Here is a 144,179-nt window from a genome sequence, read left to right on the forward strand (position 1 = left end):
CAGACCCACGGCAATGCACGTGACCATCTTGTCCACTGCCAGCTCCAGTCGCAGCCCCTTGAACTTGGGCTCGGTGGGCTCCTTCAGCAAGAAGTCCGAGAACACGTACTCCGTGGCCAGGTGGGCGATGGCCATGGTCACGGCGCGCCGGGTGCCGCGGGACGGGCAGTCGAAGGCAGGCGCGGGTGCTGCGGGAAGCCGGGGAGAGGCGCCGAGTCCGCGCCCTCACCGACCCGGCGCGCGGCTTCCGGGCCGGCCCAGCATTGCACCGCCTTGGCAGTCGCTGCGCCTACCTCGCAGGGACCGCACGAGAGCTGCAGCCGCCTGGGATCGCTCCAAGCAACACAGGGCGCACGAGCCCCGAAGTCTTGGCGGCAGCGATCACACCCCGTGCTCAGCTCCCGCGGGTCCCCAGCGCGCGCGACACCAGGACTCCGGCCGCCTTGAGCGCGCAGGGACAACAACGTGCCGGGGACAAAGCTAGCTCTCCGCTACAGCTGCTCGCGCCTGCACTGCGCGCTCGGCTACGGGAACCGAGCTCTTCCGGAACCTACGCGGGGGAAACCGGGTTCCCAGGGGCGAGCAGTTTCCGGAAGCGCGCTGACGCCGGCGGAGTGGGCGCGGCCGCACGGCGACCCTAGAACCCGAACTAGCTAAGGATAGCCCCACCCTGTCTCCCTGCGGACGGTCTCGCCCCTCCCTGTGCTCTTCGCTCAGAGGATTTAAAAAAAAAAAAAAAAAGACTTCAAGAAACAGCAGATGCCAGATAAAGATCGAGATAATCTTGCGGCGATGACCTAATGTTGTAGAGGGGGGCTGCACCTTTCCAGAGTTCCGTAAGGCAGACTCATGCCCTGCCCTTTACATTTTCCTCCACCTTCCCGCCCCAAGCAGTAGTCAGGGGGTCCTTGAGGCATACCAACTGCTGTGTTTAAGGTGTTGGTGAGCTACAGTGAGCTCCTTCTGAATACCTCACTTACAGCAGACAATGAGGCATTCAAGAAATGTCCCAGCCATTTGCTGCAAATGGCCTTGGAAGGTGAAGGTGCCCAGCATAGATGCCTTCGCTGGGCTGTGTGCATCAGCGGGCTCTAAGGAGGTAACCCCAAGGCCCACGTACCTGTCTACTGGACTAGTCCTCTAAAGACCATCAGAGACCTTCACAGCCCGGCTCTGGCAAAGCTCACACTCAAATCCTTGTCTCAAACCTCAACTACTGTCTTCTACATCTCCTTGACCATAGCTGTTGGCTCTGGTGCCCAAGGTAGAAGCCTGCTACTCCATTTTTAGAGTTTCCATCACACTTGACAGCTGTGCCAACTAATTCTGAAGTGATGTGCTTCTTTTTTCTAAATATAGCAGACTGGACAGCTCGTCACCTGCACAGCCAGCAACCAGCACCCAGTTTCCCCTTCCATCACTTAACTGCTTACAGAAAGGCATCCTCCAGACCATCCAAACCGTTCTCCAAGTGGCTATGAAGTGTGGGGAGATAAAAGTGGTATGCAGATCTTTAGTTAATTTTATTCAAACGGTCCATAAATGAATCTCTTCCACCTTGAGTGGATTTTAAGTAGCCCAGTTCCCACTCCTGTCTGTTCTTCTTGAGGCATGTGGCATGGATTGGGATTGGGATGGAGCAGGGCAATGTGGCCTGGAGGATGAGTCTGTTTAGGGCGGGCAGAACTGTGCTGAGTGTTTTCTAGGAACCAGTAAATCACAAACACACTTTCCCTTCTCTTTCTGCCAAGATCAACTCAACCAAGAGGAGAAATGGCCCCTGTGGGAAGCTTCTCATGTCTCCTCCCCCAGTTGGGATGAGTCAGGCACTCTCTTGGTGCTCCTATACTGGCTAGTTTTATCAACTTGTGTTTGACACAAGCTGGAATTATCACAGAGAAAGGAGCCTCCCTTGATAAACTGTTTTCATGAGATCCAGCTGTAAGGCATTTTCTCAGTTAGTGATCAAGGGTGGGACTAGCCAGTATAGGGGCACCAAGAGAGTGCCTGACTCATCCCTACTAGGGGAGGCATCATGAGAAGCTTCCCAAAGTGGCCATTTCTCCTCTTGATTGAATCAATCTTGGCCCACTGTGGGTGGTGCCATCCCTGGGCTGGTGGTCTTGGGTTCTATAAGAAAGCAAGTTGAGCAAGCCAGGGGGAAGCAAGCCAGTGAGTAACATCCCTCCATGGCCTCTGCATCAGCTCCTGCTTCCTAACCTGCTTGAGTTCCAGTCCTGACTTCCTTGGGTGATGAACAGCAATGTGGAATTGTAAGCTGAATAAACCCTTTCCTCCTCAACTTGCTTCTTGGTCATGATGTTTGTGCAGGAATAGAGACCCTGACTAAGACAGCCCCCAACCCTCTAACACCCAGCTCACTCTGGACCGATAGTGTCTTGCTTGTCTACTCAGTAATCACATTTGAACTTCTGAAGTTCTCGGTTGGGTCTGTGCTGGTTTATAAACTTCCCCCACCCTGGCAGTTCTGTGCGTTCGTTAAGACACAATCAGAGATTGATGAACTTAAGAGATAACAAAGAGAAGTTGTTGGGAACTGGGAAGAAGAGACACCTGGCAGTGACATAGGATCAAAGGTGAAGGGTGGGGTCGGAGCACAGTCTGAACTTTTGTCAATGGGCAGCAGGGAGTGGTGGAGGGACTGCTATATAGAGTTACGCTTTAAAGCACTTCCTCCTCAACGGTGTGTGGAGTGGATTGGAAGGAGGGTTGAAGTGAGGAGGCTTCCAAGGTGTGCATGGGAAGTAAAGAAAGCTTCGGACAGGTGGGACAAACAAATGGTACCCAAGGGCACGAGAGTTGAGGGGACCATTTTTCTTACTCCAAAAACAAAACAAAACAAAACAAAACAAAACAACAACAACAACAACAACAAAAACAGACAGAGAAAAAAAAATCTCTGTCCTGGGCCAACATTCCTGGGAGGAAACCAGAAGGTAAAAGCCATGAGCCTAGTGCCCAGGTTTGTTTCTTACTTACTGTGTGACCAGAATCTCTCTCCAAAGATTCTTAAGCATGGTCTGTCACCCAAATAAGGATGGTCAGATAGGCTCCCCTCAGATTGTCCTTAGAATCCATGGGATACCAGAGGAATGGAGTGACACACACTTGCAGTCCCAGAACTTGAGAGGTGAAGACAGGAGAGCCACAGGTCAAGGTCATCCACGACTACACGCTGAATTCTGGGCAGCCTGGGCTACACGAGACCATCCAAATAAGGGAGTGCTGTTTTGTTTTAAAAAAACAAACAAACAAACAACTTCCCCTGAATTGTACACCCTTGGCATTAATAATCTCAGGACTCTAACAAGTCAAATGAAAGCACGGCCAACGTGGTGTTTTATTTTAATTTTCAGAATAGCCCTTAGGTTTTAATATAAAGTTTATCTCTGTGTGGAAAGCAGAGGTCTGTGTCAGGGAAGTTCCTCTGTCACTCCCCAGCTTACTTTATTTTCCTTCATTTTATTTTTTTGAGATGAGGACTCTCGCTCTCTGAAGCTGGAGCTCGTCAGTTTGGTGGACAAGACAAGCTGGCGGGTGAGTGGAAGGTTCCTCTTGCCTCTGCCTCTCCGGCACTGCCATCACTGCCGCCACAAGCCACCGCACCTGGTTCCTTTCATCGCTTCTGGGGAGACCCACACAGACCCTCACATTTGTGTGGCCATCACTCTGCCAATTGAACCAGCTCCCCACCTCCAGATTTCAGTTAGGCTTTAGTTTATCTTCAGATCTTCAGAAAACGCGGGCAAATGAGTCAGAGTTCTCATATACCCACACTCTTCTCTTCAAATTCTTCTAGCGTCATCTTGCAACAGAATTGTGCACGGGTTCCAATAACGAATGTTGTGGTTTGCCCTGGAGTTATCTGTATTTTGATGCTAATTCCACTGCCCCAAGCACGGCAGCCTAGTCAAGGACTCTCCACTCAGGTGACTTCCTCAGATCCTTCTCCCATTTAATTTGTAAAATACAGGTGAGGGCAGGTACAGGATAGCAGGAGGCCTGTCATTGGACAAGAAGGAAGGATGGGCAAGAGAAAAGTTTGACGGAAGAGGAAGAGACTGGAACAGAAAGGAGGAGGAGACAGACAGCAGAGTAGCCTCGAGGCAACATGGAAGCTGCCGTTAAGGCTCCATGCTGTACCTTTGCAGGTTGTTATGAATGTTCTTAAGGGGTGGATGTGTACAGGACTTTGCATGTTTAGGTGGGCAGTTATATCTTATCAACTGGATCAAAGGTTATTGTGTTGTGCTTCTTTCATGTAGCGATTTAAGTGTAAGAAAGTGTTTGTCGGCTGGGACACTGGGCCGCCATGGAGTTGGGATGTGTGTTTCTGGCATGGAAACCTGCCTTGGGAACTAGATAGGTAGAGAGATGGCTGCCAGGCTCAGAGAGAGGCCTTCGGCAGTGTGATATGGGATGGAGCAGAGCGGGTGAGACGCTTTGCACTGAGATGAATACATCAATCAGATATCTTGGGGCACTGCAGTGACGGACCTAGTGGGAGAAAAAGACTTATATATATATATTATATATTTACAACCACTACAGAAACATTTGTGCATGGGCAGGGGGCACATTTCTCATGTCCTTTGATTTTTTGATGACATTGACATCAAGTCTTCCCTGCCCCCATCTCATCCTGGCCACAGAGTGATCCCTGGTGGGGTGCGCCCTTACAGCCAGCCCCCCAGAATCGGTTTTGCTTGCTCGACGTGCTTGGCGTTTGATTATAAGGTCTTTAGCAATGAGAACAGTCAAAGCCAAGACAGTCAAGCTTGCCAGACTACCTGCGCTGTGTGAACACTCAAGTGCTCACTGGCCGGATACTTGCTGAGCGACTGCTGTGCGCTGTGTGACTGTGTGTGTGATCTGTGGGTGCAGCAGGAAGCGGTCCAGGTCAGAAGTGCTCACTTCCCGGGAACTTTCTTGCCGGCCAAGATACAGACAAAGCTCAAAGATTACATCCCATGATTAACGCTACAAAAGCAAACACTGGACATGGGACATTATAGAAGAGGGGATGTCCAAAGGAAGAAAACTAAGAGAGAGGAGTAGGATGCAGAGAGGGCAAAGGGAACAAGACTACAGGCCACAGAGAGGAGCATGTGCAAAGGCCCGAGTGAGGCAAGAACCCCAGGAAGTCCTGAGCGGAGGAGAAGCTGCAGAGGTAAGCATAGGCCTCACCAAGCTGGGCCTCACAGACCCAGGCGAAAAGCACTGGAGTGTAACAGGAAGATGTTAGGAAATGACCTAATCAGATTTCGGGGAGCATAGCAGCAGACAGTTTTGTGGACAGACGGTGGATGGAAGGGACAAGAATGGCTTTGTGCAGGGAGCTCTTGCAATGACCCTGCCAAACAGGGACCTGTGAGCCTGCAATCAAAGCCAAGGTTGGAGAAACCATTTTGAATTTATTAGAATACAGGTTCAGACGTGTGAGGATGGATGTATAAAGGGATGCAAGAGAACACAGCAAACTCAGTGACCCCTGTTTCTTCCACCGCTCTGGAACTGTCAAGTTTGAAATCAATGTCCAGGTGATGGTGAGGTCAGCCATCTCAGGAGACCCTACAAGATGGCACATCTGGGCCCTTTCCAGTTTTCCCAGCTGTGTGCCTCGCATTTCTTGGCCCCTCCTCCAACCCCTGAGGCCAGGAGTGCAGTGCCTCACTTCAGTGGTCTTTGTTAGACTGGAAGCCCCGCCCAAGCTACGAAACTGTTCCCTCCTTCCCCACCCCCATCTTCCCCGCCCACTTAGAGAAGACTCCTCCAGGCTAACATGTCACCACTTCTTGTCTCTGCATTTCCCACAACCCACCCAAGGGAACTAACCAAGGTGCTCAGCTTTTGACCGTACATGGATACAATCCCAGCTCCTAACCGAACACATCATCGTTTCTCACCTAAACCCTATAAACCCCCTTGCTTTAGGCTGCATGTGCGACTTCACTGACCTCCAGCTATGAGATCGGTGAGAATTGCCTCTTAATAAATCTGCCTTTCTCTACTTTTAATCTGGTCTAATCTGGCCCACATCTGTGTCACCAGGGAGAGAAAATGCCTATCTGTAGTCTCACACACACACACACACACACACACCTACCTTATCTATCTTATATTTAAATTTATTTTATTTTTGAGACTCAGTCTTTCTGTGTAGTCCTGACTGTTCTGGAACTCACTGTATAGACCAAGCTGCCCTCACAAACTCACAAAGATCCTCCTGCCTCTGACTCTCAGGTGCTCTGATTAAAGTTATGAGTCACCACACCCTGTTTATCATTTTATATATTATCATTATTCATTTATCTTTGTTGTAAGGCTGGGGATTGAACTTGGGGCCTTGTACAGTCTGGGCAGGAGCTCTTCCACTGAGCCACATACCCAATGAATGATTGCCTTTCTTGTATAGGGATGCATTTAAGGATAATCTGAGATAGACTGTCCGTCATCACAAGAACCTTAGCTTATCACACGCCTTCAAATACACTTCCTGAGATCGCAATCAGATCTTCGAGATGAGGGTATGGAATCTTTGGGAGCCTTGCTTACTGCGAAGTAACGGAGGGTCAGTGAGAAGGCTCAGTGGAGAGCTTGGTCGCAAGACTGAAAACCTGAGCGCAGCTCCGGGGTCAAAGCAGAGGACGGATTGCTGAGAGCTGTCCTCTGATCTCCGTGCGCCATGGCACAGCCACACCCTTCCTCTGCCTCCTCACAACCACATACTAACAAGGAGAATAAATTTGGAATTCTTTAAAGGATAAAGGAGCAAAACAGGCCCACGGTCAAGTTCTGGGGGCTGCCAGCATTTAGACGTCAGGAGACAAGCTAGCCAAAGAATGAGAAGAAATAAAAATGGAAGAAGAAAAGTTGCCTGCGAGTCTGCAGAGCCCGAGACTTGGAGGGGTGTCCAAAGGCTCAAGGCTGAGAGGTGGGGACGCCTGCGGGAAAGCTATTGTGAAGATCCTCGTGATGACCCCTGGCTGGGGCACAGCGCTCAGCTTACTGACTGTTTGGATGATTCCAAGCCATTGGTGCAGCATAAAGAGCACTGGTGTCAGACCGCACGGGTGTGGGCGGCTCTTCACATCCTACGCTGGGGAGACGCTGCGGTATGAGTGCAGGAAGGCTGCTCCTTGCTCTCCACTGTCAATGGTAGACCTGGCTGGTGACTTACCTCGCAGAGAAGGCAGACTGAGAGGGAAAGAGCCTGGCTCTGCCAGGAGCGAGGACACCTCCTCCACAGTGAGCCAAGGAAATGGTGGCTATTTCTGTAATCAGAGTGAGGCTGATTACAGAAGGGACCACACGGGAGGAGCCAGGAGGAGTCATAGTATGTGCGGTGACATGTCATTCTGTTCCTTTAATAGATACAAGTGACATGGTCATCATAGATAAATATCTCAGATGACTCTTTTTAAACCACTCCACACGCACACACGCACACACACACACACACACACACACACACACACACACACACCCCATAACAACAGGTAACTTCGAGTGAAAACAAACACATAGAAATTGCCACCTGTGAAACTTTATTAAAAAGAGAAATAGCGAAACAAAACTACTTTGTGGTTTGTTGTCCTTAAAAAAAAAAATAAGTGAGAAAGGGAGAAAAAAAAAACTTTTACAACTAAACAGATTTTGACATCTTGAAGATCAGTCATAGATGCTTGCCATACTTCTTGTTCTTGTCGTACAGCCTACTAGGAATGAACTCCACAGAGCAGGTGGTTCGATAAACCACGCAATCACCTTGTCGGCAGTCAGCAGGCTGGAGTTCAGAATCACTTGGGTACCCCGTTTGTCGACGCAGTCAAGCGAACTACAAACAACTATTAGTGGTTGTGTCATTTTTATCTAAGACTATGGCTTCTGTCAATTTCCCCTCACCAAGAGTAATAATAATTTTAAAAAGGCACAAAAGATCCCTTCACCAGAATGTTTATTAGGTCCTACTCGTTCACCTGGACATTCAAGTGACCCACCGCAAAGGCAGTGGTCTAACATCACGTGTCTGGCAACAGCATCCCAGGGCAGCATGCCCTGAGCTAAGGTAGAATTCCCAGTCTATAATAAACAATGTTGCTTTTATCAATCTTACATCTAATGTCTAGGGAGCTGAAAGAGAGGGTGCATTGTGTCCTTATAGGCTCAGCTTTCTTGCTGGGCATTTTGTATTTGTGTGTGAGTCTTAGCAGCTATAGCACTAATTTCTAACACTGATTTAACAGTTTAAAAACCACCAGGACTACTATTTTCTAGCTGCCCCCCTCCTCTCGGGGTCATGTCTTTAACAAGCATGAATGCAGGATTTTGAGAGACCTTTCTCCTAGTCAATCCGTTGCATTGATGTATGCCTCCTGCCACCCCTCAGATGACGAACTTTCATAGAAGATGAAGAAGTGGAAAATGCCCCTAAATGAATGAAAAGTGAGACTCGAGGTTCCGGCAGAGACAGGGAGTCTCTAGCTTATGAGGAGGAAGTCAAGCCTGCTCCTTGACTGATTCTAGCCCTCCCACATCCTGAAATTAAAAAATGCTCTAGTTGATTTTTTTTGAAAGTACAGAAGTTGCCAAGGAGACACATGGTAAAAAAAAAAAATGTAGCGTGAGGTGAATTGTAAACATTCAAGTATTCCAACAGGTTGAATTAAAATCAGCAGCAATGACATAAATAACCATATAGCTTTGGCTTGTATAACAAACAATGCATGGGCTCTCTACGTTAAAGGGGAAAGGTCGGGAGAACTGCTGGGAGCCTCCAGAAGAGTCAGGAGATCCATTTCCATCAGTGCATACCGACTTGGACGTTCCCACAAACTCCTCAGAAGCTTGCTAACCCTGAAACAACTGAGGGCGCAATTTCATGTGACAGTGTTTAGCCCCAGTGTGACTCCAGACGGACAGATGTCCAAGGCACCGTGACGTTTTCTAGAAGCTACTCATCTAGAAACCTTGGGGTAGGTGAGGCAGCGTTGTTTGACTTAAATCAGTGAAAACATCTTTCAGAGGGTAACCCCTTGGGTGAGTTGTTCACAAAACAGACTGAGGGTCAGCAGCTCTCGATCCAGTGCATTCTCCCTGTTCATGGGTCTTATCCCTGAGAATCATTCACAGCCAGTTAAAAAATAAATAAATAAAAGCACATTGCTTCGGATGACACATTCCGAGGCTCCGAAGAAGCCTGATCTAGGATACAGTGTCCGAGTTCCTTGGTGAACAATGCATCGGCCCAGTTTCCCTGTTAGCTAGTGTGTGTCCAGTTGTGGAACCTGACCCATTCCTGCCGAGGAAGGTCAGGGCATTCACAGAGCATCTGTGGGGAGTGCGCAGGACTGGACTTCCCTGTAAGCCATCTGCCTCCTTGAAGAGCGGAGTCTGAGGGCGAGAATCACGGTGGCTACCAGGAGGAGGAGTCCCAGGATGAAAAGGATGACCAGCGCTGCCTTGGCTCCTCTTGGACGCAGACTCTTGCCAAAGAAGTAGAGGTCTTCCTGTCCAGGTTGTTCTGTGAGAAAGAAAAGTGAGGCATCAGGTACCTGCCTCTCCCCGGGAGTAAAAGGCTGGGGCACAACCACAGGATTCATAGATGTCATTACCCTGGGAGGGCACTGTGACTGCATGGGGTCCTGCTCCAGAAGGGGACTTGGTAGAATATGGAATCCTGTTGTCTGCACAAAAAAAAAAGAAAAAGAAAGGTAACTGTTTCTAAAAGAAAACCCACCAATGCATCTTTTACCAGTAAGAACTTTCCTCCTCCAAGTCTGCCATCTTTCTTGAATCCTAACTGAGCTATTTCACATCAGGGTCGAGTACCACCCCCTCAGCTTCCCTATCTCTGCTCATCCACTGAGATCTCTCTTTAGATCACGGCATCTTGAGCTCATGACCCAGACTATCACACATCCTCCGACTGCCTCCGGAACCCCATACCCTGCACTGTTTCTGGCTGTCTCAGTCGTGATCACATATCCACGTACTCGTCTCTCTCACTTGACTCTGAGCTTGCTGGGGTTTGTACCTGTGTTTTTCTCATGCCTCCTGATTTCCAGGTCTACAGGAAGATTGGTGCCATGAGCTGGCGTCACTGACAAACAGTACCTATGTTCCTGAGGACAGTGTACGTGGTCTCCATGCCAGCATGAATGTGGTCGGACACGTGGCAGTGAAGGAGCCACGTCCCCGGGTGATCAGCAAACAGCTCGATGGTTTGAAATGTCCCAGGAAAGAGATCATACACATCTTCTCGGTAGGACTTATCAATCTGCGAACGTCAGGAGAGAAAAAATGTAGGGAGGAAAGCTGTTTTTTGTTTTGTTTTGTTTTGTTTAAACAACAGATCACTTTGATAAACTTGTAGTGACCAGTGTCTCCAATGGCCTCAACAGCCCTCCTACCCTGATACTCATACCCTCCAGGCGTCCCTCCTAGGTTATATGAGGTTAGCCTGTGTGCGGAATAAGATAGGGGTAGAGGAAGCATTCTTTGGATAAGAAAGCTATAGTTCTTCCCTCTTAGGTCAGTCTGGGTGAAGCTGGCTCCCTCATCATACCCATGAGATGAGGAAATTAAGTCTTCAGTCACAGACACCCAAGTGAGCCGGAAGATGGATCCCATGGGTCCAGTCAAACTCTTAACAACTACGCGCCCAGATATCTTGATTAGGCCCCATGAGAGACACTAACGCCAACTAGCCCACTCCTCCAGACTTTTGGCCCAGAAAGAACGAGAAGGTAAGTGCTTACTGTTTGGGGTCACTGAGTTATTGAGTGACTCGCCATGCAGCAATAAAGCAGCAGAACTACACATCTCTGTTGGACTGACCAATGGGAGGGAGAGACAGAAACCACAGACACGGAGAAGGAGCACCACTAAGATCTGCTGTGCAAAGCAAATATTGCAAACAAACAGCTTGCATTCACAGACTGCAATTAGAAAGGACACAACCGTGAAAGACCGTTCAAAAAGAAATGGGTAAAGAATGGAAAGGTGGCTCGGTGGCTAAGGCCACCTGCTTTTGCAGAAGACCTGCACTCAAGCTCCAGCACATCCGTGGTACAGTTCTAACCATCTGTAACTCCAGTCCCAGGGTGTTAGCATTTTGTCTAAGCTCCGCCCCACAGCTACACAGCAATAGGAATACCTGACTCACTATAAAAGGGGCTGCTTGCCCTCTCTGCTCTCTCTCGATTTCCTATTCCTGCTCTGTCCTCTCGCCCCTTCTCCCTCCCTATTCCCTTCCCCCCTCTCCCCCATTTCCTTCCCTTCCTACTCTCTCCCACATGCTCATGGCTGGCCTCTACTTCTCGATTCCTTCTCTCTCTCTCTCTCTCTCTCTCTCTCTCTCTCTCTCTCTCTCTCTCTCTCTCTCTCTGCTTTTCTCTGTCTCTACTCCCTCTCAACCCTCCCCATGTATTCTATCCTATACTGTCCAGTGGCTGTCCCTCTGGGGAAGAGAAGCCTCTCAGCATGGGTCAGCTGAGACATCTCCTTTTCTCGCACCTGACCACACCTCCACAAAACACATTCCCTCTTTCTTTATCTTTTTATAAACGTAACACAGGAGATCTAGTGCCCTCTTCTGACTTTGCGGCCCCCAGGCACAGCCATATGTCTACAAACATAAATACAGGCAAAAGCTCATACACATATATTATCTATTATCTATCTATCTATCTATCTATCTATCTATCTATCTATCTATCATTCTATCTATCATCTATCTATCTATCATCTATCATCTATCTATTATTCTATCTATCATCTATCTATCATCTATCTATTATTCTATCATCTATCATCATCTATCTATCATCTAAATATCATCTATCTATCATTTATCTATCATTTATCTATCATCTATCATCTATCATTTATCTATCTATCTATCATCTATCTATTATTCTATCATCTATCTATCATTCTATCACCTATCATCTATCACCTATCATCTATCATCTATTTATCATCTATCTATTATTCTATCATCTATCTATCATTCTATCTATCATCTATCTATCTCATCATCTATCATCTATCTATCATCTATCATCTATTTATCATCTATTATTCTATCATCTATCTATCATTCTATCACCTATCATCTATCATCTATCATCTATCATCTATTTATCATCTATCTATCTATCTATCTATCATCTATTTATCTATCTATCATCTATCTATCTTCTATCATCTATATCTGTCTATATCTATCTATCTATCTATCTATCTATCTATCTATCTATCTATCTATCTATCTATCTATGTGCTTTTTGAGACAGTATCTCTTTATATAGTCCTGGCTGCCATAGAACTCACTTTGTAAGCCCAAAATGGCCTTGAACTCATAGAAATCGTTCTGCTTCTACCTCTGGAATGTTGGGATTAAAGATGCACACACCCATAAAATAAACCTTTGAAAAAGAAAAAGAAGTGGGCAGCATGAATAGTATTGATTCTTAAAAATAATTACGAATCATATTAATTCTTTCCGAGAGACCAAATGGCTTTGTTGGCAACTTCTATCACGTATCTAAAGAAGCAATAGCAATCTTAAACAGACTCTTGTAGAAACTAGAGGCCAAGGAGTGCTTTCAAAGTCCCTATATGAACTGACTTTACACTGATTTAAATAAAAAAAAAAAGCTTCTTAGTAATCTGTAAAAACGCTGATCTCAAAAGTAATCACTGAGGGTACAGTGGTTGTTTTCAGAGGCTGAAAGTGTAGGGAGGCAGGAATGGAGAGAGCTGACCAGAGGGTACAGTCAGAAGCAGGAAGCCCTGTCGTTGTCTTATTTGACAGGCTCATTACAGATAATCACCAAGTACTGCACACTTAAAAGGCTAGGCCAGGACTGTGATATAGAGGAGAACCGGATGGTTCCATTCTGATTTGCATGTTAGGCAGTGTGTACATAAATGGGAATACCGCACTGTCTCCCGGAAACATGCACAAATTATACTTTCATGTATCAGTTAAAAGAAAGCACAGAGAGACACAAAACTCACATACTTCACCAAAGAATATGTAGAGACGGCAGGTGGAAACTCAAGACGATGCTCAGTGTAAGAGACAACTAGTGCAGAGTAAACTGGCCAACAGGAAAAAGAGAAACAAGATCCCAAGCACAGGTATGACCCGGAGCATGGGAGCTGTAGCGTATTTCCATGGGGATGGAGAAAGTGTACCACCGCATCACAACGGCTGGGCAGGGTCTGACCAACAGACAGTTGCCGCATGGCTTCGAAATTCTGCACATTTTGTTAAGGAAATAAACACAGATTCATGCAAAAATATGTGTGTCTGTTTATAATGACTTAGACCCTCCTTGGAAACCCTCTCATGTTTCTTATTGGAAAAAATAATAAACCACACTCTGTCCATATGACTACAACTTAGCCGTCACATAAAACAAACTTGTCACACATAGGAGAGGCATGCAGCCGAACTCCTCTACTGGACTGGAGATTCTGTAAGCTGCATGGCTTCTTTCTACAAGATATTCACAATATTGAAACTCTAGAGATAATCGTGATCTGTGAGGTTTGTTATGCTTAATTTGTTTTTAAAATTTAGTATTTTAGTGTGTGTCCCCACATATGGATGCCATAGTCCTTGTGTGGAGATCAGAGAGCAGCTCTAGGGAATTGTGGGTCCTGGGGGACAAACTCATGTCATCAGCTTTGCAGGGCAAGTGCCTTTGCCTGGTGAGCCATGGTGCAGTTTGAGAGGCTGGAAGTCCAAGGGGAAGGGGCCTGACCTAGTGGGTGCTCTTTTGCTGCACTGTCCCATGGCTAAAGGCACAAGGATACAATGTGGGCAGCAAGAGTTCAAGTTTGCGGCCTCAGTAATATGACTGACATCTCTCTGTTCCTGAGGACTTTATCCTGAAACTGATCACTTGCAATCAAGTCCCACCCCCAGCCACCTGCTAGGACTGGAGATCTGAGGCTCCAACTTGTGGCTTAGGGAAATGCATTCAGATCACAGCCGAGACAGAAATAGAGCAGGACTAGCCAAATGTCCGACCGGCCTACTGGAGTGACCTACAGGGGTGACGGGAAGCTGTGTCTGGGAAGGCGATGAGGGAGAGCCTCTGCTTCGAGTGCTGGTTAGACCTCTGCTTGTGCTTACAAACAACCCAGAATCTTACAATAAGTGGGATTTTGTGCAGAGTGAATTAAACCTTCATTTTACATATATGTGTGGCGAACTTTTTATAATTTTACAGTTTTATTATCTAACATTTACAATGTGTGTTGGCATTGTGAAAACCACTTACTGCATGTTACCCTCACTGCTGTTGGCTAACAGCAGATGCCTTTGAAACAGTGCTTCAGTAGATTGCTGTTGGCATGGACTGGTCCTGCTTCCTCACAGGCTAGGCTTGGCTATAACCTCCACTTCCTTGTAAAGAACACCAGAACCTGAGGTGACTGACTGTGTGGACTTTATCCTTGATGAACATATGTGACGTGTGTGTTTTAAACAGCTCACAAGGAGATTCTGCCCTGCCGCTGGCACTGCCCACACAGCAGAAGGTCACCCATGGTGCATCCCAGATCTCTGGGGCAAGAGTCAAGAAGAAGCTGGAGCTCAAAGGATCTCCTTAACCAGATAGGGCTGTTTTGTTAAGTAGTCAGGGAGAAAAAGAAAGAGATATTGGTGGGGCAGGGAAAGGAAGAAGGAAATAATAGGAGGGGAGGGGAGAGGGGGAGGGAGTGGGAGGAAGGAGCGGGAGAATACCCAAAGCCTATGGGAGTTCATGTAAAGTGTGAACCGCATACTCCAGGGTGGCCACAAGGATGACCAGACCACTGATGGCAAAACTCATCTGAAACTCAGAAAGGCTGGTAGGTTACAAGAAATGAAACCTACATTAAAAACACCAGGAGACGGTGTGGCCACCCTATCTGTTCTCTAATATGAGGCTCCCATAGGACTTATAGCCAACTTAGTCCCTTCCTGTCACAGACGCATTGAGCGTCCCTTCAAAGTCCTTCTGGGCCCCTTCCCGTACTTACTTTGAACAGAAAGCTCTCTGCATGGTAATGGATCGTGTGTATGTCCACTTCGCTTCCGATGCCCAGCAAATACCAGTTGGTCATTGAGTCTTCAGTCATTATGAGGCCAGGGAGGTTTCCAAAAATCTTTCCATTAATGGCTAAGGAGATGAAGACAGATACCCTCGGTCAGTGGAGGTCAGTAGCGCTCACCCAGTGGTATCGTGGTTCAAGGTCAGGGCCACTAGCATTCTTAACTGCCTGAATAGATAGTTTCCAGCCACTCACACTGGCCAATGGTGCCACCACTCTAGACCCAAAATCCAGATAAACAAGGAATCTTCAAATGTAGGGATTAGGGAAAGAAACATCCGAGTCTGTCTGTGAGAGTTATATCTCCAGTAACAGGGTGCTTATTCATGTTTTATTCCACATGCCTCTTTGGGAAGTACACAGTGTGCTGCTGAGAATTCACATCGAGATTTACTCCATGCTATTCATGAGTAGACGAAGACACAGAGTATCTAGCACATGTAAGTGTGTGTAAAGCCTATGTACATGTAATGGATAAATCAAATGTGTATTTATGTATATATTATGTATACTTATGTACATACACACACATGCTGAGCCTACCTGGATCTGTGTCTGTTTCACTTTCTAGGAACTAGAATAAGTATATCTGAGTCTCTAAAAGGCACATCATGCAGGCTGAATGGGCCTCATTATAACCAAAGCAAGCGGGTTATACAGTGGTGACCTCACTCCACCTCCTACTAACTATACACTCTGTGCATCGTGGCTCAACCATGTGCGTTCCATTTGCTGAGAACCGAGAACGTACTAAGAAACTCCTGAGACAGGTAAGGAAGTGCGTCTGAATGGCGAGCTGGCCACCGTGTTCTTACCCACATCAACAGCTTAGTGACCTGGATCAAGGCTCATCTGTACAAGTAGCTCTTGGTGAGAGAGTGTGTGCATGTCTGTGCAAACACATCACTCCTGCTCAAGCTATGAAGGGCAAGCGTCCTTAAGCAGGACCCAATTCTGTAACATACACATTAAAATGAAATTCTTGAGTGAAACTTCGAGTTCCAGAGAATTAAGCCAAACCCTTAAGTTTGACCACACAGAAGCTGTAATGGATTCATATTAAAACTTATCAATAAATGACAGTTTGACCTTTTAAAACATTTCCTCTTCACAGCTTTAAGGTCTCGGCATTCAGCAATGGCTGTCCCTTATCAGAGCCACAGAGCTGCTTTGGTCTGGAAAGGGCTTCCGAGGGCTTTCTCCAGACATCCCTGAGGGAAGACAGGAGCCCAGAGGAGGAGCTGGCGTCCCATCCAGGGACATCTCTCCAACCGTCTTCTCCTCACCGTGCATTCTGTTGCTCTCTTCAAAGTCATCGGTGCGCCTGAAATCCCGTGGATCTTTGTTGAGGTACTTCTTGATGTTGTCATCCAGGTACCACGACTCGTTCTCATTGAAGACCAGGAACAGCAGCGCAAACTCGTAGTCAACGTCACTTCTTCTCCCCTTCTCGTTCAGCACCCCCTCTCGGCATGTGATCAGAGGCCCCATCAACCCACTGTACGTATCCTGGACAGAAAAAGTAACCAAGTTCAGTGAGCGGCTAAGGCGCCATCCCGTCCCACGTGCCGCCATCCTAATGTAGACACTCTCTTCTCCGGCCTGGCTCACTCCACCGTCCGTTGTAATCTGAATGTCGCAAATGCTCGATATGTTCGAGATGCACAACTGGATAAACAAGCTTTCCACATTTCTCAGATACAAATATACTTTTCCAAATGCTCTGTGTGCTTATAAACTCCAGGACTTTAATTCATAATATCTAATGTGCTACTAAGGGAAGGTGAAGATAGCCCCTCACTTTAAAAATGACTACTTTCTGCATAGACTGCGATTCCGGTGTGAACTTTGGTTTCTGATGCATGATTAAATACCACCTTAGTTTTGCGTACAACAGGTACCTGACTCAGAGCCACCGCTGAGTCCTTGTTTTTTATTTCTCAGACAATTTATGACCCAAAGATTCCATAGTTTTAGTGAAGTTTGGGATGTGCTTTTGAGCCCTGGGTGTCCTTCAACCTGACCAGAGGGCCCGGTGAGATGAGATGGCTCAGCCAGGAAGGGCACCTGAAGCCAGGCCTAACGACCCAAGATGTATAGCTGGGACCCACATAGTGGAAGGGGAGAACTGACTTCTTCGCTGACCTCTGACCTTTACCTGTGTGCTGGGACATGCATTTGTGTTTATGCACACACACACACACGCACACACACACACACACACACACACACACTAACATAATTGAAAGGAAAAGATTTTCCACTTCCCAAAAATCATGAGCAAATTCTATTGCAGGACACCTGTTTCCTTTCAGACTGGCATATTCTCATGGGATTCAAATTGTCTTGAAAGTTCTATGCATGGAAATTAAATAGCTTCATTTTTATACTCTTATACCAGCAGTTAGCAAACTTAAAACAGTTATAAAGCCTTGTTTACACTAGGTCTGTGTTGTTTTTGTTTCTCTGTGGGTCCTGCTGCCTCTGTTACACCCATGGATGGTGTCCGTGGATGTAAGCAGTTGGATTTGGCCAGCAGACTATAGTTTGAGAGCCCTGTTCTAAGTCACACCCCTCTCACAATACCCACCAGAATAGGGGTGGTTCCAACAGTCACCTTGCAACAACCCTGGTTCCTCTCTCCACCTTACCTTCACAAAGTTTGCTGTTGAAAAGTACACCCACGGGATACAGTTGGGATCAGAGGGCCCAGGACCTGATCTCTTTGGGACATTCCATCTGTACGTTTTTATTTCCCCTGAAGTTAAAGAGAAAAAAAATAAAATTGGCTCTTAGATTTACCTGAAGAATTACAAACAAGGCTTTAAATATTAGGTAGCGATAATTTCTCATGTGCCAGATAGGGCCTTAGAAAACCTACACCTGGATTCCTACAGTTTCCGACTGATAGAGCTTGTCTCTGTGACCTCGGGCTCCAGCCTTCCCTTACTTTGCCTGTTTGGTTGTCAGTGAGCATCCAGGATGTAAAGATGTATTTCGCAGTGCACTGTTCATTCTGCTTGAATTCTGTGTCTTCTTCCCAATCTATCCTTTGGTCTCAGTCTTAGCCTCTGGCACCGTAATAACTAACTCTGCCAATCTGAGAGGACCCTGAGTTACCTAGGAGACAGGCTGCCAGGCACACCTGTGGGGGATTATCTAGAGAGGTTAACCTTTGAGCATGTCCGTGAGGGAACACCTTGCTTAGGCTGACTGGGGTGAGAAGACCCACCGTAACTTAGGGCAGCACCATCTCATGGCCTGGGATCCTAGACAGGTGGAAAAGGAGAAGGAAAGCTATGAACAGCATTCCTTTCTCTCTGCTTCCTGACCGTTGGTGCAACGTCGCCTGTCACCTCATGTTTCTGCTACTGTGACCTCCCAGAAATGACCTGGAACCTGCAACTGTCAGCCAGAATTCACCCTTCCTTCCTTAAGTTGCTTTGCCAGAATATCTTACCAAGAGATGGGAAAGGGGGAGGCCAGGTGTGTAGGCATAATGTTTTTGCACACTGCGTAAAGATTATCCTCGTGTTATTCAAATGCTGATTTCTCTGACCCCATGTCTTGCTTCAATCCGGACAGGCATTGCAATGTTTACATCAACAATCTCCTGTCTCAAGTTTGTGTACACAATGCTTATCATTTATTCTCTGCCTTGTCAATAAAACCTGATCAGCCAATGGCTGGGCAGAAGACAGAATAGGCTGGGACTTCCACCAGCCAGGGGAGGGGATAAGAGAAGAGAGGAAGACAGATGGAGCTATGAGCGGGGAGGAGAGGTGACATCATGGGTGTTCAGCTGAAGCATGAAAGGCCCTGAGTGCAAGTATTATGAGGATTTTGGCTGAGGGTAGCCATATTAGTTTAGAAGATTAAAATACATCACTAACTGTGCAGATATTACAGTAAAGCTTGATTAAATAAATCTTAGTCTTTCTGTTTTATTATTGGGGAATTATCTAGGATAAATAAAAAGAGCTGCTGTAGTAATTTACAGCATACGTTTATGTTAAAGTTAACATTTACACAGATGAGAGTTGCTAGGGACCTTGGAGTGGTCTTTCCTCAGTCCTCCCTCCTCAGTCTTCCCTACAGATCAAGGGAGTCAGAATGAAGCTGGGACTGAAGCACCAACGTTTTGAAAGCTTCTTATGCAGAACTGTGCAATGCAGCTAGTACCAGGGTAAGAGAAACCTAATTCCAAATCCCTACCCTATGCAATGGTTTGGGGGGTGGGGGAAGAGGCTGGAACTTTCTGTTTAACTGATATTTGACAAAGTACTTAGCTTCCTTGATCTATAATTTCCTTATGGTAAACTAGCTTAGTGCCCATGCTTTAGGACTTTTGTAAGGGTGAATTGAAATTATATAATGTAAGTTACACGGGGATAATACTACACTCCAGCTAGTCAGTAAATGTTAACTTTTTGCTTGTGTTTTTGTTTTCTGAAGCAAATTTTTTCTTGTGTAGCATTGAACAAAGATAAATGGGACACAGAAGGGAATAAGACCCCTCAGCCACTGTATAGGCCACCTCAGTGGATCAGTACTGAGCGATAACTCAAACAAGAGCCTTAACCCAGCCTTCAGAATGTCTTACACCCTGTGACCTTTGACTTTAGCCTTATCAGCACCCCTCCATAAACCCAAACAGCTAACCACAGACTCCTTTCAGTTTCATCTACAAAACAAAATGAGAAATTCTTTACAGCAAGAGATCTAAACAAAATAGATAATTTTACACTGAATCTTTAAACTTGGCTTAACTTTTGAACCTGGTTGAAAATTACATCATTTGAACAATGTGACATCAGAAGCTACAACACCATCTATGTGGCTATGGTTGTGACACTTGGAGCACGAATCTATCTCTGGAGAAGCCACCCCGACTCCTTGGGAGTGTTTTGTCCTCTTCTTAATGAACTCCAATTTTGCTTCATGCTGATCATGAAATCTTTTTTATCAGGAAGTCATGATCTCTGCTACACCCACATGGAGGCTTCTAGAAAGGGCTCCTTAAGTGGCATAGGTAACAATGTCATGTAGGGGTAAGAGGTCAGTTGACAGGGTTCATCTCCCACTATTGCTGACAGACTACATTGGCCTCAGACTTGAGCACGCTCACCTGATCCTCCTGAGTACTTATATTGTAGGCACACACCACCACACCCAGTTGGCTTTTCGTGCTTTAATAACAAATGTACACACCCTTATGAGTAGGCTCCATATCTTGCTATTAACTACCATGATAGCCACATTGCAGAAGACCCAACTCAAAGCTTGTTTTAAGTCATTAGTTCCTTTGAACTATGTGCATCCCATCCCTGTCCAATAAGAACAGTAGACCTTTGCCTTCGAGCTTTTCTACAGAAAACAGAAGTGATGCTATGATGTAACTTCATTTTTCTTTTCTGATGCTCAACCATGGGTAATCATACAACTTTGGGTGTGATCTCTGTTATGTCTCCTTGACGACCCTTTGCCTTGTGCATGGTGAGACAAACAGGTGGTGTTTAATTCCACATTTAACAGAGGCAAGCGGCTGCAGGTGTTATTTAAGTCGGAATAATCTGCTGTTTGCCTGGTGGCGATGTAAAAATGCTCTGTCAATGTTTGTTGAGTGAATGGATGGCTGTGGTGCGCTGAATGAGAAGGCTCCCACACGCTCCTGCAGTTAAACACTTGCTCCTCAGTTGGTGACACTGTTTGGGGGAGGTTATAGACCTTTCAGGAGGTGGAGCCATGCTGGAGAAGTATTCACTCAAGGTGGCTTTTTAGAGTCCCTAACTTTGACCAATTTCAGTCTGCTCTGTCAGGCTCTGTCTGCACTTGAGCATGCAAATTCTCAGCTTCCCACTTCCTTGGCTTGATGTCTCCTCCAATCTTATAGATCTTGTCCCTCTGGAACTGTGAACCCAAATAAACTCTGCCTTCTGTAAATTGCCCTGGGCATAGTGTTTGATCACAGCAACAAAAAGTAACTAATATTTTTTTTATTGCTAGGGTCTGCTTACTTTTCATGTCTAAAGTGTATCTATTGTGAGAGTGCAGGTGCTGTGTGTCACGGTGTCTGAGGGTCAGAAGAGAACACTCGGGAGTCAGCTCTCGCCTTCCACTTTATGGATGCCGTGGCTCTGTTGTCTCTGCTGTGGGGCATACTTGAGGCTAACCAGCCTATGAGTTTCCGGCTGATTCTCCCGTCTCTGCCTCCCACAACTCCCTATGGAACGAAAAATGCTCAACATCATATGTCGCTGGGGCACTGCAAATTAAAGCAACGACCAAAATCTAAAACAGAAAATACTGGTGAGGATATGGCACAAGGAGGCCCTCTCACTTGAGGTGGGAACGTAAAATAGCACAGCCGCTTCTGAAGACAGTGGCAGTTTCTTTAAAAACTCCCATATTCTCACCACACAGTCCAGTGATTGGGTTCCTTAGTATGTACTCAAAGGAGTTGAATATTTATGACCATTCAAAAACCTTCACGTGAATATTTAAAGAAAACCTGGCCACTAGAACTTCTCATGTATAACCTTTGTTACTACCAAAATTGTTCATCTGGACTCCCTTCTCCCGCCTCAAGGCATTGTAGTCACTTCAGAGAAATGGGTGATGAAGAGGTCGGGCCCTGGAGTCAAATAAACAGGGTTTCTGTCACCATTCTCCAGGGCCCTGCCAGGTCATCTGCTGTTGAGTGACAGACCAGCTTCATCAGCTCTAAGGGTAAAACGTTCACATTTAACATATCTGAAGTTAGGATGCATTACTGAATTTGTAACATGATACAGTTCAATGAACGGTGTGTCTTCTTGTTTTAGTAACAGATTACTCAGCAATGGACATTGCGGCTCATGCCTTCAGTGAGATCTGGTCTGCATTGCTGGATTGTTGTATCGATGGATGATTAAGGGGGGGTTGTTTTTATTTTTAATTTCAAATGTAGAACTCAATCTCTGACAGAAGGTAGCCCTCAGTGTGCACTTGCCATGGGTATTTCTGACTGACTGCGAGGTCTGTGACAGGGCCATTGCGTAGACCCTGAGACTCGGCAGAGAGACATAGAAGACAGCTCTCCTAGGCCCTCAGAGACCAGAAGAAGAGATCCCCATGTCTCATCAAGATGGAACAGACTTTGGTGTGACTTACCTGGCTTTGTGACTGGCACGTCAAGGAATTTTCCACTGTCTGAGTCCTCCACACCCTGGGCTGTGATGGAGTAGGGCCGGCTGGCTTTGTTCTTAAAGATAATGAGAATGGAGTCCCCCACCTCAGCATGGATCATTGGTCCTAAAGAGGAAAGTGCAACCATGTACATCACAAAGATCATGCCATGCTTAGCTGTCTGACCAGCCTGAGTTTAAATCCTTCTTCCTTCCCCTAACAGAAGGCCTTGGGTGAGTCATGGAATCAGAATCTCGGTTTCCTTATCTACAGACTGGGTTCACTAAGACTCTTCCAATAGCACTGTGTGTGTGTGTGTGTGTGTGTGTGTGTATGCGTGTGTATTCGTGTGTATGCGTGTGTATGTGTGTGTGCGTGTATGTATTTGTGCGTGTGTGCGTGTACGTGTGTATGTGTGTGTGTGTGTGTGTGTGTGTGTGTGTGTGTGCGTGCGTTTGTGTTTGTGTATCATAGAGTTTATTTCTGTCCAACAAAACCAAGTATTCGGTTAATTCTTCTCACTGCTAACCAGCAGTGGGGCTTCGGTTGTAATCTATGGTCAGTTGGATGGGAAGCGTCCCCCACAGTCTTGGGCTTGGTCTCCAGTTGGTTAGTGCTGTTTGGAAGGTATAGGTGGTAGCTTTATTGATGAAGTGTGTCAATAGGGATGGACTTTATGATTAACCTCTTCACACTGTTTTCAGTTTGCCCTAGACGATGTGAGCTCTCAGCTTCCTGCTGCAGTTGCCATGCCTGCAGCCTGTTGCCATGCCTCCCTGCCCTGACAGACTCTTAGCTCTCTGGAACTGTAAGCCCAGATAAACCCTTCCTTATATAAGTTGCCTTGGTCATGGTGGTTTTATTTTATTTTTTCACAGCAACAGAAAAATAACTATTGCTAATACCTATACCAAACCTTAAGGAACCTAAAATTGCATATGATCTGATAAATGGATTTGTTACTGATAAGGAGGCTCTGGTGGAATGATGGGTAGGTGGTAAAGGAATTTATGGCAACACAGTCATCACTCGTACATGTCTAGTATTGACTCTCATTATGCAAATATTGTGAGGCTTAGTTTAACTGCAACTTGACCCACCTGAGAAGAATCTTAATGAGGAATTGCCTAAATCAGGCTGACCTGTGCTCCTGTCTGCAAGGCACGGTCTTGATCGCCTTAACTGATATGAGGAGACAGCCTGAAGGTTGACAGGTTTGGGGCCTTGGACTGTCTGAGAGTAGAGAAAGCTAGCTGAGCACTAAGCATGTATTCCTTCCTCTCTGCTCTTGGCTGTGGATGTGATGTGACCAAGCTGTCTCAGGCTGGGGCTTCTGTGACTTCTCCATCTTCAGAGACTGAAGTCTGGACCTGTGAACTAAAATACAGGCTTTCTCCTCTAGGCTGCCTGTTGTCAGGGTGGTTTTGGTTTTGCTTTTTATCTCAGCAATCAAAACGAAACCAACGTCAGACGCCTCAAGCACACTGCGCATGCTCACTTTCCTGTTGCTAGCAACTGGCTTCTGTGTGTCTGTGCGGGTGAGCCCCTGTGGGCGGCATTATGCCAAGTGCCTCTTGCTCTGCAGTGCTAGGCAAACACCCCAACAAGATCGAGTATGGGGCTCACAATCATCTTCACGGGGTGCAGCTTTGTGGTGCAGACTCCCTTTGTAGAAGAATGTCTCACCTGATCCCCGAGGGTCCCCCTTCAGCGTTTGGCGTGTTCTACAATCATTCAGAGATAAACCCTTTGATGGTAAGTGGTGGGTCACCACCCAATCGTTTGGCACTGAAGCAAGCCCGGCTTTGGTTTGAAGAGATGTGGCTAAAGTCCTCAATACATTTAAAAAATTTTGTTGAACTATTGTTATCCCCAGAAGTAAAAAAGAAACTGCTATGTAAGTGTGTGGACATAGTTCAGACTATTTGCACACATTAAGTCATTGCTGTTCACGATTCCACTGCGCAAGCCTTGCTGGACTGGTTTAAAAAAAAAAACAACAAAAAACGATGCCTTCCAGCTGACAGTGCTTTGTGATGGGACGCAGAGCAGTGGTGGACAGATGTGGGCCTGTGTGTGCCCATTGAGTTCCTGGGATTCCATAAAACTCTAAGCTGCAGATGACAGAAAGGACCTCACTCTCCACAGGAGAGACTGGGGCAGCTAACTTGCCCCAATGTAAGTCACTCATTTCTCTGTTACTGATTAAGCTGTGCTCTTGGGGAGCTTGCTTGGCCCCCTCAGCTAGCCCAACCCTTTTCTTTAGAGCTCAGTGCACACTCATAGCTCCAATGTGTGACTCATGAATTGCTCACAGGGACTGACAAGTCAACAGAACAGGGCAGGAGCGGCAGGGGGGGGGGGGGGCGCGCATAATCACTGTGAGGCTGATGGCTCCTGTAAACCACACTCAAAAAAGTTCCCTGTGGTGTAGAAAGCATTTCCAAAATCCTTCAAGTGGGGCGGGTCTAGTGGCTCCCAGGCGAAGAGGAGGTGAGGAAGGAAGGCAGGACAGGCTTGTTGATGCCAGCCACACTGAGGCACCAGCCAGCCCAGAGTCCATGCATATCATACGCCTAGTCAGGTCTGAGGCCCAGGAGTCAGGTCAGGACCTGTCCCCCTCAGCACCCACCAGAGGCCTCTTTTTGTTCTTACTCAGTTGTATAGTGTGTTCCATGGCACGGTGCACATGAGCCAGGACCTTAAGTAGGTCTCACAGACACTCCGCCTGATGTCCTGAGTCATCAAACTTTTTAAAAGGAAAATTTCTCAGCTCAATAGAGAGGCAGAAAAGGGTATGAGACACCAGGTAGACTACTGTGACGACAAGGATCCCGTGCTGTGTGAGAGGTACGGACGTGGCGGGGAGGGGAGACAGACAGAGAGATGCCCACACTTGGGGCTGACAGGCTGAGATTCGCCATACCCAGGAGTTGAAGATGCTCCTCTTGAGGCGGCCGGGCTTTAATCTCCACAAATTCTCCGTTTGTGTATTCCCTATAAACCACCTTCCTGTACTGAGAGCCAATCCAGTTTTCAGTGTGGTTCATAAATATATCTCCATGTCTGTAAAGAAGGGGCATTAGGAATCAAGGTTGTCGGAAGACAGGACGACTGTGGGTGTCTGTTATCTGGGGTGATTCTCCCCCAGCTGGGGTCAGGGTCTCCCCAGAGAGTTGGCCTTTGCACCACCTCTGAGAGCAGGGCTAGAAGTCAGCACCTCAGAGCTCCTTGCATCCTCGTGAGAGGAACCCAGCTCAGACCCACGGCCACCCTTGGAACCCATTACCGTCTCCTGCTGCAGGGCTCTAAACTGGGCTAACCTCAGAGAATCCTAACAGAGGCTGTGCTTCTCTGGCTGGCACTAGGTGAACTCACTCTCTCTCTCTCTCTCTCTCTCTCTCTCTCTCTCTCTCTCTCTCTCTCTCTCTCCCCACACATTTCATGACCACATTCTATACCCCTTGCAGGCACTCCTCCACCCCCATTGCTGCCACCACCCACTGCAAGGCTGTAGGGAATATGATACGAATGTAGCCGTGTACAGATGAGTAATTCTTGTTATGTTTATGTCCTAGAGACTTAGAGTGTGTTGTATGTGTAGCTGTTCAAAGACGTGCTAACAGATGTCTGTGCTGTGTTAACACTGACCTCAGTCCACAGCACTATCCTCAGCCTGAATGGAGCTTCTCCATTTCCCATAAGCACATCCCAGCACTGCTGTTCTAGGGGACAGGCACCCGTCTTCTTTCTGACAGTGGACCATGTAAGGCACACAAATGCAAAAGCCGTGGCATCAAACAGGCCAAGAACACTCGCAACGGCAGAGCTGAAACAGGGCTCTGATCGCTTTAACGGGTGTCACGCCAGGCCACTGACGTTGTCACAGCTCTTCAGATATCTTCAAATTGTCACGGGAACCTCGAGTGTTTCTGAGTGATTTTGGAGATACTCTGGGATAGTGTGTGTCCCCAGGGCCTTCCTGGAGGGCCGGCCTCTCACGCCACTCTCTGGGAGTAGAGTGCCACAAACAGATTTTAACAAGTAGGCACACTTGTAAGTGGTGAAGTTTATGAAAAGTAAGGAGCGGCTCTGTGTCTGTCACCAGAATAGGTCACAAAAGATGGAGGAGAAAACTCACGAAGAGCTGGCAGAGTGGCCTGCATATAACCCCAGCTGCTGACACAGAAGGATGACTAGTTGAAGACCTGACTAGGCTACACAGCGAGATATCGTCTCCAAGGAAAAAAAAATCACTTTCTTTTCTAAAGTAGAGTGCGTCTAATGTCCTTCCACCCCTCCCAAATCAACCACCTGTGTTCTAATCTAAGCACCTTTCTGCATGGCTCTCTCTGCCCCCTACACAACTTCCTGATTTCCACTCTGGTCGTCTGCTCCAAGTCCGACCCTCTCTTCCTTGTGGGAAACCTTTTAGTGCTTCTCTCGAAGACCTTCTCAGTCTCTCTCAGACTCTGCATTTTCTGTTTTTCCTAAGTCCTGACTTAGACTGGCTGTCCCTGCAGCTCCCAGACACGAGGGTCATTCTAAGCGTTTGCTCTCTTTAGCATGGGGAACCCTCAACCCATCCTTTCTTTCGACCTGTTCATCGCTTTGTGAAGAGCTATCACCCCCTTCTTCCACTGGCTTACACTTCACCCCAAAGACTGCTTCCTCTAAGAGCCCACTTTAAGTATGCCCCCCCCCAGATGGGGCTGTGAGTTATCACTGAACCTCTCCTCTGTTAAAGATGGCTTCCCTTCCCGCCAGGTCCAGCAGTACCCTTGGGGCCATGTATTCAGTGTGGGAAAGCCCTGCTCTGTGCCCCACACAGTCCCATCAGCACTCTGTCCAGTGGACGTTCAACAGATACATGCACACCTCTGACCTGACTACACTCGTGATGGGGAGAGAGACTACATTCTACACAATCTGTGGGTCTCAGCTGTGCTTGTGGCCGGCACAGACCAAAGCTGTGTTCTGTTTGCCATTTCCCAGCTCTCCTCCATGCACAAGGCACACAGCAACTGCTGTGTGCGAACTTGATCACAACTGATGCTGGGAAGATGCTGAGTCACGTGTGCTGTGAGGCCACTATGACACCCTGTTTATAAAAGTCTTAGCAGATGCCTGCTGTATAATTGCTGCTCGGCAGATGCATTACGGTGACCCCTGGGATTACTAAATTAAATGCATACTGGCCTTCAAGCTCAAGAGTGTTAGCACCATAACTTCATTCTTCTTTAACTAATTGATCTACTTTTTCAGGTTTACTTTCATTGCACAAATCTGATGCTGACATTGTGCCAGTGTGTCCGTGTGTTGCCTTTCACGAATCCTGATGTCTTCCCAGCATACGCTAAAGAAATTCAGACATGGAGGTGGTGCAGAAGGTCTGTGCTGGTCAGGACAATGAGGGTCTCAGAGGCTCAGAGGTGGCTTGTATCAGGACGTGGGTCAAACTAATAGCCCTGGGGCAGAATCGAATACACAAGCCAGAGGTGTGGTCTATACACCTGCAAACTTCTCCAGAGGCTGAGGCATGGGGATCAGAAAGTGAGTTCCAACCTGGGCAACTTAATGAGATCCTGTTTTAAACAAGCAGCTGGGGCTGTCTGTGGTGGAGTGCTTATTCAGATGTGGGAGGCCTCAGTTTGATCGTCAGTACTGAAAAACATCACGGGCACAAAAGCTGGTGTGGAGAGAGCATTGGTCCTTCTGCTCCTGTCAGTGGAGAGACTGGATGGGCAGCACGGGGCAGCACGGGGCATGCACGTGCCTTGTGTGGGGGGCTACGGCTGGTGTCAAAGGACAACTTTTGGGAGTTGGTTTTCTCCCTCCACTGTGGGACGTAGAAGTTGAACACACGGGTGGTCAGGCCCAAGCAGCAAGCATGCTTACCTACTGAGCCATTTTGCTATCCCCTATGCTTCATATAAAGCTGTCAAAATGACAGAAGTTGGTACACTTCAGACATATGCTGCGTCCTTATCCCCCCCGCCAATGGTCACCAACCAGAACAGTGGGGAATTAATTCACTTTAGCCCTCTTTCCTACCAGCACCCTCCTGTGTTCCGGGGCTGTTTAGCCCAGAGCCCCAGAGCCAGAAGTACAGCTTCCCGCTTGTTCAGACAGATGGGGACGGGAGCTTTAGCGTAAGTTAAGGTGAAGCCTGTGCACTTTATGTACCTTAAGTCAGGGCTGCTCAGAAAAGAACAATTATACAACTGTTTCTGTGGTGACAGCGGCCACTTAGCGAAATCACTGTTTTAAAGAAGGCCAAGTTAGTCTCCATTTTTAACAGAGAAAACATCAGTGTTTAACTGGGACTGGCAACAGGAGTTGTCCCCAAAAAGTGTGTCTAGATTAACAAATCGTTAGTGAATAACTGAATGGGTTTTAAATGCCCTCGTCCTGGGAGCAAACCATCTCTTTAGTTACTTAACTTTTTCTTTCTCCTCACTCATCTCTTAAGGTGGCAGCGTCACCTTCCTTAAAACGATGGCTGGTGAGTAAGGGAAGGAACCGATGTGTTGAGTTTACCGGAAGCAGACATGGTGGGGTTGTAAGGAGAACTTGGCATAGGTGTTAGGGGAAATGGAGAGTGCAAGGTCAAAGGACAGTGTGCTGTGCTGGAAAGAGCACAGACTTTTCCTGGGAAGTTCAATGTTCAGCTCCTGTTCTCCCATAGACTAGCCGAATGCCCTCACTCCTCCAATGGAGGTCCCATCTGCTTACCAGGGCGGTTATATCCAAGCAGCAGGGAGTGGTAAAGCAGACGGTGTTAAGTTAGAGGAAGTCGGCAGTCTGGGCCTGAAGCCTTCCTTGTGCCCCGGGAAGCTTGGTTCCTAGACTCCAAACTAGGACAGTAGAGGAAGGGCCAGGACTGAGAGACCTTTGTGCGGCCTGAGCATGGCCAATGTTTCAACATGTGATCTTGGCTGGCATCACTTCATGGAAGCGTCAAGTCTTTCAGATTTGCTGGGAAGCTTGGAGATTGGCTTATCCTGCCCTGATTCAGGAATCTCTCCCAACGCAATAGGCTCAGTTTATCTTTGAATGTCCCCACGGGAGCCATGTTTGACCGCACCGTTTCCCCTGCTCCCCTTCCCTGCACCACTGAGTCTACAGCAGCCCATCCTCTCACCCAGATCCACATACCTTCTCTGCCTCATCTGCTCCCTTTTTCTTCCCAGCCCCACCGTTGTTGTACGCTCCACTCTTCCTCTAAACACCTCCATCTGCATTCTCATTAAAAAGTCCGTCCGTCCGTCCATCCGTCCGTCCGTCCGTCCATCCATCCATCCATCCATCCATCCATCCATCCATCCATCCATCCATCATCCATCCCCACAGCCATGAAGTAGACCGGCCACAGCCACAGATAGGGAACTAGAGGTATGGGACTCCACTTTGGGGCCCTCAGGATGACCTCTGACCTACTTCCAGGTGAGGAGACAGAAGCGTCTCTCATTTTCTGTGCTCATAAGGAAAAGTCTCTGCCTGTGGAACTATGCACATTAAAGTCCGGCCGCTTGGTTTCCACCGGTGCTAAGGCCCACAGAGCATGCGCATTCCCACCGAAGAGCCGTAGCTTCGCCCATGGTACCTTTCCCCTCCTGCGTCCAAGTGCTGCTTTTCGAACTCCCAGTTTTTGTTAGGGGCATAATCCCATTCTACCTCTTCAGCGGCGATGTAAAAGGTTCTTAGCATCCCGTAGGGCGGCTCAGAAGGGTCCCTGTTGCCACAGCTGCTGACCTCATAGATCTGACCCATGCCTCTCGTGAAGTGGTGCAAGGTGGAACAGAACACCTTGAAAATACCTGAGGAGAAAAGGCTTGACATTATGACCACGACTTGATAATTCCGGTAGTAGTAATCTTACTAACATCTTACATATTTTATTCCAACGCTCAGTAACCAGTAAGATGGACTTTTACAATGCTGACCTCCTGATAGGTATAAAACGGAGCTTATGAGGAATAAGTTATTTTTTTGTTTTTGACTCTAATAATTTTGGAGGGAAAACTACTACATAAAATTCATTTGTAGTAGGGGAAAAATTACCAAGAAAAGATTTCTCTGGCTCATCCCTGTCAACACACCCCTGCCTACAGTCACTCCTGGAAAATTACTGATCCTAATGACTCTCTCAGCCCTGCCCAGCTTACAGGGAACTAATTATCTATGAGATGAAAGATCTAGACAACATTCAAATTAGGCCATGGCTAGGGATTCTGCCCTGAAGGATTTCGTAAATTATAAAGCAGTATGTATGCAAGAGAGTCAAATCGATTATGTCACTACAGCCTCAAGCCAGGGAAGGTCCTGAGGATCATGATCTAGATAAAGAGGAAGCAAAAAAAGATCAAGATCAACTGCCTTTCTCCTGGAGTACCAACAGTGACGTCTGACAGAAAATTGTGCAACTCAAAAACTACATTTCTAAATGTGTTGGCATTTTTCACCAGAACATTATGTGAACTCACTGAGGATATCAACTGTCAGTGAAACTATTGGATCAATCTCCCCATTCTCTGACAGACTGTTCCTAGAGGCAAGTGATTAACAAGCTTGTCCATAGCCACCCGTAGGTGCAGGGAGCGTCACTGTGACTCATGTCGTCTAGATAGTGACATCATTTCTGGATGAGCAAAGCCAGTTAGTTCAGTGTGTCCATTCAGCCCATTCTGAAAAGAATCCCCATAAAGCATGGTAAATACAAGTGTATTATTAGTATTACAGACCTAGGAAGATCTTTGTGAGATCAGAGAAGACACCTGGGAAAGACCTCTCTCTACACAGGTTCTACCAGACAGAACACAGTCAAGAGTTCTCTGTAGCTCCTAACAGCAGAGCCATTATCTTCTCTAGGAGCAAAGGGAAGCAGTGTCTTTCTGTCTGCCATCTGTGCTGCTCCCTCTCCCTCTCCTCTCTCCCTCTCCCTCTCCTCTCCTCCCTCTCCTCTCCTCTCCCTCTCCCTCTCCCTCTCCGTCTCTCTCCCTCTCCCTCCCTCTCCTCTCCCTCTCTCCTCTCTCTCTCCTTTCCCCCTACTTCCCTCCTTCCTCTGTCTCTATCTGCCTCTGTCTATCTCTCTCTCCCTGTGTGAGTGTGTGTGTGTGTGTGTGTGTGTGTGTGTGAGTGTGTGTGCGCATGTGGGTGTATGTGTGTATGTGCATGTGGAGGCCAAAGGATAACTTGGGATGTCTTTCCTCAGGAACACAGACATGTTTTGAGATAGTCTTTGGCCTGAGACCCGTTAGGCTAGGCTGGCTGGGCAGTGGGCCTCAGGGCTCTCCCTGTTCCCTCAGTTACAGGGTTACAAGTATGTGTCAGCACATACTGAATGGTCTTTAATTATCTATTAAAGCAGCTATGCAGTATTTTATTTTTAAATTGAAGTATATATAATATATACCGATTATGTATATATAATAATCATATATGATAATATAATCATATCATACATGATAATATACTCATATAATATATTCTGATTACAGTTTCTCCTCCCAAAGCTCCTCCCAAGTCCTTTCCAACTACCTTCCCACCCAAATCCACCTCTTTTCTTTCATTAGCATACAGACATCTAAAAAAAATAAGAAAAATAATAACAACAACGACAAAACCAGGATAGGACGAAACAAACTAACAGAAGAAAAAGAGGCAAAGAAAAAGCGTGAGGCCCACATATTGATGTAGTGACACATATATTTACAGACACAGAAGTCCCATAAAAACTGGGAACAATGTATATGCAAAATGGCTTTAGGGATAATAAGTAAACAAACAAACAAGTAAGAAAGAATAAGAATAATGTCCAGACAAGGCACTGTGAAACAAGATGCACATAGATTCTTCATGCAGGGGCTGGGGATTGAACTCAGGTCCTAATGCTTAGACAGCAAGCCCCTTACTAGCTGAGCCATCTCCTCAGCCCTCTACCTACTTCCTGATTATTCTCTGTAACTCACATATAAGGGACAGGAATTATTGAAATAGCCAGACTTTTTTTTTTCAGTCACAGATTTATGCTCACCACCAGCACAAGCCAGAAGCCATCACTAGGATGAAGGTCTTTAGAAGCCCATGAGGCTTATGGGTAATGATCCAAGCTCTGGAGTAAGATACCAGATTGCTGCGTGTACACCACTGGCTCCAAGTCCCTGTTTGAGTTGGTCCCTGTTCCTATGGATTGGGAGAGTTTGACTGTTCCCCATCCCTGCTCTTTTTTAGTGTATGCTTGAAAACAGGATTGTGCTCAATGCGGCCCTTGGGTTAGGTGATTTACAACCAATGGGGTGCATGAATGCAGACAGGTGGAACACTGTAGGAGCGAGCGAGCATTCCAAGACAAAGAACCCAGAGCTTCCATTTGCAGAAAGCTCTCGGGCAAAGGTTTTGAAGGATCAATCTCAACTTCTTAACCGACCACATAGCCAAATCTAGAATGCAGTCAGGAAGTGGAAGGTTCATTGTTACATGAGGTGTCTATCGGGCGCTCCTCTCAGAGAGCATCACCACAGGCTCTTGCTAACATAGATGGAGACGTTGAGAAGGGAACAGGTCGAATGCCCCGCACAGTAGTCATCTTCACTGGTAAGTAGGATGCTCTTATGTGTTCCTCAGTATCTTTTCTAAAACTGTCCTAATGGCCCCTTTAATGTGGAATCTCTGAGGGTAGGAAGAGGTTCCAGAAACAACATGGACTCTAAACCCAAGGCAGCTTTGCTTCTAGGGAGAGCAAGGATGCTCAACAGAATGAGGGGAAAATCAGTCTTCAATAACTCATCCCCAAACCACAGTCCATCCCCAGGGGAAGGACACCAGGCTACCGTGAAAGCTACATCCACGGCTTCGTAGCCTACAGCGTCCACTAGGCTGTCCATGTCAGGTAGACGCTTCAGGGGATAACCTCAGCCATGTTTGTGCTTAATGAGAGCATGAAGTTCTGGTTTCTATCTAACAGGGATTTCTCTCATGGATATGAATTAACGTATTTGCCTAGTGTTCACAAGGATTTACCTCAGATTCATGGGGATTCAGCTGGGGTTCACATGAATTCACCAGGGGTTCACCTGGGTTCACCTGGATTCACTGGACTCCCCAGGGTTCATGTGTGTTAACCCAATATTCACATGGACTCAACTAGGGTTCGTGTGGGTTCCACTAGATTCATGCTAATTTGCCTAACGTTTATGCAGCTCACCTAGGATTTGTGAACAAAGTCATGCAAAGGACTCTCAACTCTGGTTCTTCGTTAGCAACTCCTCTATCTTTTACACTCTACGTTTGCACTGAAATAGCCAGACATCTGACTCCATTCAAACTATATCTGTTTCTAGAGCCTTCGAAGTGCCAAGGCCTGCTGGTTTTTCTTGGAGGAGGATTTTATGGCGACCCATTGAATCTGCCCACCTGAGATGGCCCTGGCAACTTTACCTGAATGGTCTGGCTGCATGAATGCCGTTGTGGACATATGGGGAAACAGAGCCAGGGAGTCCCGATGAGTCCCTCGTAGGTGGATGGTGTTGCCTTGGAAATAAACTCCATGCATGTCTGTGTCGGTGCCCATTCCAATTAAGTGCCAGGAAACTCTGTCCTTCTTGCACATGCTTAGGCCTGGCTGGTTGCCGTACATGTAGCCATTAATAGCTAAGAGGAAGGGAGAAGAGAGTGAGTGTCCACTGTAATTCCAGTCGTACGGCAAACACCGTCTCATAGCGTACTTATCAGGGTGCTTGTGAGACAATCTCAAGCATGTGAGCTGGACATAAGATCCTTGCTATTAGAGAATGACTACTACTAGAAAACATGCTACAAGGTGACTAGAACTAACAAGAAATCTGAAAATATACTAAAATTGTAAAACACATTAAAATTAGCAACACATGTTCTAAGACTGGAATTCTAAGACTCTCTAAAGAACAAACCAGGTTGGTTTTTGCATTTTTTTTTAACACATTGGCATGTCACAAGAGCACCGTCCTTATAAGAATGTCATTGGAGGAGACTGGAGAAATGGCTCCATGGTTAAGAGCACTGGCTCCTCTTCCAGAGGACCCCCATGGCTGAGAACTAACCTGGTGCAACCATTTGTAACGCTAGACCCAGGGATCCAAATCCCTCTTCTGGTTTCTGTGGGCCACATGATGCATGAGCAAATATGCAGGCAAAATGCCAATCACATAATAAAATAATTAAGATAATTCTCAAAAACTATTGTCGATTGACTTCATTATCTCCCCATATTCGTCTGGAAAGTTCTTGATATAAAATAATTTTCTTTGAGGTTCTCGCCCTGTTATCTCCTTGTCTCAGGCGACTTCCTGAGTTAACCCACTGAGGTCAGTCCTTTGATTCACACAGACTCTCATTTGGAGTGGCTTTGCATTCGCTTCTCGAAGCTATCAGGCGCTCATTTGCAGAGTTCATAGCTGCTGAGTCATTAGGAAGTGCTTCAGAAAACAGGCATCGCATTTGCTGATGTGACCAGTGGACACAGATTGGGGTTGATCAGGAAGCCGTGTGTGTTGGGAAGGTTAGAGTGTAACATAAATAAGCCTGGTGTACGGTAACGCTCACTGCCTTACCCCCTGAGACAACTGGGAGGTCTGTGGGTTGTGCGAGCATGAGGACTGTGATGGTAATGTTCACTGATGACTTGACCAGACTGGGAATCACCTAGGAGACACACCTCTAGGTGTACCTGTGAGGACATCTCCAGAGAGGTTTGCTGAGGGAGAAGATGCCCTCCCTGGACAGAATAAAATGGAGAAAGCACACTGATTGCCAGTATGACAACATTACTTTCTGTTTCCCAATCTCTCTCTCCCTCTCCCTCTCTCTCTCCCTCTCCCTCTCTCCCCTTCTCTTTCTCAGTCTCTTTCTCTCCTTCTCTCTTTTCTCTTTCCCCTTTTCCTCTCACCCTCTTTTTCCCCCTTCTCCCTCTCTTGCTCTCCCTCACCCCCTTCTCCCCCTCCTTCCCTCTGCCCACCCCTCTCTATTCCTCTTCCCCTCTCTTTCTCCCTCCCTTTCCCTCCTCCTTCTAACTCCCAGTTTTCTGACTCTGAGTACAACGTGAGCAGCTGCCTCTTGCTCCTGGTACCATGTTTTCCTCTCCATGGTGGATGGTCTGCTCAGACTCTGAGCCAGAATAAACCCTTCCTCCCTTAAGTTGCTTTTGCCGGGCATTTTTGTCAGCAGGAAAGAAAAAAAAAGAAAAAAAGAAAAAAAAAAAAGAAAGACCCCACCCAGCATCAAGGAAATAGCTAAGAAAATGAACAAGCCCATGCTTTCAGGGTGATCAGTTACTGTTGCCTTGTCTATGGATCCCAGTCCATCAGTGGTAGCTCTCTAGCACAGTGCCTTTTGGATGGTTTTGAAACGTTACCTCCGATTCAGTATGGATGAATGCTATGACTGAGTGTTTAACTGGAGAGTTCGTGTAACTATGATGCACACTTGGTGTCCCAGCCAATGCATAAGCAGGGAAGACTAGCTTCCACACATCAATGGTCTTCTCATATGACCTTCTTGTGAGTAACATTTCCTTTCATTTCTGTGTCTGTCCATTAAATCTGTGGTACTCACCAAGTGTACTTAACTTTAGGGTTATTAGTTGAAAGCCCTGGGGTGTCTAAGGAAACCTATATTTTTAAAGAGATAATGATAATTTTTTTTAAACTAAATCTTGTCTACGGAGTTGGAAATAGTGCTGCCGCACTTGGCTGAGGTCAAAGAGAATCTTCCCTGACTCTAAGCATGCATTTAATGCTTCTATTTCCAGACCTTTCATTCACTCACTCACTCATGAATACCATTTGAATACACACAGCCCACGGCAGAGCAACATAGGAAGCCCTTTATCCTCAGTCTTTGGTTTTCTCCCTTCCGCGCCATGCAAACGAGTTTGGAACTAAAACCTAGTTTAGCTACAGCAGAGCTCTCCTGGAATCTGTTACTGAAACTCATTGCTCCCCAACTCCCACAGGTCCAAGTGGGGGCTCTGTTAGACCTCAGTACTGGGAATCATGGAAGTCTGAGACCTGGTTACTGAGGGTTATTGTGGCCTTGGACTTTGGGAACTTCCTGAAGTGGGAGGGTCTTGGGAGTATGCATTCTCCTATATTGTGTTTAAGGGTGATAAACCAGTATTTTGCTTGGAAGGGAAATGGGAGGCCTCAGCGCCTCCCATGCATGCACTGAAATGTTACAGTGTGTTAGCAAGTTGGGCAGCCGCTTGCTCCTTGTGTTCTGGAGTCTGGCCTCTGGCTTGCTCCCTGGCTGCATTAGGCAACATGGCTGAAACCAATGCTAGTCACAGACAATCACTGGGTGGCTTGCCATTATGCCATGGTGTCATTAATCCCAAGTTAAGGTGCCGTGTGAGCCGCTCGTGTTTGGCAAAGTAATCCTTGCAGCAGGTGCTCATTGTAATTGATTCAGAACACTTAGGGTGTGTGTGTGTGTGTGTGTGTGTGTGTGTGTGTGTGTGTGTGAGAGAGAGAGAGAGAGAGAGAGAGAGAGAGAGATCATTCCCCATGATCTCCTGTTATCAGACTGGATGTGGGACTTTGCCAGTCACTTTCTATACTTTGGCTCTTCTGTGTTCTTTGTTACTTTGCTTTGGCTCTGTGTCCAATGCCACAATGTTTTAGAAGTGTCAGACCCACAGTATCTCTGGGAGCTCATGAATCTGAAAGAGTGAAATGGTTTACCTCCTGACCAGGAGTGATAGCAAAGGCACCAAAATGAGGCAGGCTCAGTAGCATTCCCCAGCCTCAGCCCAGTCTCTCTCACCATGCATCCGGTTGGATTTCACAAACTCCTTGTCCTCTTTGTCGACACTGAATGGATGCCAAGTAAACTTCTGGATGTTTTCATCAAGATAGCTGCTGAAATTCTCATCAAAGACTGTGAACAGTAGGTAAAACTCCTTGTCGATTCCTTTCTAAAGGGGATGAAGAACCAAAGACATACATCACACAGCTTGAATTAGTTCTAAAATTCACCAAAATGGATTGTCAATGTTAGCTATAGATTTACCCATCATTTCATAAATCAGGACGCTGAGTGCGGCCTGTCCCTTGTCTGCCTGTCCCTTGTCCGCCTGTCTCTAACATGCCTGCCATCCACACCACCCTCTGTGCTGTCTCTCACTTTCTATGCTGTTGCTTGCCTCACAGTGCTCCTTAGCAATGCTTTCGAAACTATTGCTTCTCTCAGTGACATGATGTAGGCTCAGTGGCCCTTCCCTACCCACCGCTCTACCTGTATTCTACACATTTCTGTTATTGTGTGTGGAAAAAAACAGAGAGTGAGGAGAGGAAGAAGGAAGAAGTGGAGGAAGGGAAATAGGAAAGAAAGTAGGGAAGAAGGAATGAGACAACATGGAATTTGGGGGTTTAATTGAGTGGTTGTGTGGAGGGCAATAATGGTCAGAAATCAACCTTATGTCACCTGACCATACCCTATGACACCCCTTCACCTCTGGGAGAGAGTGACAACTGACTGGAAAGAAACACTCTTCTCTAAACCCCTCCTTCTCTCTACCTACCCAGAAGAATTGTGAGCAGGTTTCGGTCTACAGAGAGACTGACATACATTCTAAGGCACGTTTTACACAAATGGCTTTATTTGGGGCCAAATGCTTTTTCTCTCTCAACCAAATATCAGGTTCTTAACTGCAGGCTTTTGTTTGTTCATTTGGGTTTTTTTTTTTTTTTTTTTGGTCTGTTTTCGTGGGTTTTGAATAAGCAGTCTCACTAAGAATGGTATTTGTCGTAGCAACGTCCTCTGCAAACTCCAATTTGTCATTGAGTTTTTCGTTTCTAATTTTCACTCCGTTTCCATTGAGTAGGTACGGTGTGAGAAGTGAAAGCGAGGCTCTTCACCTGTACTTCTGGCCCTTAGCCCTTTAGGCTCAGGATTTCCCAACACAGTGAGGAGCAGGTTAGTATACCGGGGAGAAGAAGGGTTAGAGGCCAAGTCCTATGTTCTGATGACCATCAGACTTACTAGGAATAGTTCCTGGAGTCACATTCAGTGTCCCTGAGTCTCAGTTTCTCCACCTTTAAAATACAAACCACCCTGCACTGCCTTCTCTTGCCATTGAGGCCCAGGGCACATGTTCAATGCGTTACACATGTAGACTTCCCACCGTTGCTCCCTCTCAGGGATAGCTGACAGTCCAAGATAGATCAGGATGTCTTCTGCCCTTAAAGCCCAGTTAGACAGTCCTTGAGTCCACACAACGGCCTGTGCAATGCCAGATACCCTGAGATACAGTGTTTGAGTAAATTGCCCTGCTCTCTCTGACTAGGAGGTAATTGTCGAGGTAAGCTGTTGAGTGGGCAGATTTTCCACAATTCATCCATTAGTTCCAGCTGTGAAGAGGCAGCGTGAGATCCTGCCCTTGTCCATCCATCACTGCAACCACCTGGCTCTAACGTGTGGGCATCCACACCACCCTCTGTACTGTTTCAGAGTTGGGACTTGGACATTAGCTATCTACGCACCCTCTCTTCCTCAGCCCCATGATTAATTTCCAGTTTCTTACAGCAACCCTCAGCTTTGGCACAGACTGGAATCACCGGGAGATTCTGATTGGACTGGTCTGCAGCATTTGGATAAAAGATGCTGGAAATGTTCACAGATGTGCCCAAGTCCAAGAAACCTCACCCAGCAAGAAAGATCCAATCACATACCCATATAGATCTCTGAAGGTTCCAGAATCGAGGCAACATACAGGTAAGGAAGGCAACCAAATACCAGCGACACCACAAGCAGAAAGGATAAGGTATGGGTCAGAATCTCAAAAAGAACCATGGAAAGTCAGTTGCAGAAGGAAGGGACCCTGTTTTGTTACTGGCTGTTGCTGCTTGGTCTCCAGCCAGGCTGCTGGTCCCTCCCACCTACACCCCTGGGAAGAGCGTGGTGACACTGTCGGCCTACCTGTGTCCCATCGGCATTGAGCGTGCCCTTTTTGCAGACCAACAAAGGCCCCACAAGCCCAGCACTAGTGTCCTTGATCGGCTGGACCGCTGAGAAATAAAGATAGGTCAGGCACGGGGGGTCGTCATCTGTCGGGCTGACGCTTTCTGGCACTGTCCACCGGTAGGTGAAGGTTTCACCGGGCTTGACATGAGCCCCTGGTTTCAGAAATCCTGAGGATGCAAATGAAACAGTTTCACACAGCCAAGAACGTCAAGCTTGCCGAGGTACAAATTTCTACCCTGAGATCTTTGGACCTCAGATGCTATTTTATGTGATAGAAGTTGAAATTGAAGTGTTTTCTTCTTCACAGATTATATCCTATATTGTATCCATGCCATGTTCAGCTGGTACTAAGAGAATTATAGTATTCCATTCACACAATTAAATACAACTCAGTAAGATACCACCAAATATCTTCTATGTGAAATGCATCAAACTCAGATACCCTGAAGAGTTAAGCAAGAATCCGATCTTTGGGGGCTGGAAAGAAGGCTCAGCAGTTAAGGGAGTGTACTGCTCTTGCAGAGGACCTGAGTTCAAGTCCCAGCACTTGAGTATCAGGTGGCTCACACTGCCCGCTCGAGCTGCAGGAGACCCGATGCCCTCTTCTGTTCCTAGTAGGAATGCATGTACTGCATGTATACATGCACAGACATACGTACATACATAAGAATTAAAAAGCAAATTGTTAAACCAGAGCACTCTCTTTAACGAGCTTACAACATGAGGGGGCAGTGTGCAAGTACAGCGATTAAACCAAACAACAGAAGCGAGTGTGTGAGCGTGTGACCGGGGTTCAGAGCTGCAAACAGGCAACAAAATGGAAAATGTAGAGATCACTGCTGTCCCTGCTGTCGCCCGTGTGAACTGTGAGTGTCCCTCCTGTTCCAGTTACCCTGAGCATCTTGAATTGGGGGTGAGGAAGGCAGGCAGGGGTGCAGTGAGCACAGGAGGCAACGTGAGTCTGAGGGAGCATCTCCACCCTCTGTCCTGCTTCAACCATCAGCGTCACCGTCAAGCTTGCTCTCCCCTGGGCCTGGCTCTATTCTAGATCACAAGGCGTTATCTCCGGTGGCCATGTTGTCCAGTGCAGAGGTAGGACATGCGCCACACACCTGCAGTCTCCCGTAAGAAGTTCCTGCCACCCCTTGTGTGCACAAAGAGCCTGTGCTCTCCGCCCTGTGAGGGACAGAGGCTGTAGATAGCAGCCGACAATACTGAATGTTTTCAGTAAGTATCTGCTGGTGGATACATACATGGTACACGTTTTTGTCAACTAAACGCTGAGATCAGATTATTATCCTCATGTCTCATCTCACCAGCAGAATCTCCTGCAGTTCTCCATGTTGGGGAACTGGGCAAGACTGTGTAATCAGTCTTTTTGGCACTGAGGGAAAGGTAAGAAACTAAACTTTCCTAAGAGATAACTGTAGGCTTAGCCTAGGCCTGAATGTGCTCAGTCCTGTCCAAAGCCCTGTGAGGGTGCTGTTATAATCTGGAATTGACAGGCAAGAAGCACGTCCACATAATTTAAAGACTTGCTCAGAGTTGGGAAGAGAAGGGACCAGAGACTCGAACCAAACTTCCTCCTTCTTGTGTGTATAGTGGATATAGTTGTTCATATGGGGGGATGAACATGTGGGTGCATTCATTGAGAGGTCAGAGGTCAACTTTGAACATCTTTCTCCATCATTCTCCACCTTAGTTTTTCAGACAGGGCCATTGAACATGTAGCTCACTGGTTTCTACAATGACCACCCAATGAGCTTCAGGGATCTTCCTTTTTACACACTCTCGTACACACACACACACACACACACACACACACACACACACACACACACCAACATCGGAGTCATACACATGCTCCATTTGCTCTCAGCAGTGTGGGCACTGGGAATCCAACCTTAGGCCTTCATGCTTGCACAGCAAGCATCTACCTTCTGAGACATCATCCCTGTGCCCCTGTCTCTTTCGCAATCCGTTCCTCACTCACACTGTCCTTGGGAAGCTGGCTTGAGACTTACCATCAACATTCGGCCCTGCATCTGATGCCTTGTCATAGAACACACCATGGGGTAAAATGCTGTAGACCTTGTCAGCTTTGTTGGCAAAGGTCACTAGCAGGATGTCGCCCACCTCTGCCTTGATGACTGGACCTGGGAAGCCAGAGGAGAGGATGAAAAGACGAAGTAAATCAGAGTGAGCAGAAGAGTCGCTCTGCGAAGATGTCTGCTCCCAGGTGAGCGCACCCCCATCAAATATCAGGATGCACGTACCGAGGATTCCAAGATGGGCTTCCGAATCCGAGGGCATCTTTCTTCTACTGAAAGTGGCATCCACGTACTCCGTGTACCGAGCCTTCCAATACTTTCCTCCTATTCTGTTGTCAGCTTGTGTGAAGTACACTGCAGAGTCACTGGGGAAAGACATGGGACTCTGAGAAGACATCCAGACTCATCTCTCAGTGCAGTCCTCACAGACCTCACTCTACATCTCTCCTAGGCACCACCCCTCCCCAGCAAAGCCTGCGCAGGCCTCAGCACAACACAGCCCTGGGATCACTGACAGCTCAGCCTCCGGATCACTGACAACCCTGGGGCTGGTTCTCAAGCCCATTTCCCTCCTCACCTTTGCACCTCACTCCCCAGAGGCCCCACAACCAGAGAAGTCACAGGAAAACCCTCATTTACAAACAATTGGGTTCCAGAACACTGCCCTAAAAAGCAGTAAGGAGCTGCTTCCTTTCTCTGTAGAGCAAACATCCCTGTAGCTCTCGCTAAAGCCAATGAATAGGCTTTGTATGTAAGAAACTCTTTTACACCTGACGTGATTAAGAAATGGAGACCAAGGCACGATGTCTAGTTAATTAAATGGTTTAACCCATGGAGAAGTGTCTATAAACGATATGCCTGAAATGCCTAATTTCTAAATTCTGAAGCGCAATGACTCTCTGTGCCTCTTAAGGTATCCAAGCTGTCACCACCCAAGACTGTAAGTCACAAGTTCGCAGCCACTTTCTGAAAAATCATCTTGAAAAGAGGCTCGGAGCACTGGCTGCTCTCCCAGAAGACTCAAGTTTGGTTCCCACCACCCACATGATGGCTCTCAACTATCTGCAACTCCAGTTCCAGGGGATCTGACAGCATCTTCTGTCCTCCACGGGCATCAGGCTTGCACAGACATATACATAAAGGACAACTACCTATATGCATAAAACAAAATTATTTTTATGTCAACTTGAAAAATACTATGTACTATGGAAGCCAAGAGACTCAAGACTGGGGAGGTGGAGATTTCCACTAAGAGGAAACACTGGACTTGGGTTTCAGAGCATTTAACTGGACAAGGAGGCAAAGGCCCGAGAGGCTGTGGAGCTTACACAAGAAGGCCTTCAGACCACAGCGGCTTCTCTCTATACAGAGTCCTGCCTTGTCCCCTTTCTGATACTGTTCTACATGGGCATTCTGTAGCTCCGTGTTTCAAATGGCCTTGACGGCCATTGTTTGCACATAGGAGGTGCTAAGGAAATGTTTGATAAAAAACAAAACAAACCAAAAAGCAAGTGAGTGAGTGAGTGAGTGAATGAATAAGTTAGTGGATCTGTGAATGAATGAGAATGAGAGAGAGAATGAATGGCTAGCTAATGGGCAGACAAGTGAGTCTGTAAGTGAAGGAATAAATTAATTGAACGAGTGATGGCTCAGTTAATAAACAAGTGAGTGAGTGAATGTCTTTTTCTTGAGTTCTGATCTAGCCAACAATCACAAACAACCGTTCTCCCAGTTCTCAGCAGTGTCCACGATAAGAACTGTAGCAGCTCCGACATCATGATATCTGCCATCCGAGACGCAGTGAGATCACAGGGGAAAGCGTGCTGCACCCTGCCCTGGAGAGAGACTTAGAAACACCAACAGCATCCTTACCTGCCAGATGTATTCAGGGGAAATCCAGTGAACTTATCGTAGCCCTGGGGACCATAATCCCAGAGGACTTTTTCAGCCGCTATGAAGTAGCGCCTCTGTTGGCCCCGCATCTTCGGGTGAGGAGCATTACCCCTGCAGTTACCCACATTGTACTGTCCCAGCATGCCAGCTGCAGAAGGAGGAAACACACGCCAAACACGGCATGGATAAGATGCCCAGGAGAAAGGGAACAGGTTTGACCTCATCAGCATTGAAACTTTTATACAGAAAATTGGATGATAAACAAAGTTAGCAAGAAAGGATAAATACGGGGCAGTCAATATATTTGCATGCAATAAATATTTAAAAGTTAAAAGTTAATCATTTTAAACATAAAAAAAATCCCCCATAGGAAATGGGTGGAGGGCAGAAACGGGTTGTTCAGAAAAGAAATGACACCAGCCAGTAAACAAATGGAAAAGTCTGTCTTAATCACAGTTATGCAGCACCATTGTTCACTGACAGCAGAGACACAATCTAAGCGTCATAATTCCTAGGGTTGTCAGGCAGATGGAGGGCAGACGTGCTCACACACTGTGGGTGGATGAGAAACAGTGATGGTAGGGAATCAAGCAGTGTGGGTCTGAAACTTAAAAAAAAAAACAAAACAGATCCAACTCTGGCACAGGCATTCCAAATCCAGGAGTTTGGGAAGACATATCTGTAAACTGTTATAACAAATGGGAGAGCGAGGAGAAGTGCTGAGCAGTACAGGGGCATCGGTGGTCATCTTGCTGTGACATTGAAGGCCCCAACATGGATAAAGTCCCTCTGCTCACTCACAAGGAAACACTACTGAAATACATCAATGCGTGGGAAAATGAGCTACAGGGAACCAGAAACAGACCAGCGGCGTCTCACGAAGAATAGCGAGATCTCTAGATGGGACTGTTGGTTTTACAAAAGCAAATTATAGGGCTGGAGAGAGATGGCTCAGTGGTGAAGAGCACTTGCTGCTCTTGTAGAAGATCTAGGTTGGGTCCCCAGCCCCACCTGGTAGGTAGCTCACATCTGTCTATAACTCCAGTTGTGAGGGATCCAACTGCCTCTTCTGACCTCCACGAATATTTTATGCACATGATTCAGGGACATGCATGTAAGCAACTACTCCTACACATAAAATATGATTAAATCTTTTAAAAAATAAAATTGCATAAATTTGTAGTTTTATAATATTTTTCAGAGTATGGGCAATTCAATATTTTATATTGGTCAGTGTATAAATATCCACTCATGGCTACAAATATTGGCCAAAGGTTGCTCTTGTCTTGGTTTAAATCTGGATTTTGAATTCCTATATCAGAGAGTTTCTTCCCAAATTTAAGAGTGCTACATTAAGAAGAGGATCGTGGGGACTGGAGAGAGGGTTCAACGGTTAACAGTGCCAGCTGCTCTTAGAGGACTCAGTTTCAATTCTCAACACCATGGTGGCTCACAACCATATATAACTCCCATCCCAGAGGATGTGTGTGTGTGTGTGTGTGTGTGTGTGTGTGTGTGTGTGTGTTTGCATAGATAGAATGCAAACACTCAAGTTCATGAAAATAAAATAAATAAGTCTAAAAAGAATTTGGTCTTTCCATACTAGTGCCAGTGTCCAGAGTGCACTAACGAGGCTGAGTTTAGTTTGGATAATCCAGCTGACTGACACCAGGATTAACTGCAGAAGAGTAATAGAAACAAGAAAATGGTATCAGCGTGCCCTGAATGTCAGGATTCTACCTGTTAGCATCTGTGTGTGGTAGTAACATCCACATTTAACCAGATGTTTTCCTTCTGGATCTCTGTCACTGTTTCCTCTTCCTGTTTTTACCGCCTGAGAACAGACCTCCCTGCACAGTGTAACTCTGCTGCTGCCCCTCGGCTGGTGCACAGGGCCCCGGGCTCCCCCATGGGGTACGTTCTGCATGTATGTGTTGATGTCAATCTTCCCAAGCCACTGCGCTGACCGCAGTACAGCAGCAGTGTATCCCAGGGTGTAGATAGCACACCTGCCTGCAGATGCCCATCACCTCAGCCCGGCCATTGAAACCCCTTCCTGCAGGGCCCATCTACCTCCCCAGTCTCCCCCATCGCTCTTTCTTCACAAACCTCATGTCAAGTGAAGAGTTACTTTGGGTTGTCCCAAATAATCAAGACCGAGATATCCAGCAGGCACATAAGTCAGCTTTTTCTTTCTTTCTCTGTAAAGCCCACCTCCCAAGCACAGAATTTGCCAATGGACTTTTGTCTCAATAGAAAGAATGTTCCAACAGAGACGTTTTGGAGCTGAGCGGAACTGACACAAAGAGTTAAAGATTAACGAAGGGAAATTCAAGGATTGGGTGGGGAATCAATGCCTGTTCTTAGCAAGGACTTTTCCAGTGTCAAATGTGAACTGTTTCCTTTCCAGTCACTGGAAGAGAACACGGACTTTTTCAGTTCGTGTGGCCCTTTGTCCCTTCTTCCATCCAGGTCCTCCCTCTATCTCGGCTCATCAGAGGCTTACTCCCCGGGAGCCCTGTGGACTTCTCTGCAGAAGTGAGTGGCACACCTATGGGGAATGTACGTCTCGCACTTTGTGAACCTTGTAACTGTTTAAGTACTCGTTTCTAAGTTCCTTTAAGGCTCCAAACTAATCTTAAGAACATCACAATAAACACAGATAGAGAATGCTGAATGCACACTGTTTCGCAGGTGCTAAATATGTAAGTAAAAGTGACGCGTGTGGAACTCTACCGTGGAGGAACCCACTCCTGGGCTGGTAGTCCAGGATGACAGGCCCCATCCCGAGCCCCTCCACAGCAGCCTCCATCCAGTTTACCTTGCAGGTGGTCACTAACTTGGCAAGTTATCATCCATTTCCCAGGATTCTCCACTATCATTTCTGTCGTGAGGAACGTGGCTGGAAACAGGTTGACAACATCCGCCCGGTGCCCTCTGGTGATGAAGGTGTTACCATAAAAATAGATGGAATGGATGTCTATCTCATTCCCCATCCCAAACAGGTGCCAGGACACAGATTCACCAACACACATCTCAGGCTCGGGCAAGTTTCCAAAAAGGAATCCATTGAGGGCTGCAAACACAAACACACCCGTGAAAGACACGCCCCTACAGATGCAAGCAGGACCGAAGCTGGGCGATCTGTGTGGGGGTCTTTCCTATAATTCTCTCCAGCAGCAATCCCCCCAATCCAAATGAACCCCACTATTTAAAATGCTAAGGATAAGGGACTCTGAGAGCTGAGTCCTAAATGGGACATCTTTATGAACCCTCCCCTGGGAAGGCTCAGAAAACACTGTGATGGAGTGACAGGATGGGAGGGCAGGCACTGTGAAATGCTCCCTTCTGGACGGGGTGTGGCAGAGGCACTGCTGTGTGCCCAGCATCCGTGGTACTTGTGCAGAATTAACACTTCACCATCCCAGCATAGATAAGGGTGGGCAGTCAGGAGCATCAGGTGTGTATCTGGCAGTTGGTGGATACTGAGGAAGGAAGAACCCCTTTGCTCTAGGAGGATGGTCATTGATAGGTGGCCCATGGCCCAGTAGGTGGCCATGCCATGCTCCTGCAATTATGGGAAGCATTACTCAGGCTCAGTAAGTATAGACAAATTTTAAAAGGAACATATGAGGTTGGGACAGAAATATGATGGAGATCCTTGGAGAAAGAAGTAGAGTGGATATGACCAAGATACACTATGTACAGAATAAATCAAAAGATTATCTTGGGGCCAGAAAAATGGTTCAGTACTTAGGAGCACTCGCTCTTCTTAAAGAAGACCTGATTTGATTCCCAGCACCCACAAATGTGGCTCACTCTGGTTCCAGGGAATCCAATGCCTCCTTCCGGCCTCCTTGACCTTCCCAAAACGTTGTTTCCTCTCTGTTTTCTATACCACCGTCTTGTCCGTCCCACTAATGTAGCTTGTGTATATGGCCTTTCCTTTCTTTCTCAGACTATTGGGATTCACAGTGTTTGTGCTGTGTCTTATACCAAATCACTGTCATCCAAAGCCACACATCTTACACAGTGAGGTCTAGGGTTTCCGTGTGTCTTGCTTCCCTGAAGTACCCTTCATGCAGAAAGCCCTGTTATGTACCACGGTACACACTCACCATGCATCTTGTTGCTCCTCTGGAAAACAGCGTCGCTTTTGTCAACAGAACTGGGATTAGTGCAGAACTGCCTGATGTTGTCATCCAGGTACCAGCTCTGGTTCTCATCCACCAGAGTGAACATGATGACAAACTCTCGGTCCACGTCAGTCCTCGCCCCTGAGTGTCTGTTCAGTACACCTTTAAGGAACACCAAGAGCGTAAAGCAGTTAGAGGTAAGCTAAACCTCAGGGCAGGCCCCTCTCCTGCCAGCCGTGTTCAGTAAACGTGACAGGGATAATCAAGGGTAACTTGCATCCCATAACGTGCAAGCAGAAGCCAGCTCTGGTGCGAATGACAGGACTGTAGAAAAGTCACGAAGCAGAAGTCTTGAGCACTGAGAACACAGAGGCCTAGATACTCCCTAAAATCGACACACCTAGGAAGAAGCTTTTGGGGGTGGGGACTGCCTGCCTACCTTCCTTACACACCAGCAGGGGTCCAATTAGCCCAGAGCAGATATCCTTGGGGGCATCAATGTGTGAGTGATACACCCAGGTCAGGCAGTTGGCATCTGCCGGAGCGGGTGCATATTCTTCTCTCACCGGCCAGACATAGGTGTAGTTTTTGCCAGGGGGGACCATGTCATCCTCCTTGTTCTTTCCAGACGTCCCATCTGGGTATAAGGCTCCTTTTAGTCAAAAGAAAAGGAAAGCGGACATTAAAACCCAGAGATTTTTATGCTACAGTAGAGAGAGCAGAGCTTTGAAATCAAACGGAAATGAATTTAAATGCATTCGCTGTAGAACTTGAAGCCCACTGAGCTCTTAGTAGCCTGGTTTTCACTGGTAAAGCTGGAAGGCTGAGACGTCCCCTGCAACTCAGTGAGGAGAAGCACACAGAGTGCTTCTCCCAGAAACAGTCTTCCTAATAAAGATACTGGTGATCCTGCTGTACCAGTCTGGAGGCTTTCAATTCTCCTCACTTGTCATTGTCTTGAGATGTACATGGGGGCCTAGTACAGACTCATCTCGTTTCACAAGAGGTGACAAGGGAGGCTTGGGGTTTCTCCCAGCTTCCAGAGACATTACCACCCCGAGAGAAAGACTGGAGTAGGTATTAGGGACACATGGACAGCTGGGGACTAAAACAAAGCAACGGGAAGAGTGAAATTTGGAATCGGAATACCCGGGCAGAGACCTAGGAGTGTTAACTGCACAGTAGGTAAGGTGTGTAATCATAGGATAGGTGAGGTGTGTAATCACACAGTAGGTGAGGTGTGTAATCACACAGTAGGTGAGGTGTGTAATCATAGGATAGGTGAGGTGTGTAATCACACAAGTAGGTGAGGTGTGTAATCACACAGTAGGTGAGGTGTGTAATCAGTCACACAGCAGGTAAAGTGTGGAAAGTCACCCTGTGCTACATTTTATCACTAAGATTCCTGCATGGAATTTTTCAGTTAAGGAAAGTTCAGTGCACATAGTGTGGCAATAGTATGCAGAAGGCAAGTGACCAATCAAGGCACAGTATCATCATCAGATGACAATGAATCAGCTTCATAATGAGACGGATTTAAGGGGCCCTGAAGAACAAGGAATTTCAGGTCTTTCCATGAAAAGGACTTTCCCTATTCCTGGAAAGGACAGAGGACTCTTAGGGACAGAGAACACAATGGACCTGCTCCAGGTCCACTGCCATCACTCATGTGTCCAACTGTCCATCATCAACAATGAATTCGATATACCATATGCTAATGAATGGGGTTCATATTACAAATCCAATTCAAATAAGATGGCAGCCCTAAGGAGAGATATGGTCCAAACCTAATGTTATTCTCTTAATAAATTTTACCATAAAAGTGTAATTGGTGTTTAGCGAAGGCTATGAGAGGAAAACAATAGTCAAGCCTACTGCACACCAGGGATCATGGTCCTGAGGACCGAAACCAGGACCTCAAGCGTTCTAGGCAAGCGCTCTACCACTGAGCCACGCCTCAGACGGACCACATCTGTTCTTCACTGCAGCCCAATCCAGTGCATACTGGTATCTATTTCATACGCTAACACCTTCCCACACAGGGAGTGAGATCTGAAACAATTTATGCCTGACTTTCTATCAAGATTACTGAGGAGAGAGTCTGCGGACCTCTGACACTCACTCATTCAACTGGATTTCTTTTTGATACCAACTTTCAACAACTACATGCTACACAACACTTAAAGGTAAAGCCCGAGATAACTGGTGATAAAGCCAGAGGAATTTTCCATAAAAAAGCAAGATGTAAATTAGATTAGTTGGATCCTGTCAGGAATAAGGTCGTATTTAGGTTATACTGTTAGATATAGACCTAGTGTATATCAGCGTAATATGAATAAGTTATATTATTTCTTCCTTCTGCAAAAGGAAACTTAACAATTGCTAGTGAGAGGTTCTGAGAGAAAATCATGTAGGAGGGTGTTATATATAATACATTGCATATGAAATACATTACATTTTCCGTCTTTTAAACACGAGTTCCGCATTGTCTTTCAATAAGAGGTGCAGATATTTAAGGAAGGCCATTTTTACTCAGTTAGCCCACTGTGACTTATGACTTTTAGCTTGATAAAGGATTTAATTTTACAGAGAAATAAAGATAAACTCCAGAAGGCTACTCTGCATCACCCAACCCCCAAAGCCCCTCAAAGAGTCCCTAGGTGACTCCTGCAGGGACCTTCTTGACCTTTCCTCTCGGTCTGCATTTCTGGATCTCTCATCTCTGCTGCCGCTCATCACATGTGAAGGCTCAAAATAAAATACAACGCTGGCCCCATCTCCCTGTGCCCAGCGCAGCCGCCCTGCATGACTGTACCCCTCGCCACAATGCCATCCACTAGACGCACTGTCGCCTTGACTTTAAGACGCCTGAACTCCATGGCTGAACTTGTGCTGACACCTTTCTGGGTAGCCGGTATAAATTTTCCCAGCCTGCTTTCCTCCAGCCCCGTGCACCCAAAGCCACAGGTCTGAAGCAAACGCACTTCTCTCCCCTGCCTCCCCTTCTTTGCCCCTTGCCTGGTTCTCAGTCTTCCACTCTGCCCCCGTGTGCTGTCACAGCGCTCACCCAGATTGCAAGCCACGCTCATTTCCTAGCTGGCTTTCCTGCACCTTTCACCTCTGTGGTAAGAGTTCTCTTTCTCATCCCAACTCCAGTGCTTTCACTCCCTGCTTAGTCGTCTCACAATCTTTCCTGAGTACAGGACAAAGGTCAAATGTGTTCTGTGTGGCTCTCCACAGTCAGCATGGGCTAGCTCAAGCAACCCATGAACTAAGTCTGTTCTCCAAGTGCCTTCAGAACAAGATTAGACACTGAGATTAGACAGCCTAGAATCAAACCTTCTCTTGATCACGTCATCGCTAGAAGGCCTGGAAATCTCCTTTAAAAAAAAAAAAGAATTTCAGAATGTAAAATATGAAAATTATAATACCTATCACGTAAAGTCACGGGAGCTTATGTGACATGACATTTAAAAGGCCTGTCACTGTGCCCAGCATATGGTAACTATTCAAAGAGCCGCTGCCTACTGCTCGGTCATAACATTGTTCACATTTAACATATATGTATAAACGGTGACGAAAGCATGGAAGCGTTTGATTTATGTATAGTTTTCATATTAGTCTGTAAAAACCACGGACTAGGGTTTATTTCTCCTCACTGTCTATACCAGTGCCTGCTGTGAGGGTTGCTAGATACATGTCTGTTGAAGAAAGAACAACTCCATGCTATTGCCTTATGGTGTCTTTCTCCAAAGCCCTGTAAGTGTGATGTGTGGATGGGTTTGCACATGGACAGACAGACATGAGGCAGACACGAGGGGACTTGATCGTCAGGTGTGGGCCTTGTCCTGAAGCTTCAACTGGGACCCCTGTTCTTGTTTTGATTATGAAATGCGTATGTGTATGAATCACAATTCTTTGATTCGAAATTCACTGCGTGAGCTTTGTTCTCAGGGGGAACTTCTGGTGACTGCCACTGAAATGGAGGGGCCGGAGCCCCACAGAAAGGCATGGTGCCAGTTTCCAAGAGGACAAATATCATTTGAGATCCATAACTGAGTGTGAAGATAAAGTAGGGAAGTGATGCTGGTCCCACATGCTGCTTGGCTTCCAAATTCCTTTCTCTGCTCTTCCCCTGGGAGGATGTCTGGGAGGTGCTGACCGTGTGGCCACTCATCATTGCAGTCCTACTATGCACCATCAATGTCTGTTCACAGTGACACTAGCTTGTTCCCAGAACCCGATAGAAACTGATCAAAGGGGAAGGAGGAGGTCAGCAAACCCAGATGACTCCAAGGCTGGAGGAGCAAGGGCTGTACACTGGAGTACACTGGGTCTTGTTTACTCCCAGGATAGGGATAGGGTTGGGAAGTTGGAGGCACCTATTAAAGAAAACTGTAAAATGTGTTTCAGTTCTCTGGAAACTGAATAAAGGAGCCTAGCACTGTTGGTGTTTGAGCAGCTGCTGAACACTGGCCCAGATCTCCAGTCTCACTTTTCCTCCTCCCCCAGGGCACAGAGAGGTAGTTGGATCCAAATGGTCACAGATGAGGTCCAGCTGTTGCAGCCATGGTAAACAGAAGCTTTTTTTTTCCTAGAAAGGTGGGCATTGCTACATAAATGTTGATGTTATTGAGAAGGAATGATTCGGGCTGCAAGAGGAAAGGGGAAAGATTTGTCTTTCCTAGCCTGAAGTCATAGCGATGCCTGGAGGCAGGGAGACTGTCTATATACAAAGAGAAAACACAGGGAAGGACGCTCAATGTTTAAGGGCACCTGCTGCTTTTGCAGAGGACCCATGTTTTGTATCCATCAACCATCATCACACACACACACACACACACACACACACACACACACACACACACACACACACAGAGAGAGAGAGATAGATATATATGTTTTAAGAGGAACCGTAAAAGAGAAGAGACAAGAGGCTAAGGGAAAGTGAAAGCAGGGGCGGGTGGGGGCGGGGGCGGGGGCGGGGCTGGGAGGCATGTGGGGGAGGGGCGTAGCTGGAATCTAGAGGGCATTGTCCAATCCACTGACAGAACCAGACCCCTGCTCAAGATGCCGAAGCACAGCCTCTGTCCAGTGACTTGCACGTCCCTAAGCTCCGCAGACACGAGTCTAGTCTTGAAAGTAAAACCCCAAACTGAATGAGGCATAATGAGAAACTTTCTCCGGAAAACAGTTCCGCAGTCTGGGCCTGGCGCCTCGCTAAACAAAGAAAGATAAAAACAAGCAACAACATGGGGAAGCTCACAACCCAGGCCTGTGAATGATTTTTGGACTGTCCAGTTTTCCGTAGAGAAATGTCAAATGGCTTACAGCAACACGTACCCCTCTGTACCACCGCACAGGCTTGGTTACAATCTTTCAGGCCGGGTAGAAGCTGTAGAGAGGACCTGCAGGGGCTCCTGGGAGAACTGCTCTGGGGTCTCTGTTTCTAACCCTAATGGCAGCACTGAGGAAATCCTGCTGGAAACCAGTGAGGCTAGAGGGGAATCGATCCTAGAGCTCTCGCTGGGACAGCCCACCTGGCTCCTGCACACCACGGGCTACTCACATGGTCCCTGGGTAGCTGCACTTGCTGTTTAACTGTTCTGTATACAGAGTTCTTAACTCAGAAAGGTGAAGAAATCAACATTATAATGGTGTGTAGTAATACTTACGCCATTACTTAGTCAACATCTCAGACGGATACGATTTTCTTTGCATATTAGATTTAATACTACAAGGGTTAATTAATATCCAGGTGATGATATAGGTAGTATTTGAAAGTTATTTTAACCTTAATTCTGTTAAAACACCGGGTGTCGAAGGAATAAATAACATTGGTATTAAAATCACTACACTGAGGCTGGAGACATGGCTCAGCAGTTAAGGGCACTGGCTGCTCTTCCCAAGCACCTAGGTTCTGTTCCCAGAACTGACATGGTGGTTTACCACTGCCTGTAATTCCAGTTCCAAGGAATCTAATGCCCTCTTCCGGCCTTTGCTAGCATCAGGTAAGCATATAGTGCACTGACATACATGCTGGCAAAATATATATATCATGCTGGCAATATATATATATATATATATATATATATATCATGATTTAGTTTTTAAGGAGGCCTCATTGGCGACTATTCAAACTTTTAGCACAAATCTAAGCATTGGAGAGTTCACAGACAAGCACTCAAGAGAATGACATCACAAGAAAACAAAGTATTCTATGTGCATGTAGACACAAAAATTGTTAGCAAAGTTTTAGCAGATCAAACCCATCAATATTTAGACATTTAAGACATTTAGTATTTCAGGGTCAAATAAGATTTACCCTCATGACATCAAAGTTGCAAATTAATTAATGCAACATATAAACGGATTCAAGGGCAAATATCGCAGTCACCTCAAAAGAAGCAGAAAAGCATCAATGACATCCAGGACTCCCATGAAACACTCAGCCATCTAGGAATAGAAGACTTCTTCCTTAACTCAACAAAAGGCCACTAAGGAAACCCCACAGCGAACAGCATGCGTAATTAAAAGGGAAACCAACTGCTTTCTTTCAAAATGGGAACAAGACAAGAATACCCACCTTTGCCACTACTATTACCCTGAAGGTTTGCCAGTTTAATAAGTGAAATAAGGGTTTAATCATCTTTATTCATGATGATGCTACAGTGTCAAATTACAGGGGGCCTACTGGTTACTAATGAACAAGTTCGCCCAGGCAGGAAGACACAAGACCAATGCACAGCATCAACTCTGGCTTTACACCACCAACAAACCATCCGAGAGAAACCAAGAAAGCTGCTTTCCGTGAGGAGTAGGACAAGACAAACTCACAGTGTGGACGCCAAGTTGAAGGCGCTGCCGGGAGTTGATGATGCCGGCTCCAAACTCCTGTTTTTCTGGCTTTGTCAAGATGTCAAGCCTTGACTTTTCCTTTTGTGTGGCTCTTTTTACTTATGCATTTATTTATTTTTAAATCAGACCACAATGTCATGGGATTCATGTGACATTCGCTACACACATTGTTCTTATTAGCCCTCCTCTATTCCTCCACCCCCACCCTGTCTCCTACTTGTCTCTTCCTCCTTCCATTATGTTCCCTCTGCCTCTGGGTCACACAAATTCCATCTGACTTTGTGTCCCACGGATTCCATCATTCTCTCTTCTGCATCAAACACAACCGGACGTCACCAGCTTGACAAACTCTGCCGTGCACTTTCCCCTGTGGATCCTGCCTTATTTATACAATGTTGATGCTGAGCAGTGACAGGAAAGTGATTGAAGTTTTGAGAGAATAGTTACCAAGTCCTGCGTTAGGATTTGGGAACGGTGCCCAGAACAATTCAGATTGGTCTCTCTTTCCAGGAAAACCTATGTTCTAAGGTACAGACAGGTACAAACAGTAAGTAAAAACAAAATGGTCTCTTTTACTGTACCAGCTTGGCAAATACTATGGAATAAGCCAATGGCCCAACATAGGCGATACACATATAAGACAGGGCCAGAGAACGCTTCCTAAAAAAACGAGAAAGACCTTTGGATGATTTTGTTGGTTCTAGTAATCCCCTGAACTGAGTTCAAATAAATCAATTTTCTGAGGCAGGGTCTCATGATCTTCATAGATGTTCTAAGAGTTAGTGATATAAATATACATATATTTTTATAAATATATGTTATATATCACATGTAGCCTAGCTTCAGATTCACCACTTATCTAAGGATGGTCCTCCTGCTTCCACCCCCAAGGTGCTAGGATCACAGTGTACACCATCTTTATGAGATGCTGGAAATCAAACAGTTCTGAGTGTGGGCTAGGTAAGTTCCTGTCAGCAGTGCTTTGTGTCTGGTCATATGGTGTGGTATGTGTGATGGCCAATGTTCACTGTCGCTTGACAGAACTTAGGGAGATGTGTTTGTGGACATCCCTGTTAGAGACTGTCTTAACTGTAACTGAGGTGTTTAAAAATGGGTGACACCATTTCATGGTGGACCTGAAATGCCCTCTAATGTCAAAGGCTTGTTCTCCTGGGGAAAGGTGATGTTCCTCTGGTGAAGCTAAGAGGTAGAGTCTAAAGGAAGTTCTTCAGGTCACAGAGGGGACAGTGAACCCAATTCTTTCCTCCTGTCCCCTTTCTCCCTCTCACCCATGAAGCAAGTGGTTTTACCAGGCCACGGATTCCACACCAGGATGTGCAGCCTCCCTATGGGCCAACAGCTGTAGGTCAATAGATATAACGGAACCTCCCAAACCAGGAGCCAAAATAAATCTCTTTTTCTTTTTAGGGGTTGGTTCATCTTAGGTATTTGTTACCATGATGGAAACCTAATAGAGGTACAAAAATATAAACTTGTTGGAAAATCTTCATATCAAAAGTCTAGCACATTTCCTCCTCTACAGCTCCGGCACAGTAGCCATCGTGAATGACACGGTAACCATCCAGACCAGGAAGTTCATGACAAACCGTCGGCTTCAGAGGAAACAGATGGTCACTGATGTCCTTCATCCTGGGAAGGCCACAGTACCAAAGACAGAAATTCGGGAAAAGCTGGCCATGATGTACAAAAGCACACCAGATGTCATCTTTGTGTTTAGATTCAGAACCCACTTCGGTGGTGGCACGACAGCTGGCTCTGGCATGATTTACGATTCTTTAGATTATGCAAAGAAGAATGAGCCTCAACACAGACTTGCAAGACACGGCCTTTACGAGAAGGAAAAGACCTCCTGCAAACAGGGAAAGGAACGCAAGAACAGAATGAAGAAGGTCACGGGGACTGCAAAGGTCAATGTTGGTGCTTGGAAAAAGCCAAAGGAGTAGCTCTGTGGTGACTCCTTGTTCTGCTGTGATATGCAAATTTCTGAGAGGATAAAATAAACTAACAAGCTTCTACGAAAAAACAAAGTCTAGCACAAAACTGCTTCATCATTTAAATCAAGAAACTCTTGAGGGCTGAGAAGAAAGAAAGAAACATGCACAAAAGAAGCCCCAGAAACAGCAGGGAGACAGGCAGCACTGAGATAGCCATCCTGCAGCCCAGGCTGGGACCTGGGATAGGAGCAAGCTGCCTTCAGCCAGTGTTTCCCTGACACTCCGGGAGGGCGCGTCAGAAAGCCAGTCAGCTTGAGGGGGCACGGGAGCTCAGAACCCTGTTCATTGTAAACGATAAGAAGAAAAAGGAAGCTGGGGCTCAGCTCAGTTGCTCCAGCCCTCCTCTGGCACACGTGAAGCTTTGAGTTCAGTCCCGAGCATCACATGAAACCAGGAGGGATGTTGTATGCTTGTAATCCCACACGTGGGAGCAGAGGCGACCGGTCCCAAAGTCCAAGGCCAGCCTCCGCTACATGAACTTTGAGGTCAGCCCCCGCTACTTGAGAGCCTGTCTCAAAAAAAAAAAAAAAAAAAAAAAAGGAAAAAAGAAAAAAAAAAAGAGAAGGAAGAGAGAGAGAGAGAGAGAGAAAGAGAGAGAGAGAGAGAGAGAGAGAGAGAGAGGAGACAGTGAGTGAGTTTTAGGACCAGTGTGCTCTCTGACCCTGACAATGTCTGTAAGTTATCTGTGTGACCAAACAGAAGCAAGAGCCAGTGACAGAGAGGGAGAATCACCTTCGGAATCCTTGTTGTAGAAAACACCGTGAGGGTGCAAAGAGTAAGGTCTGGAAGCAAAGTTCTTCAAGTGGATAACGATCACGTCGCCCACTTCTGCCCTCAGGATGGGACCCAGGAACCCCAGCCAGGGGGGCTTAGGGATCTCGGTGGAGTAGCTCCCATCTGTGAAGTGTCTATAAACCGCCTTCTTGTAGATGGCACCTATCCTGTTGGGCCCTCGCTCCAGAAATAAGGTCGCAAGTCTGGAAGCAAGAAGGAAAACATTTTCAGTTGCAATTCAAGGAAAGTCCTGTACAGCTAGTCCTTAAGGGGTCATCAAATGCTGGATAGCATTTCTAATTTGGTGTTCACCATAATTGGTGTGGCCTCTGCAGACTCACCAAAATTACTTTTAATTTGCCAATGTGGAAAGGACAAGTCAACAGGCGTGAACAGTACTCACAAAAGAGCAAAGTGCTCTGAAGTCACACTGTCCCCTCACCCCTTACAGGCCACAGGACCCCCATCCAAAGTGAGTGTGTATGCATGCATGTGTGCATATGTGTATGTGGTGTGTGTGCATGTGGGGGGATGTGTGTGTGTGTACATATATGTGTACCTGCACGTGAGTGCATGTGTGTGTGCATGCGTGCGTGCGTGCGTGCATGTGTGTGTGTGTGTGTGTGATATATGTGCATGTGGGGGAATATGGGGGTGTGTGTGTACATGTATGTGTACCTGTACACGAGTGCATGTGTGTGTGCATGTGTGTATATGCGTGTGTGTTGCATGTGTGTGTGCATGTGTGTGTGTATGCGTGTGTGTGTTGCATGTGTGTGTGTGTGTGTGTGTACTGGTATATACTCATTTGTACACATTTGTGTGGAGGCCAGAGTCAGATCCTCAGGTAGTTTCCTCAGTCACTTTGTCTTTTGAGACAAGATCTCTTGCTTTAACCTAAAACTTGGTGATTCAAGTAGGTTGCCCCGCAGTGAGCCCTGGTGACCTGCCAGTCTCCACACCCCAGGACTAGAAGTTCAAATACAGCCCACCAGAGTGATAAGAACTTAGTAACTGAGCCATCAGCCCCTTCAGCTTTCACTCAACTCACACTTACTGTGCCCTCGATGTCTTCCTAGTACTGTGTAGGTCCAATAGGACTCTAATTGAGGAAAAATCACATGCTGGACAAAGCCATGGGGGCCAGTGTTAACTGAGTGACTGATTAAACAAACACAGGCAAACCTTTTCTCCTTTACTTTGTAGTAAATAATGCTCACTGATCAGCAAACTTTAAAATGTTAAATTGTTTCGTTGTTAAGAGATGTACTAATTCAACACAACCCCCATCAAAACCACAGAGATGTTCTTTGTAATGACGAAAAATAGTTCATAAAATTCACATTAAAGCACGAAAGATCACAAATACCCAAAGCAATGCTAGGCAGAAAGAACAACGTTAAATATTACAGCACCAGATCTCCGAGAAGGCATGGTATGGACACAAAGTCAGGGAGGGTTAAGAGTAGAGAAGAACGGAGCAGCAAGTTATAAACCTTCACAACTGCATGCACTGAATTTGGATAAAGGTATGGAAACCATACATAGAAACAGAGACAACAAGTAATGCTAGGAAATCTTGTCAGTCCTCATGCAGGAGATGAAGCTGGATCCTTACTTTGCGTGCTGCACAGCAGCCAATGGAAAGTGAATTAAAGACGTGATTGTTACACTCAGAACACAAACCATGAGGAGCCTATAGTTTTATAGGTGCATCAATGGCTCTCCTAAAAGCACTGTAGGACCCAGGTGATTATCACAGGGCTTACTCAGTAGAAACACATGGAATCGAAATGTTGCTATGCAGCAAACGAGATAATCAGCAGGATGAAAATATAGACTACAGAATAGAAAAAAATTGACCAGCTATATATCCAAGAAAGGGTTGAAACCTAAAATTATAAAGAATTCAAAATTTAAACGTAGGACACCCATCCAGTCAGTAAATAGAAGAGTGGATTACATACATGGTCCTCAAAGGAAGAAAGGGAAGCGCCCAATAAATATATGAAAAATTCTCACCACCAAATGAGCTGAGTGCAACTGAGAATTACATCGGGATTCTATATCGCTTCAGTCAAGCTGGCTATCATCAAGGATAGAGAGTAATAAATGCTAGACACAATAGCAGAAGGAAGAGTCTACAACCAAAATACAAACTGCAGCGAAATACAAACTGTCCCAAGTATTGTTGGAATTTCCTCAGAAAACACAACTGTGACGCTGTTGGATCTGTTCTACAGCTCCTGAAAATTAACCAAAGAGACTGGAACCAGCGAAGAAATTCTGCACATCTAGGTTCACTGCAGCACAGTGCCCGATAGCCAAGATGTCATTCCTGGATGAGCCATTACAGACCAAGTAGTAAATGGATGTCATGTAGCTTCACATAATATACAGGAAAATGGATGGAACAGAGGACCGTGTCAAAAGAATTAAGCTAGAGTCAGGAAGACAAACATATGTTTCATGTTCTATGTAGAACACAGATCGTTGAGTGGGGAAGGATCATATGAGAGGAAATGGGGAAGGAAAGGGAACAGCAAGAAGAGAGGAGGATGACAGAAGAGCAAAGTCCTGATATAAAGGGATGACAGCGTCACAAGGAATTCAATTACAAGATATTCCAACAACTTAAAAGTAATAGTATCTAAAGAATCTTTAGAAAGGAATTATGATTAAAATAAAAACACGGTAATATTCTATAGATATCTGTTAAATCCATTTGGTTCATAACTTCCGTTAGTTTCACTGTGTCTCTGTTTAGTTTCTGTTTCCATGATCTGTCCATTGAAGAGAGTGGGGTGTTGAAGTCTCCCACTATCATTGTGTGAGGTGCAATGTGTGCTTTGAGCTTTAGTAAGGTTTCTTTTATGAATATGGGTGCCCTTGCATTTGGAGCATAGATGTTCATAACTGAGAAATCATCTTGGTGGATTTTTCCTTTGATGAATATGAAGTGTCCTTCCTTACCTTTTTTGATAACTTTTGGTTGAAAGTCTATTTTACTTGATATTAGAATGGCAACTCCAGCTTGTTTCTTGGGACCATTTGCTTGGAAAATTTTTTTCCAGCCTTTTACTCTGAGGTAGTGTCTGTCTTTGCCACTGTGGTGCGTTTCCTGTATGTGGCCAAATGCTGGGTCCTCTTTACAAATCAAGTCTGTTAGTCTATGTCTTTTTATTGTGGAATTGAGTCCATTGATATTAAGAAATATTAAGAAAAGTGATTGTTGCTTCCTGCTATTTTTGTTTTTAGAGGTGAAATTATGTTTGTGTGGCTATCTTCTTTTGGGATTATTGAAAGAAGATTACCTTCTTGCTTTTTCTAGGGTGTAGTTTCCCTCCTTGTGTTGGAGTTTTCCATCTGTTATCCTTGGTAGGGCTGGATTTGTGAAAAGGTATTGTGTAAATGTGGTTTTGTCATGGAATATCTTGGTTTCTCCCTATACAGTAATTGAGAGTTTTGCTGGATACAGTAACCTGGGCTGGCATTTGTGTTCTCTTAGGGTCTGTATGACATCTGCCCAGGATCTTCTGGCTTTCATAATCTGGTAAGAAGTCTGGTGTAGGTCTGCCTTTATATGTTACTTGATCTTTTTCCCTTACTGCTTTCAATATTCTTTCTTTGTTTGGTGCATTTGGTGTTTTGACTATTATGTGATGGGAGGAGTTTCTTTTCTGGTCCAATCTATTTGGAGTTCTGTAGCTTCTTGTATGTTTATGGGCATCTCTTTCTTTAGGTTAGGGAAGTTTTCTTCTATGATTTTATTTAAGGTATTTCTTGGCCCTTTAAGTTGGGAATCTTTGCTCTCTTCTATATCTATTATCCTTAGGTTTGGTCTTCTCATTGTGTCCTGGATTTCCTGGATGCTTTGGGTTAGGAGCTTTTCTCATTTTGCATTTTCTTTGACTATCGTGTCAATGTTTTCTATGGTATCTTCTGCCCCTGCGATTTTTTCTTCTATCTCTTGTATTCTGTTGGTGATGCTTACATCTATGACTCCTGATCTCTTTCCTAGGTTTTCTATCTCCAAGGTTGTTTCCTTTTGTGATTTCTTTATTGTTTCTATTTTCGTTTTTAAACCCTGGAAGGTTTTTTCAATTCCTTCACCTGTTTGGTTGTGTTTTCCTGTAACTCTTTAAAGGATTTTTGTGCTTTAAAGAGGATCTTGTTCTCTTTAAGGGCTTCCACTTGTTTACCTGTATTGTCCTGTGTTTCTTCAAGGGAGTTATTTATGTCCTTCTTAAAGTCCTCTATCATCATCATGAGATGTGATTTTAAATCCAAATCTTGCTTTTCCAGTGTGATGGGGTATCCAGTACTTGCTGTGGTGGGAGAACTGGGTTTTGATAATGCCAAGTACTCTTGGTTTCTTAGGCTCTTGCACTTGCCTCTTGCCATCTGGTTTTCTCTGATGTTAGTTGGTCTTAATGACTCTGACTGGAGCTTGTCCCTCATGTGGTCCTGAGAACCTGTGATCTCAGGAGTGAAAGCACTCCTGGGAGACCAGCTCTCTTCAGGCAGGCTTTGGGTCCTGAGGGCTGTGGGATAGCCTTAGCTCTGGGCTCAGATGGAGAGTGGAAGGATCCTGTCCCAGGCTTCTCTGAGGTTCCTGTGCCCTGTGTGCTCCTGGCGGATCCCTGTTTGGACAGTTATTGGATCAAAAGTGTGGTCTCACCCGTGGGCTTAGGAGTGAGAGCACTCCTGAGAGACCAGCTCTCTCCAGGCAGGCTTTGGGTCCAGAGGGCTGTGGGACGGCCTTAGCTCTGCAGATGGAGACAGGAAGGCAAACTTTTTCTTTTTTATATAATAGCTTTATTAATTCTTTGAGAATTTGGTTGTGTGTTCAATGTATTTTGCTCATATCCACCCCTACACACACTCTCCTAGCTCCTCCCTGATCCTGATCTAACCACCAGTCCACTTCCCAAATTTGTGTCCTCTTTTTAAAAAATGTTATAATCGCTAAGTCCATATTGTGTTCCTGTACACTCCTGGGTGTGGGAGCATCCACTGGAACATGGCTGACTACCAGAAGCCACAACCCTTAAAGAAAAAGTCTCACTTCCTCAGCAGCTACTAACAGCACTTCAGTCGTGGGTGAGGGTTCATGAGCCCGTCCCACTTCTGCTAGAATGGTAACTGTCTTGATTGTGTGCATGTCTTATACAGGCAACTGTCTTGATCGTGTACACATCGTATGCAGACAACTAGCTTGAACATGTGCAAGCCTTACTATACAAGCAACTGTCTTGATTGTGTGCAAGTCTTGTACAGGCAAGCACAGCTGTATGAGGTCATAGTCAGCACTTTGTCATACCCACAGTATAACACTGGTCCTTCCAACTCATGGTTTTCACAGACTTTCTATTCCCTCCTCAATGATCTTCCCAAGCTGTGTGAATGTGTACCTGTGTGTGTGTGCATGAGTATGAGTATGTATGTCTGTGTGTCTGTGTGTACGTGCATGTGTGTATGTGCATGTGTATTTGTGCCTGTGTATCTGTCTGTGCCTGTGTGCATCTGTGTGTATGTGTGTCTGTCTGTGTGTTCATGCATATGTGTGTGCATGCATGTGTGTGTGAGTGTGTAGGTGTGTGTATGTGTGTAGAAGGTGACACAGATGTTCTGTTTATAGCTGAGCACCCCACAGACACTCACTGTCTGCACTTTGGTCACTAGTGAGTTTCTCCATTAGCCACCAGCATTGCACACTGGAGCTTCTCTTATGAGATCTGACGGCTCAGGCAAAACTTTTCTCTTTTCTAGAAATACGAATAGTTCAAAGAAGTCTCATGTGTATGAGGAAAGAAAGGAAACATAGGAAGATACCCACAAGCTGTAGACAGAGCAAGCAGTGAGGAGGGAGAGGTGTGGCTACATGTGTGCTTTTGGGTGGTGGGTGCTGAAAACTTCAATTCCAGTTTGAAGAACTTCCAATTTCCCTGGGAAACACTGATAACTCCTGGGGTTTGCACAACACTCCTGACAGGGTAATCAGGTCTTAAGGACTCTTCTGATGGCTGTGATATGGAAATTTTAGAGGAGGCAGGCAAAGGAAAGACCACAATGAGGGGGTGGTGAGGCTGTTAGGAGAAAGGAAGGAGAAAAAGGAGATACCAAAATTCTAGCACTAGATTCAACAGAAGCCCTCTGGGTTATTCTTTTTTTTTTTTTTTCCCTGGAGCTGGGGACTGAACCCAGGGCCTTGCGCTTGCTAGGCAAGCGCTCTACCACTGAGCTAAATCCCCAACCCTCCTCCGGGTTATTAAATGTTAGTACAGCACCAAGGAGCTGCAATCTCCCAGAGGTCTTGAGTCTAAACAGTGACTTTCCTAACCTTACAGGTGTCTCAGAGTGATGGCATTATAGGCCAACATGTCCAGTAACCAGGAACTCGTCCTCTGGCGAGCAAAAGATGGGAACCTTCTAGAAGGCAGAAGCATTCAGACAGACCAAGAAGAAGACATATGAGTGAAGCCAAAGACCCAGAGGTCTGGGAGGCTAAAGTCCTCCTCCCTAGGAAGCCAACCCTCATTTCTGTCCCTGCCTGGTTTCCTTTCTCTCTGCTCCAAGTTCTCATCTTCTTCATGCTCGACCCTGAGCACATCTGTCTGTGTGTGAAACTCCCCACGAGCAGATGTGCCTTACATTCAGTCCCCAGATAGTGGTACCATTTGGAGACTGATGAACCTCTTGGAGGTGGGGCTTATCTAGCAGACATTGGACCTTGGGGACCAGGGTTGTTTTCTGGCTCAGCAAGATGTGACAGGTCACATCCAGGTCCTGCCTTTATCTCTTCCCTGTACCAATGGAAAGTATACCTTAGATGGTTTATCCAGATAATTTGTCCTTCTCTATTCTGTTTTTGATTGTTTGGTTGGTTGGTTGGTTTGCTTTGTTTTTGTGTGTCTAATTTTTCAAGTATCTTTTAGAGTCAGTTCAACTTTTTCCCTTTTTAGAAAATTAGATGTATATGTTTTATTTTATGTGAGAGTATTTTGCCTGTATGTATGTAGACCACATGCATGTTTGGTGCCAACGGAGATCAGAAGAGGGCATTGGATACCTGGAATTGGAGCTATGGAAGGTTCTGAACCATGATGTGGGTGCTGGGAACCCAACTCAGGTCTTCTGCAAGAGCAGCAAGTGCTCTCATCCACTGAGCCATCACTCTAGCCCCAGAGTCTTCCTCTCCCCCTTTCTCTCTATCTCAGTGTCCTGTGAAGATACCAGCAACAGCACGTATTCTGTCTGTCCTTGGCAGGTATACTTATCAAAGATAAACAACTTTTCTATTCCTACTCCCACTAATTTCCTAAAGCCCTATTTTCTATTGCAAATTCTTTCGAAGCATTGCTGCTTGCTTTGAAACCTAAAGCAAACTAGCAAACCAAGGCCCTCTGAATTGCCCATAACTTGGCAAGTTAGAGGCGGGAGAGTGTTGCAAGCTACGTTTGCAGAAGAGCTTGGGCTGTTGTGCTTGAGCTTAAACATCTCCAGATATCTAAGAATGGAGGCATAATCTTTTTGTCTTTTGCTTCATCTCCGGTGATAACTGCTTAGAAAAGGAACCATGGTGTATCACGTGGGAAACTGAGGGAGGTCGCACAGCTGTCTGCTCTGGACTTGATCTTTGCCTGTGCTCAACCAGACAGGAGGCAGCATTATGCTTCAAGATCTTGAGTGGCGAGTCTACACAGGATGACGTAATGCCTGGCACTCAGTTGTGTTGTTCTCCTGGCGAGCTATGTCTAGGGGAAGACTCCTTCCTTGTTCGTTTACTAGTTGTCCCTGCTAATCAAATGACACAGGCATCATCCCATGATGCTCAGCTCCAAGGTACAGGGTGTAGCCATCATATCTCAGAAATCCAATATGAGCTTTTATTGGTTTTAGTTTTCTGGGTCTGCCTGTCAATGCCTGATGGCCTCTTACAGCCACCTGGCCTATCTTTCTGTAACAAACAGTAACAAGTTCAAAACAGAAGCATCTAAGCAGAGTATAACATGACACTAAAGGCAAGCTAAAGCAAGGGGGCAGTAAGATGGTTAGCAAGAAAAGGTGACACCAAGCCTGAAGACTAGGGCTTGATCCCTGGAACCCAAGTGCTAGAAATGTAGAACTGATTCCCTCAAGTGTCCTCTGACCTTCAGATAAATACTGTCACAAACATATACCACATGTGCACATGAAGATAACACTTGGAAATGACTTGGAAGGAAGAGGGAATTCTCTTTGCAAAACTTCTTCAGGCTGAGGATTGCTTGGAGCTGAGAGAAAGGCTTTCATTAGTTTCCTCTGTGGAGTTAGGGGACAGGTCAGGGAGACCCCAAGGGTTGTGTCTTTAAAACAGGTGGCCACTAAAACCGACTCCAAGGAAGATTGATTGGTCTGTGGACCTCAGAGTAAGCTCCATTGGCTCAGTCAAAGGAAAGTTGAGCATTTCCACCACCTCCCTGCCCTGTCTGCTCAGTGGTCAGCCTGAACACAGTGAGAGCTGAACACAGAGCTTTGCAGATGTCAGTTGGTTGAGCCCCAAATCACTCACCTGCCCAGGCACTGCCTCACCATTCTTCCCTGGACACTAGGATGTGCCAACCCTGCCCACCGTTAATGCTAACTACACCAGTCAGGAAAATTGCCATGATGGCAGAAGCAATGGGACCTTCAGGAGGGAGTAGAGCCCAACCAGAGAAGTTTTCCTGGAGCCATGGGCCAGAACCCCAGAAGCAGCAACCTGGGTCTAGCTTCCATCTACACAACAGGACCAACAAGGTGGGCATCTTGTTTGAAAAGTAGAGAGTGACTGAAATAAAGAACGTCTAGAGGGGCAGACATATTCCTTAGTGGGTGCCATGCAACAGGGTGACAAATCCATATCACATGGGAGGGGGTTCTCAGTGCTGTATTGTCACCAAAATACCAACATTACAGACCAAACTATGCAGTACAGCCCACCTGCCTGAAATGTTTTAACAATATTCATGTGAGAACATACAAAGAAATTATCTCAAAGCCACCGGATGCCTGACAGAGACCACAGGCAAGAGTGCCGGGGTGGGATTGCCTATCCATTTTATTATGGGGTTGTTTATTTTGTACATATGAACTCACTTTTACCGTTTACAAAATAACTATAAAATGTAGAACCACTACTTAGAATAGAGGGTCTAGGCTGTATGGCTACACCCTAGGGTTGGTACAGTTTAAACCAAGAAGGAACCTTGGATTCCCATGGCCACACTTTAGATTTGTATAGAGAAAATGTCAATGTACTTAAAGCATTGTTTTGAGGGTGTGGTGTTTTGCTTTTTCTTTGGGGATGGGGAGAACTCCTGGTAAGCAGCAAGTCAGTAGAGCCCCTAATTGAACAGGCTTAGAGGACAGAGTGAGTCACCCACGAGCTATCAAGCTCCAGTGTGGGCAGAGTTGCCTGATAACAGGTGACAGACACTGGGTCACCCAGCAGGGCAGTGTCAACTGCCCTGCTATGCCTTTGCACTCAGACTGATGGGTAAGAGGTTGCGCAACGATCCTGGCCACTCCAGCAGGCTTTAGTGAAGGATCTTCCATACTTCTCCACCCTGTCTCCTGGCCCACACAGGAGATCACGTGAGCTAAGCAGGAATGCCCACTGACACACTGCAGTTTCTAGAAGGTCCTGACCCAAACCCCACATCTCACCAGAGTCTTCTCCATCACCCTCTGGATCTACCCATCAAACAAGAGAGGGGACAGAGCACCAGGGGAAGGAAAGTGTGGCTAACTTCCCACGGCAGGATTAACATAGCTAATCCCTGAGTGACACAGTGACTTGTTTTGTATGTGCTTAGACGGGCGTCAGTCCTGTCCCTCGGTTGGGGATCATGGTTGGGGTTTCTGTGGCACCTGTTCTCTGATGTCACCAGGCGCTGTCTCATTGGAATCACTAGGGACATTTGTCTCATTTCAGGGCCACCAAATCAGACTTCCTGGCAAAGAAATGGCTTCTATATTGTCCCCACTCTTATCAAATCATTCTTTGGGTAGAACTTTCCTGTCTGCCTCTTGGTGTAAAAGTCCTATTCCTGCACCAAGTGGAAACACTAGGCTCTCAATACACAGGGTGTCAGTGAGAGTGGCACAGAGCATTTCCGGGTCAGGTCATGTGTCACTGTAAGACCCTCTGCTCCTCCTCTGACAGGAGGGCTTCTGTGAGAAGTGATAGCTCAAGATCAAAGCAGCCAGGACTTCCAGGTTCCGGGACAAAGGCTGTTCCCAGAGCCCATGGCCCTCTGTGAACAAGCCCTTGAAACATGAAGGTTGTCACTGACCTTGTAACCTGGTGTGTAGCCAGATTCACAAATCATCCCTGTTGTCATCCTGGCATACAACAAAATCTGTAATGACCGGGGTTTCGCTTTGTTCTGTTTTGTTTGGGTTGTTTGTTTTTTGAGACAAGGTCTCACTATGTAGCCCTGGCTGTCCTGGAACTCACTCTTTATACCAGGCTGGCCTTGAACCCAGATTCCCTGCCTTGGCTTCCGAGTGCTGCCTGGATTGTAGTGAAGCTTGGGTTTTTATTTGGCTGAAAAATACTGAAAGTGAAAGACAAATGAGACCGTATCAAAAAGCAAGAATAAATTTTAAAATAGTATTTAAAAAAAGACACTCAAAATGGTGGGGGGGAAAGAAGAAAGAAGAAAAGAAAGCAAGGTGCTTGAAGCAAGAGTTTCTCTGAGCAGCTGTGTAGCAAATGTCTGTGAGTATCCAGTATGTGCAGAAGTCTTAGGACAGAAGCCCTACTGCTGTGAATTCTAGAAGGCAATCCTTCCAAGAAGCAGAGGCTCATGGGAGTGGAACACAGGAACAGCTGCTGACTCAGAGAGAGGTATCCGGTTTTCCTGTGAAGAAGCCACCGTGGGCCAGACGTTCCCTAGCTAGCAGCTGTTTAAAAGCCAAGGTGGGGAATTCAACTGCCATTGCCAAGACTGAGGGGCCACACCGTGATGGAAACATAGACCTCCAGAGGCCAGTAAGATTGGCAGTGGTCAGAAACTGTCCAGCCGTGCTGAGGTGGGCTTCCAGGCTAGGATCTGAGGGGTCTCACAAACTGTGTGCCCCACCAGAGTCATCCCCTGCAGATGAGGGGTTCATTTTCCCATCACTTATCATGAAGTAACTGAGGTTTGGAACTATAAATGGAGGCAAGGTCCCTGTACTCAAGAGAGTTACATTTGCCTGGGAAACCTACACACTGGTAAATGGCAAGGCCATGGTTTTGGTATTGATGCCAGCTATGCTATACAGAGCCGGAGCGATAGAGGCATGTGGATATGGGTAAAGATGAAGCTAATGTCAGCAGAATATGTGACCAGGGCAGATGTGAATGAAGCTCTTATAGTAACAAAAATGAAAACAGGACCATATCAGGACAACCAACACTGGGCAAGATTGAAGGGTGGAGGCAGATTCTACATTAAAACTCGGAAGCCACGCCTTCCCCAATTAGATGGGTAATCATTAAAGCCATCTGCGTTATGTGCTCTGGCTTATGTGCTCTCATATAATCCCTTCATTATGATTCCTGTAGTTCTGCCTGAGGCTTGGGTCCTACCCTGTCTTATTTGATTTTCACAGAAGCCCCTCGGAGTACACAGAGCTTGTGTTTTTAAAAATTCCTCAAAGCTTTGTGACCGAGTGTGTCTAGTACAACAGAGCTCACACAGTGCTTCATTTCTGGTACATCTTTCTTAGATTAAAAGAGATATGTAGCCACTTCAGTCTTTCTCTTTCCTAGTCTCTAGAAGTCCTTGAGATAAAAGAGTGGTGACCATTCCTTCTGAAAATGGAGGTCTAGATTGTAGATAATTGGTCTCAAGCTAAGGAACACTAAACACCTTCAAAAGTCCAAGAGACAAGGAACACTGTCCCTGAGGACCTGCAAAAAGTGTGACTTTTATTTCACACTTGTAGCCTCCAAAACTGGATGAGAATAAGTAGCTGGTGTTTGAATTCACCTAGTTTGTAGCCATTTGGTCATAGGCATGGGAAACCAATATACTCCCAAGTATTGTTAGGCCTACTTTTATGAAGAGAAAAATGAAGTTCACGCTGGGGAAGGTCTACCTAGGCTTATGGTCCCCTTGCCCAGGATCAGGTGGGTCTCTGTGTAACATACAAAACTCAGAGTATAGGAAGGATGTTGAGACCCTTAACTGCCACACTGTGTGTGCTTTAGATCCCAGGGGCTCTGCTGTGGAGGCAGGAACTAGGGAAGGAACTAGGAAGACGCCCCTGACTGCTGGGAGTAGAGGAGACAGAAACCCCAGGTCCTCACAGTGTCAATGGTTCCCCCATGTTCTTCATGGCAGACTTGAATTCCATCTAGAAGCACATATTAAATGACGTTATCCTTCCAGTCAGCTCAGTGAGATTTCTTCTTTTTTCTTTGTCCTGGAGACTGAACTTGGGGCCTCACATATAGAGACGCACCCTACCACTGATCTATACTCCCAGTTGAGTGAGGTCTTCGTGACAGTCCTTTAAAGGCTGATACAACATGAATATTCTTGAAGAAGGAAGCTTCGTGTTAAGGATAGTTGGGCCAAAAATACAGACTGTCCCTAAATCCCCAATCCATCTACAAACTTTAGGCTGCTCACACTTGGGCTGCCTTGTAGCAAATACAAAATCCTAATTTGTTCAACCTGTTTTTTTTTGGAGAGCTGAAACCGACCACGTCTCAGTATAAGATACAACAGCAGCTCGGTTTTAGAAATCTTGTGTTGATGCTGTTGTTGTGGTGGTGGTGATGGTAGTAGGGTGTGTGTGTGTGTGTGTGTGTGTGTGTGTGTGTGTGTGTGAGAGAGAGAGAGAGAGAGAGAGAGAGAGAGAGAGAGAGAGAGAGAGAGAGAGAGAGGACCACAGTGCACACATGATGGACAACCATCTTGAACTTCCTCTTGGTTTGAGATAATATCTCCCTTCGTTTGCCATGGCATACACAAGGCTCGCTGGCCTTTAAGTTCCCAGGAATTCTCCTGTCTCTACTTCCCATCTCACAGTAGGAGTGCTGGGATTTCAGATGCACACCACCATAATTACATAATGGCTTTATGTGAGTTCTGGGGATCTAACCTCAGGTCTTTATGCTTACAAGTGAAGTATTCTCCCCACAGAACCATCTCTCCTGTCCGAGTTCACAACTGATGCCAGTTGGAAAGAAACTTGAAAGTTGTTGTTCATCCAAGACCAAGCACTAATGAAACGCAGCCCTTCCCTTAGTTCTATGAACTCCTCTCTGCCACCTTCCTGTTCCCTCTATCAGCCTTCCTTTCAGACAGATGAAAGCCATAGGCCCTCCACCTAGAGACTATTTAAACTCTGCCCTACCAATGGGCTGCTGTGGCGATGGTAAGGCGAGCTTTCTCTAGTACTCCCCCCCCCCCCAGTGCTGAGGCTTTGACAGAGACCAGCCAGCGTCATGATCAAGAGCACCTCACACTCACAGGCAGCCCTACATTCCACTGCGAAGAAGCTGCACGCACAGTGCTTGCCTAATGAGGTCTGTGGTAAAAACTCTGGCTTTAACTAAGATGACCCACTCAGCTCCATTAAAGACCAGGCTTTACCACTGAAGCACAGTCACGCCTTAATTAAGTTCTTTATGAGCCCCAGCAGGCCTGGCATAGATGGATCAAAATGCTGACAGCGATGCCAAGAGAATCAAAGGAGCCGGTGTCCCCATTCCACCCAGCGACGAGGGAGAGGAGCACACAAAGACAATGTTTCTAAACAAAACACACTTCTGAAATCCTGTATATTCTAGAAAACAATAGTGACTGACCCTCCAACCTGTATTTTTGAACACTGACCGAGCACAGGCTTGACTTGAAACCTTGATGTTCACTCTCTTTTCTCCTATTCTTTTTTTTTCCTTTCCAATTTTTCTTCTCTGAAGGGAGAGCAGCAAAGATAACTACATAGATAGAGCAATTTGTTTTGACTCCAGAGACGTGGAGCATCTGGCTTTTGGACTGCTACACACAGTATGGCCACCAGCACAGCTCTGTGTAGTGAGAGGGGTTAATAGTTTGGGCTGTTCCCCTCCGTCCTCCTGGAGCTCCGACTTTGGCTTTAGAGGTAAGTGGTGAACTTCAGACAAGCACACAGTGTTAGAGAGAAGAACAGACCATCTATGTGTATGGGGAGGACCCCAGTCTGGTTGAAAGGGAACAGACTAGATCCACACAGGACTATAGGACAGACCTTTATAAACGAAAAGTTGGCAGTTGCAAAATATGGAGGGGAGCCTGAGAAATGGGTCAGCAGGTAAGAGTATATATTGCTCTTACAGAGGATCTGAGTTAGTTCCCAGCACCCACATGGGTGGCTCACTACTGGCTGTAACTCTAGTTCCAAAGAATCCAATGCCCAGGGCCTCTGACGGGCACCAGTGCATGTACGTGCCCACTCGAAGATACACATTTTTGAAAATCTATTTTCAAAAATACAGGGGGAACAAATAAAATACAGAACCCTCCCAAAACAATTACATAGGCACACACTCATTCCTAGGTCTTCTAAACCTTTTCTTTCAAGGCTGGTGGGAACCCATCTAGAACTGGGAAACCGGGTAGAATTTTTTTCATTTGGTTTCAAAAATAAAATCTGATGTTCAAGTGTTGTTAGGGATTCATTTAAGTTCCTTCCTTAGCCATATTTAGAAAAACAATACATAGTGTGGTGCGTTCAGCAATTCTGAGGCAGCAAAAACTAGGAGTCAACTCTAGATTGCTTTTCAAGATTGCTCCACTGTGGCGGAATATTGGGCACATGGCTTCCTGGGTCTCTGAATGCTGAACATTTGTCTGAGTGCCCCAAATGATGGCCTGTCAAGATGGTGTCTGTCCATCCTGATAAAGGACTTGTTTTCACTTTAATGAGACAATAAGACATTGCCACTGAAATGGTTCTGTGGAAAGAAAGGTTATTCCATATACATGGATGGGCATTCTCCTCTGCTGCCACGGTGCTTGAGTGAGTCCAGAGTGTGAATGATGTCCCTCCGTCATGGCCTGGGTATAACCTGGAGACTACAGTCATGTCTGCCAACTACAAAGATACTCCTTAGTGACTGTCCCTGAGCCACCTGCCATGGCCTGTAACTCATAACTCTTTCCTAAGCACCAGGGGTTAATCTGAATCCCCCTTTCAAAAGATAACCAGAGTTCTTAAGAAAAGCCTTGAAAACCAGCTATCATCAATGTGACATCAGCATGTGCCAGCCAAAGCCAGGCAATGACTTCTATTGAGCTAAAACTGGGTGAGGCTGCCCCACTCAGATCTGGCATCCAGATCCCCAGAAATGGCTTCTACTTGTCTAGTTTCCTTTCACCTAAGAAATCTCATCCATGGCATTGCCCTTTATTGAAAGCACCTTCTTCTTATTGAAGAGATTCCCAGAGATACCCCACTCCCACTTTTCTTCTCGTACACAGTTTTATGGAAATTCAGTCTTGAGCATCTACATTATCTGAAGGTTTTAAACAAATGCAGGAAGTCACTGTGGCCACTGACCATTCGGGATCGTTTTCTACTTTTCTCTGAGAGGGCATCAGGTGAGGTGAAATGCACTCGTGAAGACTTTTCTAGAAAGTTCATGCCACTAAGATCTCTCCCTTCCATTAAAGTTTGGTTTAGTTCAGGAAGGACTGGTCAACATTTCCAAGAAGTAGGTTGCATGGAAAGAGGAGCGTGGGTCCTGGGACCCGAGCCAGGAGCTTCGGTGAAGCCATATGCTTACTAAACCACAGCAAGGTTCGACCTCGGAGCCTCCTTCCTTGTTGAAATAATGGGAATAATAACATCCATGGGCAGACTTAAGAGTCCCTAATACAAATTGGGTCAAAAAACAAACAAACAAACAAACCCACAACTCTACTGGCCACATCATGTTCCATGTACACATTCTGAATAGTCTCATGTCCTATAGCTGTTCACACTGGCCATTCTCCAGTGACTTCTCTCTCTAGCAGCAAAGCTCTAATTTCAAAGATAGGAAACTTTTTAATGTCTTGTTCACGTGTTAAAGACCTTTTTTATGATAGAAGTCGGAGGACAAGAGTGTATCCAATTCTTTCTTTGGAAATAGTCCAATAAAAACTTTCAATATGAAGCTCAAGGAAAAATCCTCTTTGTACACCAAATTGGCAGAAAAAAATCCTCATTATTTTTTTAGAAGACAGAACATGACTCCCACCACTGTGTTAGACAAGTGGGAAGTTGAATATCAAAGCCAACAGGAACTTAGGTCGTTCCTCTAGACAGAGAGAGCTGGCTCTAGAAGATTTACTGGCAGATCCCAGGCCATTCCTGAATTTAAGCTCATCTTTAGGAAACAGAAAGTAGACGTTGAATATAATGGGCTCTGGGTATCGAGAAAGGGTATACATTTAGTTGCCAGATCTAAAACACAGAATCACCAAGTGGAAAGCACACTGTCACAGTTTCCAGAGCCAGCAGGTGGCTTCAGAGGGAGATCAAGGAATAACAAAGATGGCGGAAACCCTGAGCCCTGAAGGGGAGGAATGCTCTCGGCTAAACTTTAAAAGCCAGAGATGTCCAGCACCATCTCCACCAAAGGTGTCGTGAGTTCCAGCATTGAGAAGGCGTTGGTCTTTGGAATAAAGGGACCAAATGGATCAGTGAATCAAATGGCTCAACAGAGGAAGACCCACTTCTAAGTAGATTCACAGGAAACTCTTCAAATATGACCATCTCTGTTATAACCACCCCTGTTTTACATCTTGCGTCACAAAAGGGAAGCAAGACAGCATACAGCCTGGTAAAAACACCACCTTCCCAAAACACAACTAAGAAAACAGCTCTGACACTTATTTGCCTTTGTTTTTCTTATTCACAGAGTCCCCAAATCCTCCAGAAGCTGCCAAGGAGAACCTGCTGTTCAAACACTGGTTGTAGATGTCCCTTCACAGTCAGGAAGAGCAGGTGGCTCAGGGAATAGAGAGAGATGGGAATTTCTCTCACAGGTTACAGATGCACCTGGGTTAGGGATCCTCAGGCAGAAGTGAAACCTGCCTTTCCACCTGGGTCAGTTCGCCTCCATCATAGCCACCTAATGACCACAACCTCCCTGACCCAGAGTTGCCAAGAGGTCAAACTGGGGAGTCTGTGAGGACCCCAAGTTCACTCACTTGTCTTCCGAGAAACTCTTCCCAGTAATAACATCCTTCCCTTGAGGCACATAGTTCCAGTATTCTTCCACAATCCCAATGTAGTATGTTCTGGTGACTGCACCAACCAGTCCAAGCAGACCCAGGAACTCAAGAAGGATGCAGCCACCCGGCTGCTTCAGAAACATTTGTGAATGTAACTCGGGCAGGCAGTCTGCAAGGGAGTCAACCTGGTGATCCCTCCCCCTCACTTAGAGCGAGTTATAAATAAGGAATGGACTGGCCTGGCCCCTCCTCCTCAGGTAGCTTGGGGTTGGGACATGGGCTGACAACTTGTGCAAGCAGACCTCCCTCAATGGGAGAGTTGCTATGACGACAAACTTGCCAGCCACCCAAGAGATGCATGACTGGCTTATTCATTCACTGCCAAGCTACACAGGCCTGTTTCTGAGAGTTTTGGGTACTCTGTTCTATATGAGTCATTTGTCTTTCCCGGGAATGGCAGGGAAACCACCTGAGAGATGGGTTCTCCCCCACCCTCCTTTTTTCCACACATACTTCAGAACTTTGTACAGTTGGAAAAGTGAGCTGGCCAGAGTGGGCCATCAGGAAATAGTCCAGGCATAAAATAAGGTCTGATCTCTGTTGGGATGGCAGAGGGGATGATGTAATACCTTCCGGCTTGTTTTATGAGGCTACAGGAAACACTCATGTCAACGCATAAAGCTCTAACAGCACCATAAACCCCACTACCAACCCATCAACTTTCTCGTCTCCCCAAAATACTCAGACCCCACCAGCAAAGCTGAGGGGCTTGGCTGCCCTCATCAACCAAGAGCTTAGACTTTGACACCCCTAAATCAATCATTTTCCTCAGAATGAAAGACAATGTCAGAGGATGAGGTGCCCTCCAGACCACAAAGATAAATTTCAGCAGCAGAACTTTGAATCAAAAGGTAATGAGAGTGCTTCTCCATACGCCTTGAGCGATGACCTAGAATCTCAGTGTTGAAAGAGAGAGAGACCTTGTCCAGCCTTGGAAGCGAAGCAGTCGGATCATGCACAGAGCTGTTCCTGAGCCATCGGTTTCAGTGTGAAGTGAAGAGCCTCCGGGGCTCTGAAGCTGGACAGGCTTGGATCTGAACCCAAGCTCCACTGCTAGCCAACTTCACAGCACTAGGGAATCAACTGATTGCTCCAAGGCTCTGTCTGTGAGACAAGATGGAGGAACTCTCCAGAAGACTTAAGAGGACAGTGTCTGCAAGGTGCCCGCCTCCATCCCCAGCACAGTAGAAGGTTCTCTCTAGCCATTGAAGTCCCCACGCCCATAGTAACCATACAGTGCTGCCCTAGATCTTACTTTACTTTTGTTTCTCCCAAAATTCTTTTCTTTCTACTTTTCCTGCCAAAGTTCTGCCCACCATGCCTTCTATAAAGCAAGCGAGCACCATAGAGATTCCACAGCATGGGTTTTATATATTATCTCTCCCAATAAAGTGTACATTGCTTGTACTGTCTCACAGCCAAGTGCTTCACTGCCTTGGATTTATTAACAGCACCTCTCAGTAGAATAATTCCCACAGCATATTTTTTTCCACTCTAATCTACTTTTGACTCTATGATTCTGGAAGTTTCCATGGAGTTAGGACAGTTACAGCCACTCTAGAGTACTCCCAGGGTAGCTGTGAATAGCACTTTGACAAAGAGGTGGACATCTTTGGGATATGGAAATGTCTCTGGTCAAACAAATTCTTATTTATAACCCAGAAGATCAGGCTACTTGGAAGCTACCACAAATTTCCCCCCAAACGAATCATGTCCCATGTTCCAGTCCTAGCATCCAAGAGGCAGGAGGTCCCAGAGCTCAAGGCCAACTACTCGAGCTACACAGATAATTCGAGGTCAGCCTGCATTTAAAAAGAAAAAAAGAAAAAAGGGAGGGTCGGGGGAGCTAGACAAGGATAGACCAGAGTTGCTACAGCAACATGCAGTCAACATACTGAGCCCCTTTATAGAACAGAACGCAGTCACTGAAGAACAAATGACAAGAAAAGTGTCTGTTTCAAATGACAAATCAGGATTCCTGGAAAACAGTTTGAAAACTTTTCACCTCAAGGCACTGATATTCTGGTCAAATGGTATCTGTACGTCCTAAAAATAGGAACCTGGCCCCAAAGGATTCCCTGCTACCACAGCACAGAAAACAACACATAGTGTGATTGACAGGACAAGATGTGGTTACAATGAATGTAAAGAATCCAATTAGGAAGACTGTGAATAACATTGACTCTCAGCTCCACTGGGCATAAACACGGCCATTGATCCTCGAATGGATGGAGTAGCCCCCTATTCTCCTCAGTAGACTCACTGGGTTATCTACAGTGACATGATACCACACACCTCTCTGAGGTAGAACACGGGTATTTTATCTATTCATTAACACTTTACCCAGTATAGAAGGGATCTTAATCTTATTTGCCCGATTGCCCCCTTGCTATCCTCAGTCCTTCTTGAACCTTTCTTCCTGGCAAGTCCACCTCCTACTTTCAAGGCTGAATGTGAGCCCCTGGGTTTAGTTAGGGTTGCCTCCATGAGCAGGAATGGTAGGTGATTTGCTGGAATGCGGGCAACTAACTCATGGCTACACCATCAAAGAAAATGACTTCTCCTCCTCCAGTAGCCATTAACTGGTTCCTCAGGAATGGGTGGAGCCTCTGCTTCCCCTACCCATGATTGACAGTTGACTGACAGGTATAATCCTAAAGCTTAAGGTGTTTAAATATCATATTTGGCTCAAGAACAGCCAAATCAGACCAATCATGTTCTAGGTAACCTTAGCCAAGGTGTCTGTTTTACATTGATTGATTGATTGATTGATTGATTGATTGATTGAGAGAAAGGTGGAGTGGTCACGATGTAGCCTTGGGTGGCATGGAACTTACTACACAGACCAGATTGGTTTCTAACTCTTTTCCTACCACATGCTCAGTCTGAGGTATCATTATAATAGCCTATCTTAATACTATCTGCATTTTTAAAAGAAATAGGTTAATTCTCCTTCGGAGACTCCTACCATCCCAGATCCTGACCGTGAGCATCCATTGGCCCAGCCTTCTCACTGCTATAGAAGACAGTGGAGATCCAGCCTCATGAGACCCTGGCTCACTTGGTAGCCTTTCTAATTCCCATGTGGAGCCCCAAATTCCTGGCTTCTCTTACTGGTGTCGGAGTCAGCTTGCCAACTGGAACAAGTCTGTGTGCTGTCACGTCAGGTCACACACAGGTCTTATCAGCTCCTGCATGAGGTTGAAGTTAGGGTTGAATCAAAAGGACACACCCTCCATCCCTCCCTCTTCTTCTCCCTCCTTTCCCCCTTCTGCTTATTCCTGGTAATGCTGGGGATCGAACCTGGAGCCCTATACATGCTAAGTATGTGCTCTCTAGATAACTAAGAGGATCCCTTTAAATAATAAAAAAAGGAGACTTGCAAAATAATTTTAATCACAAACATAAATTCATCCCAAGGTATGTGAAATGCAGTTACTTGCATTCTATATCAACCACAGAAAAATAAATAAAATCTGGAGACTATGAGGGAACCACCACATGCATATTTGCTTGATAACAAGAACAGGTGACAGGAGACTGCCAGGACCACGCCCTGGCACAGAAGAATACTCCTGCAGGGACATCTGCCTAGCCGGGGTCTAATCTCCCTCAGCTTGATGCCACGTCTTGTGACGTTACTGTTCCCTCCCATGACAGGGAAGCCTGGCCCTGGCCTTGGCTTTCCGTTCAGCCCAGTTTTACTGTTCTGAGTGTGGTGGTCTAGGGTGGGCTCAGATTTGAATCCTGACTCAGCTGTTTTCTGCATATAGGATCTTCCTGAAGGCTTAAGTTAAGTAGTTATTCACCTCCCTCCGATTTAGTGAGTATTATCTCCCTCACAGGGTATTAAGTTTGCACAGTGTCTTAGCTACTTTTCTATTGGTGTGACAGGATACTATGACCAAGACGACTTATAAAAGAAAGCATTGAATTTGGGGCTCAAACTTCCAGAGGGTTAAAGTCCAGGACCATGGTGGTAGGGAAAATGGCAACAGGAACAAAAACAAGGAGTAGCTGAAAGCTTCCATCTGATCCACAATCACAAAGTGGGGAGGACACACACACACACACACACACACACACACACAGAGGGGGGGGAGCTCTATAACTGGAACTGCTGTGGACCTTTGAAACCTCCAGTGACATACCCCCTCCAACAAAGCCACACTTCCTAATGCTGCTTTCCAAACAGTTCCATCCACTGGGGACCAAATATTCAAACACCTGAGCCTCTGGGCACCTTCTCATTCAAACCAGCATAGACAGGATAAAAAAGAGACAGTAAGTCAACTGGAGTGACTTAGCTCATATCCTTTCCTGGGAGGAAACACTAGCATCCCACAAGAAGTGGCTTCAGCCCCAAGTAGAATAGGCCATTGCTGGGCTGATGTCTCAGCAGAAGTACACTGAGTTATAGGGTTCTTGTTTCAGGCAAACGTACACAGGCCTTGCCTCAGTCTCCAGGCTTCATTCTCTAAAGTGACATAATTAACTCCATTTTGAGTCTGGCAACGTTCATATGCGTTCTCTCATTTGCTTATTATACTACGCTTAGGGCAAACATTTTTGCCTTTGTCTGACAAGAGGGGATGCTAAGGCTTGGAATGGTCAGCTGATTTTCTCACTGAGTACCTCACACCCAGAAATGATAGAGTCCCTTTCATCTCCAAAGCCGCATAGGTAGGTGTCCAGTAAAGAGAAGAACAGGGTAATAGAGAACATACAGATGCCCGCTTCGGACCACTAATGGAAATCCACTCTCTATAAAGAAAAATGGGCTATACACCTATCCGCTGTAGAAGAATGCCAAAATGGTTTTTGGGTACCATCCACTCGGATGGTCCAGATAAAAGTGTCACAGAAAACCACAAACTCTCCACAAACATACCATTCTGCCCTAGCCTCCATTTTACTCCCAGCCTCCTCTCACCCCACCCTCCACCCCCAGGAAATTCCTTCCCTTCTTCTCCAACACTCCTGGGTGCTTCCTCAAGTTCCGGCCACGCCCAGCACACCAGCCTCCGCCCCCAGTTTAATCACTCCTTCCTCTGACTTCCTCTGCAGTGGGCAGCTGGCTTGCTCTCCCTGTCTATTCCCTTGATGGCTTAAGTACCACTCTCCCTTGCACACTGGCGTCTCCTTGGAAACAGCATCTCCCCCTGTTCTCCAGCATCCACCCTCCCGAGCCAGAGGTCTCAGTTTAATTCAAATGCAAATTCAGCTCCGGAACCACCCAGTCTCCACCTGTCAGCCTCTGCCACACCCCCACCCCACCCCCACGCCCCCGTGTCTAGACTCCTGGGCTAACTAGGTGTCATTTCCCCAACCTTCACCCCAACTCCCCTGGGGGGTGAGGGTGGGGGAACTAATTTCCTCGGCCTGACCCTGTGTTGCTGTCGTTCACGTGCCGCTTCTCCAGGCTTGGGGTTGAAGAGCCAGCCTTGCCCCATCTTCACACTCAGAGTTGGTATTGTCGGGATGAGGAGATTAAGCGCCCATCTCTGAGTGCTGGGCAACTAGCGCAGAGGCAGGCCTGCAGCGAACCCCAAGGAAACAGCAGTATTGATGGAGTAGCACTTTTAGTAAGTTCTTATGTCTCCTCTCGTTTATCCTCTGAAAATGTGAGGGAGACATGACACATCGAACCCCAGGGAGGGTCTCACACACAGTGAAAATAGCTGAGTCAGGATTCAACTCGGAAGCTCACACCACAGACCCCAACCCTGGCCGTCAGTACATAGCAGTTCTGTGTTATCCTGCAAGCCATGTCCAGGCTGCCCTCTCATGGAAGGAAACAGTAAAATTATATGAGGTCTTCTCCAGCGTAAGCAAGGACCAGGCTGTTGAAAGGAACAGAGCTACTAAGCACAGGAGGAAACTGCCCAGCAGCTGGAGTCCCGTCCCGTCCTGTCCCCCCCCCCCCCCCTGACCCCCCCTCCCGCCAGGAAGCCATCGAGCTAAGCAGCCACCGGAGCCATTCTTCTGTTCAGTGAAGGATGAGGCCCACACAGTCCCTATCTCAGAGTCTAAAAATGCAGAGTTGACTGAAGTCGATCCCAAATTGAGCATGTACAAAGAGAACCTTGGGCGGTGTCTGTGGAGTGCCCGAGAGCTTCGGGTGGTGGCCCAGCAGCTTGCTCTGAAGCACACATTTTATAGGGTGGAATAAAACATGTAGAAGTCTCTCTCCTAGAAACCCTAACCTATTAACACCACTTTAAAAAGAAAAATACCAATGCCTTTAATCAGCACTTGGGAGGCTGAGGCAGGTGGCTCTCTGTGAGTTGAAGCCAGCCTGGTCTACATGACTTACAGGACAGCCAGAGCTACCCTGTTCAAACAAATAAACAAACAAACAAATAAACCCCCAGAGTATATACAGACGGGATGTGTAGACAGAAAAGAAGAAAGTTAGCCAACCTCAGGGGTCAAGGGACCTGGAGGCCATGTGACATCAGACCCTGCTGCTTACTAAGTACGGAGAGGAGGGCAAGGGTCGTGCTTTTAGGGCTTTAAACCTAGCTTTGGACTTGGAGCCGTGGTTCAGCAATGCCAAGCGCTTGCTGCTCTTGCGAAGACCTGGACCTGCTCTCAGCACCCACCTTGGGCAGCTCCCATCCACCTGTACCTCCAGGTCTAGGGAAACCAATGCCCTTTTGCTGGATCCATGGGCACTGCCACTCAAGTGGTACAAATATCATCAAGCAGGCCCACGGATACACATAAAATACAGTAAATAAATATTTTAAGAAAATACATATAAAGTACAATAAATAAATAAACAAACGATTGTTCTCTATTTTCAGTCATACAGCTCGTCCTTCAGGGCTCATACCTGACTTTGCAAACTAAGCTGACTCAATACCTCTATGTGGAGTCACCAGGACTTTAATTATGAAGTAAGGGTTCCTCACACTGGGAAAGGGCCTGGAGATGCCTCATATCCCATAAGCCTGAGGCAAACCACCCTGCAAGAGACTAAAGAACACCAGCTTCCAAAAAGGAAGAGCGTAGAGCTGGCCCTTCCGTCTCTGCAACTCCTCTCCACAGGAAGCTTCGCACCCCAGCACTCTGGGATGAGTGATCCTGAGGAATTTGGGCAGAGCTGTCCTTGGGTGTGGGTCAGAGCAGCCTTGCATAAGTCACTGAGTATCACCACAGTTTGCAGTTACTGTTGTAGTAATCCAATGTCGCAGTGCCACAAAGACACATCATCCCCACTGTAAGAAGGGAGCTGGTCCTTGAGACCACCTCCTGCAGCTACAGCCAGAGCAAGCCACAGGACTCTGGAACAAGCCTGCGACACTAGTCCCTGAGTGCCCGGCTGATCTACCAGTCCTGGGGCACAAGTATTCCAAAGAGGAACATGGAAACAGAGACCAGATCCCAAGGGCCATTTAAGTTCCTGCCTGAGCTCAGAATGGCTGGCTCCAATGGCACAGCCAGATCCAGAAACCAGACAGAAGCCATCCTAAGGAAAGTGCTCAGAACAAGGGACGCCCAGGACTTCAGTTTAGCACAGGCTCTCACCATCGGATCTAAGGACAATACAAGGATCATGCCTTCCACTCCCCTTTTCAGTCAGAGTTTAGGTTTGTTTTCTTATTGACGAGAGAAAAGCAGAGACAGGAAGATCCCTGGGTTTGAGGGCCAGCCAGTCTAACCAAATGTATGAGCTTTATGTAGCCACAGTTCAGTCTCTGGTCTACATGTGTATGCTCACATATGCATGTACAAATGAACACACATACATACATATACACTGGAAATATCCTTTAAAAGTGAGGGCTCTAGCAGCAAGTGTAGGCTGTCTGAACTGAGGTCTCCCAGGGACACAGATCCCCAGGAGAGGCACTTCTGGCCATCAAAGCACCGTTCTGGAGAGAAGAGTTTTATTGTAGGGATTCATCTCCCAGCTCCCAAGTATGGGCAGGTAGACACACGTAGCACGGATTCTGGAACACAGCCAAGACTCTGCCTGGCCTCACCACTGAGGCTTAAATTCCACCATCAGAGAACTCTTTCTTTGCAATAAGATGAACCTTGTAAAAATTTTAAGTATCTCCCGGTATTGATCTCACTGGTGTGGCTGCCGAGAATGGATGAGTTTATTAGGCCTTTTCCCATGAATAGGATTAGATTGAGAGGAGGAGCTGAGAGAGTGAGACACACATTAAGACAGCTTCAAACCAGAGGGAACCCAAGAATACATCTAGGTCAGAAGATACACCATCAGCTCACAGGCTGACTTCAAAATATTCTACTGGACTAAAATAGTATCCACTAAAGAATCTGTACTTGATTGCCTCCGAGAGCATGACTCTTCCAGCTCATCGCAGACCCTATAATGTCTCTCTTGTGTTAGTCTGCATCACTAGCTCACGTGAGTCCTGAGCTTCATTTGTTTCAATACCATCATCCTCTACTTACCCATTAACTCACTCATACACTCCTCACGAAGTGCATCCTGAGACTCTGGCCAAGGAAGGAGATGGGTGACTGCAGTTCTTCACCTTTCGCTGTCTCCTCCAAATGCAACCTCCTAATCTCACCCCCAGCTCTGTAGCAAACCACCTGCTGCGGCCTTCCCTCCTCCCCTGCTTCCATCTCCAGTGGATAACACAGACCTTGCTCTGCAAACTCTCTCCCTGCATGCCTCACTTTATCCCGGTCTCCAACACTAGGAGGCATTCCCTGGGAACCCACAGACCACTCCAGTCAGGGAGGCAGGGAAGCAAGTAGCGTAACAATGGACTATGGATCTGTCTGTCTGTCTGTCTGTCTGTCTGTCTATCTATCTATCTATCTATCTATCTATCTATCTATCTATTTTGGTTTTTAGAGTTGGAGATTCTCTGTGTAGCTCTGGCCATCCTGTCACTTGCTCTGTAGACGAGGCTGGCCTGGAACTCAGATATCCACCTGTTGGGGATTTGATTTGTGCTTACATGGGAATCCGTATTTCACTGCAGGTCCCTGCCGACAGTTGGTTTTTTTGACAGGTCAATAAAGAGCCAGCGGCCAATATCTGGGCAGGGTGACAGAGTTGGTACTCTTAGGCACGAAAATGCCTGGGAGGAGAAAAGGGGATCCCACCATGAGAGGAACACAGGATGGACCACACCGTCAAGGAGCAGGAGATGAGATGGCTGAAATGTAGGTACAAAGGGAAAGTGGCCCCGTGGGAGGGCTGCCCAGAAGGAAACAGAGCAGCAAAGATAAAATATAGATTTGGAAACTGTTAACTCAGGAATACTGGAGGGGCGTGTGTGCTAGCTGTGGGGAGGTTTGGAAGTGCTCAACCATTGAGCAAAGTAAGGCATATTAAAAATAACGCTATGTGTACAAGTCTTTTATTCGTGAATCCAGAGCTCTTGATTCGGTGCAGGGCTGCGTGCACATGGGAGTTTAGGGCAGACCTTTAAATATTTTCTGGTATATCCACTTACCTTCCAAGTATTGGGATTAAAGGCATGCATCGCCTCCACCTAACATAACTGTGAACTTTAACTCTCCTTCCTCTTCTTCATATTGAATGGTCCAGTCTTATCCCCGGCTCTGTAGCAGACTACCTGTTCTGACCTCTAAGATTCTGGTGGAATATCCTGCTCTTCTCTCTCCTGTGGATCCTCCCAGGCACTCCCCAATATGCACACCTAGACCAATCCCATTTCTAAATGTCAGCCCCCAAGACCTAGAAAAACATTTTACCCAGAAGCCCCAGTGGTCAAATCTAGCAGCATCCCACAAGTTCCTGCCAGGCAACAGCCTCCTCAAAAAGAACCTAAGAAGAACAAAGACAAGATCAGTCCAAAATTAAATCTTCCCTACCCAGAGTGACAGAAACCAACCATGTCTCTACCAGAACAAAATCAGTCCCCAAAATGCAATACAGCCGAAGCAAAGACAAAATAGATCAGAAAAAGAGGAATGAATAAATGCCCTAAAGTCTAGCCAGAATTATCAAGACTTGACCAAAATTTAGGAGCTCAAACAGGAACCTCAGAGGCAAGCCTCACGAACAGATAAGAGAGAGGAAGAAGAGAAACTCAGGCATTGAAGACAAGATAGAAGAAAATGTTAAGTCTAAAAAGCTCCTAGCAGAAAACTTCCCGGAAATTTAAGATACTATGAAAAGGACAAATTAAAGAATAGTATAGAGAGAGGAAGGAGAAGAAACCGAGGTCAAAGGCACCGAAAATATTCTCAACAAAATCATAGAAGAAAGTTTTCCTAACCCAACAAAGGAGATGCCTATCAAGGTTTAAGATATAGGACACCAAATAAAAAGGACTAGAAAATTTTTTTTGGCAAATAATAAAACATAAATGTAGAACAAAGAAAGAAGATTAAATTAAAGACTGAGTAACATATAAAGACCTACCAGAATAACAGAGACTCTAAAAAAAAGGGCCCTGGTCAGAAGGCACTCTAAGAAACAGATATTCTCAACAAAAACTCATAGAAGAAAGTTTCCTAACCTGAATTTAAGGAATATCCAAATCCAGCCCTACAATAGAAAAGAAAATGCCTATTAATAAATACTCTCAAGCCATCAAATCAAAGAACATGCATAGGACTCACACAAATAAACTGGACTAGACCAACAACAAAATAAAAAACACTGCTTATTAGTATCTCTCAATAAACAGAGAAATGCTGGATGGGAAAACAGAATCCATCCTTCTGCTATATCCAAAAAATGCTCCCTAACACCAAGGAAAAAGCAAGTTAAAAGATGTTTCAAAATACAATTAAGCTAAATATCTGATAAAATAGACAGAATGGCTCCATGGTTAAGAGCACTTTCTTTCAAACCCAAATTCCCAGCAACCATATGGTGGCTCATAACCATCTATAATGGAATCTGATGCCCTCTCAAGCACCTCAAATAAATCTTTTAAAAAATAAAAATAGACTTTAACAAAACCAATCACTTCATATTCATCAATCTGACCATATACCAAACAGACACAAAGCATTTAAAAAGAAAACACTCCTGCAGCTTAAATCACATGTTGACCCTCACACACTGACATCGGGAGACTAGATAGCCCACTCTCTCTAATAGACAGACCATCCAAACAAAAACTAAACAGAGAAATGCTGGAGCTAACTGACAAGTTAAACCAAATGAAGCTAACAGATACTGACAGAATATTTCCAAACCCAAAAGAATATATCGTCTTCTCAGCACCTCATAGAACTTTCTCCTAATCTGACCATATACTCAGACACAAAGCACGTTTCGATAAATACCAGAAAATTGAAATAACACCCTGCATATCAATACAACAGAAACAACCCAAAGCTTATGAGCTCATAGAAACTGAACAACTCACTAATGAGTGAAAGATGGGCCAAGACAGAAATTAAGAGAACAATTAAAGGCTTTCTAGAATTGAAAGAAAAGGAAAATACAACATACCCAAACCTATGGGACACAATGAAGGTGGATCTAAGAGGCAAGTTCATAAGCCCTAGGCGCCTATTTTAAAAGAAAAAATGGAGAGAGCTCTTACTAATAACTTAACAGTGATCCTGAAAGATCTAAAACAGACAGATAAATAAATAAATAAATAAATAAATAAATAAATAAATAAATACCCGAAAGAAGTAGATAACAAGGGATAATTAAACTCAGGGCTAAAATGAAACAAACATGAGTACAAAGAATCGATGAAACAAAGAGTTAGTTCTTTGAGAAAATTAGCCAAATTAAAAGGTGGAAAGAGAATATCCAAATTAACAAAATTAGAGATGAAAAGAGGGACATAAACAACAGACACAGAGGAAATCCAAAGAATAAAAAGGACACACTTTAAAACCTGTATTCCACTGAATTGGAAACTCTAAATGAAAAGAATAATTTTCTGGATACATAACTCTTATCAAAGTTAAATTACGATCAGTTAAGTAATTTAAACAGACCTACAACCCCTAGGGAATTAGAGCCAGTCATTAAACATCTACAAATCAAAATATCTCAGGGCCAGATGGTTTTTAGCTTAGAATTCTACCAGACTTTCAAAGAAGAGTTAATGAAAATACTCCTCAAATTATTCTACAAAATAGAAACAGAAAGAACATTGCGCAACTCATTTTATGAGGCCACAGTTATCCTGATAAACAAACCACATAAAACCCAACAAACAAAGAGAACTGCAGGCCAATTTCCCTTATGAACATAGATGCAAAAATTCTCTATAAAATACTTGCAAACCAAATCTAAGAACATGTCAAAAAGATCATCCACCACAATCAAGTAGGCTTCATCCAAGCCAGCATGCCGGGATGGTCCAACATATGTAAATCTATAGCAGTGATGTAAATTTAATAAATAATAAACAAACTGGAAGAAAAAACACATAATCATCTCTTTAGACACAGAAAAGATCTTTGGCAAATATAACATCCTTTGTGATAAAAGTCCTGGAAAGATCAGGGATACAAGGAACAGCTTTAACATGATAATTTAACATGGTAGTTTACAGCAAGCCTATAGCCAACATCAAATTAATTGAAGAAAAATTCAAAAAACAAGGAACAAGACAAGGCTGCCCGCTCTCTCCATGCCTATTTAATATAGTACTTGAAGTCTTAGCTAGAGCAATAAGAACACTAAAGGAGATCGAAGGGATACAAACTGGAAAGGATAAATTCAAAATATCTTTATTTAAAAATACTATGATAGCATACATAAGTGACACCAAAAATTCCACCAAGAAACACCTACAACTGATGGATACTTTTAGCAAAATACCAGGATATAAAATTAACTCATAAAAATCAGTAGGCTTTTATATCAAATGACAAATGGACTGAGAAAGAAATCAGGCAAACAACACCTTTCACAATAGCCTCAAATAATATAAAATATCTTGGGGTAATTCTAACCAAGCAAGTGTGATTGATAAGACTTGTGTGATTAAAAAAAAATTAAGACATGGAAGAAAGAAATTGAAGAAGATATCAGATCCCCCATGCTGATGAATCAGTAGGATTAACACAGAAAAAATGGCATCCTATCAAAAGCATTCTACAGACACAATGCAATCTCTATGAAAATTTCAACACCATTCTTTACAGATCTTGAAAAGACAGCTTTCACTTTCATACGGTAACACAAAACCTAGAATGGCTAAAGCAATCCCGAGTAATGAAAGAATTGCTAGATGTGTCATCATCCTTGACCTCCAACTGTACTGCAGAGCTATAGAAATAAAACAGCATGGCATGGGCACCAACACAGACATATTGATCAATGAAATTGAACTGAACGCTGAAACATAAATCCACACACCTGTGGACATCTGATTTTGGAAAAAGAAGCCAGAAATACATATTGGAAAAAAGAGGGCATCTTCAAAAAGCAGCTTGTCAAACTGGGCAGCTGCTTACAGAAGAATGCAAATAGATCTAAATTTATAACCCTGCATGAAACTCAAATCCAAGCGGACCAAAAATCTCATCATAAAACTAGATACACTGAAGCTGATAGAAGGAAAAATAAGGAATGGCCTTGAACTCCCTGGCACAGGAGATGACTTTCTGAACCAAACACCAATAGCACAGGCACTATAATCAACAGTTACAATAAATGGGACCTCATGAAACTGACAAGCTTCTCTACTCCAAAGGATGGCATCATTTAGACAAAATAGCAGCCCACAGAATGGGAAAAGATTTTTTTAACCAACTACACATACTATAGGGGACTAATATTAAAAAATATTAAGAACTAGATATAAAAAAACAAATATTTCAATTAAGAAATAGGGTATAGTTCTAAACAGAGAATTACCAGTAGAGGAAACTCAAATGGCTAAGAGACAGTTAACAAAATGTCCAACATCTTTAGGTATTAGGGAAATGCAAATCAAAACTACTGTGAGATTCCATTTAACACCTGTCAGGATGGCTAAGATCAAAACACAAATGACAGCTCATGCTGGTGATGATGTGGAATAAGAGGAACACTCATCCATTGCTTGTGGGAATGCAAACTTGTACAACCACTATGGAAATCAGTGTGGATGTTCCTCAGAAAGATAGGAATTGATCTACCTCAAGATCCAGCTACACAACTCTTGGGCACATACCCAAAGGAGGCTTCATCCTACCACGATGACCCTGTTCAATGATGCTTTACTCACAAATTCCAAAACTGGAAACAACCTGGATTTCCTCAACGGAAGAATGGCTGAAGACAACGTGGTACTTTTACACAATGGAGTATTACTCAGCTGCTTAAAAAAATGACATCATGAAATTTGCAGGCAAATGGATAGAACTAGAAAAAATTCATCCTACATGAGATAACCCAGATCCAGAAAGCTAAATATAGTATGTATTTACTTATGTGTGGATATTAGCTATTAAGCAAATGAAAAACAAGCTACAATCTGTAGAACCAGAGAAGTTAAACATAGAAGAGTCTAGAGGGGAACACATAGATATCCCTGGCAAGAGGAAATAAAATAGATTCATGGGTAAACTAGGGGAGAGGACCAGAATGGAGAGCCAAGTTGGTAGGGGACATGGGGTTGAAGGAAGGAATATGGGAAAAGACGGCTAGACTTGAGGGGCATTTGTTGGGTAGTGTGGAAACCTAGTGTAGTAGAAACTTCCTAAGATATATGAAGGTGCTCCTAAAGAAGTCTTCCAACAGTACGGGAGGCAGAATCGTAACTGGCCATCTCTTGGCACCAATTGAAGCTTCCAGTAGAGGACTAGGTTATACTCAATGGAATTGCTGGCCAAGGGTTTCCCATGGAAATCCTCAAACAACCAAGGCTGTTGCCAAGACAATAGGTTGCCCTCCACAAACTGACAGCAAAAACCCATTGCTGAAAACAACACCCACACGACTCACTGAAGACGGAGAGGTTGAGGAGGTGCATACATAGAACCTCCACCCCTGTGTTCTAGTGTCTTTGGTACAGAAAGGCACTCTTCAGGCTTCCAAAAGAGAAGCATAGACAACCCAGCCACAAACCTTTGACCTACAATGCTGTCCTGCCAGCAAAATATGCTAGAGCGAGTAGCACTAAGCTTGTGGGAGGAACCAACCAACACCTAATTTCACTTAAAGCTCACTCCAGGAGCTGGGACTCACACCCAGCCCTGCTTGGGCGACCAAAAACAAGAGACTAGATAGCCCAGAAACCTAGGGTTAAACCAAGTGTGACCGGTCTTTAAAAAGAGTAATAATAAAATCCTGATGGTAATCTGCTACGCTCATAGATCAGTGCCTTGTTCATCCCTCATAGAAAAGCTTCCTCCCGCAGCAGATGGGAACCAATATGGAGACCCACAGCCATTATGCAGACAGACACAGGGGAGGGGAGGGAGGGAGGGAGGGGGAGAGGGAGGGAGAGAGAGAGAGAGAGAGAGAGAGAGAGAGAGAGAGAGAGAGAATGAGAGAGAGAATGAGAGAGAGAGAGAGAGAGAGAGAGAATGAGAGAGAGAGAGAGAGAGAGAGAGAGAGAGAGAGAGAGAGAGAGGAGGGAGGGAGGGAGGGAAAATGAGAGAGAGAGGGAATATGCAACACCCATCTCTACCAAATACTTCCCCTCAGAACTCAGGAAATCCCATTGAAAGGGGGGAAGAAAAGGTCTAAGAGCCGAGAGGATAGAGGCAAACAGAGCTCTCTCAGTCAACTAAGCAAAGCTCAAGTGAACTCAGAGTCTGAAGAAGCAAGCCCAGGATGTGCACCAGGTTCTCTGTACACATATCATGGCTTCCAGTTCAGTATTTCCGTGGGAATCCTGAGTGTATGAGTGAGTGGGTCTCTGATTCTTGTGCCTTCCCTTGAGCTCTTCCCATTCCGTTGACTTGCTTGTCCAGCCTCGATGCGATGGTTCCTGTTTTATCTTATTATGTTTTGTCCTGTTGTGTCGCTGTCTCTCAGAAGCCTGTTCTAATGAGACATAGAGAGGGTGTGTATCCAGATGGGAGGGAAAGTGGTGGTGGGGGCAGACAACTGGGGGAAGTCTAGGGGAAGGAAACTGCAAATAAGAAATTAAAAAATGTATATGAGGACAAGAAGGATTGACTGGTGGTACACTTTAAATGTGAGGATTTTGAGGCTCGTGAGACTATCTCGGTGAAGTTAAGTGTCTCAACAGTTGTCGGGGGCGTGAAGTCCTTGTGCTCACGGATAAGCACTAAAGAAACCAGAAGTGTTACACATGCAGGATTGTCTCCTCAGTGGCGGAGATGTTTTTCTCCCAGAAAGCTGGGAATGGGTGGAGTTAATGGTCGGGTGCTCTGGAAGTATAGGCCAGGCCACGGCTGAGTCCTTGGACTATTGTTTATCCCAGGTTCTTCCTCCCTACACCTGTCTGGTTCTGCTCTGTAACACTCTGTGGAAGAGGTCACATGTAGCTTGCAATCGAGCTGTAGTCATAGCACCAGGAAACGCTTTCCCAAGTTGTGCTGCACTTACATGTGTCTGAAATAAACTGTGAGGTGTCAGACTCCAGCACCCGTTTACCAAGTCATATTAAACCGGATTTCCTTCTTGCCTCACACAGACCATTACATTGCCTACCCTGGTGTTGGCAGAGACCCCCAAAGTTAGTTAAGCAACGACCTTTAGTTTAGGAGACATATTCTGGGATCCGAAGTGAACTTGGTTATTGAGGCTCTGTTTATCATCCATAAAGGATATTCAGTGTCACTAAGATTCTTTCCCATGTTGAGAATATGAGATTACACGAAAGTTAGAGGCAAAAAACATAGAGATCAGCTTTTCTGGGCTTTTTATTTTAGGTTGACCTCAGTTGAGTGGAAGAAGATGAGAAGCCAAGACTCGAGTGAGTGAACTTTCATTCTGACTAGCTCCAGTGTGAAGAAGTGGGCCAACAGACAGGAATTGCCAACGTACAGTCAGCCATATCCCGCCATCTGCAGTTTCAGCTTTCCCCGTCAGCCATGTTAAATAAAAACTTACAGAAACAAATGTGCTCTGACTGATCTTGATTGTCAACTTGATGAAATTTAGGATCACTGTGGAAAGAAATCTGTCTAAGCGATTATCTAAATTGGGTTAATCAAAATAGAAGGACTCACCCTAAATGTGGGTGGTACCGTTCCATGGGCTGGGGTCTTAACTAACAGAAAGGGAAAAAACAAACCTAAGTGTTCACTGCTCTGTTTCCTGACTGTGGATGCAACACGACCAGTCTCCTGCTCCTGCTCCTGCTCTGCCCCCACCTGCCATGACTGACTGTATCCCCTAGAAGTGTAAACCCCAATAAACTTTTCCTTCCCTAAGTTGCTTTCACTGAGTATTTTGTTGCAATGAGACAAGTAATTAGTATAAAGCAGTGTGTTAGCTTCGAGCTCTGAGTAGTGTGATTAAAGCTCACACCATCCTGATGATCCCTTCAGCCGGAGTAGCCATAGCAGATAGGCTGCTCGCCTGTTAGTCTGCACTGTCTCATCTTATCAGATGAGAATGAAATGGGAGCAAGTACTTAGATCAAGTAAGAAAATCACAGTAGCCACGATTCTGGAGGACACCACTCACGTCAATAATCTCACGGTGTCACATGGAAGGGTGAACGTAGTATGATAAGACATCTCTTCTATGTGTGTTAAGTCTGGCTATCCTGGAACTCACTATGTGGGACAGCCTGAAGCTCACAGAGATCCACCTGTCTCTGCCTCCTGAGTGCTAGCAATGATAACTTGAGAGACCGCATTCCTATGGCTTTTATTAAAGTATGTGTCTCTCTTTATTGGTTATTGCTAATTTCCTGTTATATGTAACTTATAATTTAAACTCAAGTACATGTGAATAGAAAAAGAACATAGTTTAAGTACAGTTCTTGCCTTGGGATATTCTCTAGGAGTCCAAGAAGATATCCACTGTGAATAAGAGGACTAGTCTTTAAGTGTATACGTTCTACCCACTACAATTGTCTGAAAACGGAATGGATGGTCTAACAACATCAGTGGTGTGTTCAGGAAAGAGTGAAGACACATCTATATATCTGCAAACAAGATCAGTGAGTGAACAGATGTGCTACACACGTAGGATAGAAAGGTAGCCAGCCACACAAAAGGATTAAAACCCTGACACATACCTTAACATAGGAAAACAACATAAACACTATATAACCTTAATGCTGCCACATCACTTAATACAGGGAGATTTCCTGAGGGGACTCAGGCGCTGGGAAGAGAGGAGATATTTTTTAAGGGACATGCAGTTTCTGTCTGAGGTACTGGAAAACCGCCAAGGGCAGCCTGGGCTTTCTTGGCTGTTGTCTGCAGTGGCCCCTCAGCCTAAGAAAATCGGATTGTGTCCTTGCTTGTGATGGCCAATACACCTGAGGAGGAGCCGCAGAGTTCCCAGGAACCTGTCTGTGACCAGGTGTAGACTTGGCAACCGGAATGACTGCTATCTCTCTGTCCTGAGAACGTCCTTCAAAAGAACAAAAGGCATTTTTAGGGTCCTTCCTAACCACAGAGAACCCAGGGTGTTGGAATAAGACCTAGGGACAGGCAGCTTCTAAATCAAACAGATGTCTCAGCTTGCTTCTGGGTTCACCAAACTGGACCCCATATTGCCTCATACACCCAGGGCATCCATAAATTATCACTTCATTAGGTGCACAGTCACACCACTAAAATTATATCCACAAAATGCTCCATGAAAGAACTCTGGCTCGTCCAGGAGGATGAGTCACACACATTAAAGAAAAGTCTCTTTTAAAACCTGCCATTTCTTGACAAATCCCCTAAGGCAGCTCAGTCAGGTATCCACTTGCTCTGCGGCCTGAATTCCTTGTAACTCTGGATCTAGAGACACAACCCCTTTCCATAGGACAGGCAGGATAGATATCAAGTATGGGTGGTAGATTGGCCAGGGGTGGGGCGTGGCAACCTAAATCCCACCCCATTTAGTCTGTAGCCTAGTGCACGGGACCTCACTTCAGTGCTGCCTGGGTTTAGGAGGCAGAAGTAGAGTCCCAAACAGCAGGACATGACTGTGATAGCTCCCTGAGAAACCCACAATAGACAGAGCCACAGCTGCCCCACTCTGGCTGTGGGACCAGCGGAAGCACAGCCTGCATTGGAACAGATGCTTGCACACCCATGCTAACCGTGGCTCCATTCACAGCACCCAAGATAGAGCCAGCTCAGAGCCTGTCAACAGATGAGTAGATTTAAAGAAGAAGAGGTGCAGACACAACATGGTGTTTTAGTAATCCACCAGTGACGAAGCTATGTGATTTGCAGGAAAATGAATAAAACTGAAGCAAAAAGCCCAAGATTCTGAAGGTTAAGCATCAATCAGTGTGTTCTCTAAGATGCAGAGTCCGGACTTAGGATATAAATGTATACATGACATGGGAGAGAGACGACTAACGGGGAGAGAAGAAAGAACAAGAGAGGGGGATACACACAAAGTACAGTGCTGCATGTACGTGAAAACACCACGACAAACCCATTGTTTTGTATGACAATTTAAAAACCAAATGAACCCCAAAACAGAGGTGAAGGCTGAATAGAGTGTCTGGACAGAGAGGCAGTCTTTGAACCCCATGAGAGTTGGGGACACTGCATGTAGGACAAGAACACGGGAATCCCACTGTGAGCCCTCGACTTGAGTGAGTTTCTAACCTACCCTGACATATTATCACTTGCAATAAAGGCACCACACAATTGCACGATTCAAGGTGGCAAAAAGATCACTGAGCTCCCCGGTAGGCAGCACCAATTAGACTTATGTATGTACATGTAAGCATGTGTGCCGCTCACCCATGCATGCATGCATGCAATCGCACAACACAAAGGTGGGAGGGCTTGGGTGGAAAATGGAAAGGGAAATGGGAGATGGATGTGATCAAAATATGTTGTAAACATGGATGCAGTCTTCAACGAAGAAGCAACAGATATGCTTTATTTTTTAAAAAAAAAATGGGAAAATGTGAGCAGGAAGTTGGCTCTTCCCCTGCCTATCCGCCGACTACCCACTTTCTGTTTAGTGAAAAACTGAAAGGGAAAGAGATTCAGTCCTCCCTACGGCGAGAGTAGGGAAGAATCCAGGCAGGCAAGAGTGGAACAAATTCATAAATTCCTGAAGTAAACCAAGTAGGGACTGCTTATCGGCCTTCGGATGTGTGTAGCCGTCGCCATCTCTTAGCAAGCTGGGTGGGAGATAAAGAGACCAAAACATAAACGGAACTGACTGGGTCGTATTCTAACCCGGCAGACAAGCGAGTTAGACAAAACGAGGAATATTCTCAAAACTACATAAGCCATGGGTCTTCCTGCGGAGACTTAGAACATAGAGCTGAGTTTGTGTACACACATACACACACACACACACACACACCAACTACACATGCATGCATGTGTGTGAACACAAACACAGATGTTCTCTGCTTCCCCTGGGTGGAGAGCTGAAGTGAGCCCAGAGCACACACTGCTCAGAGGCCATGGGAGAGGCTCTTCCTCTCAGGGGTGGAGTTCTCGAAAGGATGGCTTAGGAATTGCCTACCCATTACTGCTCGCTTCCCGGTACCAATTTCTCTGACCTCGGGAGGCATTTTCTGGCCACCCTGGATGGTTCAGAAAATATTCCTGGATACGTCATCACTCCCTCCCACTGCCAGAAAGCAGGTGCCACCAGATTTCAATTAGTGACTTTTAGTTGAGCTCTTTACAAACAAGGCAAGGTAAGACAGGCACATGGGAGAGATAGATGGGGTGGAATTTACACACGGCCAACTTCATCAGCTCCTCAGGTGTCTTGTTGATGTAGACACTATAGGGTAATTGACTTACGATGTTTGAGAGAGACCCAAGCCACCACCAATTTGATTTTGTATGTAACAAAAACTGGTCCACAGAGAGTAGCCAGGGAGTGGCCCTATTAGAAGGTGTGGCCTTGTTGGAGTAGTGTGTCCTTGTTGGAGGAAGAGTGTCACTGTGGGGGAGGGCTTTGAGACCGTCTTCCTAGCTGCCTGGAAACAGTCTTCTTCTGGCTGCCTTCTGATCAAGATGTAAAGCTCTCAGCTCCTCCAGTGACTTTCTCTGAAGAAAATGCCAGGCAAGACAACACGAATGCTCCTCGAGGCCCACCAATAGTTTTCTCTAGACCCATAACCAGACTCAAGGCAAAGCAGGCCCCTAGAGGGGAGGTAGAAAGTGTAGTCCATGAAGAAATGCACTACACTACTAAGGAGTTTAATGAGTTTGTTAATTCATTCAAGCAGAAGTCTGGGGAATATGTGTGGGATGGATTTTAAGGGTGTGGGATAATGGTGGAAGGAACATAAAACTAGATCAGGCTGAGTTTATTGACATGGGCCCTCTGAGTGGAGATTCTAGGTTTAATATGGGAGCTTGCACAGTTAAAAAGGTATCAGAAGTTTGTTTGAATGGTTGGTTGACGCGTCTATCAAATGATGGCCTACTGAAAAGGAATTGGAGATGCCCAATATCCCTTGGCTTAGTTGATGTAGGGATTTTAAGACTCGGGGAAATTGCAATGCTAGAGTGGATAGGATGTATAAAACTTAATCCTCCACAATGGGAAGGCCCAGAAGCTATGCCCTCCATGAATCCTATAAGACACAAATTGGTGAGAGGGGCACCAGCACACTTGAAGAGTTTTGTTCTTGCCCTTTTCCTTGTGCCAAACCTTAGGGTGGGAGCTGCTGCTGCTCAACTGGATGAATTAAATGCAGTGAGTTTAATTGGGTCCCAAGGTAGCAGGGGCCAGGTGGCAGCATTGAATCCCCAGAGTGATCATAGTTATTATAATGGGAAGCCTAGACAAAACAACACTCATAATGACCTAGCTCAAAATGGTCAGCACGGACAAGGTGAATTGTATAATGGCATGACTCGCCTGGACCTTTGGTACTGGCTAAATTAGTCATGGTGTTTCCAGGCATGAAATAGATAAGAAGCCTTCTGCATTTCTGTTTGATCTGTATAAGCAGAAATTCTCAAACAAACGAAAGAAAGGCTACAATGGATCGTGGCAAAAGGCAATCTTGGCCAGTGAATCCGTTTCCAAACTTGAGCCGGTTTGCAGACCCAGAACCCTTTGAATGAAGGGGTGGCCAGATTCCCCTGAGGAAGGACCTTGATAAGACACCTAAAAGTTTTGCTGTTAGCCTTTCTCCAGCTCTTCCCCCAAAGGGACCTACGGCCTTTTACAAGGTAACTGTGCACTGAGAGAAAGGAAATAATCAGATTTTCTGGGGTCTATTGGATACTGGTTCTGAACTGACATTGATTCTGGGAGATCCCAAGAAACATTGTGGCCCTCCAGCTAAAGTAGCAGTTTATGGAGACTGGGGGATGGGGGGTTGGGATTAATGGAGTTTTGGCTGATGTCCAACTCATAGGTTCAGTAGGAGCTCAAATTCAACCTGTGGTTATTTCCCAGTTCCAGAATGTATAATTGGGATAGATATACTTAGAAATTGGCAGATTTTTCACATTGGTTCCCTGACCTGTGGAGGGAGGGCTATTATGTTAGGAAAGGCTAAAAGGAAGCCTTTAGAATTGCCTCTGCAAAAGAAAAAGGTGAAGAAAAACCAGTGTCATATCCCTGGAGGAATTGCAGAAATTACTGCCACTATCAAGGACTTGAAAGATGAAGGGGCAGTGGTTCCCACCACATCTCCCTTTAACTCTCCTATTTGGCCAGTGCAGAGGACAAGTGGATCATGGAGAATGACAGCTCCAGATGTAGTTTCATACTTGAGCAGATTAGCACATCTCCCGATACACAGTATGCAGCTATTGATCTAGCGAATGCCTTCTTCTCAGTACCTGTTCATAGGGATCACCAGAAACAATTTGCCTTCAGTTGGCACGGCCAGCAGTATACCTTTATAGTTTTTCCTCGGGGATATATTAACTCTCCTGCCCTGTGTCATAACTTAGTGAGAGGGACCTTGATCATCTGTCTCTTCTACAAAATATCTCACTGTATTGATGACATTATACTGAATGGACCAAGTGAGCAGGAGACAGTAACCACTCTGGACTCACTGGTAATACATATGTATATCAGCTAAAAGAGGGTGGGAAATAAATCCAACCAAAACTGAAGACCCATCTACATCAGCGAAATTCTTAGCAGTTCAGTGATACAGAAGATGCAGATACTCCTTTAAGGGGAAAGATAAGTTATTGCACCTGGCCCCTCCCACCACCAAGAAAGAAGCACAACATTTAGTGGGACTATTTGGATTCTGGAGACAGCACATTCCTCACTTGGGTTTGTTACTTAGGCCATTTACCAAGTGACTTGGAAAGCTGCTAGCTTTGTGCGGGCCCTGGAACGGGAGAAGGCTCTTCAACAGGTTCAGGCTGCTGTGCAGCTGCTCTACCACTTGGACCACATGATCCAGCCGAACCAATGGTACTTAAGATGGTGGTGGCAGATAGAGATGCTGTTTGGAGCCTCTGGAAGCCCCTGTAGGTGAATCACAGAAGAGACCTTTGAAATTTTGGAGCAAAGCTCTACCATCATCTGTAGACAACTATTCTCCCTTTGGAAAACAGCTCTTGGCCTGCTGTTGGTCCTTAGTAGAAACTGAATGTTTGCCAATAGGACACCAATTACCATGGGACCTGAACTGCCCATCACGAGCTGGGTGCTATTGGACCCACCAAGTCATAAAGTAGGGCGTGTACAGCAGCCAACTGTCTATTATCACATGGAAGTGGTATATACCCGATCTGGCTGGAGCAGGTCCTGAAGGCACAAGCAAGTTACATGAAAAAGTTGCCCAAATGCCTGTGGTTTCTATTCCTGTTACAGTGCCATCTGCTGCCAAGCATGCACCTATATCTTCACGGAGCGTTCCCTATCATCAGTTGACTGAAGAAAAGAAGACTAGGACCTGGTTTACTGATGGTTCTGCACATTATACAGGCATCGCCCAGAAATAGACAGCTGCAGCATAACACCCCATTCCTGGTACCACCTTCTGTCTTAGTTAGGGTTTTATGGCTGTGAAGAGACACCCAGACCAAGACAACTCCTATAAAGGACAACAATTTATTGAGGCTGGCTTACAGGTTCTGGGGTTCAGCCCATTATCATCAAGGCAGAAAGCATGGCTGTGCCCAGACAGACATGGCACTAGAGTTGCTGAGAGTTTTATATCTTGATCAGAAGGCAGCCAGGAGAAGACTATTTCCAGGTAGCTAGGAGGAGGGTCCCAAAGCCTACCCCCACAGTGATAGTCTTCCTCCAACAAGGCCACACCTACTCTAACCAGGCCACACCTCTTAATAGTGCCATTCCCTGGGCCAAGAATACTGAAACCACCATAGAAACTATGGCCACCAGCAATCAGGAACGACATCCTGCATTCCTCCTGCTATGTGACATCTCTACCTAAGCAGAACTTCTGCAATGAGATTCTTCCTGGACTCACCAGAACCCAGAGGTCTCAGGTGTCAGCCCCTGGACATGCGTAGGATCCCCACAGCATTCACATTTAGTCTGATCAAGTTGGCACCTTCCTCTCTGTGAAGGACATAGAGGGTGTGAAGCCAATCTGGGTTATAAATGGTGCAGGGGAGACCGACAGTGGAAGAGAAAGCCTGGGTGAGCTCTGAGCTCAAGTATTCAAAGGACTGGGCTTAAATCTCAGTGGCAGAGTGCCTGACATAGAGGCCCTAGGTTCAGACCCCGTTACTGCTTCTCACCAAAAAGAAAAGAAGAAGGAGGAGGAGGAGGAGGAGGAGGGAGGAGGAGGAGGAGGAGGGAGAGGAGGAGGGAGGAGGAGGAGGAGGAGGAGGAGGAGGAGGAGGAGGAGGAGGAGGAGAAGGAGAAGGAGGAGAAGGAGAAGTGTCCCGCCAGCGGGACCCAGTTATTCAGGGTCCCAAGAGACTTTCTACCTGTGGGCCAAATGGGGGTGAAGAGAAGAAGGAGACCAAGCAAAATTCTGTTGTCAAGGTCTCGTTTATTGGGATGAACGTTACAGCTTTTAAGGCTTTCAGGTAGGGGGAGTGTCCTTTGTGAAACACAAAGGAGGGAGGGATGAGGGTATAGGCAGTGATAGCAGGAGGCAAAGAGGTCAGGCAGTAGACGATGAGGTCAGGCGGTGGAGACACCGGGTGTTGACTCAGGAGATAACTGGTATCTGCTTGAGCTGAGGCATCCCTTGAATGTTATCTTCCTGTGCCGTAAGTTCATGGCAGAGGCCTCTGTCCAACAATCTTAAGACTTATGGCAGTCATCTTGGGGTGAATGTCTGTGGCCAAACAGCCCAGAGTCACCTAGCCACTTTGAGCCATGCAGTCAAAAAGCGGCCAGGCCCAAATCCAATATGGCTCCCTACACAGAAGAAGAAGGAGAAGAAGAGTTTGCTTTTGAGCCAAATAGGAATCTATTTGGCAAAGAGATGAGAAGCAGTTAAAAATCAGAGTTTGGTCATTTCAGAAACTAATTATTAATTCTTTGCCCACCTCCTAAATATAATAGCCAAGACAGGCAATTTGATGCACAGAGCACAGAGCGTAGTCTGGCTATGTGACAACATTTCCCTCCAATGCTCAACAGGGCTGGTAACCCGAGCTTGACCTGCCTCTTCCCTTCTGTTCTACACACACACACACACACACACACACACACACACACACACACACACACACCTCTACTACTTTCCCTCTCCCCTTCCCTCCTCCTCCCCTCCCTCCATCTGCTGTAATTAGAAATACCAAAGTCAAAAACCAGCTGGCCAATTTCTGAGTTTGTTTAATAGTCAAGAGATGGGCTAGAATGATGGCTCTGTGATTAAAGCATGTACTTGGAGAGGAGAGAAGTTTGGTTCCCAGAAACTATGTCGGGTGGCTCACAACTACCTATAATTCCAGCTCCAGGGAGCGTGGTCACCTCTGGCCTCCCTAAGCGCTTGCCTCCATGTACACATACCTACACGAAGACAAGGCATGCCTCACATGCGGAAGTTTCATGCACAAAGCTTGCGATTCCAGATGAAGTAAGTCTTCACTCTGGGAAGTACAGCTCTGCTTCCTGAACCTCAGTGCGCATGCAAATCATCCGAGGATCCCATTAAATTCTGATTCAACACAGGAAGAAGCCTGAAATCCTGCATTTCTAAGAAGCGCCCAAGGATTACTAGTGTGAGTGACAGGATCTTGGCTAAGGAACAAGCATGCACTTCCCTAACACAGGAGGGCAATTCTTCCCCTCTGGGGTGGAGGCTGTCAAGGAAAGCTTTAGGGGTCACCAGACTGCTCACACTATTTCTTGATATCGACTTTTCTGACCTCAGGCGGCATGTCCTGGCCCCCATGGTGCTTTCTGAATACATTCATATCCACTGCCCTACAGAGAGCAGCTGTCACCTTGTGTAAGATTAATGTCTTTCAAACAAGCTGTGTACCAGGGCCAGGCGAGGCATGCAGAGAGCCGGATGAAGAGTGGAGAACAGACCACACACACGGGGCAGCGTGACCAGATGCTCAGTCTTCTTGGCACTCCAGTGCAAGCCGATCACGAAATCTGTATCTTCTCATTCCCACTGCATTTATCAGCCCCCATGCAAGCTCTGACAAATGGCCTGTGGGCAGAAGTGCTAGGCAGTACTCTCGAGATTAGCTCCTGAAGTTCTCCCACCGGGCGATTCTGACATTCTCTTTCTGTTGAAAATCCCAGCATGGGGTTCAAGAGAAAGGCAGAGTCCAAAGGAAGAGTAGCCCTAGGCCCTGGCTTGAACGGGGGGAGCGTAGACAGTGCTTAATTAGACTTTAAGTAACGAAATAAACCTCTGTGATAGGTCATCTTGACTGACAACTGATTCAGACAATTAATCCAGATGGTGGCATACCCTGAAGAGGCAAAAGCAGGAAACCACTAAACCAAGGCCACTTGGGCTCCTGATGCCCCTGAGTCAAGCTAGGAAAGGGCTAAGAGTTAATCCACCTGGTTAATCCAGAATGCTTCTGCACAACAGAGGTGATCTCCTTCAGAGCATCTCATAGTGTTACTAATGTCCTGTGATTAAAGTAAAACTAACAACCCAATGCAGGCAGGTGACAGATGGTCCAGAACTGTCAGAAATTCAGGTAAGGGTCACCCCATTAGGAACAGAAGGCCACGAGGCCAGTTTAGGCTTAGACAACATGGCAGTGATACAGATGTCCATTATGCTATCCGGTATGAAGCATGGCTGATCTGGGCATCCTGGGTATGAGTGAGCACAAAACGGCTGGCACCAGGGTTTCAAAGAACCCCAAACTTTTCCTGCAGAGCTAGATAGTAAATGCTTTTTGTTTGGCAGACCAAAGATGGTGACTCCATTCTGTTTTGGAGTGATAGCCACCACAGACAACATGCACAAGGGGAACCAAGTCCTAACAAAACTGGACTTATGGGTACTGTCTTTCAATTTCTTGATTAAATCAAGCTTGTGAGATGGATGGGGAGTGGGGGATAGGGAGTGGTTCACTTGCTCCTCACAAGACTAGGGTAGTGGTCATCATCACCACATACACTTAGAAAACTCTCAGGGCTGCTCAGTGAGCAACAACACAAACTATGGACTTCAGCAAATAGAAATAGATCAATATCGGTGCATTGGTTTTAGCAAATGTGTCAGAGCAATGCAAGATGTTAACAGCGAAAATGCTGGGCGTGTGTGGAAGAGGTAAGCACATACAACTCTGCGCGCACCCTGATCAACTAGCTTGTCAATCCAAAGCTCTGCTCTAAAAGATGAGTCTTCAGAAAGTGTAAAAGCTAGGTTGGCAATTCATGCCTCTGCCCCAGTTTGAGGCCGGAGGATCACAAGTTTGAATTTGTTTCAGCTATGTAATGAGACTGTGTTTCAAACAAAAATGGGGACTGGAGAGGCAGCTCTGCAATTAAGAGTTCTTGCTGCTCTTGCAAAGGAACTGGACTCCATTCCTAGCACTGTGGGCATCAAACATATGACAGGTATACAGATGCACCTGCGGGCAAAGCATATAGATAGGTAGATAGATAGATAGATAGATAGATAGATAGATAGATAGATAGATAGATGGAGATAGAGATAGAGATATATAGTGTCAAACCCAAACCTGAAGCTTGCTTTGGGAGCCAGTTAGTAAGTTAGGATCCAGGTAATATGGTCATGTGATTAGGCCTAATGGTGATTGAAATGGCCTAAGTAGTAGGGGTGGAGGGTGCCCAGGCACACTGTGTAGGTACTGAAAAGGATGGAGGGACCTCCTGAAGGCTGTGGTTTCATCACTGTCCTCTCATAGACCAGCATTTGGGAGGATGAAGCAGGAAGATTGCCAGGAGTTTGGGGGTGACAGAGTGAGACCCCGTCTTCCTATTTTCCCACGAAGTAAATAAAACATCTTGTCATTTATCCTCGTCTTCCCATGCTATCTCCCCAGGATAAGCTTCTAAACCCGAGCCATCCAACATGGCTGCCACCAGCACGGGAGGCTCTTGAGCTCTTATGGAGTGGTTGGCATAATGGAGATGTAGTTTCACATTTTGATTGTGGTGTTAAACTTAGTGGGTGATTAAGAGTTCACTTTAGTTCAGTAAGGTTCAGTAAGAGTGAACCGTGTGGATAGACTGTTCAGGTATGGATGGTATAACATCCAGGCACAAAGTACTTCCGGTGAGAACTTAACATTTAAATGAGGATCAAGGTTGAGGATGTAGCTCAGTTGACAGACAGCTTGCCTCACATGCATCCAGCCCTGAGTTTTATTCCCCAGTCCACACAAACCACTCAACTGTGCTGGTGCACCCCAAAGGTGGAGGTGGTAGTATCAGTTCATGGTCACCTTTGGCTACATAGAGTTCCGGGCAGCTTGGGCTGGACTCCGTCTAAATAAATAAATAAATAAGGATCCTAAGTATCAAGACACTGGAATCCAAAGAGTTAATTAAACATTTTATTAATTACTTCTATATGGATCCAATGCTTGCTTGTCATAAGTCTATACACCTGAATGTAACTGAAATTTAATCATAAATACATTTCTTAATTTTTTTCTTTTTTAGTAGGACTTACAAAACTACATATGTCTTGTGTTTTACTCTATTGGACATACTCCTCAGGAATCACTGTGGCTCCCACGGTGGTCTTTAACTGTCAGCAATTTCACATCACCACCATTGCTGTCAGAGTCTCTTCTCAAACTGTTTCCCACGTGAGGTACGTACTCAGTGTTTCCCAAGTGACCTGTCCTTTCTGATCTAAACTGTCCAGTATGGTCAGGATTCGCCATCCATTCCAGCTGCACACAGCCTGTATCTCCCCAGAGCCCAAGCCTCTGTCGTCTCTTGTTTACATCCTACCACCCTGCCCAAGTGCTAACCAACCATTTTGCCAATTGCATTTTGGTGCCATGTGATTTTATTCACTAAAACTTTCCCTTCCTTAGAACTTGCCATTTTTCTACTCTCCGGCCTCCACCTGTCTATTCAAACCAGCTCTTACCATAATAACCTCAGATCCCTGCTGGTGCGTACACTGCTGTGTCTGATGGCTGTGCTCCTGCATTACTGAGTCTCCGTGTGCCAAGACTTGGGTCATCTACGCAGCCAGCCCCTGCACAGCCAGGAGTCTGCTGTGTTTTATGTCCCCCGATTGCACCTCTGCTGTGCTTCATGAAGGCTTGGGATGAGCGATACTACAATAAACCCTAATGAAAGCGATGCATAGCCGGAGAGTGAGGTTTCCATACACTGATACTTCTTCCTACAGACGCTTTTCTTGTGGTGTGAGACCACATCTGGCCTGGCATCTTTCATGTCATTTGTGGAAAGACACTTCCATCAAAGGCTTCATTTACCCAAGCATTTTATAATAAGGGCCCCTGGGTTTGAAAGCAGCCACTTGTCCAGACAAAGCTACCAGCATCCATCCAGGTCAGAAGCAGCCCTTCACTGGGTACCATCATTGCTTTGCCCTGTAGGAGATTTTTGCAGATTGGTTCTTAATGGAAGAGTTAAACTTATGTGGCTTTGAAAAGAGGTTTCTTATAAATTTCAGGCCAAGGGCTAGGGGTGCAACTCAGTTGGTAGAGTGCATGCCTGGCATGTATAAACCCCTGGGATTGATCTCCACCACCACATAAACCAGGAATGATAAATTTCTGAAATATTATTTTCAGCCTCTAATACATATACAGACCTTTATTAATTTATTTTTAAAGAAGAGGTGCTGAACACACACACACACACACACACACACACACACACACACACACACACACAATGTGTCCCGTTCTCTGCTAAGGAAGCTCACAACCCAGGAGAGAACTATTTTAAATGAGCAAACAAGAATTAGCCTTATCACCTGTATTTGCTCGGCACAGAGATGAGATATGTGAAGGTCACACAAAGGCAATACATCTGGTACACTCAGTCACAGGCACAAAGCCCTGAGCATTAACTTTGGCTAGAGCCTGACACTAGGCACCCAGGAGACAGATGCCTAAGGATCCTTACAAAACAAACTGGTGTACAAACCACTGGGACTCCTCCTCACAGAGTATGAAATCTGTATGCAGAGTAAGGCTTCACAGATATGTCAGAGACCCATGTGAGCTGTCTGAGGAAGCGACAGAGCGACAGCAAGTCAAGCAGTTTGGAAAGAGTGTTCCAGACCTTGCTAAGATCAATGGCATCCACCTAATCCAGGAAGTCTACCCTGTGAGAAGCTTAGTTTCACACAGTCTGTGTCATTATTAATTCATTGCCGACAGATTGATACAGCTTGTCACAATGATTTGTCATTAGACATTTTAATGTCTAATTTGAAATATGTTTATTATAAATCATTAAGGTAAAACTAGTATCCACGCCCTTCTGATCTAAACCTGTGCCCTGAGCAGACATTGGGCGCTGGCTCCACACCTAGTCCCACAATACCCAGAGGAAGCCTGACTCCCAGGGGCTCTAACACGCCCAGGATCAGAGGTGAGGGGGTCACAACATCTGCCCCAACACCTGGAAGAACAGGGTCCCCCAGGATCCAAGGACACAGGAATCACTGCCCAGCCAGGGGCACAAATCTCTTCCACCCTAAACCAGTGCCCTGAGCAGACCTTGGGCACTGGCTCCGCAACACCACTCCCATAACACCCAGAGGAAGTTCAACTCTCAGTTGCTCTAACACACCCAGGATCAGAGGTGAGGAGGTCACAACTGCCCCAACACCGAGAATAACTGGGACCCCCATGATCCAGGAGCCTAGAAACCCCCACCCAGCCAGGGCACAGGTTCCTTCCGCTCTGAACCAGTACCATGAGCAGACCTTGGTCACTGGTTCTGCACCAAGTACCAAAACACCCAGTGGAAGTTGGACTTCCAGGTGTTCTAAAATGCCCAGGATCACATGACCACTGGATCACAGAGGCTCAACTCCCTGGAGATCAAATACAACCAGGATCTCAGGATCACAGGATCCCAGAATCATAGGATCACAGACACAGCTGGACTCTGAGGAGTTCTGACACAACCAGGACCACAGGAGGGATAGGCTTCAGTCAAAGACAGCAAGGGCAGGTAACACTATAGATATCCACATGGCAGGGGCAAGCACAAGAACATAAGCAACAGAAACCAAGGCTACTTGGCATCATCAAAACCCAGTTCTCCCACCACAGCAAGTCCTGGATACCCTATCACACCAGAAAAGCAAGATTTGGATTCAAGGGCACATCTCATGATGATGAAGGACTTCAAGAAGGACATAAGTAACTCCCTTAAAGAAATACAGAACAACACAGGTAAACAAGTAGAAGCCCTTAAAGAGGAAATACAAAAATTCCTTGAAGAGTTACAAGAAAACACAACCAAACAGGTGAAGGAATTGAATAAAACCATCCAGGATCTAAAAATGGAAATAGAAACAAGAGCACAATGAGAAGATCAAAGCTAAGGATAATAGGTATAGAAGAGAGTAAAGATTTCCAACGTAAAGGGCCAGTAAATATCTTCAACAAAATTATAGAAGAAAACATCCCTAACCTAAAGAAAGAGATGCTCATAAAAGAAGCCTACAGAACTCCAAATAGATTGGACCAGAAAAGAAATTTCTCCAGTCACATAATAATCAAAACACCAAATGCACAAAACAAAGAAAGAATATTTAAAGCACTAAGGGAAAAAAGGTCAAGTAACATATAAAGGCAGACCTATCAGAATTATACCAGATGGCCTAACAGAGGCTATGAAAGCCAGAAGATCCTGGGCAGATGTCATACACACCCTAAGAGAACACAAATGCCAGCCCAGGCTACTATACCCAGCAAAAGTCTCAATTAACATAGATGGAGAAACCAAGATATTCATGATAAAACCAATTTACACAATGTCTTCAAACAAATCCAGGCCTACAAAGAATAACAGATATAAAAATCCAACACAAGGAGGGAAACTACACCCTAGAAAAAGCAAGAAAGTAATCATCTTTCAACAATCCCAAAAGAGGATAGCCACACAAACATAATCCCACCTCTAACAACAAAAATAACAGGAATCAACAATGACTTTTCCTTAATATCTTTTAATATCAATGGACTCAATTCCACAATAAAGAGACATAGACTAACAGACTGGATACATAAAGAGGACCCAGCATTTGGCTGCATACAGGAAACTCACCTCAGTGACAAAGACAGACACTACCTCAGAGGAAAAGGCAGGAAAAATTTTTTCCAAGCAAATGGTCCCAAGAAACAAGCTGGGGTAGGAATTCTAATATTGAATAAAATTGACTTTCAACCAAAAGTTATCTAAAAAGATAAGGAAGGACATTTCATATTCATCAAAGGAAAAATCCACCAAGATGAACTCTAAATTCTGAATATCTATGCTCCAAATGCGAGGGCACCACATTCATAAAGGAAACTTTACTAAAACTCAAAGCACACATTGCACCTCACACAATAATAGTAGGAGACTTCAACATCTCATTCTCATCAATGGACAGATCATGGAAACAAAAACTGAAAAGAGACATAGAGAAACTAACAGAAGTTATGAACCAAATGGATTTAACAGATATCTATAGAACATTTCATCCTAAAACAAAAGGATATACCTTCTTCTCAGCACCTCATGGTACCTTCTCCAAAACTGACCATATAATTGGCAACAAAACAGTCCTCAACAGATAAAAGAAGATTGAAATAATCCCTTGCATCCTATCAGATCACCATGGACCAAGGCTGGCATGCAATATCAACAAAAACAACAGAAACCCACATACACATGAAAGCTAAACAATATTCTACTCAATGATAAATTGGTCAAGGGAGAAATAAAAGAAAAAAAGAAAGACTTTTTAGAAATTAATGAAAATGAAGGCAAACATACTCAAATTTATGGGATACAAGGAAAGCTGTGCTAAGAGGAAAACTCATAGCTCTGAGTGCCTCCAAAAAGAAACAGGAGAGAGCATATGTCAGCAGCTTGACAGCACACCTAAAAGCTCTAGAACAAAAAGAAGTAAATACACCCAGGAGGAGTAGAAGGCAGGAAATAATCAAACTCAGGGCTGAAATCAACCAAGTAGAATGAATATATACATATTCCAACCAACAAAACCAGGAGCCGTTCTTTGAGAAAATCAACAAGATAGATAGACCCTGAGCCAGACTAACCAGAGGGCACAGACACAGTATCCAAACTAACAAAAATGAGAAATGAAAAGTGAGACATAACAACCAAAAATGAGGAAATTCAAAAAATTCTCAGATCCTACTACAAAAGCCTATACTCAACAAAACTGGAAAATCTGGAGGAAATGGACAATTTTCTAAACAGATGCCAGGTACCAAAGTTAAATCAGGATCATATAAACCATCCAAACAGTCCCATAACCCCTAAAGAAATAAAAGCAGTCATTGAAAGTCTTCCAACCAAAAAAAGCCCAGGACCAGGTAGGTCTAGTGCAGAATTCTATCAGACCTTCAAAGAAGACCTAAAACCAATACTCTTCAAACTATTACACAAAATAGCAACAGAAAGAACTCTATCCCATTCGTTTGATGAAGCCACAATTACGATTATACATGAACCACACAAAGACACAACAAAGAAAGAGAACTTCAGACCAATTTCCCTTATGCATATCAATGAAAAAATACTCAATAAAATTCTCACAAACCAAGAACACATCAAAATGATCATTGACTATGATCAAGTAGGCTTCAATCCAGGGATGCAGGGATGGTTCAAAATACAGAAATCCAACAAAATTATCAAATATATAAACAAACTCAAAGAAAAAAAAACACATGATCTTCTCATTAGATGCTGAGAAAGCATTTGACAAAATTCAACATCCCTTCATGGTAAAAGTCTTGGAAAGATCAGGAATTCAAGTCCCATATCTAAACATACTAAAAGCAATATACAACCAATCAGTAGCCAACATCAAACTAAATGGAGAGAAACTTGAAGCAATCCCAGTAAAATCAGGGACTAGACAAGGTTGCCCACTCTCTCCCTACCTATTCAATATAGTACTTGAAGTCCTAGCCAGAGCAATTAGACAACAAAAGGAGATCAAAGGGATACAACTGGGAAAAGAAGTCAAAATATGGCTATTTGCAGATGATATGATAGTAAACTTAAGTGACCCCAAAAATTCCACCAGAGAACTCCTAAACCTGATAAAAAGTTCACCAAAGTGGCTGGATATAAAATTAACTAAAAAAAAAATCAGTAGCTTTCCTCTACTCAAAGGATAAAGAGGCTGAGAAAGAAATTAGGGAAACAACACCATTTACAATAGTTACAAATTATATAAAATACCTTGGTGTGACTCTAACCAAGCAAATGAAAGATCTGTATGACAAGACCTTCAAGACTCTGAAGAAAGAAATGGAAGATCTCAGAAGATGGAAAGATCTCCATGCTTGTGGATTGGCAGGATTAATATAGTAAAAATGGCCATTGTACCAAAAGCAATCTACAGATTTGATACAATCCCCATCAAAATCCCAAGTCAATTCTTCCCAGAGTTAGAAAGAACAGTTTGTAAATTCATTTTGGGGGGTTGGGGATTTAGCTCAGTGGTAGAGCATTTGCCTAGGAAGCGAAAGGCCCCGGGTTTGGTCCCCAGCTCCTAAAAAAAAAAAAAAAAAACAAAACATTGTAAATTCATTTTGGATAACAAAAACCCAGGATAGCAAAAAGTATCCTCAACAATAAAAGAACTTCTGGGGGAATCACCATTGCTGACTTCAAGCAGGATTACAGAGCAATAGGATAAAAACTGTATGGTATTGGTACAGAGACAGGCAGGTAGATCAATGGAATAGAACTGACCCAGAAATGAACCCACATACCTATGGTCATTTGATCTTTAACAAAGGAGCTAAAACCATCCAATGGAAAAGAGGTAGCATTTTCAGCAAATGGTGCTGGTTCAACTGGAAGTCAGCATGTAGAAGAATGCAAATCGATCCATTCTTATATCCCTGTACAAAGCTCACACTCAAGTGGATCAAGGACCCCCACAGAAAACCAGATACACTATCATCCTGAGTGAGGTAACCCAATCACAGAAAAACACACATGGTATGCACTCGTTGATAAGTGGATATTAGCCCAAATGCTCGAATTACCCTAGATGCACAGAACACATGAAACTCAAGAAGGATGACCAAAATGTGAATGTTTCACTCCTTCTTTAAAAGGGGAACAAAAACACCCTTGGGAGGGAATAGGGAGGCAAAGTTTAGAACAGAGGCTGCCCCACATGTGGCCCATACATATACAGCCACCAAACTAGATAAGATGGATGAAGCAAAGAAGTGCAGGCTGACAGGAACCGGATGTAGACCTTTCCTGAGAGACACAGCCAGAATACGGCAAATACATAGGCGAATGCCAGCAGCAAACCACTGAACTGAGAACGGGACCCCCACTGAAGGAATCAGAGAAAGGACTGAAAGAGCTGAAGGGGCTTGCGACCCCATATGAACAACAATGCCAACCAACCAGAGCTTCCAGGGACTAAGCCACTACCCAAAGACTATACATGGACTGACCCTGGGCCCCAACCTCATAGGTAGCAATGAATAGCCTAGTAAGAGCACCAGTAGAAGGGGAAGCCCTTGGTCCTGCCAAGACTGAACCCCCAGTGAACAGGATTGTTGGGGGAGGGCAGTAATGAGAGGAGGATGGGGAGGGGTTAGGGGGATGTTTGCCTGGAAACCGGGAAAGGTAATAACAATTGAAATGTAAATAAGAAATACCCAATTCAATAAAGATGGAGATAAAAAAAGATATTTATGAAAAAAAAAGAAAACCAGATATACTCAAACTCATAGAAGAGAAAGTGGAGAAGAGCCTCAAACACATGGGCACAGGGGAAAAATTTCCTGAACAGAACACCAATGTCTTATGCTCTAAAATCAAGAATATGGGACCTCATAAAATTGCAAAGCTTCTGTAAGGCAAAGGACACTGTCAATAGGACAAAACGGCAACCAACAGATTGGAAAAAGGTCTTTACCAACCATACATCTGATAGAGGGCTAATATCAAATATATACAAAGAACTCAAGAAGTTAGATTCCAGAGAATCAAATAACCCTATTAACAAAACAGGGTACAAAGCTAAACAAAGAATTAACAACTGAGGAATATCAAATGGCTGAGAAGCACCTAAAGATATGTTCAACAACCTTAGTCATCAGGGAAATGCAAATCAAAACAACCCTGAGATTCCACCTCACACTAGTGAGAATGGCTAAGATCAAAAACTCCGGCGACAGCAGATGCTGGCGAGGATGTGGAGAAAGAGGAACGCTCCTCAATAGTTGGTGGGATTGCAGACTGGTACAACCACTCTGGAAATCAGTCTGGAGGTTCCTCAGAAAATTGGACATTGAATTACCTGAGGACCCAGCTATACCTCTCTTGGGCATATACCCAAAAGATGCCCCAACATATAGCAAAGACACGTGCTCCACTACATTCATAGCAGCCTTATTTATAATAGCCAGGAGCTGGAAAGAGCCCAGATATCCTTCATCAGAAGAATGGATACAGAAAATGTGGTACATCTACACAATGGAATATTACTCAGCTATCAAAAACAGTGACTTTATGAAATTCATAGGCAAATGGATGGAACTGGAAAATATCATCCTGAATGAGGTAACCCAATCACAGAAAAACACACATGGTATGCACTCATTGATAAGTGGCTATTAGCCCAAATGCTCGGAATTACCCTAGATGCACAGAACACATGAAACTCAAGAAGGATGACCAAAATGCGAGTGCTTCACTCCTTCTTTAAAAGGGGAACAAAAATATTCACAGGAGGAAATACAAAGTGTGGAGCAGAGGGATCCATCGGATATGCAGACACGAAACCCAGACAATATTGCAGATGCCAAGAAGTGCATGCTGACAGGAGCCTGATATAGCTGTCTCCTGAAAGGTTCAGCCAGAGCCTGACAAATTCAGAGGAGGATGCTTTCAGCCAACTATTGTACTGAGAACGGGGTCCCCAATGGAGGAGTTAGAGAAAGGACTGAGGTAACTGAAGGGGTTTGTAATCCCATAGAAAGAACAACAATATCAACCAACCAGATACCCCAGAGCTTCCCGGGGATCCATGGCTCCATCTGCATATGTAGCAGAGGATGGGCCTTGTCAGGCATCAGTGGAAGGAGAGGCCATTGGCCCTGTGAAGGCTCAGTGCCCCAGTGTAGGGGAATGCCAGGGCAGGGAGGTGAGAGGGAGGGAGCGGGTGGGTGCCCCTCATGGAAGCAGGGGGTGGGCAGATGGGATGGGGGGTTTCTGGAGGGGAAACTGGGAAAGGGGATAACATTTGAAATGTAAATAAAGAAAATATCCAATAAAAGAAAAATCTAGTATACACAAAAATACATTAAGTTTAGAGTGTCTAGGCTCAATCACTAGATTTAATTCTATGTTCTAATGTACAAAGAAATATTTTATGACTTATAAATACATGTAAGTATTATAATGCCACAAACCCCTTTGTTATACACATTGCATAATATTACATAATATATAGACATTGCAATGACTCCCTGAGAGATGAAACACAATGTAAATGTCTTTAAATTTTTTATTCTTTGCATAGTTTTCCATATATTTGTATACAAACACATAATTCCTGGAGTGACACAAATCTGCATATTGTCAGATAGCAGTAGGTGAAAAGATTTGGATGTTAAAAAAAAAAGAAAACAGACTTTTCAAATCCCCCAATATGTTGCCTTTATAAATAAAGACACAGGGATCATATCCATAAATAATACCCATAATTTGTCTGGAGTATAGATATAAGTTTATAAGAATATTAATAGCCAGCCAATATTAAATGATGCTCCACACCAAGTTTGGGCATGAGCTAAAATTATAAAGAGTTTTATAGAGGCCACTTGAAAGAAAACATCAGAATCCCTGAACTTATCTGGGTTCAGAGACACACGCCTTTCATCCTAGCACTCCGGATGCAGACACATCTCTGTAAGCTCAAGGCCAGTCTGGTCTACACAGCAAGATCCAGCTATACAATAAACCTTTTCTCAAAACAATTAATTTAATTTTTAAAAAGGAATCTTAAACTCAGAGGATCTAATTGTAGGTTATTTCTTTTTCTTCCTTCAACCCAAAACTTTGTAAAAGAAACACGAATCATGTCAGAGGCACTGACAGTATACATGTGGCTTTGAGGATTTTGTTTCAAAAACAAATCCAGATGAATTATGTTGAGTTTGATCTAGTTCCAATGGAGCTTACAGGGAATAAATCTCACGATAAATGATTGTAAGTACTTAGGCTGGCTACAGCTAAAACGTTATCTATAAGGTTTTCCTAATCATATTTAACGAAGATGAAGTTTTTAAGAAAAACTTTGAGTAACGTTTAAGAACGGTAAGAATTGAATTTCCGTGTGTGCAGGTATTTCTGCTGAGGCTTTATTGGTAGGTCGGATGCAGACAAAGAGATGAAGAACAGATGTCTGTTCGTTTGTTTGTTTGTTTGTTTGTTTGTTTGTTTGTTTTCTTTTTTTCCCGCCCAGAAGGGGCTCGCGACAGGTCCCCGCCGCCCCCGCCGGAGGGGCCGGCTGAGTATGAGGGAGAGCGGGCAGGTAGGAACCCGGAAGCCCTCCAGCGGACGACCGAAGTCCCTACGGGCCCCACGGTCCCCGCGACCCCGGGGGCAGAAGGGCAACGCCCTCAGGGGTCTTTAAACCTCCGCGCCGGAACGCGACAGCTAGGTAACCGGACAGGAGCGGGACGGACACGCGAGGCCCAGAAAGCGGGGCGGGATGCGCGAGCCCACCGCGGCACCGACACCGCCCGCACGCGACAAAGCCACCCCGGCACCATCAGAGCCGGAGAGCCGCGGCGGAGGGTGGGGAGGTCACGGGAGAGCGAGCGCGCATACCCCAGATCACGTACCACCCCCCGGGACGCGCCTCCCGGCGAGAGGAGGGACTCACACAGACCCAAGAGGACGGACCGAGCGAGCTCCGGTCCTCTCGGTCTCTCCGTTAATGGTCCTTGCGCAGGTTCACCTACCGAAACCTGTCTAGACAGACAAGTTTGACCGTCTTCTCAGCGCTCCGCCAGGGCGGTGGGCTGACCCCAGCAGGGCCGATCGGAGGGCCTCACTAAACCATCCAATCGGTAGTAGCGACGGGCGGTGTGTATAAAGGGCAGGGACTTAATCAACCAGATGTCTGTTCTTAACGTGGAAAATGCCCATAACCTTAAAGGCACTGACTCTTAGCTCAGTTTTCTTACCTGGGAACCAAGGGTTAGGCCCTGAGACCACAGTGCTTCTAATTCCCCCATCACGTTTAGATTTCCAGCTATCAGAACTGGGAAGCCCTGGGCAAAGACAGTGTATGGCATCCTTGACTTTACGATATTCAGGGACGTGGCAACTAAAAATTTTTGCTTCAAACTGGCCTGTCAAAATATGTCCGCTGATGGGCATGAAATCACAGGAGAAACTAACAACTTTCTTGCTAGAGTTTTTTGGGGAAGAGGGGGATGAAGCAGGGTATCTTTGTGTACCCTTGGCTGTCCCAGAACTCCCTCTGTAGACCAGGCTGGCCACGAACTCAGAGATCTGCCTGCTTCAGCCTACCAAGTGCTGAGATTAAAGGAGTGTACCACCACAGTTGAACCTTACCTTGATATGAGCACAGTATTAAACTGATTCCTAAGGACTCATTACTAAGGCACCTCTCAAGCCTCATCAGAGAAGCCTCTGTTCCAGGAGATGGTGACTGATGCAGAGTCCCACAACTGGTCAAGATGCAGAGAAAATGGCTGAAGAATGCTCACCCCTAAGTGTGACAACTGGAACCGACCACTTCCTCCCGAAGCTCAGGGATCACTGTGGAAGAAGGGGAGGGAAGACTTCGGGCACCAGAGGCAGTGGGTGGCTTTAAGGAAACAGTGCTTTCTGGACACAGCGAGGTGGCTGCACATAGGAACACACATGGCTGGGACAGCACAGACCTGTGCAAGCGCAAGCCAGATCAAATCCCAGCAGGGAAGGTGAAGGGAGGTTAAAGTCCTACCCTTAGCTGAGGGACTGTTGGCAGTTAACTGCTGGGAGAGGGAGAGTGGGTTTTCTTTAAGGGTGTGGCTCCTGCTAGGCCAAGGGCATGCCAGTGGAGTATATATCTGAAATACATACACAGGACAAACTGTACTTGGTGGGTTTAAAACAAAACAGTTTTGTATGGGGTGGAAAACGTGGCTATAGTTTTATTCTTCTACGTGCAAGCTAACCAGATTGACCAGCATCATTCCTTAAAGATGTCATCTTTTCTGCGGTGTGTATTTTTGGCATTTTTTTTTTCAAAAATCAAGTGTCCATAGGTATGTGAAATCATGTCTAGGTCTTCTATTCAGTTCTACTGATCAGCATGTCTGGCTGACAGCCAATGCCATGCTGTTTTCCTTGCTGTAGCTCTGTCGTATAGCCGGAAGTGGAGACGGTGATCCCTCCAGCAGTTCTCTTATTGTTCAGAATTATTTAGATACCCTGAGCTTTCTGAGTCTTCATATGAAGTTGAAGATTGTTTACGATTTCCGTGAAGAATTGTGTTGGAATCTTAATGAGGACAGAAAGTTAGATGGGTAGGGATTGGATTTGGTAGAAGTTGGGGAAGAGGGAAGGATAAGTATTACCAAAATACACTAAAACGTTCTCAGGGTATGACGGTCCACAGTCAACCCAACTCAGGCCAACCTCTCTGGGCTCCAGTCTCCTTATATGTTAAATAAAGGTAATCCCAGTGAGCATAGCTGTAGTGTTGAAATGACCCCTTAGCAGAGTTCCGGGTGAGTAGGAAGCATGCAAGGGCAGAGGTCACAGTCGCTGTTGTTAGACAGACTCCTGTTACCTTTAACCATATTCAGGAAAGGAGAAAAAGTAAACTTGAAACATAGACCACAATCAGCAAGACATAAAGCAGGTCTGACTGGGGCTTGTTTTCTAACGGGGAAACTGAGGCAATGAGCTGTGGAATTGCCAAACAAAGGCCACCTGGTGAGTCAATGAAAGCACCTGGAAGCAAGCCCAGGGATGGAGGCCCGAGGGAGAGTCCCAGAGGCTACTCAAATCTCACCAAGCCTCACGGGGTTCCTCATGGGAAAACATCCTGGTTTGGGCACTCAGGCCTCAGACTGAGGGCATCAGGCAAAGAAAGGCACCTGGGTGAGCTCACAGATCATGCTAGAAAGAAACAGGGTCATGGACGGTGTAGTTCATGATGGTCAATTCCCTGCATCACACTTCTCTTCCTAATCACTTTCGTGAGCCTTAGAATGTTGAACTGAGCCTTCAGTGGTACAGGCCACACTAGCATTCCAAGGACCCTGGGTTCAACCCCCAGCACCAAGAACACGCAATCAATAATAACAGAAGTACACAGTTACACCTGCCCCCCCCCCCCCATCACACTCAAGGGCAGGGATCACAGGCACAGGTTGTACGATGATTGCGTTGATCATCCAGGGAAACCCTGCAATGTCACTGACCGCACACTCACTGAAGATTTCAAAACTTATGCCCAGTCCTCATCCTAACTGACCTTTACCATAGATCATACACACCCATTGAGTGCTAATTTGATTAAATCTTTATCCTTGGGTTTATGTTAATTAAATGCCTCCATGCTCCTGTTAGTTTAAAAATAAAAATTATAATTTCAACCTTGCATGTGTAAACCTTTGCTGCTACTCCCTTAGGTGACATTCCTCCTCCTCCCGCTCATACTCCAGTCTGGGTGGTGTTGACCCTATACACACAGAGAATAGCACACAAGACTGACCGACAGAGTGTGCATTCTTGTCTCAGTCACTAGATCTAAACCTGACTGAAATGAAGTACCCCACCCCCAAAAATAACCAAACTAAACCAAACCAAAACAAAACAAAACAAAAAAGAGCCTTTTTGTTTTTATTATTCCTAAATGTAAGGAAGAATTGAAGGCTCTTTTCCGCTCAGCCTAGACTTTGGAGCACGTGACCAATGTGCTATAATTTCAATAAGAAACCTCTGAGTTTGACTTCTTGGTCCAGGGCTGGTGTGACCATGTCAAAAACTTGTAGAACTGTTAGGAGATGGAGTCCTGCTGGAACTGGATGCTGGGAGTGGGACTTTAGTGTTATGGCCCACCCCCACTTCCAGTCTGCTTCCTCCTCCTGGCGGCAGATAACAGCCCATATGTCTCCATGCCTTCCTAGCCTCGATGGGCTGTGCCCGCTTACACAGTGAGCTATAAGAAGCCCTTTCTTCCTGAGCTGGTTTTTTTCTATCAGGCACTTTGTCACAGCAATGAGAAAAGTTACTAACTTGGATCCTGTGAATATGGATGGAAAGTGGACCGCAGAGCCAAGAGCGTTAAGGAAGGAAACTGTCCTGTTGACCCTGGACACTAACTTTAGCCGTGGCGATAGTCAGCTCTTCCCACCCTTATCTCTCAGTTATAGGGGTGTCCTAGTCAGGGTTTCTATTGCTGTGTTGAAACACCATGAACAAAAACAGTTGGGGGATAGTGAGGGGTTGTTATTCGACTTGCACTTCCACATTGCTGTTCATCCCTGAAGGAAGCCAGGGCAGGAACTCAAGCAAGGCAGGAGCCTGGAGTCAGGAACTCATGCAGTGGCCATGAGGGGCCAACATGTTGTACCAAAAATACAAATAAAAAAGTTCACACACAAAAAGAGCCTCAACATCTGGAGGGGGTTCTACAAAGTCTTATGCATCTGGAGGAGGGCTCTACAAATATGAATTCACCTTGACAAATTATCACAAAAGTTGGACATTAAATTTAAAGATTCAAAACTCAGAATATATCTTTAATATAAACTTTTTAAGCCACGGAAGAGGAAACAAACCAAGAATGAGAAAAGTATAGATTCTAAACTACTGAAGTGGTGAGAAAATTCCAGATGACTACAGCTTCTGCCACACCATCAGAGAAAATGAAGACCATTTAGAGAAAGCCTATCTAGCCCTAGCCTTCAAAATAGCTAAGGTTATAATAAAAACAACCAACGCCAGGCCCTAACAGAATGCCTAGAGAAGGCACTTGCTGAGCCAGCCCTGATAAGAAACTGGGTACAATTCCTGGAGCCCACGTGAGACAGGAGAGGATCAACTCCTTAAATCATCCTCTGATGTCTACACATACATTATTGTGTATGAGCATCTATGCCCCACACAACCATCACCACCGTCATCACCATCATCATCACTACCATCATCACCATCACATCATCATCAATTTGAGTGCCAGAATTAAAAGGAAATTTGAGACTGTGGGAAAACTGCAAAAATGAAAAAAAAATGATTATGGGACAAAGCCAGACCTTGCTCAATTCTTAAAAATGTCTTTCTGGGAAGCTTGCGACCTCATAAGAACAACAATACCAACAGACCAGAACTCCCAGAGACTAAAGCACTACCCAAAGAGTACACATGGACAGTCAGACCCATGACTCCAGCTGCATATGCAGCAGAGGATGGCCCTGTTGGGCACCAATGGGAGAAGAAGCCTTTGGTCTTGCCAAGGCTAGATCTCCCAGTGTAGGGGAATGTCAGGGTGGGGAGGCAGGAAGGTGGTTGGGGAGGGGGAATGCTGTCACAGAAGAAGGGGAAAAGGGGATGGGATAGGGGGGTTATGGATGGGAAACTGGGAAAGGGAATAACATTTGAAGTGTAAATTAAAAAAAGAATCCAAGAAAAAGAATTGTCCTTCTGTAGCCTGCATTTTTATGAAGAGAAAAGAGTAGGAGTGGATCTGGGGGAGAGGGAACTTTGTGGAACAGAACTGGGAGGAGTGGAGGGGGAGAGGCTATGGTCAAGATGCATTGTATGAGTAAAGAATAAATGAAAAGAAAAAACGTCCAAGATGGAAAAAAATGCTCAATCCCCTAGTAAGGACAGAAAAACAGACTGTGAATGTCAAGAGCCTTGACAATATAGCAGTCCAAGTGAAAGATGACTGGAGGCAGAAAGTTAGGCGTGCTGAGAGCAAGTCTGGATCAACATGCTCTCCTCCCATAAGTCACAATGACTCCACCCAGAGGTCAAAACAACTGCTGACTGTCAAACAAGGAACGACTTAAAACTTCAAAGAAGTTGATTAAAAAAGTGAAAGTTGACAAGTGTGGAGAATCCTGAGAACTCAGGGGAGGCCACCACTTCTGCTCACATTCCTGGCCCAAGAGGAACCTGCCTGGAGCCCTTGGAACACAGGAACCTAGGAGCACTCAGGAACAGGATCCTTCCTGTCTCTGCCTGCCTCCAGAGCTGCGTCTCCAGGAGCTCTGACACACCTGAAAGCAGAGGTAAGACCACCAATTCTGCTCCAAGGGACCTGCCTGGAGCCATCAGGACACAGGAACCAGGAGCAGTCTGGGACTAGACCTTTCTGGTTTCCACTTGTGCCCGGAGCTGAACCTGTGACACAGCTCTTTGTACCCAATCCCAGTGGGAGAAAGCCAGTCTCTAGGAGTGCTGACACACAGGCTTACGGGAGGCTCAAGCCACTGTCAGAGAGAGCAAGACCAGCTAATACCAGAGATAACCACATGTCGAGAGGCAAGCACAGGAAACCAAAGAACAGAAAACAAGACTACTTGGCATCATCAGAGCCCAGCTCTCAGACCAAAGTTAATAGTGGATATCCCAACACACTGGAGAAGCAAGACTTGGATCTAAAATCACATCTTATAATGATGATAGAGGACTTTAAGAAGGACATAAATAACTCCCTGAGGAAAGAACAGGACAGCACAGTTAAACAAGTAGAAGCCCTTAAAGAGGAAACACAAAAATCACTTAAAGAATTACCGGAAAACACAATCAAAGGAATTGAAAAAACTATCTAGGATCTAAAAATGGCAATAGGAACAATAAAGAAATCACAAAGGGAGACAACCCTGGAGATAGAAAACCTAGGAAAGAGATCAGGAGTCATAGATGCAAGCATTACCAACAGAATACAAGAGATAGAATAGAGAATCTCAGGGGCAGAAGATAACATTGACACAACCATCAAAGAAAATGTAAAACGGAAAAAGCTCCTAACCCAAAATATCTGGGAAATCCAGGACTTAATGAGAAGATCAAATCTAACGATAATAGCTATAGAAGAGAGCAGAGACTCCCAACTTAAAGGGCCAGTAAATACCTTCAACAAAATTATAGAAGAAATCTTCCCTAATCTAAAGAGATGCCCGTAAACATACAAGAACCTACAGAACTCCAAATAGATTGGACCAGAAAAGAAATTTCTGCCATCACATAATAGTCAAAACACCAAATGCAAAAATAAAAAAAAAAAGATTAAAAGCAGTAAGGGGAAACTATCAAATAACATATGAAGGCAGACCTATCAGAATTACACCAGACTTCTTAACAGAGACTATGTAAGCCAGAAGATCCTGGGGAGATGTCATACAGACCCTAAGAGAACACAAATGCCAGCCCAGGCTACAATATCCAGCAAAACTCTCAATTATCATACGTGGAGATTCCAAGATAGTCCATGATAAGACCAAATTGACACAATATCTTCAAACAAATCCAGCCCTACAAAGGATAATAGATGGAAAATTCCAACACAAGGAGGGAAACTACACCCTAGAAAAAGCAAGAAAGTAATCTTCTTTCAACAATCCCAAAATAAGATAGCCACACAGACATAATTCCACCTCTAAAAACAAAAAATAACAGGAAAAAAAATCACTATTCCTTCATAACCTCTTAACATCAATGGACTCAATTCTCCAGTGAAAAGACATAGACTAAAAGACTGCCTAAGTAAACAGGACCCAGCATTTTGCTACATACAGGAAACACACCCCAGTGACAAAGACAGATACTACCTCAGAGTAAAAGGCTGGAAAAATTTTTCCAAGCAAATGGTCCCAAGAAACAAGCCACAGTAGCCATTCTAATATCAAATAAAATAAACTTTCAACCAAAATTTATCAAGAAAGATAAGGAAGGGCACTTCAAATCCATCAAAGGAAAAATCCATCAAGTTGAACTCTCAATTCTGAATTTCTATGCTCCAAATGTAAGGGAAACTACAATCATAAAAGAAACTTATCAAATCTCAAAGGACACATTGCATCTCACACAATAATAATGAGAGACTTCAACACCCTACTCTCATCAATGGAGAGATCATGGAAACAGAAACTAAACAGAGACACAGAGAAACTAGCAGAAGTTATTAACCAAATGGATTTAACAGATATTTATAGACATTCCATCCTAAAACAAAAGGATATACCTTCTTCTCAGCACCTCATGGTACCTTCTCCAAAATTGACCACATAACCGGTCACAAAGGAAGCCTAAATAGATACAAGAACATTGAAATAATCTCTTGCATCCTATCAGAACACCATAGACTAAGGCTGGTCTTTAATAACAACAAAAACAACAGAAAGCACGCATACACATAGAATTTAATGAAGATGAAGGCACAGCATACCCAAAATTATGGGACACAAGGAAAGCAGTGCTAAGAGGAAAACTCATAGCTCTGAGTGCCTGCAGAAAGAAACTGGAGAGAGCATTCACTAGCAGCTTGACAGCACAACTAAAAGCTCTAGAACAAAAAGAAGCAAATGCACCCAAGAGGAGTAGACTGCAGGAAATAATCAAGCTCAGAGCTGAAATCAACCAAGTAGAAACAAAAAACAAACAAAAAAAAAAAACTACACAAAGAACCAACAAAACCAGGAGCTGGTTCTTTGAGAAAATCAACAAGATAGATAAACTCTTAGTCAAACTAACCAGAGGGTATAGAAAGAGTATTCAAATTAACAAAATCAGAAATGAAAATGGAGACATAACAGAATCTGAGAATATTCAAAAAATTATCAGATTCTACTACAAAAGTCCATATTCAACAAAACTGGAAAATCTAGAGGAAATGGACAATTTTCTAGACAGTTACCAGTTACCAAAGTTAAATCAGGATCAGATAAACTATCTAAAGACTCCCATAACTCCTAAAGAAATAGAAGCAGTTATTAAAAGTCTCCCAACCAATAAAACAAGCCCCAGATCAGATGGGTTCAATGCAGAATTCTATCAGACCTTCACAGAAGACCAATACTGTCCAAACTATTCCACAAAATAGAAACAGAAGGAACACTATCCAATTGTTTCTATAATGCTACAATTATACTTATACCTAAACCACACAAAGACCCAACCAAGGAAGAGAACTTCAAACCAATTTCCTTTATGAATATCAATGCAAAAATACTCAATAAAATTCTCACAAACTGAATCCAAGAACACATCAAAATGATCATTCACTATGATCAAGAAAGCTGCATCCCAGGGATGCAGGGATGGTTCAGTATATGAAAATCCATCAACGCAATCCACTATTAAACATACACAAAGAAAAAAATCCACATGATCGTCTCATTAGATGCTGAGAAAGCATTTGACAAAATTCAGTATCCCTTCATGTTAAATGTCTTGGAAAGATCAGGAATTCAAGGTCCATACCTAAATATAGTAAAAACAATATATAGCAAACCAGTAGCCAAAATCAAACTAAATGTCAAGAAACTTGAAGCAATCTCACTAAAATCAGGGACTAGAAAAAAAAATAAAATAAAATCAGGGACTAGAGAAGGCTGCCCACTCTCTCCCTACCTATTCAATATAGTACTTGAAGTCCTAGCCAGAGCAATCAGACGACAAAGAGATACAAATTAGAAAGGAAGAAGTCAAAATCTAACTATTTGCAGATAATATGATAGTATACTTAAGTGACCCCAAAGGTTTAACCAGAGAACTCCTAAGCCTGATAAACAACTTCAGCAAAGAGGCTGGGTATAAAATTAACTCAAACAAATCAGTAGCCTTTCTCTACTCAAAGGCTAAACAGGCTGAGAAAGAAATTAGGGAAATGACACCCTTCACAATAGTCATGAACAATATAAAATACCTCTATATGACTTAACCAAGCAAATGAAAGGTCTGTATGTCAAGAACTTCAAGTTTCTGAAGAAAGAAATTGAAGATCTCAGAAGATGGAAAGATCTCCCATGCTCATGGATTGGCAGCATTAATATAGTAAAAATGGCCATCTTGCCAAAAGCAATCTACAGATTCAATGCGATCCCCATCAAAATTCCAACTCAGTTCTTCATAGAGTTAGAAAGAGAAATTTGCAAATTTATTTGGAATAACAAAAAACCCAGATAATGGAAACTATACTCAACAAAAAAAAGAACTTCTGAAGGAATCACCATCCTTGACCTCAAGCTGTGTTACAGAGCAATAGTGATAAAAACAATATTGCATTGGTACAGGGAGAGGCAGGTAGATCAGTGAAGTAGAATTGAAGACCCTGGTGTCAAGATGAAGCTGAACATTTCCTTCCCTGCCACTGAATGTCAGAAACTCAGAGAAGTGGATGACAAATGCAAACTTCATATGTTCTATGAGAAGCGCATGGCCACAGAAGTGGCTGCTGATACGCCTGGTGAAGAGTGGAAGGGTTTTGTGGTCCTGATCAGTGGTGCGAATGACAAACAAGGTTTTCCCATGAAGCAAGGCTTTTTGACCCATGGCAGAGTGCGCCTGCTGTTGAGTAAGGGGCATTCTTGTTATAGACCAAGGAGAACTGGAGAGAGGAAGCGCAAGTCTGTTCGTGGGTGCATTGTGGGTGCCAACCTGAGTGTTCTCAACTTGGTTATTGTAAAAAAAAAAAAGGAGAGAAAGATATTCCGGGACTGACCAATACTACTGTGTATCGTTGGTTGGGGCCTAAAAGAGCTAGTAGAATTCGAAAGCTTTTTAATCTCTTCAAAGAAGATGATGTCCGCCAATATGTTGTCAGAAAGCCCTTGAACAACGAAGGTAAGAAGCCCAGGACGAAAGCGCCCAAGATTCAGCGTCTTGTTACTCCCCGTGTCCTGCAACACAGATGCCGACGTATTGCTCTGAAGAAGCAACGCACTAGGAAAATCAAGGAGGAGGGTGCAGAATACGCTAAACTTTTGGCCAAGAGAATGAAGGAAGCCAAAGAAAAGCGCCAGGAGCAGATTGCCAAGAGACGTAGGCTGTCCTCGCTGAGAGCTTCTACTTCTAAATCTGAGTCCAGTCAAAAATAAGTCTTTAAGAGTAACAAATAAATAATCAGACCTTGAAAAAAAAAAGAATTGAAGACCCATAAATGAACCTATATACTTATGGTCACTTGATCTTTGACAAAGGAGCTAAAACCTTCCACTGGAAAAAAGATAGCATTTTCAACAAATGGTGCTGGTTCAACTAGCAGTCAGCATGTAGAATAATGCAAATCAATCCATCCTTATATCCCTGTACAAAACCCAAGTCCAAATGGATCAAGGACCTCCACAGAAAACCAGATAAATTCAAACTAATAGAAGAAAAAGTGGGGAAGAGCCTCAAACATATGGGCACTGGACAGGACACCAATGGCTTATGCTCTAAGATCAAGAATCAACAAATGGGAGCTCATAATATTGCAAAGCTTCTGTAAGGCAAAGGACACTGTTGTTAGGACAAAACAACAACCAACAGATTGGAAAGAGATCTTTACCAATCCTGCATCTGATAGAGGGCTTATATCCAATCTATACAAAGAACTCAAGAAGTTAGACTCCAGAGAATCAAATAACCCTATTAAAAAATGGGGCACTGTGCTAAACAAAGAATTCTCAGCTGAGGAATATCGAATGACTGAGAAGCACATAAAGAAATGTTCCACATCCTTAATCATCAGGGAATTGCAAATCAAAACTACTCTGAGATTCTACCTCAAACCAGTCAGAATGGCTAAGATAAAAAACTCAGGTGACAGCAGATGCTGGTGAGGATGTGGAGAAAGAGGAACACTCCTCCATTGTTGGTGAGATTTCAAGCTGGTACAACACTCAGAAATCAGTCTGGAGGTTCCTCAGAAATTGGACATTGCACTACCTGAGGACCCAGCAATACCCCTCCTGGGCATATACCCAAAAGATGCTCCAACATATAACAAGGACACATGCTCCACTATGTTCATAGCAGCCTTATTTATAATAGCCAGAAGCTGGAAAGAACCTAGACGCCCTCAACAGAGGAATGGATTCAAAAAATGTGATATATCTACACAGCAGAGTACTATTCAGCTATCAAAAACATTGACTTCATAAAATTCTTAGGCAAATGGATGGTAATAGAAAATATCATCTTGAGTGAGATAACTCAATCTCAAAAAAAAAAAGAAAAAGAAAAAAGAAAAAACCCACACATGGTGTGCTTTCACTGTTAAGTGGATATTAGCCCAAAATCTTGGATTACCCAAGATACAATCCATAGACTACATGAAGCTCAAGAAGAAGGATGACCAAAGTGCAGATGCTTCAGTCCTTCTTAGAAGGAGGAACAAAAATATCCGTAGGAGGAGATATGGAGACCAAGTTTGGAGCAGAGACTGAAGGAATGGCCATTCAGAGACTGCCCCATCTGGGGATCCAGCCCATATACATACAGTCACCAAACCCAGACAATATTGCTGATGCCAGGAAGTGCTTGCTTACAGAAGCCTGATATAGCTGTCTCCTGAGAGGCTCTGCCAGAGCATGACAAATACAGAGGTGGATGGTGGCAGTCAACCATTCAACAGAGAATGGGGTCCTCATTGGAGGAGTTAGAGAAAGGATTGAAGGAGCTGAAGGGGTTTGCAACCCCTTAAGAACAACAATACCAACCAACCAGAGCTCCCAGGGACTAAACCACTACCCAAAGAGTACACATGGACAGACCCATGGCTCCAGCTGCATATGTAGCAGAGGATGGCATTGTTGGACACCAGTGGGTGGAGAAGCCCTTTGTCCTGCCAGGGCTGTAACCCCCAGTGTAGGGGAATGTCAGAGCAGTGAGATGGGAAGGGGTGGGTGGACGGGTGAGGGAAATCTCTCATAGAAGAAGGGGGAGGGAGGATGGGTTAGGGGTTTTATGGATGGGAAAGGGGGTAACATTTGAAATGTAAATAAAAATATCCAATAAAAAATAGTGGAAGTTATTGAATCAAAGTAAACAGCTGAGGACAGGGAAAAAACAGGGTTAAAATGCTTACTAAACAAGGGCAGAGATTCAACAGCTACTATCTAAAATGGATCATTCAAGAAAGTACCCACAGAAGCGTGTCTGTAGAGGCATGGCAATTAGCATCAAAGGATACAAGTTTGAAAGTGCCTGCCTTGAGGATGGGACAGGAATTAGGACATGGTGAGGTAAGAAACCTGGCATTTGATCGCAAGAGTTCTGTACTATTTTAACTAAAAAAAAAAAAATCCAAAAAAAAAAAAAAAGACAAAACACAAAAATCAAGGAAAGTTGCTATACATTTATTTTTAATTTTTCAAAGGATTCTAACGTTTTCACTGGGGCCACTGCCAATTTTCTTTTTTAAAAGTCCTTTGTTTTGAGCACAGATCTTAATTCTCATGGATTGTTTTCAGGTTCTGGTGCCAAGAAGTCCCTGGGATACCCTTGCATGTCTCAACACCATGGCTTCCATGGTCCTCACAGGTCACAGCCTACGGTAACAGCTAATGTTTATATGGAAGCTTTCATCTGAAGACCTGGTACATGCCCCAACATCACTCCACCTTGTTCCTGTGGGAGGTGGGAGGCAGGTGCTATTAACCCCATTGCACACATGGGGAAACTGAGGCCAGGAGCTCTTACAACCAACCTGTTAAGTTGGTTCTGTCACTCAGACTGAAGATGCAACTGCAGCCTCATGAATCTTCTGAGGGCTCCTGGGAGAGTTAACCTTGCTTGCCTCCTGAAAAGGACCTCTTTCTACAGACATGGAGTGAACATCGGTCTTCCTCCTCTTCTATTGAGTGGTCCAGAATCCAAGATGAGAAGAGGATGGTCACAGAGGGAAGGTGGGATCAGGAAGGAGAAAGAATGTCAGAATAGTTGTGGGTACTGGTTAGCCCATTCACTAAGTCCCTTTACTAATTAGATCAGAAAGTGGGAGTTGAGGAATGGCTCAGTGGGTGAAGGTGTTTGTCACTCAAGTCTAAAGACCTGATAACCCATGTACAATCCCAAAACCCACGCAGTGGAAATAGAGAGCTGACTTTTGCAAATTGTTTTCAGACCTCCACACAGTGTGTGCACTTATGTGAGATATATATATATATATATATATATATATATAGAGAGAGAGAGAGAGAGAGAGAGAGACATAGATAGATAGATAGATAGATAGATAGATAGATAGATAGATAGATAGATAGATAGATAGATATATAGATATATAGATATATATTTAACACGTTAAAAAGTAAGTGTTCGGAAAGCTTTTGTCTAATTAGAGTTTCATTGCTGTGAATAGACACTATGACCAAGGCAACTCTTATAAAGGACAACATTTAATTGGGGCTGGCTTACAGGTTCAGAGGTTCAGTCCATTATTTTTATGGCTGGAAGCATGGCAGCATCCAGGCAGGCAGGGTGCAGTAGGAGCTGAGAGTTCAATATCTTGTTACAAAGGCAGCTAAGAGAAGACTGGCTCTGATGTATTAGAAGGAGGATCCCATTGCCCATGCCCACAGTGACACACTTCCTCCAACAAGGACACACCTACTCCAACAAAGCCACGCTTCCTAATAGTACTACTCGCTGGGCCGAGCATATTCAAACCACCACAGTCTTCTTTGGATTTTGCAGGCCTGTGCTCCATGACAAGGAGAATTCATGAAGCATAGAGTTAATATGTCTGTACTGGCTGGTTTTGACACAAGCTGGAGTTATCACAGAGAAAGGAGCCTCCCTTGAGAAAATGCCTCCATGAGATCCAGCGGGAAGGCATTTTCTCAATTAGTGACCAAGGGGGAGGGTCCAGCCCACTGTGGGTGGTGCTGTCCCTGGGCTGGTAGTCTTGGGTTCTATAAGAAAGCAAGCAGAGCAAGCCAGTAAGTAACATCCCTCCATGGCCTCTGCATCAGCTCCTGCTTCCTGACCTGCTTAAGTTCAAGTCCTGACTTTCTTTGGTGATGAACAGCAATGTGGAAAGTGAAAACTGAATAAACCCTTTCCTTCCCAATTTGCTTCTTGGTCATGATGTTTGTACAGGAATAGAAACTCTGACTAAGACAAATTGGTACCAGGAGTGGGGTATTCCTGTGACAAGTTGGCCATGTTTTGGGGAGGACTGTGGAAGGACTTTGGAACTTTGGGCTAGAAGAGCCATTGAGTGTTAAGAGTTCTGTGGAATGTTCTGTAGGAGCTTGGAAGATAATGTTGAGAACCGTGCAAACGATAGAGGCCTGGCTTGTGAAATTTCAGAGGGAAGATTAAAGACTCTTATCAGGGCCATTGCTGTTTTGATTGTGAAGAATCTGTGGTTTTGGTTAGCTAAGGCTGAAGAATCAGTTGTAATTAACAAGATAGCAGAACTTTGTATTACTGGGACTATTGATGCTGTTCAGCTGGAGCTAAGAAATTAGCAGTGATTAAGAAGAGACCAGCATCACTGAGGTTAAATCTTCTGCGAAGTGTTTTCTAAGAGCACAAAGAGGCTGTGTTCCAGAGATAGCCAAGGCTGTACCTTATGCAGGTGGACTTGGTAATGTGTAAGAGTCACCCAGGTGGTACTGATTTTGAAGGAATGAAGGGGTCATGAACAGCAACTGAAGCTTGGCACCATAAGAGGCCATGGAAGGCCATTAGTGAAGGTGCAGTCTCAGTTGCAATTGATGGTCCAGGACTGAAGGGGTCATGCAAAGGAATAGAGGCTTAGCACCATGAAGAGAGCCTGTGAGAGGCTATTGGTGAAGCCTAGTTCCAGTGGAAGATAGCATGCTTCAAGTTTCTCGATATTTAGTTTGATGTTGGCTACTGGTTTGTCGTATATTGCTTTTACTATGTTTAAATATGAGCCTTGAATTCCTGATCTTTAACATGAAGGGGTGCTGAATTTTGTCAAATGCTATCTCAGCATCTAATGAGATTATCATGTGGTTTCTTTGCTTGGAGTTTGTTTATATAGTAGACAACATTGATGGATTTCCCTGGGATGAAGCCTACTTGATTATGGTGAATAATCACTTTGATGTGTTCTTGGATTCTGCTTGTGAGAATTTTATTGAGTATTTTGGCATCGATATTCATGAGAGAAATTGGTCTGAAGTTCTCTTTCTTTGTAGGGTCTTTGTGTGGTTCAGGTATAAGCATAATTGTGGCTTCAAAGAACGAAATGGGTAGTGTTCCTTCTGTTTCTATTTTGAGGAATAGTTTGAAGAGTATTGATATTACATCTTCTTTGAAGGTCTGATAGAATTCTGCACTAAACCCATCTGGTCCTGGGTTTTTTTTTGGGGGGGGGTGAGAGACATTTAATGACTGCTTCTATTTCATTAGGGGTTATGGGACTGTTTAGATGGTTTATGTGATCCTGATTTAACTTTGGTACCTGGTATCTGTCTAGAAAATTGTCAATTTCAAACAGATTTTCCAGTTTTGTTGAGTATAGGCTTTTGTAGTAAAATCTGAGAATATTTTGAATTTTCTCAGATTCTGTTGTTATGTCTCCCTTTTCATTTCTGATTTTTTTTAATTTGGATACTGTCTCTGTGCCCTCTGGTTAGTCTGGGTCAGGGTTTATCTATCTTGTTGATTTTCTCAAAAAACCAGCTCCTGGTTCTTTGTATAGTTCTTTTTGTTTCTACTTGGTTAAATTCAGCCCTGGGTTTGATTATTTTCTGCAGTTTACTCTTCTTGGGTGTATTTGCTTCTTCTTGTTCTACAGCATTTAGGTGTGCTGTCAAGCTGCTAATGTGCGCTCTTTCCAGTTTCTTTTTGGAGGCACTCAGAGCTATAAGTTTTCCTCTTAGCACTGCTTTCATTGTATCCCTTAAGTTTGAGTGTGTTGTGACTTTATTTTCATTAAATTCTAAAATGTCTTTAATTTTTTTCTTTATTTCTTCTTTCAGCATCTTATCATTGAGTAAAGTGTTGTTCAGCATCCATGTGTATGTGAACTTTCTCTTGTTTTTGTCATTATTGAAGACCAACCTTAGTCTATGGTGATTTGAAGAAGGTACCATGAGGTCATGTAAAGATGGTATATTCTTTTGTTTTAGGATGAAATGTTCTATAGATATCTGTTAAATCCATTTGGTTCATAACTTCTGTTAGTTTCACTGTGTTTCTGTTTAGTTTCTGTTTCCATGATCTGTCCTTTGCTAAGAGTGGGGTGTTGAAATCTCCCACTATTGTGTGAGGTAGAATATATGCTTTGAGCTTTAGTAAATTTCTTTTATGAATCTGGGTGCCCTTGCATTTGGAGCATAAATGTTCAGAACTAAGAGTTTATCTTGGTAGATTTTTCCTTTGATGAGTATGAAGTGTCCTTCCTTGTTTTTTGATAAGTTTTGGCTAAAAGTCAATTTTATTCAATATTAGAATTGCTACCCCAGCTTGTTTCTTGGGACCATTTGCTTGGGAAATTTTTTTCCAGCCTTTTACTCTGAGGTAGTGTTTGTCTTTGCCACTGAGATGTGTTTTCTGTATGCAGCAAAATGCTGGGTCCTCTTTATGAATCCAGTCTGTTAGTCTATGTCTTTTTATTGGGGGATTTACTCCATTGATGTTAAGAGATATAAGGAATAGTGATTGTTTCCTATTATTTTTGTTGTTAAAGGTGGAATTATGTCTGTGTAGCTATCTTCTTTTGGGATTGTTGAAAAAAAGATTACTTTCTTGCTTTTTCTAGGGTGTGGTTTCCCTCCTTGTGTTGGAGTTTTCCATCTATTATTCTTTGTAGGGCTGGATTTGTGGAAAGATAGTGTGTAAATTTGGTTTGATCATGTAATATCTTGGTTTCTCCATCTATGGTAATTGAGAGTTTTGCTGGATATAGTAGCCTGGGCTGGCATTTACGTTCTCTTAGGGTCTGTATTACATCTGCCCAGGATCTTCTGGCTTTCATTGTCTCTGTTAAGAAGTCTGGTGTAATTCTGATAGGTCTGCCTTTATATGTTACTTAACCTTTTTTCCCTTAGTGCTTTTAATATTCTTTGTTTTGTGCATTGGTGTTTTGACTATTATGTGATTGGAGGAATTTCTTTTCTGGTCCAATCTATTTGGAGTTCTGTAGACTTCTTGCATGTTTATGGGCATCTCTTTCTTTAGGTTAGGGAAGTTTTCTTCTATAATTTTGTTGAAGATCTTTACTGGCTCTTTAAGTTGGGAATCTTTGCTCTCTTCCATACCTATTATCCTTAAGTTTGGAATTCCTAGATGTTTTGAGTTATGGGTTTTTTTCATTTTGCATTTTCTTTGACGGTTGTGTCGATGTTTTGTATGGTATCTTCTGCCCCTGAGATTCTCTCTTCTATCTCTTGTATTCTGTTGGTGATGCTTGCATCTATAACTCCTGATCTCTTCCCTAGGTCTTCTATCTTCAATGTTGTTTCCCTTTGTGATTTATTTATTGTTTCTATTTTTGTTTTTAAATCCTGGATGTTTTTTTTTTCAATTCCTTCACCTGTTTGGTTGTGTTTTCCTAATTCTTTAAGGAATTTTCCTATTTCCTCTTTAAGGGCTTCTACTTGTTTACCTGTGTCCTCCTATATTTCTTAAATGAGTTACTTATGTCCTTCTTGACCTCCTCTATCATCATCATGAGATGTGCTTTTAAATCCAAATCTTGCTTTTCTGGTGTGGTAGGGCATCCAGGAACTGAGCTCTGATGATGCCAAGTAGTCTTTGTTTCTGTTGCTTAGGTTTTGGCACTTGCCTATCTCCATCTGGTTATCTCTAATGTTATTTGGTCTTGCTGCCTCTTACTAGACCTTGTCCCTTCTGTGGTTCTGTGGGCCTGTGATCTTAGGAGTGAGAGCACTCCTGGGAGGCCAGCTCTGTCAGGGCAAGTTCGAGTCCAGAGGACTGTCGACAGCCTTAGCTCTGGCCGCAGATGGAGACTGGGCAGTCCTGTCCTAGGCTGCTCTTGGTTCCTGTCCCTGTGTGCTCCTGGTGGGTCCCTCTTGGGATTATTAGAGCAAAAGTGGGGCCTCACCTGTGGGCTTAGGAGTGAGAGCACTCCTGGCAGACCAGCTCTCTCTGGGCAGGTTTTGGGTCCAGAGGGCTGTGGAACAGCCTTAGCTCTGGATGAAGATGGAGACCAAAAGGGTCCTATCCCAGCAAGGGTTGAGGTTTAATAATAATGGGTTTGTGTGTCAGGTTGATAAGGGGTCAATTGTATTGGGTAGTTATCACAGATTAAGGAGCCTCCCTTGAGGAAATGCCTCCATGAGATCCAACCATAAGACATTTTCCCAATTAGTGATGGGGGGGGGCAGCCCATTGTGGGTGGTGCCATCCCTGGGCTTGTAGTCTTGATTTCTATAAGAAAGTAAGCTGAACAAGCCGGGGAAATGCCAGTAAGTAACATCCCTCCATGGCCTCTGCATTAGCTCCTGCTTCCTGACCTGCTTGAGTTCCAGTCCTGGCTTCCTTTAGTGATAAACAGTGAAGTGGAAGTATAAGCTAAATAAACCTTTCCTCTCCAACTTGCTTTTTGGTCATGATGTTTGTGAAGGAATAGAAACCCTGACTAAGACATTATGTCTATCACTCATAAAAGGAATTAATGCTTCTCTGTCACTTATAAATACTTGAATACAAATGAGGTACATGGCACTGAACGTTAAGAAAAAGAGTTTGCCCTGGGAGATAAAAACTTAACTGTAAATGAAATAGAAGATACTAAATTTCAATTAAAAACTATAAAACCACATTGTGCTCAAAGAAGTGCTTCAACTGTTTGCTGAGAGGCTCCCAAAGTCTTAAAATCCAACTTAAAAAATAAAAAAAAGGGTTGGGATTTAGCTCAGTGGCACAGCACTTGCCTAGGGAAGCGCAAGGCCCTGGTTCGGTCCCCAGCTCCGAAAAAAAAAAAAAAAAAAAGAACCAAAAATAAATAAATAAATAAATAAATAAAAATTTTTTTAGCTGAGTAATATTCCATTGTGTAGATGTACCACATTTTCTGTATCCATTCCTCCGATGAAGGGCATCTGGGTTCTTTCCAGCTTCTGGCTATTATAAATAAGGCTGCTATGAACATAGTGGAGCACATGTCTTTGTTATATGTTGGGGCATCTTTTGGGTATATGCCCAAGAGAGGTATAGCTGGGTCCTCAGGTAGTTCAATGTCCAGTTTTCTGAGGAACCTCCAGACTGATTTCCAGAATGGTTGTACCAGTCTGCAATCCCACCAACAATGGAGGAGTGTTCCTCTTTCTCCGCATCCTCACCAGCATTTGCTGTCACCTGAGTTTTTGATCTTAGCCATTCTCACTAGTGTGAGGTAAAATCTCAGGGATGTTTTGATTTGCATTTCTCTTATGACTAAAGATGTTGAATATTTCTTTAGGTGTTTCTCAGTCATTTGGCATTCCTCAGCTGTGAATTCTTTGTTTAGGTCTGAATCCCATCTTTTAATAGGGTTATTTGTCTCCCTGCAGTCTAACTTTTTGAGTTCTTTGTATATTTTGGATATAAGGCCTCTATCTGTTGTAGGATTGGTAAAGATCTTTTCCCAATCTGTTGGTTGCCGTTTTGTCCTAACCACAGCATCCTTTGCCTTACAGAAGCTTTGCAATTTTATGAGATCCCATTTGTCGATTCTTGATCTTAGAGCATAAGCCATTGGTGTTTTGTTCAGGAAATTTTCTCCAGTGCCCACGTGTTCAAGATGCTTCCCCACTTTTTCTTCTATTAGTTTAAGTGTATCTGGTTTGATGTGGAGGTCCTTGATCCACTTGGACTTAAGCTTTGTACATGGTGATAAGCATGGATCGATCTGCATTCTTCTACATGTTGACCTCCAGTTGAACCAGCACCATTTGCTGAAAATGCTATCTTTTTTCCATTGGATGGTTTTGGCTTCTTTGTCAAAAATCAAGTGACCATAGGTGTGTGGGTTCATTTCTGGGTCTTCAATTCTATTCCATTTGTCTATCTGTCTGTCTCTGTATCAATACCATGCAGTTTTTATCACTATTGCTCTGTAATATTGCTTGAGTTCAGGGATAGTGATTCCCTGAGAAGTCCTTTTATTGTTGAGGATAGTTTTAGCTATCCTGGGTTTTTTGTTATTCCAGATGACTTTGCAAATTGTTCTGTCTAACTCTATGAAGAATTGGATTGGTATTTTTTTTTCTTTTTTCTTTTTTTTTCAGAGCTGGGGACCAAACCCAGGGCCTTGCGCTTGCTAGGCAAGTGCTCTACCACTGAGCTAAATCCCCAACCCCTGGATTGGTATTTTGATGGGGATTGCATTGAATCTGTAGATCACTTTTGGTAAATGGCCATTTTTACTATATTATCCTGCCAATCCATGAGCATGGAGATCTTTCCATCTTCTGAGGTCTTCTTCAATTTCTTTCTTCAGAGGCTTGAAGTTCTTTGTACAGATCTTTTTACTTGCTTGGTTAAAGTCACACCGAGGTACTTTATATTATTTGGGTCTATTATGAAGGGTGTCATTTCCCTAATTTCTTTCTGGGCATGTTTCTCTTTTGTGTAGAGGAAGGCTACTGATTTATTTGAATTAATTTTATACCCACCCACTTTGCTGAAGTTGTTTATCAGCTTTAGTAATTCTCTGGTGGAACTTTTGGGGTCACTTAAATATACTATCATATCATCTCCAATAGTGATATTTTTGACTTCTTTTCAAATCTGTATCCCCTTGACCTCCTTTTGTTGTCTGACTGCTCTGGCTAGAACTTCAAGAACTATATTGAATAAGTAGGGAGAGAGTGGGCAGCCTTGTCTAGTCCCTGATTTTAGTGGGATTGCTTCAAGTTTCTCTCCATTTAGTTTAATGTTAGCGACTGGTTTGCTGTATATGGCTTTTACTATGTTTAGGTATGGGCCTTGGATTCCTATTCTTTCCAGGACTTTTATCATGAAGGGGTGTTGAATTTTGTCAAATGCTTTCTCAGCATCTAATGAAATGATCATGTGGTTTTGTTCTTTCAGTTTGTTTATATAATGGATCACGTTGATGGTTTTCCGTATATTAAACCATCCCTGCATGCCTGGGATGAAGCCTACTTGATCATGGTGGATGATTGTTTTGATGTGCTCTTGGATTCGGTTTGCCAGAATTTTATTGAGTATTTTTGCGTCGATATTCATAAGGGAAATTGGTCTGAAGTTCTCTTTCTTTGTTGGGTCTTTGTGTGGTTTAGGTATAAGAGTAATTGTGGCTTCATAGAAGGAATTCGGTAGCACACCATCTGTTTCTATTTGTGGAATAGTTTGGATAGTATTGGTATTAGGTCTTTTATGAAGGTCTGATAGAATTCTGCACTAAACCCATCTGCACCTGGGCTCTTTTTGGTTGGGAGACCTTTAATGACTGCTTCTATTTACTTAGGAGTTATGGGGTTGTTTAACTGGTTTATCTGTTCCTGATTTAACTTTGGTACCTGGTATCTGTCTAGGAAATTGTCCATTTCCTGCAGATTTTCAAGTTTCATTGAATATAGGCTTTTGTAGTAGGATCTAATGATTTTTTGAATTTCCTCTGATTCTGTAGTTATGTCTCCCTTTTCATTTCTGATTTTGTTAATTTGGACACACTCTCTGTGTCCTCTCGTTAGTCTGGCTAAGGGTTCATCTATCTTGTTGATTTTCTCAAAGAACCAACTTTTGGTTCTGTTGATTCTTTCTGTGGTCCTTTTTGTTTCTACTTGGTTGATTTCAGCTCAGAATTTGATTATTTACTGCCTTCTACTCCTTCTGGGTGTATTTGCTTCTTTTTGTTCTAGAGCTTTTAGGTGTGCTGTCAAGCTGCTGACATATGCTCTCTCCTGTTTCTTTCTGCAGGCACTCAGCGCTATGAGTTTTCCTCTTAGCACAGCTTTCATTGTGTCCCATAAGTTAGGGTATGTTGTACCTTCATTTTCATTAAATTCTAAGAAGTCTTTAATTTCTTTCTTTATTTCTTCCTTGACCAGGTTATCATTGAGTAGAGCATTGTTCAACTTCCATGTATATGTGGGCATTCTTCCCTTATTGTTATTGAAGACCAGCTTTAGCCCGTGGTGGTCTGAAAGGACGCATGGGATTATTTCTATCTTTTTGTATTTGTTGAGGCCTGTTCTATGACCAATTATAGGTCAGTTTTGGAGAAAGTACCATGAGGTGCTGAGAAGAATGTATATCCTTTTGCTTTGGTATAGAATGTTCTATAAATATCTGTTAAGTCCATTTGGTTCATGACTTCTCTTTGTCTATGTCTCTGTTTAATTTCTGTTTCCATGACCTGTCCATTGATGAGTGTGGGGTGTTGAAATCTCCTACTATTATTGTGTGAGGTGCAATGTGTGTTTTGAGCTTTAGTAAGGTTTCTTTTACGTATGTAGGTGCCCTTGTATTTGGGGCATCGATATTTAGGATTGAGAGTTCATCTTGGTGTATTTTTCCTTTGATGAATATGAAGTGTCCTTCCTTATCTTTTTTGATGATTTTAGTTGAAAATTGATTTTATTCGATATTAGAATGGCTACTCCAGCTTGCTTCTTCCGACCATTTGCTTGGAAAGTTGTTTTCCAGCCTTTCACTCTGAGGTAGTGTCTGTCTTTGTCTCTCAGGTGTGTTTGCTGTAGGCAGCAGAATGCAGGGTCCTCATTGCATATCCAGTTTGTTAATCTATGTCTTTTTATTGGGGAGATTGAGACCATTGATGTTGAGAGATATTAAGGGATAGTGATTATTGCTTCCTGTTATATTCATATTTGGATGTGAGGTTATGTTTGTGTGCTTTTCTTCTCTTTGTTTTGTTGCCAAGACGATTAGTTTCTTGCTTTTTCTAGGGTGTAGTTTGCCTCCTTATGTTGGGCTTTACCATTTATTATCCTTTGTAGCGCTGGATTTGTAGGAAGATATTGTATAAATTTGACATAGGCAAATGGAGGGAACTGGAAAATATCATCCTGAGTGAGGTAACCCAATCACAGAAAGACACACATGGTATGCACTCATTGATAAGTGGCTATTAGCCCAAATGCTTGAATTGCCCTAGATGCACAGAACACAGGAAACTCAAGAAAAACAAGTTGTTTGGGAAAAATGGAAAAACCAAAGCCTGAGCAAAGTTGTGGGTGAGTCTCAATCAGATGTACAGACAAATGTTAAATATCTGAGTCTGTTCACAGAAATAGGCAGCATAGTAAAGCTAAAGTTTATTTGGGTTTACACTTCAAGAGGAGAGTCCTTAATGGTAGGGAAAGCATAGCCACAAGAAGAGTGGAAAGTTTATGATGGTATTTCTATCTCTATTCATGAAGCAGAGAGAGAAAAATGAAAGTGGGAATAATGTTATAACTTCTCAAACTGTGTGTGTATGTGCATCCATATACATGCAAATGTACACACAAACACACACACACTCACACATACACACACACACACACACACACACACACACACACACAAAATATACTTCCTCCTGGAAGGTTGTGTCTCATAAAGATTCAATAGCCACTAGCAAACAGCACAATCTCTATGAACCAACTCTCAAATACACAAACCTATGGGGGACATTTCTCACACAAACCATCACAATGACTAATCTCATCTCCCAAGAGGAGTAAATTAAAAGAAATTGTAGGAAAAGAACTGAAAACTGTGTGATAGTTTGATTTGGTTTGGCCCACATAGAGTCATGTATTTGAATGCTTGGCCCACAGTTAGTGACATTATTAGGAGGTAATAATATTCCACCTTGTTGGAATAGGTGTGGCCCTGTTGTAGGAAGTATGCCACTATGGCCATGGACTTTGAGATCATATGCTTAAGCTCCAGCCAGTGCAGTAGAGACCCTCATTCTGGATGCCTGAAGAAAGACAGTCTCCTCCTGGTTGCCTTTGGATCAAGATGTAGAACTCTCTGCCCCTCCAACAATATCTGCCTGAATCCTGCCATGCTTCCTGTCATTATCATAATGGACTGAACCTCTGAAGCTGTATGTTAGCCCTAATTAAATGTTTTTCTTCATAAGAATTGTCTTGGTCATGGTGTCTCTTCACATAAAAATCCAAATTAAAACAGTGAGGTTGTTCAAAGAAATCAAAGACAGTAAATTAGTCCCTACATGAATTCCTAGAGAATAGACAAAGAGCTGTATGAATTGAGGAACCATACAACATGCAAGAGAGGAATTCAGAATAAAAAACAAAACTGGAATACTGAAATGAATAACACAATAAGCCAGACAAAAGGCTCTGTCAGAAGGTGGAAAGCCTCATCAATAGACTTGAATCTCAAAGAAACAGGATTTCTGAACTAAATGATAAAGGTGGAGGAATTGGTACAATTCAACAGGGACAAACCAAAACTAATAAAATCTGAACAGGCTTTTTCAGATATTCAGGACACAACAAAAAGTCAGAAGCTAAGAATCATGGACATGGAAGTGTAGGCAAAAATGATATTGTGCACTGTATAATTCAAATGCTGATTTCTGGCCCTTATCTGGTTGTAAATATTATTCAAAGTATCCCTGCCTCAACATTGGGTAATCATTGCCACAATTTATTTTATAATTTGACAACAAATGCTAATCAGCCAATGACTGAGCAGGAGGAAAATAGAGTGGTCTTTCATCCCAGTCAGGGAAGAAGGGGGGAGAAGGAAGGAGGGGGAGAGGGAGAGGAGAGACGAGGGAGAGAGAGAGAGAGAGAGAGAGAGAGAGAGAGAGAGAGAGAGAAAGGAAGAAGAAGAAGAAGAAGAAGAAGAAGAAGAAGAAGAAGAGGAGGAAGGAGGAGGAGGAGGAGGAGGAGGAGGGAGGAGGAAGGGAGGTGGAAGGGGTAAGGGGGAGGGAGGAGGGAGGAAGGGAAGAGAAGAGAAGAGAAGAGAAGAGAGAGAAGAGAAGGAGGGAGGATGAGGAGGAAGAGGAGGATGAGGAGGAAGGATGAGGAGCAGGAAGAGGTTGAGGAAGACAAGGAGGAGGAGGGAGCAGGAGGAGGAGAAGGAGGAAGAGGTGGAGGGGAAGAGTAGGAGGAGGAGGAGGAGGAGGAGGAGGAGGAGGAGGAGGAGGAGGAGGAGGAGGAGGAGGAGTAGATTAGCCAGGAGGACAGAGTCCAGAAGACACCGTGAGAAAAAAAAAAACAGGAGCAAGAAACCTATAAAATGCAAGCAACTCAGTGATTTTGGCTGGGAGGGTAGGCAGATTATCTTACAGGGTTAAAATAGAACAACACTGCTCAGTTGTTATGTTTTAAGGCGTGTTATCTAAATGTAATAGTCCATTCTAAATTTGAAGTCAGCCAGCTGCAAGGAGAAAATATAGCACACTTTTAAAAAGCCATTAGCATGAAAATGAAAATTTCATTCCAAAAGTGCAGAAAGTATTTACATCAAAAAATTAGAGTAGAAAACTTTCCAAAATTCAGAGAATGTTTGACCCAGATATAGGAGGCATGTGAACAATAGACGAAACTGTAAAACAATCATCATTTGTAGTGATATAATTAAACCACAGAATAGAAAGACTAAGAATGTATATGGTAAGTAGCAAGAGAAAAATGCCAAGTCACTCTGTAAAGTCAGAATAAAAGGAGATGTCTCAGCAGAACTACACAGGCTGAAAGAATTTGGAATTATACATATATATATATATACATATATATATATATGTATATATATATATATTGTTCTTTTTTTCGGAGCTTGGGACCAAACCCAGGGCCTTGCGCTTCCTAGGCAAGCGCTCTACCACTGAGCTAAATCCCCAACCCCTGGAATTATATTTTTTAAATATTTATCATTGTTATTATTATTATCAGTATTATTATTATCAGCATCAGCAGCGTTTACTTACTTTAGATAGCATTTACTGCCCCCTTCCATTAACCCTCTCTTAATTCTTCCCCCAGACCCTGCGCCCCTTTGCCTCTGAGTGAGTGGGAGCCCCCCTAGGTATTCCCTACTTTGGACACTTCAAATCTCTGCGAGGATAGGAGCTACCTCTCCCACTAAGACCAGACAAGGTAGTCTAGCTAGAAGAATATATGGGATAGCCCCCATTCCAGTTGTTCGGGTCCCACATGAAGACCAAACTGCATAGTTGGAACATATGTATGGGGAAGCCTAGGTTCAGCCAATGTAAGTTCTTTAGTTAGTGGTTCAGAATCTGAGAGTAACCCAAAGTCCAGGTAAGTTTACTCTGCTGATCTTATGAGTTCCCAATCCCTTTGGGTCTATAATCCGTCCTCCTTCTATTAAGAGTCCCCAAGGGGGTTGGGGATTTGGCTCAGTGGTAGAGTGCTTGCCTAGGAAGCGCAAGGCCCTGGGTTCGGTCCCCAGCTCCAAAAAAAGAATTAAAAAAAAAAAAAAAGAGTCCCCAAGCTCCATCCACTGTTTGGCTGTGGGTATCTGTATCTGTCTGAGTCAGCTGCTGGGTAGAGCCTCTCAGAGGACAATCATGCTAGACTCCTATCTGCAAGCACAATACAATATCATTGATAATGTCAGGGATTGCTGCTTGCTCATGGCATGGGTCTCAAGTTAGCACGGGTTATTGGTTGGTCATTCCCTCAGTCTCTGCTCCATCCCTGGTGCCTGCTTTTTTGTAGGCTGGATACATTTTGTATTGAAAGATTTGTGGGTGGGTTGGTCCCTTATCCCTCCACTGAGGTTCCTGCCTGGGTAGAAGAGGTGGCCTCTCCAGGTTCCATATCCCCAATGCTGAGTTAGGACACCCCCACTGACTCTTAGGAGTATCACGTTCCTACAACTCTGTCTCTTCATAAAGATGCCCCCTACCTCCCCGCCCACATCAGTTGCTGATTTCCATTCATTTTCATGGACATATAGCCATCCTTCCTGTCCCTCCCACACCTGATCTTGAACTTCCCCACATTTCCTTCCCTATCCCCTCTTCCACCAAGTTCTCTCCTTCTGTCTGACTCTTCTGACTTTTTGTTCACCCTTGTAAGTGAGATTCAAGCATCCTTTCTTGTGCCTTCCTTCTTGTTTAGCTATTTTTGGGGTTGTGGAGTATACCATGGGCATCCTGTATTTATGGCTAATATCCACTTGTAATTGAGTACATAGCATGTGTGTTCATTTGAGACTGGAATACCTCACTCAAGATGATGCTCTCAAGATCCATTCATTTGCCTGCAAAATTCATGATGTTTTGGTTTTTAATAACTGAATAGTATTCCATTGTGTAGATGTATCACAGGAGGGCTACTGATTTCTTTGAGTTAATTTTGTATCCAGCCACTTTGCTGAAGGTGTTTATCAGATGATGTTGAGGGTCACTTATATATATACTATTATATGGTCTGCAAATAACAATATGTTGACTTCTTCCTTTCCAATTTGTATACCCTTGGTCCCCTTTATTTGATGTATTGCTCTGGATAGAACTTCAAGAACTGAAATGGAAATTTCTAGCTTCATTGGAAATTCAGTTGTGACATGCAATATTTTTCTGGAAAATGTTATGAGAGACTATATTTGCTGAAGCATACACATGGGAGGATGTCTTGCTAAGAACAGACATGTAATGTTTTTCTGGAGGCACTCTGGAAAAAGGGAATGTATTGTTTTCCTAGAGCAGATACTTAACAGAACACATGGCATTGGGAAAGAATATAAATATACCCAACAGACGATGAACAATGCTAGATGACACTGGTATGGCTTGCCCTTCTTTTCTGATCATCATTGGGCTTTGCTGACATTGGTCTTTGTTGATGGCTCTTGATGGTATTGGGACACTTTAACATTGTTTGCTGGTCATTGGTTTCCATGACTTCAAATGAAGAAATGCACCAAAAAATACATGTGGTGTTCCAGAGACTTCTTGCCAATTGTGTGGACTCAAATCAATTGACTGAGCCTTGTGGTTTCTTCTGGATTGACCTGCATTGCTGATCCATGAAAGGTGTTTGCAAGTAGATTGAGCTGTGAGTGCTAATTCATGTGAACTGTACTGCTGATATCCTGACAACACGGATTGGATTTGTTCTAAAGAAATATTTCTAAATACTTTCACATCCTTCTTTGCCCTATTAACCTTACCTTTCAAATACCTCTAGTGGATGCTGGACTAGAAGGAAGGTTAAAGCATTTAAGAACCCTTACTAAGGGAAGAGAGTGATGAGCCTTGTCTTGTCCCTTATTTTAGTGGAAATGCTATAAGTTTCTCTCCATTTAGCTTTCTGTTGACTATAGGCTTGCTGTATACTGCTAATATCATGTTTAGGTATGTGACTTGTATCCCTGATCTCTCTAGTACATTTAATATGAAGGGGTGTTGGATTCTGTGAAAGACAGAGAACTGCAGACAGATTTCTCTTATGAACATTGTTGCAAAAATACTCAATAAAGACTTGCAGACTGAATCCGGGAACACATCAAAGACATCATCCATCATGATCAAGTAGTCTTCATCCCAGAAATACAGGAATGGTTAAAAAATGAAAATCCATCAAAATAATCAACCTTAATAACAAACTGAAAGAAAATCACATGATTATCTCATTAGATACTGAAAAAGCAATTGATAAAGTCCAACATCCCTTCATGTTAAAGAAATCAGGGATACAGGGCACACACCTAAACATTTTCTTTTTTTCTTTCATCTTTATTAAATTGGGTACTTCTTATTTACATTTCAAATGTTATTCCCTTTCCAGGTTTCCAGGCCAACATCCCCCTAACCCCTGCCACTTCCCTTCTATATGGGTGTTCCCCTCCCCATCCTCCCCCAATTACTGCCCTCCGGACAAGAATTCCAATCACTGTGGGTCCAGCCTTGGCAGGACCAAGGGCTTCCCCTTCCCCTGGTGTCCTTACTAGGCTATTTATTGCTACCTATGAGTTTGGAGCCCAGGGTCAGTCCATGTATACTCTTTGAGTAGTGGCTTAGTCCCTAGAAGTTGTGGTTGGTTGGCATTGTTGTTCATATGAGGTCTCAAGGCCCTTCAGCTCTTTCAGTCTTTTCTCTGATTCCTTCAATGGGAGTCCCGTTCTCAGTTCAGTGGTTTGCTGCTGGCATTTGCCTATGTATTTGTTGTATTCTGACTGTGTCTATCAGGAGAGATCTACATCCGGTTCCTGTCAGCCTGCACTTCTTTGCTTCAACCATCTTATCTAGTTTGGTGGCTGTATATGTATGGGCCACATGTGGGGCAGGCTCTGAATGTGTGTTCCTTCACCCTCTATTCTAAACTTTGCCTCCCTATCCCCTCCTAAGGATATTCTTGTTCCACTATTAAAGAAGGAGTGAAGCATCCATAATTTGGTCATCCTTCTTGAGTTCCATGTGTTCTGTGCATCTAGAGTAATTTGAGCATTTGGGCTAATATCCACTTACCAGTGAGTGCATACCATGTGTGTCTTTCTGTGATTGGGTTACCTCACTCAGGATGATATTTTCCAGTTCCATCCATTTGCCTATGAATTTCATAAAGTCATTGTTTTTGATAGCTGAGTAATATTCCATGGTGTAGATGTACCATATTTTCTGTATCCATTCCTCTGTTGAAGGGCATGTGGGTTCTTTCCAGCTTCTGGCTATTATAAATAAGGCTGCTATGAACATAGTGGAGCATGTACCTTTGTTATATGTTGGTGCATCTTTTGGGTATATGCCCAAGAGGGGTATAGCTGGGTCCTCAGGTACTGCAATGTCCAATTTTCTGAGGAACCTCCAGACTGATTTCCAGAGTGGTTTTACCAGTTTGCAATCCCACCAACAATGGAGGAGTGTTCCTCTTTCTCTATGTCCTCACCAGCATCTCTTCTCACCTGAGTTTTTGATCTTAGCCATTCTGACTGGTGTGAGGTGGAATCTCAGGGTTGTTTGCTTTGCATTTCCCTGGTAACTAAGGATTTTGAGCACTTCTTTAGGTACTTCTCAATCATTCAATATTCCTCAGATGAGAATTCTTTCTTTAGCTCTCTACCATTTTAATAGAGTTATTTGGCTGTATGAAGTCTAACTTCTTGAGTTCTTTCTATATTTTGGATATTAGCCTTCTATCAGATGTAGGATTGATAAAATTCTTTTCCCAATATATTGGTTACCAATTTGTCCTAATGATAGTGTCCTTTGCCTTACAGAAGCTTAGCAGTTTTATGAGGTCTCATTTGTCCATTCTTGATCTTAGAGCATAAACCATTGGTGTTTTGTTCAGGAAATTATCCCCAGTGCTCAGGGTATCGAGATTCTTCCCCAATTTTTTCTTCTATTGGTTTGAGTGTATCTGGTTTGATGTGGAGGTCCCTGATTCACTTGGACT

General features: G+C 44.5%; 4 protein-coding genes and 1 pseudogene across 4 annotated transcripts in view; 3 read left to right on the plus strand and 2 right to left on the minus strand.

Annotated features, from left to right (window-relative positions):
• Positions 1–625, minus strand: part of Panx1 (pannexin 1) — a 37,496-nt gene extending 36,871 nt beyond the window's left edge. Inside the window, exon 1 of the mRNA XM_032909661.1 lies at positions 1–625. This exon is cut by the window's left edge and continues 46 nt beyond it. Within this exon, the coding sequence (XP_032765552.1) occupies positions 1–135 (135 nt within the window). The 5' untranslated portion in view covers positions 136–625.
• Positions 626–9,341: 8,716 nt separating this feature from the next.
• On the minus strand, positions 9,342–74,398 carry Hephl1 (hephaestin like 1). The gene is made up of 20 exons (XM_032909916.1): positions 74,232–74,398; positions 56,986–57,230; positions 47,820–48,032; positions 47,363–47,542; positions 46,066–46,320; positions 43,224–43,392; positions 41,577–41,716; positions 41,325–41,456; positions 39,256–39,467; positions 37,102–37,252; positions 33,742–33,954; positions 29,909–30,122; positions 25,229–25,368; positions 22,288–22,428; positions 17,787–17,893; positions 16,422–16,644; positions 15,064–15,203; positions 10,138–10,300; positions 9,636–9,707; positions 9,342–9,544 (listed from the first exon to the last, which is right to left on the minus strand). Exons 1-20 carry the CDS (start codon positions 74,396–74,398, stop codon positions 9,342–9,344), a joined length of 3,480 nt encoding a protein of 1,159 aa, XP_032765807.1.
• LOC116906991 (40S ribosomal protein S24-like) lies at positions 55,807–56,202 on the plus strand. Its single transcript, XM_032909918.1, has one exon. It carries the CDS (start codon positions 55,837–55,839, stop codon positions 56,200–56,202), a length of 366 nt encoding a protein of 121 aa, XP_032765809.1. The 5' UTR covers positions 55,807–55,836.
• Positions 74,399–88,445: 14,047 nt separating the features above from the next.
• LOC116907236 lies at positions 88,446–113,907 on the plus strand (annotated as a pseudogene).
• Positions 113,908–123,231: 9,324 nt separating this feature from the next.
• LOC116907187 (40S ribosomal protein S6-like) lies at positions 123,232–124,006 on the plus strand. The gene is given in 2 exon segments (XM_032910148.1): positions 123,232–123,573; positions 123,576–124,006. Coding segments are annotated over 2 exon segments (753 nt in total). The 3' UTR covers positions 123,987–124,006.
• The last annotated feature ends 20,173 nt before the right edge of the window (positions 124,007–144,179 follow it).

The sequence above is a fragment of the Rattus rattus genome, chromosome 8 (assembly GCF_011064425.1).
Source record: "Rattus rattus isolate New Zealand chromosome 8, Rrattus_CSIRO_v1, whole genome shotgun sequence".
Taxonomy (NCBI): domain Eukaryota; kingdom Metazoa; phylum Chordata; class Mammalia; order Rodentia; family Muridae; genus Rattus; species Rattus rattus.

Bases quoted from the DNA above. Each gene is read 5' to 3' on its own strand.
- LOC116906991 (XM_032909918.1), top strand. From the start codon at position 55,837: ATGACAAACCGTCGGCTTCAGAGGAAACAGATGGTCACTGATGTCCTT.
- Hephl1 (XM_032909916.1), bottom strand. From the start codon at position 74,398: ATGTTTCTGAAGCAGCCGGGTGGCTGCATCCTTCTTGAGTTCCTGGGT. The intron at 41,457-41,576 runs GTACGTGCATCC...CTGGCTTCCCAG, and splicing joins AGCCCATCTTGGAATCCTCG to GTCCAGTCATCAAGGCAGAG. The intron at 39,468-41,324 runs GTAAGTCTCAAG...TTGCATCCTCAG, and splicing joins TGCAGGGCCGAATGTTGATG to GATTTCTGAAACCAGGGGCT.